The 106,725-nt window shown below is 31.4% G+C and overlaps 8 protein-coding genes and 1 pseudogene across 13 annotated transcripts; 6 read left to right on the top strand and 3 right to left on the bottom strand.

Annotated features, from left to right (window-relative positions):
- Window positions 1–2,171: 2,171 nt before the first annotated feature.
- LOC113866161 (aspartic proteinase CDR1-like) lies at window positions 2,172–3,485 on the top strand. Its single transcript, XM_027501046.1, has one exon. It carries the CDS (start codon window positions 2,172–2,174, stop codon window positions 3,483–3,485), a length of 1,314 nt encoding a protein of 437 aa, XP_027356847.1.
- A 4,715-nt stretch (window positions 3,486–8,200) lies between these two features.
- On the top strand, window positions 8,201–9,481 carry LOC113866160 (aspartic proteinase CDR1-like). The gene has a single exon (XM_027501045.1). It carries the CDS (start codon window positions 8,201–8,203, stop codon window positions 9,479–9,481), a length of 1,281 nt encoding a protein of 426 aa, XP_027356846.1.
- A 6,222-nt stretch (window positions 9,482–15,703) lies between these two features.
- Window positions 15,704–25,772, top strand: LOC113864835 (E3 ubiquitin-protein ligase DIS1-like). 2 transcript variants are annotated; one of them, XM_027499005.1, is made up of 5 exons: window positions 15,735–15,878; window positions 20,424–20,519; window positions 23,723–23,955; window positions 24,426–24,812; window positions 25,155–25,772. In XM_027499005.1, exons 3-5 carry the CDS (start codon window positions 23,749–23,751, stop codon window positions 25,473–25,475), a joined length of 915 nt encoding a protein of 304 aa, XP_027354806.1. In that variant the 5' UTR covers window positions 15,735–15,878; window positions 20,424–20,519; window positions 23,723–23,748; the 3' UTR covers window positions 25,476–25,772. The 2 variants fall into 2 exon arrangements, with proteins under 2 accessions (XP_027354805.1, XP_027354806.1); XM_027499004.1 differs by lacking the exon at window positions 20,424–20,519 and having other exon boundaries at window positions 15,704–15,878.
- A 3,853-nt stretch (window positions 25,773–29,625) lies between these two features.
- Window positions 29,626–34,108, bottom strand: LOC113865437 (uridine 5'-monophosphate synthase-like). Of its 5 annotated transcripts, none has more exons than XM_027499977.1 (7): window positions 34,030–34,108; window positions 32,242–33,062; window positions 31,953–32,036; window positions 31,614–31,696; window positions 31,433–31,520; window positions 31,084–31,338; window positions 29,626–29,847 (listed from the first exon to the last, which is right to left on the bottom strand). In XM_027499977.1, the coding sequence occupies exons 2-7, from the start codon at window positions 33,007–33,009 to the stop codon at window positions 29,665–29,667; spliced, it is 1,461 nt and encodes a 486-aa protein (XP_027355778.1). In that variant the 5' UTR covers window positions 33,010–33,062; window positions 34,030–34,108; the 3' UTR covers window positions 29,626–29,664. The 5 variants fall into 5 exon arrangements, with proteins under 5 accessions (XP_027355778.1, XP_027355776.1, XP_027355780.1 ...); XM_027499975.1 differs by lacking the exon at window positions 34,030–34,108 and adding an exon at window positions 33,850–33,914; XM_027499979.1 differs by lacking the exon at window positions 34,030–34,108 and adding an exon at window positions 33,619–33,650.
- A 1,686-nt stretch (window positions 34,109–35,794) lies between these two features.
- LOC113866159 (probable ADP-ribosylation factor GTPase-activating protein AGD11) lies at window positions 35,795–42,144 on the top strand. Its single transcript, XM_027501044.1, has 8 exons — window positions 35,795–35,837; window positions 36,918–37,002; window positions 38,337–38,412; window positions 39,836–39,999; window positions 40,082–40,322; window positions 41,141–41,257; window positions 41,358–41,453; window positions 41,863–42,144. The coding sequence occupies exons 1-8, from the start codon at window positions 35,795–35,797 to the stop codon at window positions 42,142–42,144; spliced, it is 1,104 nt and encodes a 367-aa protein (XP_027356845.1).
- Window positions 42,145–45,881: 3,737 nt separating this feature from the next.
- LOC113865327 (uncharacterized protein At3g28850-like) lies at window positions 45,882–47,620 on the bottom strand. Its single transcript, XM_027499793.1, has 2 exons — window positions 47,308–47,620; window positions 45,882–47,213 (listed from the first exon to the last, which is right to left on the bottom strand). Exon 2 carries the CDS (start codon window positions 47,206–47,208, stop codon window positions 46,366–46,368), a length of 843 nt encoding a protein of 280 aa, XP_027355594.1. The 5' UTR covers window positions 47,209–47,213; window positions 47,308–47,620; the 3' UTR covers window positions 45,882–46,365.
- A 5,366-nt stretch (window positions 47,621–52,986) lies between these two features.
- On the bottom strand, window positions 52,987–55,808 carry LOC113865570 (protein SENSITIVITY TO RED LIGHT REDUCED 1). Its single transcript, XM_027500231.1, has 2 exons — window positions 55,741–55,808; window positions 52,987–54,137 (listed from the first exon to the last, which is right to left on the bottom strand). The coding sequence occupies exon 2, from the start codon at window positions 54,063–54,065 to the stop codon at window positions 53,232–53,234; it is 834 nt and encodes a 277-aa protein (XP_027356032.1). The 5' UTR covers window positions 54,066–54,137; window positions 55,741–55,808; the 3' UTR covers window positions 52,987–53,231.
- Window positions 55,809–64,883: 9,075 nt separating this feature from the next.
- Window positions 64,884–80,209, top strand: LOC113864300 (flowering time control protein FY). Its single transcript, XM_027497868.1, has 18 exons — window positions 64,884–65,267; window positions 66,589–66,680; window positions 66,772–66,840; window positions 67,003–67,107; window positions 71,319–71,414; window positions 71,507–71,589; window positions 71,710–71,781; window positions 71,859–71,956; window positions 73,703–73,762; window positions 73,854–73,914; window positions 73,994–74,081; window positions 74,406–74,469; window positions 75,406–75,484; window positions 76,376–76,465; window positions 76,897–76,982; window positions 77,328–77,818; window positions 78,865–79,101; window positions 79,809–80,209. The coding sequence occupies exons 1-18, from the start codon at window positions 65,033–65,035 to the stop codon at window positions 79,875–79,877; spliced, it is 2,175 nt and encodes a 724-aa protein (XP_027353669.1). The 5' UTR covers window positions 64,884–65,032; the 3' UTR covers window positions 79,878–80,209.
- A 2,192-nt stretch (window positions 80,210–82,401) lies between these two features.
- Window positions 82,402–85,451, top strand: LOC113866158 (annotated as a pseudogene).
- The last annotated feature ends 21,274 nt before the right edge of the window (window positions 85,452–106,725 follow it).

Here is a 106,725-nt window from a genome sequence, read left to right as displayed (position 1 = left end):
TGAGAAGAAAAGAGGCAACCAAAAAATTTGCTAAAATATATTATATTTTTGTTAGAGTTTAAAAAAAAGATGGGTATTAATTTTTTAACAGGATTAACATTTTTTTATATATATAAAATGACTTATTTAAAATACTTATGTAAGTTAAATGATTAAAATAAGAAAAGAAAAGTTAGAGAACTAAAATGAAATCAAGATTTAAGAAATCAATATACTAGTTTAGCCTAGAATATATTATGTATTGCTTTATTTTTTAAATATAATAACAATATATATATATATATATATATATAATTGTGGATAAAAAAAAGAATGAGATAATAGTTATAAAATAAAGAAACAGGTCTATTATATAAATGAAATAATAAAAAAACATTAAAGATTCAATTTGTTTAATATTTACTCATAAATAAAAATAAATTTAAAGTATCATAATATTTATATCATTATTTATTATATTTTAAAATATATATTAATATAATACTTAATACTATATTAAATACTATATATTAAATATTTTAACACTATATTAATATATAGTAGTAAATATAGCATTTATTATTATATATTAATACATCATTAAATGCTACGATAATAACAGTATTTAATGTTATATTTAACGCTATAGTAATATATTAATCTATAATATTTAGTTCATATCAATATGGTCTAAGGAGTAACATCAAAGGATGTAGAGATATTACCGAGTAAATTGAGTAGAGTTGATAAAATGATTTTGCTCAGCTAGAATAGCTTGAATCCACACAAATTTATTCAGGCCTTTCTTACTCAATTTGACCAAGTCCAATGTGGGTTAAGCTCACAAAAAATTCAAAATAAATAAATAAATTCTACCCTTTTTTTATACTATTTTTACAAACTCAAATTAGATTAAAGACTTTTTTTTACTTGACCCAGTGAAACTCATTGTCCACAATATGCCACCTCAAATAGGCTGGGTAGCCCGTTTTGCAACTCTTTTTACCAAGTACTATCCTTAAAAAATAACACTACCAGCCAACAAATGATAAAAATATATAAATTAAAAATTAATTAATATGTAATTAAAAAATTATTTTAGTCTACAATATATTTTTAAAAATATATAAATAAATATTGATCATAAAATTATACATATATAATTTTAAAATTTATTTAAAATTTGTTATCCATGACCATTAAATCAATGAAATTTAATATTTATAAAGAAGAGAGCATTTCAAGTGGGAAAAATTTATTATTATGAGAAGTAAAAAGTAAGAGAAGAGAATTAATTAGCAAGAGAGAGAAGAAAGTGGATAGTAGAATAGCAACATCAAATCTAAGCTCTTTATTTGATTCAATGAGCATTATTAATGTCTCTCACTTCTCATAATAACAAACTACTTTAACTTGAAATGTTTTTTATAAAAAATTAAATAGAATAATTTTAACAAGATTAATTCTTAATATAACTTAAATTTTTATTATATTTTTATTTATTCAATATATTAATTTTTATTTAAATAATTATAAAGATATGAATGTGTTTTAATCGGTATCATTCTAAGATTGTTTTTTTAATGTACACTAAATTTTACACACTTCATAGATTGTTTTAGTGCAAAAATAATTCCTTAATTGAAATATTTAAATAATATATTAATTTAATATTTAACTCTATATTAAATATTTTAACATAATATTAATATAGTGTTAAGTATAGCATTTATTATTATATATTAATACATCAATTAATGTTATGAAAATATGTAGTATTTAATGTTATATTTAATAATATACTGATATATTAATCTATAATATTTATACAGTATTTGACTATCCCAATCAAATCACATAGAAATAGTTGAAAATTAAATAGTGTGTTTTATACATATTTTTAAATCAAAGGTGAAAGCTGAAGAAAACAAGTTATCACTATTGGTATGAAAAATTGGTAACCAGTGGATTTGGACTTGAAATTTGACGATTGGGAATAAACATTCAATCGTTGACTAGGCTATTGTTGTTACATACTTATAGATTCACATAATATAAAATTAATCTGAAAAGGTAAAAAATTTAATTTCCTTTAACGAGAATCATGTCTTATTACTTCACACATTTGAAGAATTTTTCTACAAAAAGCCACTAAGATTGTGCTTGTTTATTCACTTTATTGCATCGCAGAGATGGGAACAATGCAACATTATTCATCACTCATTCTTGTCTTGCTATGCCTCTTCAACACCCCTTTCATGGAGGCTCTGAATGGAGGTTTCAGTGTGGAAATCATCCACCGTGACTCATCAAGATCACCATTCTATAATCTAACAGAAACCCATTTCCAAAGAGTTTCCAATGCTGTGCGTCGTTCAATAAACCGTGCTAATCATTTGGAGAAATCTTTTGTTTCTGGAAACACAGTTGAAGCCACTGTTGCACCAGATGATGGTGGTGCTTATCTCCTGAACTATTCAATTGGAACACCACCATTCCAACTCTACGGTATTGTAGATACAGGAAGTGGCCTTGTTTGGCAGCAATGCCAACCTTGCAAACGATGTTTCAACCAAACCACTCCTATTTTTAACCTTTCAAAATCCAACACATACAAAACCCTTCCTTGTTCTTCTGCTATATGTAAATCTGTGAAAGACACATTTTGCAACCCCAATAATGACCAAAACTGTGGATATTATATTGACTATGCAGATGGGTCATACTCACAAGGAGATATTAGTGTGGATACCCTCACTTTTGGCTCCATCAATGGCTGTGTTAAATTTCCAAATATTGTGATAGGTTGTGGAAGGAAAAATGCCGTGTCCTTTGAGAAGGGTAAAGGCTCAGGCATAGTTGGATTTGGAGGTGGACCTGTGTCCCTTATCTCTCAGTTGAGTTCTTCAATAGAAGCCAAATTCTCTTATTGTTTGGTACCAATGCTTTCACAATCAAGCAAACTCAATTTTGGAGATGCTGCTGTGGTTTCTGGTGATGGAACTGTCTCAACTCCCATAGTCCCACAAAACCCAAAAGTATTTTACCATTTAACGTTGGAAGCACTTAGTGTGCAAAACAATAGAATCGAGTTTGGAAGATCCTCTTCTAAATCTGATAGTACAGAAGGAAATATCATAATTGACTCGGGTTCAACGCTTTCTGTTTTACCAGATGATGTTTACTCAAAGTTAGAATCAGCAGTGGCAAATGTGGTCAAGTTAGAGCGTGCTAAAGACCCTTTGAAACAATTGAACCTTTGCTACAAATCAAGGTTAGAAAAACTTGATGCACCAATAATCACTGCACATTTTAGAGGTGCAGATGTCAAATTGAATGCTATCAACACCTTTCTTCAAGTTGATGATGAAATTGTATGCTTGGCATTCTTTTCTTCTCCAAAACTTGCCATCTTTGGGAACGTCGCACAACAAAACTTTTTGGTTGGCTATGATCTTCAAAAGAAAACCGTCTCCTTTAAGCCCACAGACTGCGCAAAGCAGTGATGGATTGTTGTTGTCTGTTTACTTAGTCTAAGTTATTGGATTACAATATCAGTAGTAATTGTTGAAAATACATTAGAATCTAGATCATATCAACTCTACAGTATAAATATTTATTAATATTATTTTAAATTATTTATTATGGTAATATTATTTTTCTAGAGGGTTTTTAATATTTCTTACCTAAACATTCAAAATATTAATATTTTTAAATGTTGAATTAACTATAGCATTTATTTTGAAATAAACCGTCATTATTCTCATTTCTATTTTATTTCTAATATTACCCAAATTCCAATTTTTCTATTGTTCACATTTTATTTTTTATTAAACAATATTATTATAACTTAATATGAATACGAAGATTATAATGAGAAAATGTTATTTGAGATTTAAATAAAATATTTTGCTTTGAGCTAATATGAAGGATCAGAAGGAATGTAAACTCATTTTTAAATGTCAAAGCTATTATTATTTTTTTCAATTGAAAGAATAGGAGAAGAATCAATTTTAGTTTTGTCTCATATTGTATTAGCTAAAATTCATGGTTAAATATAATTATACTTCTAAGTTCAATACGGTGGATTGCTTGTTTTACAAACAAATTTTAAATTAGGTCCTTTTGGTGCTTGTCTTCAATTAAAATTAAATTTTTACTTGAAAAGAAACATATTAATCTTCAATATTAAAGGTTGACACTAATTTTATGGATAAAACTCTAATTTTAATATAAAACAGCACCAAAAGTAATTCAAGTATTATATATAAATTTTATCCTGAAATAATATTTTAAAGAATCTCTCATATGTACCTAAGGTATAATAATAAATATTTTTTATCCAATTCTTAAATATCATCTTTTCATAATAAATTTAAAAATGAGGATAGTATACAATTATATTATTTAAAGTTAGTAATCATTTTCTGTAACTTGTTATCCAGTACAATAAAAAAATGTTAATGTATAGAAATTAAAATAAAAAATATTAAATATGACATAATGACGCTATACAGAAATTTATAGTAAATACTATTTTAAAAATATTTTTTTATTTAAGGACATGTTTATATAGAGAAAGAAATCTAAAATATGGATTCATAAAACCAAAATAATACTTAAACTAAAATAATTTAAAAAAATAAAGTTGCAAAATCAAAAACTAAAAATAATAATTTATTTTTTTAGAATATTTGGAGGATTTTAGTTTAATGTCTAGTAAGATATATACTCTCTTTATGAGCACTATAATGCTATAGAAAAACATATTTATTGGAAGACGTCAGCAGTATTCAATGTCCCATTTTAACAAAATAACGTTAAAAAGACAATAAGTCAAATTTTACTGAGAATTCAAAGCCAACTCACATAAAATAAGGTTAAAATTAAATAGTTTATTACAACCCCATATTTTTATAATTAGATATTTTAGTATTTTGTGTTGTTCAGTGTTGTTTTATTTTCTAAAACATATTCAACTAAATTAAGGTTTCCCTTCTTTAATTTGTCACTTAATCAAAACAGTTTGTCCCTTAATTTATACAATGAGTTTGCTTAACTTCAATTTTTAGAATTAAGTTTAAGTATTTAAAAATAATATTTTTTTTATTTTTAAAAGTATTTATTACGTTAAAAAGAAAATAATTTTTAATTAAATATTATTGTTATTGATTGTTTAAATTCATATTAAAAGTTGAAATTAATACTTTTTATAATATTGATATATATTTTTAATCAGTATTAAATACTATAAAATACTTATAAATTATTATTAAATTAATTATTTCAAAAACGTTTAAAAGATATTAGTTTTACATTATTAGTTACATATATAACTTTTACTAGTATTATAAATGTAGGAAAATGTTAATATCGACCATGAAGATAAAGATAAACAATTAATAATTGTGAAGTTTTATTAAAAAAAAGTATATATTATAATTTTATAATTTTAATATAAACATGTATTTAAAAAAAATTATTTACACGGATACTTACACTCAGTCTAAAAATTGAAGTTAATAAAATCTTAAATATAATGCTATATAGCAACATATTTATTATAACATATCTGCATTATTCGATGCTTATTAAATAAAAATAATATTAAAATAAAAAATTAAAATTTTATTAAAATTTTAAAATTAAAATCATACAAACACACTTATCATTACTTAAATTATTTTATAATTTTTTAATATAATTGGCATAATTTTAAATTTTATAATATGGTTGATAAAATTAAATAACAGTTTTAACGTAATAAATTTTATAGTTAATACTCAAATAAAATTATAAAACAATATGTTAAAATATTATTTATAAAATTATATGAATGAAAAGTGTTAGTATAATTTAAAATTATCAATAATACAAAAAAAAATTATAAACATGTAACTTATTTTATTTAATACTATTTAATAATAAAAATTTATTTTAAATATTTAATATTATATAAATTTAATTATTTTTTGTCTATTTTTAAGTTATCTATTTACTTATAAATTTATAATAAAAAATATGTTATATAAAATAAATATTTTTAATTAATTATGATAATTTTTATAAAAAATAGTTGACTTAGTCTTAATTCACTTAACCCCTATAAACTTTTTAACTCTAAACTTTTATATTATGAACTTTTTGACTTAGCTTGATAGAATTAAATAAGTATGACCTTTTAACAAAAATTATTATGAGTTTATAAATATTTAAGTTTACATTTATTATAAATATAATAATTTTTTTAAAAATGTGTATCAAATTAAAATATATTAGTACTTTAAATTAAACTTTATTATTATTAATTGTTTAAACTCATATTAAAAATTTAAAATTAATAAACTATTTAATTAATACAATTTTTCAATTAAATACTATAACATACTTATAAATTATTATTAAAATAATTATTTTAAGAACGTTCAAATTGAAGATATAATTTTACGTTAGTCAGTTACTTAATTTTTATTAGTATTATAAATATAATGTTATAAAGCTACACATTTATTATAACATGATAGCGGAATTCAATGTTCACCTGAGAAAATTAGTAATATTAAAATGTCAAAACTAACTCACACAAAAATCTTAATAAATGCATCCCAAAAAAATTATTAAAATGTCACATTTTATAAATGTATCTAAATATTTATTTTAATATTTTTTTATTAACTAATTTATTTTAGTAGTTGCTAACAAAACTCAGCATATTAGGTTCGTTTACAAATATATAATTTTACATTTATTATAAATATAACAAACTTTTATTAAAAATCTGTATTAAATTAAAATATACTAGTATTTTAATTAAATTTTATTATCATCAATTAATTAAAATCATATCTAAAAGTTGAATTAATAATTACTTATTTGATTAATACAATTTTTCAATCAATATTAAATACTATAAAATACATAAAATATTATTAAATTAAATATTTTTAAAAAACTTAGAAGATATTACTTTTAAGTTAGTCGGTTATAACTTCACTATAATAATTATGTATTTTTTCATAAAAACTTTTTATCTGTGTATACTTAAACTCATCCCTAAAGACTGAAAATAAGTAGTTAATAATAGTAAAATTTTATTAAAAAAAAATATTTATTGTAATTTTATAACTTCAATATAAAATATATTTTTTTCATAAATTTTTTTTATTTGTGAATGCTTACACTCAACCTTAAGAATTGTGATTAATAAAATTCTTTTTATTATTATAAATATAATTTTGTTAAAACTAACTTTGTTAAAATCAGCTTTAAGAATAATAATAAGCAACTAATAATAATAAAATTTTATTAAAAATAAAAATATTTATTATATTTTTATAATTATAATACAGTAAATATGTATTTTTTTATTAAAAAATATATTCTTAAATGCTTTAACCTAACTTAAAGATTGAAATCAACAAATCCTTTATAAATATAATGTCATACAACAACACATTTATTATAACACATAAGTAACATTTAATGCTTACTAAAGAAAAATAGTAATATTAAAATAAAAAAAAAATTATTGAAATTTTAAAATTAACACAAACACATGAAAAAGTTTTCATTTTAATAAATGCATCCCAATAAAATTTACTAATATGTTACATTTTAATAAATGCATCTTCCTTTTTATTTTTATTTTTTATTTTTTATTTTTGTTTTATTAAATAATTTCGTTTAGCACTTCCTAAAAAATCAATCTAGTATATTATGTTATAAATATATAATTTTACATTAATTGAGAAATGCAAGTCTTGTAAATAAATATTAATTTTTAGATATTTTTTATATTATATAAAATTTAATATACAAAATTATGAAGATAATATAAAATAATTCAACAATTGAATTAATAATTTTATATTGTCTGAAAAGTTATTAAAAATGTAAAAATTTAAGTTTAATATTTAGCGTATATAAATTTTAATTTTAAATTGACAAGTATTTAATTTTAAAAAAATAATGTTTTTTATATTACATTTTCTTTAATATTTTTTAAATAAAAAATAGTCATATTTTATTTGTATTTACAAGTATTGTTTAGTCAATAGTTAGTCCTATTCCCATCGATGCAAAACACAATTTCCAACACACAAATTCACCAACAATATCACAAACAACTGTGAGTAGAGTCTTATAAAAAGCCCATAGGAACGTGCAGGTGATAAGAAAGTTGAATAATTTGTAAGAGGTTATTGGCATAACCTCAGCAACAATGGAGTGTTATTTGTCTTTCACTCTTGTTCTTCTATTATGTCTTTACAACATCTCTCTCGCTAAGGCTCTCAACAGGGGCTTCAGTGTTGAACTCATCCACCCTGACTCTCCAAAATCACCATTCTACGATCCCAAAGAAAATGAATACCAAAGAGTTGCCAATGCTTTGCATCGTTCCATCACTCATGCCGACGCAAAAATAGGTGCTGTAGCCAATTTAACAATGCTTAGAGGTGAATACCTCATGAGATATTCATTTGGAACCCCACCGTTCCAACTCTATGGTGTTATAGACACAGCAACTGACATTGTTTGGACGCAATGCAAACCTTGTAAAACGTGTCATTACCAAAGAGCTCCAATGTTCGATCCTTCAAAATCCACAACATACCAAACCATTCCATGCACTTTCGCAACATGCAGGTCTGTGGCATATACAAAATGCAATGAAGAACATTTTTGTGAATATCGTAGGAGGTATGTGGGTGCATATTCACAAGGGTATCTTAGTTCGGAGACTCTCACTTTGGAGTCCACCAATGGAAATCCTATCAAATTTCCTAAATTTGTGATGGGATGTGGACACAACAACACTGCGGGCTTTTATGGGCCAAACACAGGCTTAATAGGCCTTAGTGGTGGGCCTGTGTCCCTCATATCTCAAATAAGTTCTTCAGTAGATGGCAAATTCTCTTATTGTTTGGTGCCAAGGCCTTCCAACATCTCAAGCAAACTTCATTTTGGAGATGATGCTGTGGTTTCTGGTGAAGGGACTGTTTCTACTCCCATAGTCATAAAGGATTCAAAGGGCCTTTATTTTACAACTTTGAAAGGATTCAGTGTGGGAGACAAAAGAATTGAGTTTGGAAACCCCACCTTTGGATCCAATGATGACAAGGGAAACATGTATATTAACACAGCTGTAATCACCACTCTTTTGCCAGATTATATTTACTCAAAATTAGAATCAGCTGTGGCAAATGTGGTTAAATTGGAGCGTGCTCAAGATCCAAATAAAGTACTCAGCCTTTGCTACAAAGGTACCTTTCAACAATTACAGGCTCCTAAAATCACTGCACATTTTAAGGATTCTGCAAATGTTCAGTTGAATACGCACAACACCTTTGTTCAAGTTGCTGAAAATGTTATATGCTTGGCTTTTCAATCAACTGAATATGTTGGAGTCTTAGGAAATCTGGCCCAACGAAATATTTTAGTTGGCTATGATGTCCAAAAGAAAACCATTTCCTTTAAACCTACAGATTGCACCAAGTTATAATTAAGTTGTTTGCTTTTTTTAGCCTAAACAGTGCATTAATGTTCAATAAATATGTTTTTCATTTTGCATTGACATCATATTAAGATGAGAGAAAGTTCATTGCTATTATTCATTCTAATATATTAATGAATGGGCAAAGTTTTTTTGCTTTTTCTAAGAGTATATTCTACTTGAAAATTATATTTGTCATGATGGGTGTGTTTGATGAAATACTCATTAATTTAATTTTATTATATATCTGTGAGTTTTTATTTTTAAAAGTGAAAAGTAGGTAGTAAATTTACACTTGTTACTAATGACACGATCGTTTTACAGTGAAATGTATTTTTTTCCCCCACTGATATGAAGAATGCAACTGACTCTTTTAAAGTGAAGTACGCAAATTTATTAACTTTTTTTAATAAGGACTCTTATCTCTTTAATATAGTAAATTATTTATTATTATTAATAAAAATATTTACTCTTTTAAATTTATAAAATTTGTTAAATTTAAGCAATTCATTATACTTTTAATATTTCATTCAAAATTATTTTAATTTAATAATAATCATGTATTCTAAAAAAAAACTCATTAATATAGAGTCTCAAATGCATATATTGTATATTATAAATATTAATTATTGAAAATTTTAATAAAAACAATATTCATATTAATTTCTAAATTATAAGTCATCATAAATAAATTTTTTCTATAATTATCAATGACAACAAAAAAAGAAATCTCATTTTAAATTTTAGATTATAAATATATGAATTTTGTTAGCATCAAACATGAAGCATATTTTCAAATAAAAAAATTACATATTTATTATATTAAAGTTATAAAAATATTATATTTTTTTCAATAATTTTTTTTATAACGTTCTCCAATTAAAATTTAAGTTTCAACTCATTAAAGTGAGTTGACTTTTGATAGTGACTTTATTACATGGATATTGGGGTAGAACTATAATTATAATTAGACAATAGTACCACTTGAAATGAGGTAGTTAGTAAATTCAATCTCTTAGACGTAATATATACATATGTATTTATTGAAACTTCAACTTGGAATTATATGTTAAATTAAAACAATTTATTAATTCACATGTTTAATAATAAATTTTATCTCTTTAATATGATAAATTATTTCTCATTAATAATAAAATTAATTAATATTTTATATTTTAAAAAATATTTAAATTTTAAAAATTCATGCAATATATATTTAATCTTTTATTTTTAAAATATTTTAATTTCATAATATTCATATAGCACTCAAACAATTCACTAAGGTAAAGTTTTAAATATAAAATAAATTACAAATTGTAAATTCTTAAAAATTGTAATGAAAATAAGACTCACAATAATTTTTTTTATAATTTATCATAAACTATAATTATACATAATGTTTTTAAATTGGAATTTTAAATAATTAATTAAAATAATGGTCCTGAGTTAGATTCAGCAACCTGACTACTATCTTTGGGATCTACAAAAGAGCTCTCATCAAAGTATTTGCTTACGCCTTTTGGTAAGAGTGCGTTCATCGGTCAATTTTAAATTAATTTAGTTAAAAATATTATTTGATTTAAATATAAAAGCATATTTCATTTTAACATAGATTTGTTTAAACATAATATTAAAATTTATTTAACTCAAATTGATTAAATGAAATTTACATTAAATTAAATTATTTAAATTTTTATTTATTTTACTTTCTATCAGTACTATTTTAATATTATATTAACTAGTTATCACTTTCTAAACACATAATTTTATGTACGTATTTCATTATTTTTTTCTTTTTCTTTAGTTTAATTATTTTGCATGTTCTTTTAAAAAATAATAATTACTTAAATAGTAATTACTTTAATAACTGTTTTGTTTTCTATACTACTTAATTATATAAAGAATGAAAATAAATCTTTTAAAAATATTGATAGATTCATAGTCTTTGAAAAAAATAAAAATCACCAAATAATACTTAATTTTTTTTTAATAAAACATGTTTGTCTTTCTATTTAACTTTACAAAATTATTTGTGACTTGTTAAATAACTAAGATGACATCATTAAATTCTATCTAATAAAATAATTTTTAAAATACTTTTTTTAAAAGTTAAATTAGTCTCTAAACTTTAAGTCTAGTATTTAAAAATATGTAAATTTACTCTTAGTAATATTTTTAGAGACCAATTTAGTTAAAAACATAAGTTTTATATAAAAAAGTTTTAAGATAAAAATTACATATGCCATCTAAAATAAATAGGTTGAAAATAAGAGGAGGTTAAATATATTTTTTTAAAAATTTTGTAATTTTTTAAAAATGATTATTTTAGAACTTGTAATAAAATAATGTTAAAGAGATAATAGATAATATTAATACATTGTTTCACTCCTAAAGAAATAGAATAAGTGTAGTATTTGACTTTAACCAAAATTTTTATTATTTATGATATTTGTATATAGGTATCTTACTACTCAAGTATTTTTATACAAGTTTTTCAAATTTTAAATAAATTCTAAATATTATTATATACTACTTCTTTATGTAAATAAACATTTTTCAAGTATAATCATTCAACCTATTCAGGTTAACATGCTTTCTATACAATAAAGAATAAAGTATACACATGTAAAGAAAGTAAATGAAAGCTTGTATATGGATAAATATTCTTGTAGTGGCTTCATCTTTGCATGGAAGCATCTTTAATTTATAATAAATTTAATGTGTAAGTATTTATTTTAATTCTCAAAATATGTAGTATTGTTCAAATCAATCCTTTAAATTTAAAACTTGAAATTATATTCTTATAATTAACAATAGTTAATTATATTAATCCTTATCATTAAAAAATGTTAAAATTAAATAACAGAGTAATAGTTTGTTGTATTAAATAACACATATCAGTCAATTTTAGATACAAAATAATATTCACGCTACAAAGCTCCTTTGTCTTGAGTTTTTTTTTTACTTGAGTCACTAGATCTAAGCCTTAAATATGTAGGTGGACAACCATTGTAATTGATTTAGTAAAGGAAGAAAATTTGGTGCACCCCTTTTTGCTATAAAACACTTTGCCAAAGCTGATTATCTTTGTAACATATGACATTGAAATGGTTTGATTCATTAATTCAGGAATTGAGGCCTACATGGGTGCTCTGCACTTGGCTTATGCTTATACTTGAAAAGAGAATATAATAAAGTTTGATGAGTGTTACCATGATCATGTTAATCCATTTCTTGTTAAGGCTAGTAGCGGAGTTGTTAGTTTAAAATTTCTTTGTTTTCCTAGTATCTCCAAAAGTTGTTACTTATAAAACTCTTATAGTCTCTTACAACTATTTCTCTACAATTTTAGAACCTCTTTGAGTCTAATAAGGGAGAGATTGTTACATTTTTCCTTCAACCTATTGTTAAAAATATTAATTTCATCGCTCTTATACTTGATAATCTATTGCAAAAGTGGCTGAAAAAAGGAAAGAAAACACCACAAAAAAAAAAGTGATACAAAAAATAAAAAAGAAAAATTATTGCTTGAGAATGTTCAAAATTGAAGACAAAAATAAACTATTTTTTATTTCAAAATATTATTTAATGTAAAAAATGAACTATTACGTATTATTTAATATGATGAATCATTATTTTGTTACTTAATTTTAATATCTCTTAATAATAATGATTGACATGATTGGTAATTTTTTATTTGAAAGACTAAAATTTTAAATTTTAAAAATTAACTTTAATTAAATTACACATTTTAAGAATTAAATTAAGAGTTTATCCTAAATTTAACTAAAATTTATGTAGACACTACCGTATACTCATTAAAATTCATTAAATTTCTCTACCTAAAAGTTTTCTGACATGTATAAAGACTTTTTTTAAGTTTAAAACACTTTTTATCATTTATTCTTTTTTTTTTATATTTCATTTACTTGTTAAATAAAAAAATTTATGTATCAAAACTTATACTTTCACTTATTGAAAATTTTCTTTAACGTGATCATAATTAATTAGTAGTCTCTGGAAATAATTTTGTTAAATAAAGATTTTTTAATTAAAGAACTAATTTGTCTATAAAAACAAATTCAAAAGCTATTTAATAACTTGTTTTCAAAAATTAAATTAAAGCTAACGATTATTTTCATAAACTAGTTTAGATATTTATTTTTATATTAAAAGTTACTGATGATAGAGTCTTAATTTGCTTATTCTAATATTGCGATATTGATCTTTTAGGGCCTAAACAAACTTATAGGTTTCAAGCATCTTGAGCAGCAATGACATTATACGGGATAATTAATTAATATTACTTTGGCAAAAGAAATAATAATAATAATAATAATGATAATAACAATATTATTATTATTATTAATTTATTAACTTTAATTTTAAGATTTGAGGATAAATAATTAATAATAAAATTTTATTGAAAAGATAAATATCGATTGTATTTAACCATTTAAATAAAATAGATTTTTTCCAGTTTTTGATATTTTTATTTAATGATTTAATTAGTTTTAAATTAGTTTGATCCATTGAAATTTAATTAAATATGAAACTTTTTTATTTATTTATAATCTTGCAAGTGCCCTTATTTTGCTTGAGAATTTGAGTCATGCCATCATCAAAGAAAAAGTTGATGGGTTTTGCATGAATCTCTCCACATGAGACCCGAGTAATAGAATGACCATATCATCGAGAAGGATCAGAGTCATAGTCATATCTACATTATTCTCTTCCCTTGAGTCTGCGTGTAGCATTAATTGCAGCAAACTCTGACAAAGAAAAAGTCTAATAAAAATACTATTACTCCAACTATGATTATCAAATTATGTGATCAATTTTTATAAATTTAAGGAAAAATAAAATAAAATAAAACGTCTTCACTTTAAACTATAGAACTCTTCCTATTGTAAATTTAAATCGTTATATCAAATTTATTTATTTTTGTTACAAAGGTGATGAGTATGAAATGATAAGAAAATGCAGACAACACGAGTATTGAACTTTATTGGAAATCAAGACATTAGTTACCGTTAACTTCCATTAACTTCAAACCATGTATTTTTGTTTAAAATTCAAATTGTGTTCGCGCTAGTTTTGAATTCTATTATTGGAAATAGGAATATAAATATTATGAATCTGGAAATGCATTTACAGTAACTTTTATTTCTACTGCTAGGTTTAGAATTCAGACAGGATGATTTAAAAATATAAAATATATTACATGTTAAAATAAAATAACATAAAAAATAACTCATAAATTTTACTTTTATAAATAAAAAGTTATATATAGTAATTTTTTAATAAAAGTTATAAAATTAATGTAATTAAATACACATAACGTACTAATGACACATGCCCCTAATAATTTCACATTTTCAGTGTGTTTCTATTTTTCATAAGATAATGTGAAGGCATTGTCATATACCAAAGAGGCAACTAAATAAATAAGGAGACAATCCATATCCCCAAATATTAATGCCATGACCCAAGGTGTTAATTATTTTTCAATTAAATTAAATTGTAAAGGAACTTTAGAGATTTTTTTATTATTAAAGTTAAATTTAAGCAATTAAAGTAATACTTTTTTATTAAAATAGTATTTATTACATGAGAAACGTAAAAGTATGCTAAATATTTTTTAACAAAATTTTATTATTATTAATTGTTTAAACTTAACTTTATGCACTAAGATAATAAAATTGTTAAAAATATATTTCAAAATAGTTAATAGATGATTTCTCAAAACCCTTTCAAATCCTCTGGGGAAAGTGGAAACATAAAAAAATAAAATAAAATTTGTACATTTGCAATGAAATGAGTGAAAAAAAAATAAAGAGTACTGGTGCCAATGTGTTATGCATAAGTAAAGGGCAAGTGTTCGGTGCTATGGAAGGTCATTTTATGCTTCAAGTGATGTTAAAAATAATGATTAAAATTAATAAAAAAGAAAGAAAGAGTTGACATGAAGAATCAGAAATAAAAAATAAATTTTATTTAATTTTTTTAGTAAACATCATGAATGACTATTTGTATAGTATTTATTTTTGTAATTTTGAAAATCAAATCGTGTGGAGTGTTCTATTTGGAAATAAAAATAAAATATAGTGTGGAAGAAAGTGTCAAAGTTTAAAAACGAAAACATAAGAAGCAAAAAGGTAAACGAGGAAATCAACGAGTGTGCGGGTCCTACTTTTTAAAATCTTCTCCTTCCATTTTCTTTTTTCTCCGAAAACTCTCTCTCTCTCTCTCTCACTTTAATTTGAAATTCTTGATCAACTCACAGACGCGCACATTTCATTTATTACAGTTTGTTGTAAAACCCACCAAAACCTTTCTCTGTCTCTCTGTTTTCGTTCATTTACATATTATCTGTAATGCCCTTTTGATCCATCTAGCATTCCAGGTCTTTCTTTCTCTCTAACTTGATTTTAGTGTTTCCATTTCTGGGGCTTCTGAATATTATTTTGTTATTATTAATTAATTATTAAGTAATGAGTTGATCACGGTTTGTTTTTTTTTTTTTCCTTTTTTCGCGGTGTTCGTTTTGGGATTTTGTTTTGAGTTTGTTGTAGATCTGTGGTGGGTTTGGCTTGAAATACGATGAATTTGTTGCTTGAGGTTAGGGTTTTCATTGTGTGAATGGATGGAATAGTTTTTTCTGTTTAAGGTTTGTGTTTGATCTGTGTTTTTGATTGCTCAGATTCACTTTTTTTCTGCTTGGTCATCTGGGCGTCTTGGATTATGTTGTTGCATGTGAAATTGTCAATGTTCAAAGTAACTGTATTGGATTGTTTGTGTTCTTGCATGTGTGGTTGGTCTTTTTGGCTTTAGTACTAGGCTTTTTTATTTTGTAGTATGTTTGGCATGGTGTATGCTTTTTTTAATGGGAAAGCACACACGTTCCCATTGGAAGCTCATTTGTGTTATTTGGCGAAGTTATTATGGTTTGCTTACTAGTGCTGTTAATTCTGATGTTTGCTCTGTACCTTGCCCTTCACTCCTATGTCAGATTAATGTGACTATTTGCCTGTTTAGTTTGCCTTTTAATTGCCACAACAGAGCGTTTCTCATGCCCGATAACACTATTTTTTGAAGTTCTTCTATCAAATGCCAATTGCTGGAGCTAAAACAAACATAGTATTTGTAGTTTTGATTCTTGTGTTTAGGTTGTCTAGCTAGATTACACACGCTTTGGTGCCAAGTAGACATGCTGTTTTGGAGTGGTGGGATAGGAAGCACAGATACTTCAAAATAGTAGCCATATCCGTGTTGTATTGTGTTGGATACATTTTATGTCAAACACTTCATAGACACTTCTACTTATATTTTTTAATTTTTAAAAATTCTTTTGAACTTTTATATCAATAGAGATGAGAATACTATAGTAATTATATAAATAATATCATTTTATCATATCTAAACTGATTCATGCTAAAATTAAATTTCTCTTTTATTTTTAGATTTGTGGTTCTACATTATTTTTTTTTCTAATTTAATGTATTGTTATAGCAACATGTCCTATAATGTTCTAAGTTTATTGTATCCTTGTGTCTGTATCATATCCCATCCATGTGTCATATCATATCCATGCTTCCTAGGTGGTGAATGTTTTCAGTCTCTGAATTGAGTATATTTGGCAGCATTCGTCTTCTTTTTTTGCACATTTTCATGTGATCTCTGTCATCAATGTATATGAAGATAGATACGATACTTGGCTTGCTTTAGTCGATAATGTTTGAGAATGGAGCAATTTTTAATAGGGTATTTACTTTTTGTCATTTAATGCTTCAATTTTTTGACTTCCAGAACCATTTCAACAACCCATTCCTTTAAAGTTCCACCAATGACCTGCTCCTGTTTATCAATTTTCCTTATTGTTGATATATTTATCATCATTATTACTATTTATTGTAAATATATTTTATGCTTATTTTTGTAATTATTTGTCATTATCTCTGTAGTTATTAGGAGATATTCTAGGATATTTTCTCCTATAAATACAAGGTTTAGACTCTTATATATACATGTGAATTGTAATGTATTAGAGTAGGATAGGATTTATCTTAGTTTAGAATTTCCAAGTTGGTATGAGAAACTCTAATCCTTTGGCCTCTGCTTCTGCACGACAAACCCTACTAGCCTTCATCGCATCACCCAAATCCAAGCAGCCATTTTTGTTATGACATACTTCCAAACCTACAACACTTCATTGTACTTGGGCCCTCTTTTCCTTCCTCTCTCGATCATAGGAAGCCTCTGTCGTTGTTGTTGCAGCTGGAGCACCAACCAACTCTGGCGACCACAGCATCTGAAGCACATTGCCAATATTGGCCAAACCCCGGAGTCTTGTCCCTAACAGAGCTCCAACGTGTTGCCATATTGTAGGACTTGTCACTAGCACGTGAAAGCCACATGCTGCCTTCCTAGTCATTGTTTGCCTCGCCACAAGCATTGTTTTGTTTGACAAGACCTCCTCTGTGACCCTTTCCTACTCAAGCTGCAAACATTGAGGATATTGTTCTTTCAAACCTTATATGTTCTCCCTTGATACGGACATTATTTCTGCCATGACTAAACAAAAGAACTCTATTACTCAACCTACTGTTTCAATTGGGCCCAATGACTTTCATGCAGGGATCATATTGTCTTGATGGTCAAAACTATCTTTAGTAGGCCCAGTTGGTTTGCACAACCCTTAAGGAACATTACGAAGCAGAATCATATTGAAAGAGAGGTTTCAAGTAAGGATGATTCAAAGTTTGAGGGTTGGAATGATGAAGATTCACTTATTAGTTATTATGACCTAGTTGTGGTGTTCTATGACTTTGGAGATTAGTTGAAATTGCATGTTCTTTCCTTTTGCCTAAGAGATTTGGGATAACTTGAGCTAGACTTATTCCAAGAAGCAGGATGTTGATGCTTCTTATGAATTGAAGAACCAAATTTTTAACATCATGGAAGGGTCTCTCTTTGTGATAGAATATTATAGGATTCTAAATGGACTATGGATTGAATTGGACTAAAATCAAATCCTAAAGATGAAATGTAATGAGAAATTTTCTACATTGACCAAGTTTACTGAAAAAAGGAGGATTTTAGAATTTCTTTCTAACCTAAATTTTGAATACAATTCCCTCAAGTTTTGGGCAAAGAGAACCTCTGTTTGTTAGAAGTTTCTCATACTGTTCGAGGTGAGGAGAATTGCAAGGTTGTAATGTCGAAAGAAAAGAACATGGATGGCCTAGCACTACCTTCTTCAGGAAAGTCACCCAATGTTGGATCATCTGGTAAGTTCTCTAGAAAACATAACAAGATGACCGTTGATGTACCCATTGCAAGAAGTCTAGTCGTACCAAGTAAAAATGCTTCAAGTCACATGGTAAGGACAATGTCCTTAAATGTATTAGAGGATTCAAAGGTTTTCAATAGAGAGGCAAACCAAACAACTACAGACTTAGAGGTTGTTCCACTTAAGGAAGAGTAGATTCCTGCCCTTAGTAAGGCAGAATTAAAACATCTACGAGCCCTTATCAATACCTCCTCGAGTAAGTTCTTGGGCACTTGCTCTTCATGATGGGGAAGAATTCTAGCTTTTCTTCTAATATTTCATGTTTTGTGCTTAGGGATATTTGGATAATTGACTCCGGTGCTTCTAATCACATGACCCTTGACTTTTCTTCTTTTACTTCACATTCCACCTTATTTGGTACACATCACGTTACCATTGTTAAGGGTTTACAAATTCCCACTCTTGGGTGTGGTAGTATTCAATTCACCAATTCTCCTTCACTAAAAAATGTTCTTAGGCTCTCTAATAACCTTATCCCCATTTATAAACTCATCCGTGATGTAAATTGTGCAATAACATTTTCATCTCATTGTGTTTTTTAGGATCTTTCACCACGATGGACAATTGGAGTTGCTAACGAAAATGGAGGGTTATGTTACTTTTAGTTTTTGTGAAATATAGTTTAAGACAATGTTGGAAGAAAAGGGGGTCAATTTCTATAATCAGTCTTCTTTCGAGTATGCTTCCCCTGAAATTTGGCTTCAACATAGGTGTTTAGGTCATTCACCTTTTAGGTTTTTCAGTAATATGTTTCTTTCTTTGTTTTTGAAAGAGTCAATTGACTCTTTTCATTGTGATGTCTATCAATTTGCTAAACACTATTGTGTTACCTTATCCATTCCAATGCTACATGGTTTGCATCATTTATTGATAACTGTACACATGTTATTTGGATTTATTTGATGAAAGATAAAACATGAATGACTCAATTGATTGTGAATGTTTATTGCTTAGTTCAAACACAATTTAGACAAGCAATTAAATGTTTACAGACAAATAATGGACGAGAATATGTGAACAAAAATTGTTTCATTTCTACAAAAGAAAAAAATTGTTCATGAGTTGACGTGTGTACCCCTTAACAAAATGATGTTGCGAAAATAAGGAATTAACATCTCTTGAACGTTACCAAGACATTACCATTTCAGATGATAGTGCCGACATCAAATTGAGAAGCATTAATATGTTACCTAGTCATATTTTGAATGACTTTAGTTTTGTTTGTTGAATGTCTACCTTTCATCTTTTTGTTTCTATTATGAACAACCTTCATATTCCTATTTGGTTGTATTGCTTTTTTTTACATTCATAGTCAATGTTGTGGTAAGTTGGATGCTTGTTGCTGTTAAGTGTATTTTTATATGGTATACTACAAGTGAAAAGGGCGATAAATGTCATCACTTTTCAAGTTGTCAGGTCTATGTTTTTATAGATGTCACTTTTAATGAAATAAATTCATTTTACTTCCATCTTCAGTTGCACAGGGAGAGACATCAATAAGTTGAGTCTGTTAATCTTCATGAGTCTGTCATTTCTTCTTCTTAATTGTCATTTACCGGAATTGACTCTTCCTTTCTCTAACTTAGGCAATAAAAATAGTAATGCAGTGCCAACCAAAGTAAGCACACTTAACTTGGTCTATTAGAGAAGAATAAAACCCACTTGGTCCAACAACTACAGTTGGCCAAACCAGAGGTAAGTGATACTGCTGATCCTAAGTCACTAGATATCCATTTAAATAATTGGGAACGTAATACAAATGACATGCCTATGCTTTGAGAATTGAGAAAAGGAAAACGCTTGTGTTATGTATCCTATTTCTCAATTTATATCCACTAAACCTCTATTTGTGCAACATTAGAGTTTCATCTCTATCATTGATTTTTCAAATATCCCCAAGTCAATACAGGAAACCTTGAAGGATGACAATTGCATTTAAGCCATGAATGAAGAAATGAACACATTGGAAAAGAATGCAACTTGAGAGATTGTAGAAAGACCCAATGATAAGAAGGCAGTGGGTTGCAAGTAGATGTATACAATTAAATATTGATTTGATGGTATCCTTTTCGGTACAAGGTCAGACTAGTTACAAAAGTATAAACTTAGACTTATGGAGTCAACAATGAGGAAACGTTTGCATTTAGTAGTTTACTATCATATCTTCTTGCTTAGGGACTTAGAGGAAGAAGATTATATGGATATCTCACCAGGATATGGCACTATTGATGGTGAAAACAAGGTGTGTAAATTGAATAAAGCTTTATATGGGCTTAAACACTCTACTCATGCTTGGTTCAAGAGATACTCAAGTTATGGTGTCCTTAGGATACAAATAAAATTAGGATGATCATACTCTTTTTATAAAACACTCACAAGATGGATAACTAATACTTTGCTAGTTTATGTGGAAGATATGATCATTGCAAGTAATGATGAGATTGAAAAATTGTTTGAAAGAGAAACTAATTGTTAGTTTGAGATGGATTTGGGAAGACTAAACTACTTCCTTGGTATTGAGCTGACTTTAAACGGAGAATTTTTATCTCTTAGAAGAAATGTGTTCTAGATCTTCTCAAAGAGATTGGAAAACTGAGATACAAAACTATTAGAGTACATACAGAACATAACTATCTAACAGAAGGAGAGGGAGAGAGATCTACTATAGATAAGGCCCAATACCAAAAATTAGTGGGAAAGCTAATCTATTTATCTCATATTAGACCTGACATTGCTTATGTTGTTATCATTGTTAGTTAATTTATGCATAATCTATGTGAAAGACATTTACAAGCAATGAATAAGATCATCTATTATTGGAAAGAAAGTCCTAGATGAGCCATACTTTTTAAAAGGGGGCAGTCTCTTTCCTTGGAAATATATACAAATGTCACTATGCAAGTTCCATTGTAGATAAAAGATTTACTTCAAGATATTGTATGTTTTTAAGTGAAAATCTAGTAACATGGAGGAGTAAGAAACAAGGTATTGTAGTATGGCAGCCTAAGGAATGTGTGAACTTCTATGGATGAAGATCATTCTTGATGGCCTCAAAATAAATTACAATGGCCTTATGAAGCTCCTATGTGATAACAAGACTGCCATCAACATAGTCCATAATTCTGTCCAATATGACAGGATAAAACAAATGGAGATTGATCGGCATTTTATTAAAGAGAAATTGGATAGTGGTCTCAGCTATCTCCTATGTCTTTTGTCATGTCTTTTGTCCCTTCCCAAAGGTCAAACATCAAATATGTTCACTAAGGGATTGACAGATGAATGGTTCTAAGATCTTTTCTGCAATCTAGGAATGATAGATATCTATTCATCAGATTGAGAGGGAGTGTTGAGAGTATTTATCATCATTATTACTATTTATTGTAAATACTTATTATCATTATTTTTGTAATTATTTTTCATTATCTTTGTAATTATTAGAAGATATTCTCTTTTGTAAATATTAGGATTAGACTCCTATATATACATGTTGATTGTAATGTATTGAAGAATAATAGAATTTATCTCAATATAAAATTTCCAAGTCTTATGTTTTTTCTTGTTCCCTAATCAAGATTATCAAAGCGAATAACAAAGCTCCACGTTTAGTTTTCCTTTTTAAATAAGTACATCAATCCTTATTGTCGTTTCTTTTGATTAGTTGGTATCAAACACTACTGTGTATTAAAGGCTTCTTTTGTGTCATTTCTGCCACTGCTTTTTGCCTCCCTGTCATTTCACTGACAAATTTACATGGATCCTCTTGCTCTTATGCATAGAGGACAACCTAATATAGCTGTGTTTCATTATTAAATATTTTGTCAAAAAGGTTAATGATGTACATTGCTTGATACAAGATGTTGATTTCTCTACTTATAAAAACTTTGACTAGCATGGCATATAGTATTTCTAACTTTTACAAAAGATTTATTGTTCTGTTCATTTGAAAGAATGAATTTCATTTTATTATCATTGCATATTTCTACTTAATATGGTGTAAGGAATAGCCTGATAAATAGAGGAAGAACATCAAAGAAAAAGCTATGCAAAGCCATTATTAATAAAGACCTTTATTTAAGTGGTCTTGCTGAAAATTTGGATGTTGACAAAAGTCACAAAAACATAACAGCATCATTTTATGTATGTAGCTTACTCCATCATCTAGTGCTAATATTATTTTTAGATAATAAGGGTTGCATTATAAATGGCTCTGAAGCGAGAAAGAAAGATTAAGTAGAAGATTGATCAATGGCTGGTGCAATGTTAGTATTTGAAAAATGTTTTAAATTATGGGAAAGTGTCCGTAATACTCTATGGTAATTACTTTTTGTAGGATAAGATATAAGCATTCCCAATTGGTCAATATAAAAGTGAATTTGAGAACTAATTACTTGTAAGAAATAAGAACATATTTTAAATGGCAAATGTTTATGCTTTTTGGCTGCTTGATGTGGTCTGTTTGCTTTCATAAGCTATACTGAAGTTTTAAAACTGACTTTGATGAATGTTATGATGCATCTTTCATCATCTCAATGGAACATCCGGGTAGGGTGATAGATTTGTCAGAGACGGACAAATTCATGATATGGTTGTCAATGGTTTGTCTACAGATATTACTCATAAATCACAAATAGAAAATTATGATGCTGTTTGATCCATATAACCAACCCCGCCTAGTATGATTCACAAGAAAATATTATGGCCTTGTTTGATCCATGTATTCAACCTCACCAAGTAGGAAAAGGCTTGGTTTATTGTTGCTGTTGTTTTCAACGAACTGGAGATGTGAATGTGATAGCTTACTTATTCTGCTGTGTTATGTATATGGTTAAAGTAAAAGAATCACCATGTAAAATTTGGTTGCTGCTTGAATCTAATGATTTTTTTCCCTCTCTCAGGGCAGCTGGTGATTGCTTTTACTAGTATGGCATCAAGTAATGCATTCTTTGATGATATACGGAGCAAAGCCGATGTTGATCCTCCTCAAAATGAAGAGTCGACAGATCTTGGTGAAGTAATTAATGATCCTGCACAAGCTGTCCTTAAACCTAATGGAACTGTTTCAAGCAGCGTTCGTGAGCTTTTAGAGTGCCCTGTATGCCTGAATGCCATGTACCCTCCAATCCATCAGGTTGTTTATCTATTGATTATGGTTCATTGTTGATGTTTTAGGTTCTTGAGAGAGCATGTGATTGTAACTTAAAAATACTGGGGGTGTTCAGAGTGCAACTTGATAAATTAATTAGGATGACAACGAGAAATTGACCAGTACTGGGTTCATGGAATGGTGTAGCTCCTAATTAATAGGATTGAACATAAGGAAACTAAAATAATGGTCTGTAGACATGCCATAAGCAAAAACTTAGTGTGTGAATGTTGGTTTCCTTATTCAAAAGTAATTCTCCTGTGTCTCACTTAGCTCTACTCTGAGAATATTGAATGTTTTTTCTAGCTGCAACTCAATCACATTGGCTTAATGTATCTCTTTTGAGTTTATATAATTATCGGTGGTTTTCCTGTTGAATAGAATTGGATATGCTCTAATTGCAAAGGAAATTTTGTTTTGAAATCTAGTTAACCTCTTTTTCTCTTTTATTGTAGTGTTTAAATGGTCACACTATATGCTCAGGTTGCAAACCCAGGGTCCATAACCGGTGCCCTACATGTAGGCATGAACTTGGCAATATCAGATGCCTGGCACTGGAGAAGGTGGCTGCATCTTTGGAACTTCCATGTAAATATCAAGGTTTTGGATGCATCGGTATATATCCATATTATAGCAAGCTAAAACATGAATCGCAATGTGCATATCGACCTTATAACTGTCCATATGCTGGTTCAGAATGCTCTATTATGGGTGATATACCCTACCTAGTGGCTCATCTAAAAGATGACCACAAAGTAGATATGCACAATGGTAGCACTTTTAACCATCGCTATGTCAAATCCAATCCACAAGAAGTTGAAAATGCCACGTGGATGTTAACGGTATTGTTTTGCTGAACTTTTTTTTCAACCTGCCTTCTGTTGTCTCAGTAAATTCACTACTGTTGGTAGATTTTGTAATTTTAGGACATGTATGGATCTACATGTGTCTTTCATCAGTTAATGAGAATATAGAATTCATCATTTGCTTAAACAAGAAAAATCAAATATTGCCATTTCTGAAACCTTTTGGAAACTGATGTTATTCAAAAGTTGTATTCTGATCGAACTAACTTACAACACTGCCTCTTAGCCTCCCTAGGTTTCTGTACAAGGGCCTTGAAAATATTAACTTAACCAAAATTTGAGTTTAAGCTAATTTATGGATTTCACATTGGTTTCTAGGTATTCAGCTGCTTTGGTCAGTATTTTTGTCTACATTTTGAAGCTTTTCAGCTAGGAATGGCTCCTGTCTACATAGCCTTTTTGAGGTTTATGGGTGATGATAATGAGGCAAAGAATTATAGCTACAGTTTAGAAGTAGGTGGAAATGGGAGGAAGATGATTTGGCAAGGGGTTCCTAGAAGCATCAGGGACAGCCACCGCAAGGTTCGTGACTGTTTTGATGGTCTCATTATTCAGAGGAATATGGCCCTTTTCTTCTCAGGGGGTGACCGGAAGGAATTGAAGCTAAGGGTTACTGGTAGGATTTGGAAAGAACAGTGAATGGAGAGTTGATTTCCTTATTCAACTAGCCATAATATTTAGGTTGATAGTTTGTAGTGCAACTCCTTTCTTGTAGTTAAATGTACCTTCTGATCATGTAATTGTGTTTTGTAATTTAGGAGGCAAACTCTCTTTGCTTATCCTTGCATCATTAAATACATGAGCAGGAAGTTGTACCTCTTATCATTATGATAATTACGCAATAGAGATGTAGAACCTTAACGTGCTCCATATATATTCTTTTTGTGCTATGAACGTCAATGATAAAGAGCAATTGAAAAAAATGTTATAGGCGCACAAGCTACGATTAAAGAACCATAAAGTTAACACTAGATTTGTTTACTGCGTCGCACAGGAACAAGCTACGATTATATTCTCAGTTGCTATATTTGTCAATTTATTGCATATCTTAAGAATTTTTTAATATTTGAAAACGGTATTTAGCTTGTTTGTTTTCAATTTGAATGAGTATTTATACAAAACATAATCTTTCTAGTATTCATAATGAAGTTTTCAATGGAAGCTGGACTCCTTTTCTCTTTAGTAATCATGGACATAGGCTATCACATCTTTTCTTTGCTAATGATATAATTCTATTTGCTAATGTGATAGGCAAGGCCCTTAGTGATTTTTGTGATGACAATCATAGGCAAGGCCTTTAGTGATTCATGTTCTATTTCTAGTCTTTCAATTAATAAGGATAAGTTTGGAATTTACTTTTTAAGAAACTGTAATTCTATGATTTCTTAGTTTGAAAAATATTTAGGTATCCCCATTAGCCATCTTACCCCATCTAGACAGGACTTTTCATTTATAGTTGATAAGGTTAGGAAGAAGTTCTCATTTTGGAAAATGAAATCCCTTTTCATGGTAGGTAAAGTCCTTCTTTTTCAGTCCTTCATTATGAGCATATCAACCTACTTTATGCAATCCTTAATTATCCTCAAATCTGTGTGCAGAGAGGTTGATAATATTTGCAAAAAGTTTATCTAGAAGTCTTTGGGTAATAGAAAGTGTCATCTAATTAGTTAGAAGAAAATTTGTAAGCGTAAGGAGGAAAAGGGTTTGAGTTTTAAAAATATTAACCTTGTCAATTAAGCTTATACATTATGAAGTTGTGATAGAGGCTTATAACCTTCCCTAATGAATTATGGGCTCAGGTTTTATTTAAAAAATACAAATTTATTTTGGACAAATCTCCTTGTTCTAGGAATAGTCAAAATTACTGTTCTTTATGGAAGAGTATGTTGTCGGTCAGGACCCCCCTTCTATAAAGGGTAACGCTGGATTTTAGGGAATGACTCGACTATTAAAGGACAATTGAGTTTTTAAGTATTATAACATTTCTAATTTTGCCTTACAATCTATCCTAGCTAATGAGTTGAATATGCCTATTGCCTTTTTCTCTACCCAAGGTAGCTAGGTCCCTGCTGCCTGCTTCTCTTTGTGAATCCATTAGTCAAATCCCTTCCCCCTAGGTTGGATGAGAGCCAGGACCTTTTGTACTAGAAACATGCTATGAATGGTCTTTTTTCCATTAAGTCTGCTTATAACTTGATTGCCCCTTATGAGGAAGGTGAGGAAAACCGTTATAGCACCTTTAACCTTGTTTGGAAGTGGGAGGGTCCTCCTAAAATCTCAATATTCCTTTTGGAAAGTTGCTCATGGCAAGTTGCTAACAAATACTGAGCGGGTTAGTCGTGGTATGGCCAATTCTCCTGATTGTTCTAGGTGTAGAGATGTTGATGAATTTGTCATTCATGTCCTTAGGGATTGTTGGTTTGCTAAATAGGTCTGGGATAAATTAATTTTTCTTGATAACTGATTAGTTAGCTGGAATACAACCTGCCTCCTTACAACTTCTAAAATTACCCTCACTAGAATACCCTTTTTGGTATGGTTGTCTGAAATTTATGGAGGAATAGAAATAACTTTATATCCCAAAGCTCCCCCTTGAATACTGATTCTTTATTGCTGAAGATTATGCATGATGCTAATTTTTTTTTTTTAGATATGTGGCGTGTAGAATCTAAAGATTGGATCTACTCTTATGGGAACTCAAAGCTTGGTTAAATGACAGTTGTTTCTTCACCTGCAGTTCAAGATGAATGTGGACGGGTCTACTTCTCAAAGTGTTGGGTTTGCTGGATGTGGTAGCCTTATTTGTGACAATCATAGTACACTCCTTGCTAGGTTTTATGGTGCCTTGGATCCTTGTCTTCCTCTTGCTGCTGAACTTTGGAAGATTTATTGGAAAATCAATCTTGTCCTAAAGAACTTTTAGATAGTCTGGATTGAGAGTGACTCAAAAGAGGCTATTCTTGATTATAATCACCTTCTGTTTTATATAATTAGAGAGATTAGGATCTTGTTCAAAGGTATTCGCTTTATAAAATTCTGTCATGTTCTTAGAGAAACAAATCAATATGCTAATTGACTTGTTAAAGTTTAGGCTGGTTGTAAGATGCCTTTTTATTACTTCGATAAGCCCCCCTTACTTATATCCTTTCTTAAATATAGATGCTTTAGATTCATGGTATCCTAGATGTATTTCTTAGACCTTTACTGTCTTTGGGCTTTTTAGCTTTGTTTACTTAAAAAAAAAAAAAAACTTGTCACCATTTAGTACTTAGTTTTTTTATGAAGATTTATAGCATTCTATTACTTACATGTGATATGCCATAATGATTGAAGGTGAACATAAATCTTGCATTTAGTTTCAATAAAAGTTTAAATGTTATTTTAGAACTTATGTTATTGATTCAATTTTTACAAACTAATTACTAAATACAAATACATTTCAAAATAGTCCCTAATAACAATGTTACTTTATATTTTAATGTTTTTTATTTTATTCTCCATACATAATAATTTTTATTCTATTCTTTATATGAAAAAATATTTAAAATACAAGGATCAAAATTAAAAGAAAAACTGCTATAACAATAATAAAAAAAAAAAATATGTTATGTATATGAATTAAAATGAAAAAATATGTTTACAAAGGCTAAAATAAAATTCATCATCAAAATAAGTTGAAAATTATTATAGTGATTCATTTATTAACTTTAAACAACATAATTATAGATTAATGTGATTATAAACATTATTATGAGAAGATAATGTTTGAGAGTTGGCTTAAAAAGTATTTTAATGTTATTTTTTGGTATTTTTAAAAAAATTATAGAATATAAAATTATGTCATACCTTAAATACTTTTGAAAGTTTTCTTTAATTAAAATAAAAAATTTATCTTTAAAATTAATATCAACCTTTAATACAGTTGATTATTGAGATGAAATTTTAATTTTAATTAAAGAACAACACCTAAAGAATTGTATTCAAGTTTTATTCGTAAAATAAGCAAACTACCATAATTGATTGTATTTAATGACTATGATACTTAAAAATTGATTCACATTATCTCTTTATGATCTTTATAATGAATAAAAATAAAATATTTTTTATTTAAATATTAATCATCTTCACATAAAAATCTTCATAACCATATTAAGTTACAACAAAATTGTTTAAAATCAATAAATAATCTTTTTAATCAATCATAAATCACTATAATATTTTTCAACTTATTTTGATAATAAGTTTTATTTTAGTCTCTATGCATAATATTTTTTTTTTTCAATTTGCTCCAAGCAATTAATTTATTTAAATCCCTATAATTTAAATATTTTTTATATAAGAACTAAAATAAAAATTGTATTATGTATAAGAACCACAATGAAAATGTGTTATGCATAAAAATTAAAATAAATAAAAATATTTAACTATGAAATAGTAACGTTATAACAGAAGTTAACGACATGAATATTTTTAAAAATATTTATTTTATTTAAGGGCTTATTTACAAATTTAGAAATTGATTTTAAATCTTTAATAAATAATATCCCGGCAATATATTTCAAGTACACAAAACCAGTTAATATTCAGAAATTGATTTCCACTTGAATTAACAATACGTAAGATTTACAATGAATGCTATGCATTGGTTTTGTCCCATGACAGAAAAGGAGTAAAAGAATAATGTCAAAATTATTATTCAACCAATTACATGCAGAGGAAAATGAAACACTTCTGGTAAAGATCCAGAAAGCTGAACTGCAATTATTTTCTAGCCAAAGGGGCAGGGGGGCTAAGAAGAAGAAAACAAAACAAAACTCCATGGCTGCTTTCATGTCCAGATGTTATTCATAAACTGATATGAAATGAAATATCTCTTGCAAACAAAATGGGCACTTCCCAAGTATGCACTCCATCCTTGAAGACGGTATTCGCGAGCTGCCTCAGCCGGATTTGCTGCCTTGATGATGCCACGGCCGACTATGATAATGTCACTACCCCTATCATAGACAACCTGGAAAAACATTTGGTTAATTGTTAATAATAGTAAGCTCGAATTGGAAGAGCATGCGTGTGCAAAACAGAACAAAGGAGCAGAAAGAAATGCTGCATTAGGGTATTTTCAACACACGAAGATTAGGGGGTGGGTGGGAGAAGTACCATCTCTAACACAACTGAGTTATCTAGAAGGTAAAGTATGACACAAAAATAAACTTAAAATGAACAGTATGACTATCATTTAAAAACAAAAAGTTTGAAATACAGACATACAAGTTAGATCCTAGAAAAAGAATCCAAAGAAAACCAATAATTCATTTTGTATCATTTCATTTCTACTCAAAAGTAATGGTAAAATTTACTAGCCCCAGAATATCCACAGATCCATGTCCACTATAATTAAAGATACATATCAAATCTGATGACGTCAAGTTACCAAGATAAACATTAACAACTCTTTTTTATTGAATTCAGCTTCATTTCCAGCTCAATGCAGGAGGTATAATCATATCCGCTTGTAAGAGTCACAGACTATTCACCCTCTCTCTCCCCTTCCCTTTATATTTTTTTTCTCTAGCAAAATTCTTTTAGACCTAAGAAAGAATAAAAGAGCAACTATATTAAAGTAAAGTTTCTTCACACGTTAGATATAAGGCCATTCATAAGCCTTCACCTAAAACCTCAAGCTTTTGGGAGAGTTGGTGACTGATAATAGTAATAAGCCCATAATAAGGAGTATATTCTAGGAAAAGGGAAGAGTGGGCCAGTTAATGTTTAGGCCCAAGCTAGAGATACAATCAGTTAGCTCATAATCAAGAGGCAGTTAGGAGGTAGTTATAAGGGATGTTTGTTATAATAAGGGTCAGACTTAGGAGAATTGCGGGGTCTTTTGTGAGTGAAAAATCTTGTGTAGGGGAATACCCAGGACCTCTTGAATATTTCTGGCATTACAGTCTGCACATACTTTGGGTACAGGACTGTGTTCTTGTTCATTCACAGTAATACAATTCAATCTTTTCCTTTCCTAGCTGCACCAGTTCTAAGACATGCTATCAGAGACTCTATGACCAAGTGGTCAAGAATCTGTTTATTGCCTCTCCCACAGGGCTCTTGCATGAAAGGGGTGTTAGATATAAAACCATTTATGGTCTTTCACCTATCAAATTAAATTTTTGAGTAAGTGATGGACAATGCATACGGTTAATTTATGAAAATGACTAATAGATACGCATGGCAATATGCATAAACTTACAGAATGTGGAGTGTTATATTGCTGCCCTAAAGCATCACCACCTGTCACCATTTGAACTCCAGGAGTTGCATGAATGAAAGAAGGATTCATGGATGCCCCAGGCCATGATTCTGGATTGACTGAGATGAAGCCAATAACAAAGTCAGAATGATCCTCAGCAATGTTCACTGCAGCAGTGGTGTAAGCTCCCTTGGCAAGGTTACCAGCTGAACTCATTTCCGCAAGCAGCAATAGACCCCTTCCACGAGGCAAACCCTAAGTATGATGCACAAGACAGGTTAGGCTAGCATTTTTGGTCTGGCTACAGTCAAGATAATGTTCTATATAACTAGTATTATAGATCACAGACCTTCAATTTCAGTCCTTCCACAATTCCAGGACCAGAGATAATGTGAGCATTTACTATATCAGCCCAATCCAATATATGAAAGATCCCTCTGCAGACATCAGAACAGAAAGATGTTATGTTAAAAGAAGAAACAGAAGAAAGGATGCAGAATAAGAATCCATAATAGGTAGGAAAGTCTTACCCTTCATACTGCATGGTCACTGTGTTACCAATGTCAGCGAATTTACGATCCTCAAAAATTAAGAAGTTATGTTTTTCTGCAATCTTCAACAGAATAAAGCACATATTAGAATAGAAACAACTAAACCAGAAATGTAGATTCCTCAAAACTCAGTAAAAATGTAGCACATAGTCCGATACTCCGATAAGACTTATTATTGGTTAAAGTCAAGGCATCAGCGTCCTAGTTTCTATAATAAGTTTAGCAAATCTACTCCAGCCTATAAAGGTTAGCAATATCAGAACGCAAACATTTGTTCTGCTCTATTGAAAAGCAAAAAAGGTTTCTTTAGCACTTTACCAAGCGAAGCTTAGAACCAAAATCAGGAGTAAAATCTGGCAAAATATCGACATGAGTTTTCAGCAAGCATATCTCAGGCCCAACCTGACAGGAAAGAATAATCCAATTAATTTAAATAGTTTATTCATGAGGACGAAACTTCTAACTACAAGTCTACAATACTAGAATTTACAACCCATTTTTCAAATTAAGAACCCTCTCCAACACTTTCACTACTAATAAGAGATCAAACAAAATGCCAGAGACTAATTAAAAATTTTCCCACATTGTATAAATACCAAGTTCTTACCTTGTCAGCAATTTCAAGCAATTCAGCTGCAGTTCCAACATCAGCAGCCAAACACAGATTACTCTCCTTTTCAACCATTATCTCAAACAATCTCTTTCCCGTTGGATTCTTGGACAACTTAGCTCTCTCCAAAAATGATAAGGCCTTAACCTTGGCTTTAGTTGCCAAAGCAGCAACCTTCTGATTCTCTTCTAAGAATCTCATAACAACCCCTAGCATCTGCTCATCTAGCTTTCCTTTTTCCCTCAAAATTCCCACCATTTCAGTCAATTTAAGAATTGCATGCAGCTTGATTCCATTACTCTCCAAATTCTCTCTCCCACCTTGCTCTCTATCAATCAAAACAACAGCATCACTGACCTTCAACCCTGCAGCACGCAGTGGTGCCGCAGTTTCCAAAACTGATGTGCCACTGGTAACTAGATCCTCAATGATCAAGCAACTTTGGCCATGCTTGAAATCACCTTCAATGGCTTTAGAAGTGCCATAATCTTTTATTTCCTTGCGGCGCATGACCATAGGGATGTTCTGAGTGACAGAGACACATGTGGCAATGGGTAGAGCAGTGTAAGGGACACCACAGACAAGGTCAAATGATGTGGAAGAGACGGAGGAAACAAGAGTTTGAGAAATTTTCCGAAGGATGGAAGGGTAAGATATAACAAGGCGTAGGTCTATGTAGATTGGGGAGGAGATGCCAGATTTGAGCTTAAAGTTGCCAAATTTGACAGCTGAGATTTCATGAAGTTGAAGAACTAAAGACTCCATTGATGTGTCTTTCTCAATGTGCTTCAAGAATTATTCAAGAGCTTAGGGACAAGCTGTGTCAATCAGTAAGCAACATTATCAATTATAAATTTTAAGACATGTATAAGTACGGAAATACATGATCTGAAACTTTTAGCTCAACCACTAGCATAGATTTAATCATAATATTTCTCAGAGGTCACAGCATAGGTTATATCACAGAATCAGACAATTCTCACAGCATATCCAACATAGTATAACTCAAGAGGCCTATTGGTTAAAAAAATAGCTATGAACACAAGGAATATGGATAACATTCAGAACTAGTGCTTGACAACCTTACACTGATAGTGATGAGTCTGCATCCACTTCTCATGCACCCACACACACACAAACTAAGCTACCTGATTCTGATTCTTCTATGCCTGTTAATTAGGTGGTTAGAAAGCCCCAACAAATCTAGTCCTATGCAACTTATGACATGCACGCCAAATTTGTTTTTGGACTAAATCTAAGATTTAAGAAATGTAACCAACCTTTAAGATACAGTTGAATTACAAAATAACTAGAAAGAAAAAAAAAAACAGTTGAATAAATACTTCCAAGAAATTTAAAAGAAAAAACAAAAACCTCAAATCATTCAGAAACAATCATAGGCTAGCACAACTCCATGAATTTTATCATCCAACCCCCCCGCGCCAAAACAGACTGAATTTGGCATCTGCACTGTTTGATAACAAAATGAATTAAACCAGTTAGAACGCAGCGGTCAAAACAGGAAATGTAAACTACAAAAAGAATAATGTATATAACAAAAAACTGTTGTTAGAATCAACCAATGGCATTCAAAAGTTCAATGACCTTTAACCACTTAAAAACTCCTGTCCCTTCTTCCAAAGTTCCAATTTGTATTTTCAACAAAATTTATTCAACCAAAACAGTCAAATACAGGAATCCAGAGAACAACGCATGACATGAATTGAAACATTGAAATTAATCGTTGGAGAGAGAGAATGAAGGGTATGGGGTTTTGGATGGCACTTTCATACTTCATTGGGTGAGTTTTGCTGCAGAAGTAGCTATACTACGATGCGAGGGAACGTAAAGGAAAATTTGCGCAAATCAGAATACACAACTGGCGCTTAGTGTTCATACAACTTCACTGCAGTCTTCGCTGGTTGATTGATTATCAGAATTCTTTAGGATTTTAAAAAAATAAATATAAATACTAGAGACACTTTTAGCGCACTTTTTTTTCCCCACACTTTATTATTTAATAAAATTGATTAAAATAATTTAAAAAATTATGTATTTCATTTTTAATTTAATATTTCTATTCATAATTTAATATTTTCATTCATATTTTATAATTTTTAATAAATTTTAATTATTGGTTAAAATATGTTAAAAAAGTGTTAGATAGTGTATTATTAACATTTTTTTTAACTTTGATAAATTTTTCTAATCATTTTTATTTTAAAAAATATTAAATTAAAAATATATACATTTATTATTTTTAAAATATAAAAATATTTTATAATTGTTTTATTTGATAATTAAAAGAATTTATAATCATAAAAAATAAGAAAATTTAGAATAATTTAATTTTTTAATTATAAATGTCTAAAATTAAATTTGACAACAATTGAGAGATTGCTCAAAAACTAACAAATTATCTATCAAAATTACTTTAAAAACCTTCATATAAGGTGCTATCATCATCATCTTTATTATTATTATTCACTTCAAATCATGACATGTTAAAGAAAGTAATATCCTTTTTATCAAGCATTATAATACAGTAAGAATGATATCATTATTAAATGTTGCAGAAGATATTTATTTCCGAAAGGCAACAAATGTGTTAAAAGCTAAAAAGTTGTCGATATTCTTAAAGTAACATTCAAAGTTATTCAGCGTAAGAACATTTGTTTTTTCTTCTAAAATTGACTAAAAAAAAAGGATGGAAAATTCTATTTTTGGATGGGTAGCCTTGTAATGACAATGTATATTTCATTGATGCATTCCAAGCTTTGTGTTACACGTCAAAATACATATCATGCAAAGGTGCACACATTAATGTTCGATATTATGTTAAATCAGTTAGTTATTTGTTAAAAAAAGACTTCACAGCAAATTTCACATTGATCTTTGATGTCTAAGGATTTACAATTAATAAAGAATTATCAAGTTTGTTAGAAAAAAAAAGGGCAAATGATGATCTGTCTCATTTCCCTGAAGTTTCTGATTTGGTGCCACTCCTAAAATCCCATCCCATTTGGCTTGTCTATCGATTGAATATCCATTTTTTTTCTTTCGTTTTTCAATTCGTTTTTCTTGAAGTTGAAGCTTTCGTCTTCAATGGTTGTCAAAAGCTAATTTTCTCAAAGACGCTTCTGAATATTTCTAGGCTCATGCCCCGGGTATGGTATTTCAATTATTCACAATCCATTAATTGAATGTGATTTGTTTGATTTGATCTTTGTTTTTAATACCCTTTTGGTTTGTTTTCAATGCAGAAATTGCCATTGGCTTCTCCTTGAATGCTCAAGACTTAAAGAGGACAATGATGTATTTTTATGTGTAAGAATTTCTATTGCCATTGCCATTGCCATTTGCAACCTCTTAGAAATTGCTTTTGGTTATTCATTTTGGTTTGCCGATGTCATGTGCAAAATGACCAGATTTAATATAAGCAATACCTTGTATCTACATGCAGAGAGAGAGAAAGAAGCAATTAACATATGATTGGTCACAAATTGTAGCACCATTTCTTCCTTTGAGCTGAAAATATTGGTGGTCAAAGATGTCTATGCAGCATGATAATCCTGGTACAAAAGATGAATTAGGTCAGAACTTTTTATTTTTATTTATATTTATATTTTTTAAACTATTCCACTCCCCCCTCTCACACACACATAAAAATAATTAATTGAATGATTGATTTTGTACACAAGAATAACAGATTCATGGGTATGGGAGAATGCTTTCAATCAACCTTTTTTTCCATCTCCTTTTGTGAAAAATTACATAATGACAAATAACTTGATGGATGAAAAGAGATAACACATGGGTATTTTCTTTGGGCCTTGTTTGCAATTTCAATTTAGGAAAAGGAAAGAGAAGGTTTCTTTTATTGTTTGAGAGTTTTTTTTTTTTTTTTTTTTTTTTAAAAAGGCTTAGAAATTTTAAATGCCCTCATCTTTCTTCCTCCCCCCTCCCCTCTTATATTTTTCAAATTTCTTCATTTTGGAACGGTTTTAACATTCAAACAAGAAAAGAGGTTAACATCTCTTTCTCTCATTTTCCTATCTCTCAAATGGACATATGTAATGTTTAGTAACTATGGATGCAGCTACTAAAATTTTGGTTTAGTTATTTACAATTATTTTGATCGTTGGGAGTGTTGATAGGATTGTTTACTTTCTAATTTTCATTTCTTCGGATATAGTAGGTATGTAAGATCAATGTCCTGCTCTGTGCCATGTCATAAATCAAAGGTGAAATAATGATGATGAGAATTAAATGTTCTTCGGCTTTTAGTTAGGGAAAAAAAAAATTTGTTCCCAAAATGCAGCTTCTCATTTCTAGAATAAAATGACAAATATTAATACATGCATGTGCTTGGAAAACTTCATCAAGAGTCATAATGGATGTAGAAAATGTTTAATAGTTTTCAAAACTCATTTTAGGACATAGCTCCTCCATTGGAAAATTCCTATACTAAATAATCTATACTAACTATTGAATAAATATATATTCTTTATACAATGCACAATCCTGATTTACATAATATAATGAGAGAATTTGAGATTGGAAGATCAAAACTCATTGTCTATGTAACTTCATAGTGTATAATAATGAATGAAGATTAAATGTAGATGTCATCTGATATCATATTCATTTTCTTTATACTTACCAATTACTAGACCCACATAAAAGGCTCACAGATTTGATGCATGAAGCTGGAAATATGTTCTGCGCTGATTGTGGAACTCCAGAACCAAAATGGGTGTAAGTATTTACTTATTTTTTCATAAGAATTTGGTCTATGTGGTTTGTTCATTTATCATGCTGTTTATATAACATTATCTTTGACCATTAACTGAGTGTTATTTCTATGTTTTTCTAGGAAAAACTAAAAAAACAAAATTCCTTCATTTTCTAAGCTAACTCTAAAATATAAAACTTTTTTTTTTTTTTTGCGTTAAGCTTATTTACCCTTAATTAGACTAGTAACAAAAAATTCTTGTTGTTTTGTATTTATATGGAAGTGGTTCCTATCTTGGTGAACTAGGTTTTTTTTTCCTATTTCAGCGCTAAGTTTTGTATTCTTATACATAGGAAAATAATTTTATGTGGTAACCTACTTTTGTTATCTATTAGGTGTGTAAAAGATTTATCTTGAAAGAAAAATAAAAACTAATGGTAGAGTGTGTCATAGATCAAGTGCGTTTGATAGAACAAAAATTTTATTTATAATTTTTTCTAGTTAATAAAAAATAAGAGTTGAATTTTTATGATCAAAATTTTCATTTTAATTTATATCTTAAAGATGGAAAAGAAAACTATTGGCATTTGACAAAATATATAAATCTACAGTAGAGGAATTATTGTCATTTAAATATTCAAATAAAGAAAAAGTTTTAAATGCATTCACCTGCCTCCCATGTATTAACTATTTTAGCAATTTTTTCTTGGATTCATCTTTTATAAGGGTTAAACAGCAAACACTAAATTATTTTCGTTGCTGGATTTTTTTTTTCAGCACTGATTTGAGTTCTAAATTGAGGGTAAAGAATTTGATTTTATTAGGTAATTATAGAAGTCATAGAAAGTTTTGGAGATCATGGCTTGTCAATTTTTACTAAATGAATCGTGTAGATAGCTTGTTAACCAAGTCTAAAATCATGTTTGTTCTTTCAAGTTCCCATATTCTTACGGTGAAATCATCAAGTTAAACTTAATAGTTATTAATTCAACACATTTTCACATTAAAATAATGAAATTTAGAACTACATATGGTTATACAAACTTGGAACAATAAATTAATACAAATATTAGAATATTAGAATGGAGGGTTGTTTTGTCTCACTCGTTGCGAGAAGCAAATATTTGTGCCAACTTCTTGGCTGAAAAGAGGATGCTTCTCATTCCGAGCCAATCTCAGTCATAGTTTCCTCACCTCTTGAGCTATCACATGTTGGGATGATTTGTGCAATGATTGCTCAAGAATTTATGAAGATATGGAACACTATAATCATAGTTCATTGAAATGTGTTATCATAAAATCATTAGCTTGTATTATTCATGTTTTGATTTGTTAAATTTGGTGAACATCATGTCAGATCTTCAAGTCTTGGCGTATTTATTTGTATCAAGTGCTCTGGCATACATAGAAGTCTAGGAGTCCACATATCAAAGGTATGTTTCTAACAAAGCTTGCACAGGAACTTGTCAAAGACATTGTCTTTGTTATAAGGCAATATTTCTTTTGGAAAAAGTTATGGTTAGGATTGGCAACCCACCATAAATAAATAAATAAATATTTGTAGAAAATATATTTACCCAAACATTAAAACAATAATGTTAAAATTATATATTTAGTATTATCAGTTATTTTAAGAACTCCAGCTACGTGTTCACTCACGCCTCAATGTAGGCTCTACATATACTCTTATTTTATCTAAAGTTATGTTCACAAAAATATTTCAATATATCTTGTATTTTTTTACCTTTCCAAAATATAAACTAGTGGCAAACTTTCTTATCTGCTCTTTTCATCAATCATTAGCAAATCTATAAATATTTATTTCATATGACATGAGAAATATTAAGAGTAAAAGCTTGCTAGATAAAAAGTTTTATAAATTTAAATTGTTAGTACTTAATATTTCATGTCAAAGGAGTCAAAGTTTGATCAAATTAATGAACACATACCATCTTAAACTACTGATAAAGAAAAATATACAAATAGATAAATGAAAATCGGTAGGTTAAAAATAAATATAAAGTAGTGGTAGTCATGATTCAGTTTTGGTTAAATTCTTGTGAAAAAAATCATTCAAATCAAACAAACAAATAATATACAATTTGATTTGATTTGAATTTAATATCAAAATCAAACCAAATTAATTAGATATTTGACAATTCAGTTAGGATTGGTTTTTTATTTTATATTTAGTTTTTTATGACTTTTATTTTAAAAAACAAATATGTATTTTTTCATGAATTTTAATTTAACTTTTAATTTAGATCAAATGAGTGCCTCAATTAGGCCAAAATTGAAGTGAGTTTGTTGAGAAAACAGAAAATAGAGAAAAAAAAATTAATCAAAGGGTGAACTTGTAAGAAAAATTTATTGGTAAAAAGGAAAAGAACGAATGTAATACTCAATTGAGAGGATAATGTGATAGTTTAAAGTAAATAGGAGTAATCACATGTTAATACAAAAGCAACGAAAGATAAGAGAAAAACTTAATTTTAAATAAGAATATGATAGAAAAAGTAATATTATATTATATAGGTGTGATTTGGTTCAATTTATTTTGGTTTTAACAATAAAATAAAAAATTAAAAGGAAACACGATAACGTATGCAGTTTTTTTCGAGATTGTTAGTTTAATGATTTAAAAACAATTTAATTTGTTTTTCAATCACCTAACAAGAAGTTTATTTCAATTTCGTTACTATATATTCTGAAGAATCTTTAATCAAAATTAGTACTTAGTCATTATTAGAGAAGCACTTCATTAAAGTGATGGGAAGAGACTATCATATTCGTGCTTACATATATGCATTGCCCCACAACCAAAAGAAGTTCTAACATAATTTGAGGCTATAATAGGTTCTATCACTAAAGCTAGATGAATGGAGTGAGGAACAAATTGATGCATTAGCAAAGTTGGGTGGAAATACATTATTAAATAAGAAGTATGAAGCTTGCCTCCCAAGTAATATAAAAAAACCAAAACCACATTCATCCATCGAGGAGCGTTCTGATTTTATCAGGTAATTAAAAGGAAATCATTGTTATTTTGTGAAGGAATTACACCGTTCTTATTATAAAAAAAATGTACTGTTTGTTTTTCAGGAGAAAATATGAGTTGCAACAATTTGTGGAGCCTGATGATAGTTTGGCATTGGTCACTGTTATACCTCCTGGAAGAAGTTTATCATTGGCTCCAAACAGTTCTCCATGCAACAATTCTATAATGGACAAGAAACCATCTGAAAAGCACCCAATTAGCAGACATGGTATTGGGCATGCATTTCGAAATAGTTGGGGAAGAAAAGAGGTTGAGCACAAGGCTCCAAAGAAGAGTGCCTCATTGGTATATTTTTCTTGATTAATGGCATTCTATCAACTATATATTAAATTAACTGAGATGCTCTTTGTCGAAACAAGCACCAAAATGCTATATAGTAAATTTATATACTACTACTACTACTCAACCCCTCTTATCTATTTTTAGCCAAATGGAATAGGAGAGGCTTTAGTTGACTTATAAGAAATTCTTCTTTAATGAGTTGTTAAGAATATTTAAATCAAATGAACTGGTGTTCATTTTCGTATAATATTGCAATCAAATAAATTATTAAGAATATAAGTAAAAAGGAGCATAGTAAATAAGTTATATCTAGCCATAAGATAATTCTATATCTTTTCATAATTCTTAATGTCAATTTGTAAAATGATAAAATTGTGGGTGTTTATGGGAGCAAATGAGTAGAGAAAATGTTAGGAATAGGGATATTTCATCATCCATTTAGGTTCACTTTCATGAACAAAGAAAAAAGAAACAAAGAAAAATTGAATAATGACATGTTTTGCTGACAAGAAGAATCTAAATTTGTTTGGTATTATTAATGTTGTTTGAAATAAACAATAATAACGTACATAATACATTAATATGACGGAACACTATACCTTTAGTACAGTGGATTTTTATCATCTATTTTCTATATGTGCTTTTGATTACAGAGTCGTATTAAGAAGCAACTAAGAGTGAAACCATTATTATAATGTGATGCATGTGTCATTTTATACATTACCTTAAATAGAAAAAGAGAAATGACAAAATTATTGAAATGTTGGACTCCTTTTTTTCCCTTTAATTCTTATTCTTATTGATCCCATTAACCATTATAGGCAGGTATGGTTGAATTTGTTGGATTGATTAAGGTTAATGTTGTTAAAGGCACTCACCTAGCCATTCGAGATGTAAGAACCAGTGACCCTTATGTCATCCTTTCCTTGGGTCACCAAGTGAGCATCTTCATCTTTGAACTATTTTAATCTCTCTCTCTCTCTCTCTCTCAGTGTGTGTAATACTTATTATGAAACACTTCAATATCTTTTTTCGCAGTCAGTAAAAACACGAGTCATAAAGAACAATTTGAATCCAGTCTGGAATGAAAGCTTAATGCTCTCAATTCCAGAGAACATTCCTCCACTTAAAGTGGTAAGTTCAATTGTCTTTTAGTTGTTAATCATAAATGGTTGGTATTGGTGTTTGGGTACCTTAATCATACGTGTACTTGATTAAATTTTTTTATTAATGAAACACTAACAATTTCATGAATGCAGAAAATATTTTGAAAGTTTGGATATAGTTATTTTTGTAATTGATCATTTCAATAGTTGCAACACTATCATCGATTCACCGTCTCATTTTTCCTTGAATTTGAGATAAGGCTTCAGATTATTTTATTCACTTGATAAGCTATAATGTTGTGTGAAAAATATGCTTCATTTAAAATGAGTTATTGAAGGAAACAAGTTAATCTATTATTGATAATATTGCTTATGTGTCATTTTCTCCACCGATCATGTTTGATTGATTAGATTTATTTGGGTATATTTATGAACAGCTGGTGTATGATAAGGATAAATTTTCAACTGATGATTTTATGGGTGACGCTGAAATAGACATTCAACCTCTAGTTTTGGCTGCAAAGGCCTATGAGAAATCTTCAATCAACGAATCCATGCAGATTGGGAAATTTGTAGCAAGCAAGGAGAACACTCTTGTTAAAGATGGTATCATATCCCTTGAGGAAGGCAAGATCAAACAAGAAATCTCAGTGAGGCTACAGAATGTTGAAAGAGGTGTGCTAGAGATTGAACTTGAGTGTGTTCCTCTTACTCAGTAGCCATATAGCATTTAAGGGTAAGAACTCATCTGAACACACATTTTGGAGCACAAATCATAGGAACATATGAATGTAAATTGTCATGCCTCATATCATTGTAACAATTATGATGATAAATTAATGAATTATGATTTATATGGAATAGTTTTTAAAAAATGTTTATCCATTAGTTTTCACATTTTTCCTTCTTGTTAATTAGTTTATGGTCCGGAATACAAAGCTACATTATCTAAATAAGCATTGTTCTACCTATTTTGAAGTGATAATGCATTCATGAAGTTGATACCTATTTGACAATTTTTGTAATATTTTTCATCTTAAATTTGTATTGAATCCAATAAAATTGAGACCTTTTGTAATTTTTCATATGCCCGTGGAAGGAGTGAGAGAAAAATATGTAAAATTACAAAGAGAGAGGAAAAAGAGAACTGGAATACAAGCGTTGTATGTTGAGCAAATAAAGAAAATTCATTTAATAATTGTAACTAATGACTTGTTTAATTTGAGGAAACATTTTTTTTTTTTAGTTTTAGTTTTAGTTTTTTCTTTTAAGAACAAACTTTTACTTTACTTTTAATTTCTTTTCATTTTTAAATATTTATATACCAAACAATTATTTCCATTGTTCTCTAAACAAATCTTTAAAAATTAAATAAAATAGAGAAAACATATTTTAAATTTCTATAAATATGTTTAAATTTGATGTTGTAGTCCTCCAATTTTTTTATATTGGTCCTCATAAATTTTAAATGTTTTAAAAATAGCTACTTTTAAATTGATGAAGTGGCAGGAACTTAGATATATAAGGTACGATGAATAAATGTATATTACATTGTTGAAAAACAATAAATGGGCTATTTTAAAAATTTTGAATACTAGAATCAATAAAAAAAACATTTGTGAGACTAAAACTTAATTTAATTATATTTATAAGAATTTAAAATAAATTTAAATTAAGCAAATAAGGTAATATTTATTAAAAAAGGTAAAAACAAAAATATTTTGTCAAAATAAACAAACTCAAATTTGTTAAATCAAATTATTGAAATTGAAATAAACCTTCAAATAAAAAATAACAAACAAAATGAGTTTTTTTTTAATTATTATAGAAGGTTTATTTAAATAAAATTAGAGTATTTCTTTTATCAGTACAAAATTTATGTGACAAGAAATTGTTTTTCTATAAAATTTTAGGTAATATATAACAAATTTAACTTTTTACGAATAATTTAAATTTTTTTATGCATTTTATATTAAAAAATTATAATATGACTAAACTACACCAACGTTAATTCTTATATTATTAATAATTTTATATAAAATACATTCTTTATCACTTTAACTATTAAATCATAATTATGTATTATCTTTATTATTTATATAAAAATTTGTAAAAAGTAAATAATTATAAGAATGTAAATAAATTATTGTTTTTATATATTTAAAAATATATATTACATAAATCTTAAGGTATAAAAAATGAGATTTTAAATAATTTTATATTAATTTAAAATTTTATAAATATAATTTATATGATAAAATTATTTTAATTTAATTATTAATTTTAGAATTAAATTTTAAATAAATATATTAAATTATGTAATTGTTAATATAGCTTACGTCGATTTAGTTTCATCCATTGTTTCGTTAGGTTGATATTATTTAACGATTTCATTAGAAATTTATTTTTAAAATATTAATAGTATATGACCTAAATTATCTTTGAGAGTATATTAATAATTATTAAATTAATATAAAATAATTATTGTTCTACACTTAACCATTTAGCCGTTTATGAATTTTATATGTAATTTGACAGTGCTTAATTATGATTTATCGATAAAACATATCGTTCAGTGATTCAACATAAAACCTCAGAAACAGTGTGAAGGCAAAGGCATAAAGATGTCAAAGGAAAGTTACACCTACTTTTGTTTTCTACTTCTTTTTTTTAAGGCCTCAAAATTAGAATTGGTTTAGTCCATTATTACTTTGAAAAAAAGAAAAAGTTAAAAACTGTTACATTATTTATCCTTGACACGATTGCTGTAATGAAGGAAAAAGAGTGTCTTCAAAGTGACATATGAACTGGACTTGACGAAACAACATAATTTTCATGGAAATAGATAGTACGTGCCATCAATACATGAACAATTTTTCAAAAGCTTTAATGATTTCAATTATTTGAAAAAATTATAACATCATCATATTAATTTTTGTGTTATTGTTTCAGTGTTTGAAAGATTTAATTTAATTTTAGTTGACACCTCAATAAAAAAGAATTAAGTTAATGAAAATAAAATCTTTTAAAAAAACTAAATTGATATAAAAATTTTAAACGACTAAAATATTACAAAATATATAAATAATTTAATAACCAAAATTCCAAATGAAAGAAAGTTAATTTTTACGATTTTTCTTTCTACTCTGTTATACATGCACTTGCAAGCAAACATGAGAATCCACTCCCCTATATCTTCCTCTGATTTCTCAGTTGCCGAAAGTTAGGGTCATATTCAATATGATGACTTGGCTTTGGACTTCTAGCTCAGGGTGCCTTGGAAAATAAGACAGCCATCAAAATGGTTAAGAGGACAAGATCCCAACTCAATTATTGACTACGAAATATGATCTGATTAAATATTCAAATGATTTTTAGCTCAAGAAAATAGAAGTAGTGGACACCGATTCAAATTTGAAGTGCTTACATTACACCTCTCACATATCAAAAGAAATTAAATAATAATAACAACAATAACAAAAAGAAAGAAAATAAAGAGCAAGTAGGACTAATCTAAATTTTGATCTTATCTTTGATGTGAACTTAAAACACATCTACCATAGTCAAAACTAGAATATAGTAATATTAATGGTTTGGTCTTCGGTCTAATATATCAAATTATCAGCTATGGCTAGATCCTCCCTCTTGACGTTATTTTGGAAATAGAAAGGAACCTTGCAATAAAATCAAACATGGAAATAAAAACTAAAACCTTCATTGACAAATCGAGAATCATCATGATGGGTGCAAATATATTATTGCAAATTAAAATAAAAAATAAAAAAATCAGAAGGTATTGATTTTGCATTGCAGAATCTTCATTGGCTTGTATCAGAAGCACGAAGAGTACATGGAATCACTTGTTCTCAACTTCTATGGAAAAGAATAATCATTAACCATGGTCTTTTCTCTTTTTTATATGTAAATATAAAAAGAAAAGAGACAAACATGTTCTGAAACGAAGATGGAGCTATTCACTCGGCTCTAGCTGCATTATTTGCCAATATCCAATCAGTTCTGATCACCAGTTAAAATTGCACTTGATTAGAGCGTTAAGGTGTTGGAAAACAACCGCCCATTCAAAATAACCTGGCATGAACTGGCTATGATGTTCACAAAGCAGCACAAATAGTCACTCTAAAAGCCCCATGAAAGACATTTAATATTATTAGCACGTGTCGTATGCCCTCATATCATTATTAAATCAATGATGCACACACACATGGAGATATGATAAATTAAAGGCACAAAATTTGGGAACAAAAATAGTTAAATACGATATCATTGTAAAATCAATAGTCATTGATTGCTAATCCTTACAATCACAAGACTACATATTACAATTCCAACTAAGAGAAACCCTGTCCCTGCTGAGAAACCATTTTTGCATTTTAACAAGCTAAATGAAAGCAATTCAAGACCAATGTGCTATCAAAGAACAAATACAAAGAAACACAGAAATTACTAACAAATAAATCACTCCCAATATAAACTTCAATGGTTAATACTTTCAAATGCCTTTGTTCATAATACTAAATATTTACATTGTCTTGAGGGGAAACAGTCCTCCTCGGTACTGTGAATAAAACTAGAACAGCCATACTCAAACCCATTGCGTAATTTTCTTTTCTTTTTTATTTTTTTTCTGTGGGGAATAAAAATCACACTCTTGAACAAAATGCAGTTCAAGGAGCTGAAAGACACCAATCATCATCAGCTCACAACACAAACCGAAAGCACCACCCATAAAAAAATTCAAAGAGCACTTTGAATCACCACATAACCTTAAACCTTCATCAAATCACACACCAAGACCTAAAATTGTCCAAAACAAAGACACCAACTACACACCAAGGTTTCAACTATTGCAGCCGCATCAGCCACATTTTGGTACTTACAATTTTCCAGAACACCAAACATTGCTACGAATTTGGAATATTTCAAGAAGAGCAACAATTAGGACACCGAATCAAACCATTCTCATTACACTCCAAACACCTCTTCAACAACCCTTCATCCTCATCAAACACCTTTCTACTCCCACTACAATTCCCACAAGGCACGAACCTCACATCACCACAACTCTCACACATGAACCCAGCCTTCGTCCTTGGAAGCCCTTCTAGAACCTTCCCCAACTCACCCACCTCACACATGTGCTTGATGACGTCAGCACCCCCAACGTACCTCCCTCTTATAAAAATCTGAGGAAGCGCCACGTGTCCACTGTTCTTCTTCTTCTCCTCTCCCAACACACTCATCAACTCTTTCTTGTAATTCGAATCCATCGATATATCTCTCTCATCAACCCAAACCCTAAACCCGCGAAAGATCATCCGAACCGCGTAGCAATCCTCGTAGGTTCGCCTAATCCCTCGCAAACTCGTGAAATACAACACGATCCGATCCTCCGTGCCGGGTAACCGAATCGAATCCGAGCTATTGATCGATTTCGGGGGTTTTACCTTGCCGTAAAGCGATCCTTCCGAAGAATCGTAGTTATCTACCGATTTTGAGGGTTTTGGCTTGTTTTGGAGAAGCGATTCTTGCGACGAAGATGGTTTCGGAGGCTCGAAGAAATTGCAGAGCCTCTTGACAACGCTGCCGCGTGCGGATTCGACGAACTTCGTGAGCGAACCCGCGCGTTCCAATTGCGGCGGTTTCTGCGACGGTTTTTCTTTGTTGATCGTGTGAACCGTCGTTAAAGAACGGTTGAAGAACGGAAACCTAGACGACGTCGTATTGTTGCTGTTGTTGATGACGTTGTTTCCGAGTTCTGCCATCGACCCTGTTTACAACGCAACGCAAAAAGGTTCAATTTTGAAACATGGAAAATAATTAAATAAATAGATATTTATTTTTTAATTAATATTTTGTGTTACCTTGAAAGAAAAAGGAAGGGACGGTGGGGGAAGAAAGGATGATTCGGTGGGGCGGCGGGGGATGATGGACGGTGGATGTGTTGTTTTGTGTAGGTTGTCGTTTTGAGGATAGTGTTTTGTGGTTGGTTAGTTGATTGTGTTGGTGTATGTCGTTGGAGCAGTTTGCTTTCTGCGTTTTGGATTTGCAGAGAGAAGAGAGAGAGAGATGGTTATGGATTATGTGGAGGAGGGGCAGAGAGAACGAGCTGGCTTACCGTTTTCGTTGCTTTTGTTTTGTTTGAATTCAACTTTTGAAGGACAGAGAGAGAGTCGTAGCAACGAAGGCAAGAATTTGTACTTTTGTATAACGAAAATTAAATATAAATTAATTTATATTATCGATTTTTTAATATATATTTAAAAATATAAAATAAAAATTTGATTAGTAGTATTTTTTAAATTATGATTTTGAATATTATTAATAAATTAAATTTTATAATATTAAAATTTTATTATTAAAATATATTAATAATATTAGATGATGTATTTTTAATAAAAATATATTATTTATTGATATTTTATTATATCTGATTAAACATGTTAAATTTTTTTTCTTATTATATGTATTTTAAAAAGTTATAAAAATATTTAATTATTTTATAGAAGGAGAACGTGTGCTTTCGAATTAATCGAGATAGCACGGAAGAGTCTCATGCGAAAAGTTGGTGGGGTTATTAATTTATCTGTTGTGTTAGGTGTAGTAAAGAAACTAATTAAAGAATATTTAATATAGTATTAAATGTTTATAATTTATTAATAAAATGTCTTTATGTTTTTTTTTTTTTAATGGACGTTCTTCAAATGTCTGTATATTTTCAATACAGGTAAAGAGTTTTCAATAATTTTTTTATAAACAATTTTCCTTTACAATGTTTTTTTAAAAATTAAAAACTCATTGTTGATATTTTAGAAAATTTTTTGGAAGAAAATTTTAAAAGTGAGGCAAAAAGAGAGTATTTTTTTATTTTAACTAAATATGTTTAAAATTAATATTTTAAACTAAAAATACAAAATAACACATTAATATAAATTTAATATATTAATTATATATTTATTATCATAAATAATATATAATTCTCTTAATTTAAAGTTAAGAAATATATTCTCTTTTCTAAAAAATTTCTCCTAAATGTGCTTTTAAGAGAGTGTATTGTTACTCTCATGTATTTATTACTACTTTTATTTAAGTAGTTTTTAACTAAAATACTTTTATTAATAATATATATATAAATTTATTTAAATAAAAATATATTTAAAAGTTACACAAAATACATTTATATTTTAAAAGATTGTTAATACTTACAAGTATAGTATTGAAACAATAATATAGCTCATCTCACCCAACTTGCTTAATGTGATATTTTATAATTTATTTGGCCTTGAGTTAGATGTGACTATTATAGATAATAATTTTTTTTAATATTTAATATAATTATATTTATTTAAATTTAAACTCAAGATCATAAGTTAAGTTGAAATAATTTTTATTAGTTAATCTATTTTTTATAATATATTTTATAATTTATCAAGAGAATTGTTAAGGCAATTTTTATTTTTATATAAAAAATAATCTATTGGTGAATTGAGTATCACTAGACTAAACTTAATATTAATATATGAATGAAATATTTGAGTGCATGATCATAATTATTGGTTATATTAGATTGATACAGTATTTGTAAAATATAATCCTAAAAAGTAAATTTAGTCATAGGTCACCAATAATTAAAGGATAAATTTACCGTAAAATAATTTTAAAATGTGAACTTAAATATGTACATATATATTTATGGCTATAAAAAATTAGATCTCTTAATAAAATAACATTACAATAATCTAAAGTAAGAAATAAAAATAAATTTCAATACACTATAAAATTAAAAAATAATAGGTAAAAAACATAATAAAAATTTAAACAATAGTATATGTAGTCAAAATAATAATAATTTAATATCTCATACTAGTTTTTAAAATAATATTTTATATTATTTTTATTATATATGATTTATACATTTAATGGATTAAAATAATATTGAGTGTATTCTAATATCCTGTTTCGTTATTCTATTTTAATTCGTTAATATGTACATACACAGAATGATATCATTCGATAATAATATATTTAAAAAATAAAGTATTTAATTATATTATAAAAATTAAATTACTTATTTATTCAATGCAAAATTTATGTCATGGTGATTCTTTAACAAATATTTGATATAAAATAATATATCATAATATGACTTCTCATTTTATAAAAAATTAAAATACTTAATGTATTTTGCACAGAAAATATTATATTAATTTCTTAACTATTTTTAAATGATAAAAAGATTAATTAAGTTTTTTAGCACATAAACTTTATTAAAATTGAAGGTCTTACAAACAGTGATCATACAACTGGATCTAAGATTTAATATAAAACAATTTCTAAATAATTTTAAATTCATCTTTATATAATAATTTTAAATATTTGTTTTATAAATAATAAATTTTCACATAATTCAATGATAAACATATATTTTAATTTCTTAGAAATAACAAAAAGTGAAATTCTTTTTATGTATATTACTAGACATTTACATTTTTTCAAGACTAATGAATTTATTTTATTTTACGGTTCATCAAGTGTATTTTTTTAATAATAGAATTTACTAAAAATTATATATAAATTATGCTGTATAGTCTGTTATATATAAATTATATATAGAAAGTTATATATTTTTAAATTAAAAGAATTGTATATTACTTATGATGATAAATATATAATAAATATATTAAATTTATGTTGATATATTAACTTATATTTTTATTTTTAAAATATTAATTTTAAATATATTTATTTTAAAAAAAATAGAAAGACATTTTATTAATAAATTAGAAACGTTAGAAAACCTGATAAAAGAATGCAGCCGAGAGTTTTTGAGTGTTTGGTATGAATGATGGGATGTCACCCTTTTTTAATAAAAGCAGCCTTATGCTTTTTCTTTCTCCTCAAAACCATTTCCATTTTCATGCTTCGATTTCTTAACTATTTACTATCTATCCATTAATATATTTTACAAGTTGTATGTTTGATTTTTCTTTTAAAAAGAATTTAAAAAAAATAAAAATTTCTTTTTAAAAGAAAAATCAAACATATTCTAAATTTCACGGATCAGGATTTCTTCATATTCAAAATCGAACATGAGGGTCATGTTAGTGTATTTTTGTAATTTTGCTTAAGCAAAATTTTGCTCGCTTAAGCGAACGTACAAAAATACACCAACATGACTCTCATGTTCGATTTTGAATATGATGGGATCTTTTTCCAAATTTCACAATCTTACATGCTCTTTTCTATGTTAAATGTGTTATGTTTTAATACAACACATTTTTCTTTCAGTATTTAACACACAACTAAAAGTTCAAAAATTAAACTAAAATAATTTCATTTTAATTAATTTACGTAATAGATTTAATGTAAATTATCATTTAATGTATTTTAAAGTTGAAGTTTTTTTTTCTTTTTTAAACTAAAGTAACAATAACTTTTCATATGAATGTAAATAATTTAGAATGGTAGATTCAATTATCACGTTTAAGTATGCAATCTAAGTTAGATTTAAACTAAAACGAATAGGAATATATATATATATATATATATATATATATATATATATATATATATATATATATAGAGCATGTTGATTGAATTTCCAAATTTAAAGGGTGGCTTAGCTTGTTCATGATTTTGTTCTTGTTGTGTGATCAGTTACTTTTTAATTGAGTACGCAAGTGAATATACAAACATGATGTGAACACTGAACACACACGATGTCAGGTATGATAAAATGATGGCCAAGCCTAATCTGTTGTTTTATACTAATATCAATATATCATATCTTAATCATTTTCTTTTAGGTGCATAGTCTTTAATCATTATTTTACATTAAACTAACAGTTAAGGAGGAAATTAACTTCTATTTTATAAATAAAGAAAATCTATTTTAGTGTCACATTTAGTAGATTTATTCTTTTTTATAATCAGCCATGTGTATATTTTAAGATTAAAATTAAATAAGAAATGTATAAACTATATTTTTTTTCCTTACTGCAATTAGTGTAATTTGAAGATAAAAGTTATTACTTAATTTTTTCTTTATTATCTTGCATACACTTTTATATTTAAATTTATAAAAAAAACTATTACCTTATATTTTGGTGGTTATATAATTAAATTAAAATAAATTATTGTTAGAAAAGCCCTCCTCACTCAACATGGGAAATGCTTCTTAGCTTCACACTGCACACAGACACACACAGCAAAGTATTAAATACTTTTATTATAAAAAATTATAACCAGCTGATGCATTTTGACGTGGATATATTTTTTTTATAATTTATAGAACATAATTTAAGCCTGAGCACATCATCACAGTATTAATTTGGAAGAAAACAATAAAAAAAGAAGTCAAATAATATCCCTCTCGGAAGTGAGATTTGATTAAGAAACCCTGGGTTGAGCATATAGCTTGATACAAACCTTACTAGAAGATGTTTCATCAAAGAAAGAAACCCTTGGTGATTAAAATTTTACTTCAGAGATCCACAACTACCTTAAATGCATCTGATCAAGGTTAAACTTAATAACATAAAAAAAATACCTAAGAATTGTAGGTAAATTTTGTCCATTTTCTTAGTGGGAATCTTAGAAGAATTTGCTTACCATGATTAGTTTAATTGTTTTCACTTTTATGGTTTTGTTGCATTGGACAGGCATTATGAGGTTGACTAAAGTATCCTATGAGTTGATGCCAGTTGTACGCAAGATATTCTTTTGAGGAAATGGGTTGTGTTTTAATGATATTATGATGCACCTTTCATTCCAAATCGTAAAAGGGGAGCTATGGCAGCAAGTTTCAGACCTAAATGGTAGATTATCCCAGCAACTTTCCAAAGCTTTTTGTAGGGTCGATTGTATCATAAGCTTTAGACAGCCATAAGATGCTCAAATTCTTGCTTAAGCTCCAAAGAAGCGTGTTTGAACATGATAACCTGAACCTAATTAAAAACGTCTCAGGAAAGCCTATAAAGCGCAAATTTAGGTGAATAAATTTTTAAAAGAAAAAAATAGTATTAAAAAAATGAAATTGCTTTTGTTGGATGAGCTTTGAAATTCATAAAAGGAGTTAATCTAAATCATAAATTGCTCGTAATTATTATATGATCAATGATTTCAACCACTCAAGTCGTGACACATTTTTTTAAATTATAAAATTTATCCACATGGTACAGTGTGAGTAGCTAAGAGCACTCAATAATTTTTCATAAATTGCATATTGGAACCCCTGCTCCATTGGTTGAGCACTGTTCCAAACAGCCACTTCACATTTTCAGTCTTGCAGTGTGTTGAGGTACCTTCCTGCTTAGAGACACCATTCAGCCATTTAAGTATGATGCCTCATATCATAGCCGAAGGTCCTGCTTTTTTAATTGTTCTATGACCATGGGAATTTAATGTTGTTCAGTGGGATTGGGTGATCTTATGTTTGGGGCATTTTGCCCTCTTTCTTTTCAGCATCTGCTAACAATGGGAACCATCCCATCTCACCAACTTGTCAATGCTAGTCTACTGTAAACAGTCAGAAAAAACAATGCACCAAGAGTATAAACCTCTATTGCTAATAACAAGTATCTCAAATTACTCTTCTCACCCTGTTTATTGTCAATGTTTTTTTATCTTGTTCATTGTAACAAAATCTCAGTGCAGGAACAATTCTGCTGGATATTTGGAACATGAAACTGAAGACAAAAGGAGAAAGTCAACTAGGCGTACAACTGAATTATATTGATACAGGAATACACCTTTTTAAATGAATCTACACTAATCTGCTAACCCCCCATCAAGAATTGATAAATTGCAGCTCTGCCTCGTGGACAGGACCGAAAAAATGCCAACTTGAATCATGGAAAGCATTATAATAATCATCTGAAACTGTTTTGATTCTAAATTCACTTGTAAATCTTCGAACAGCCAAAATATGCTCCGTTGAGTTAATAATAGGTGAGTTCTTACAAATTGACAAATGCTGCTCGTATGTTTCAAAGCTGTTCCCAAATATCACGGTGTTACTTAAGAGTTCCGGTTTCCAATTCGCATGCAACAGGTTGTTATATAACTCTGCTTCACAGTGAGGCATGAAGAACATGGTTGGCTTGATGGCCTCTCGCCTCCCATGCTCATTTATAGATATAACACAGCAACCAAGGGCTTCCAAAACTCGAGACTCACTCACAGAGAGAATAGGATCAAATACCTCAATGTTTCCAATCCAGCTAAAATCTCTCTTCATCAATATTGCAAGGCTAAGTTGCAAGCATGGGGGCTCATACAATTCAATGCTGCCAATACCATAAATTATCATTGGCATCTTTATCTCTGAACCCAAAACCCTATGGAAGTAATCCAAAACAGATGTTTCAATTTGATCTCGGAAAGTATGATAGAACTTAGAGCTCCCAATCTTAGCTATACATTTTTCCATTTTTTGCATCAATTTTGTTTCTCTGATAGGATCAGTCTGAGAATCTGTCGGTGTCCACGCTTCTTGTTTCTCTTCCAAAATTCCAACCTTGGTCGCTTTTCTTCTTTGTCTGCCACGACGAGGTAAAACAACTGTCCAGTCTCCATTTGAAGTGCAACTATCAACTGTAAGAGATTTTGTGGAAGCTGCCATTCAGATACAACTCTCTTGACTTTTTTGTTCTGATATATTCTTTCTTCAAACTTCAGAGTGCAATGCCAAATTCTGCATAAAACTATATGAAGTGAGTGAACAGACTTTCCATGCATTTCCATAAACAAATAGTTGATTATATATTATCAGTCCTAATACACTGCATTCCACTGAAGATAAAAATATAATATAACACACAAATATCATCTAGAGTGACAATAAGTCATAAATTTGCAAACCGAAATTACTTAAAAAGTTGCAAGAAATAAGTATTATTTGTTTGTGCATATGTATCTTTAGCTAAACCATAGGTGATAATGCCACCATAATCATTAGAGCAAAACACCATAAACATGGTATTTAGCAGATACAGACGTAGTGTGGATCTATATTCCAATCTAGCCAGATTTATTTAATGCCAACATGATATACTACCAGTATATATCTGAAGTATAAAATTAGCAAGAAATCACAAAAACAATGAAATATCGTGGGAATGAAAATATAACTATATAAAGCAATTTTCAATGAAGACCATTTAATACTTTCCTTGGCGAACTCTCATTTAACAGCACACGGGTTCTTTTCACAAACCAAGCACTCGCCAATAGCTAGAATGACATACTTCCATTGTCTTATCAAATAATTTAAGGAGCAATAAAAATCAGTGATATTCTTCTAGAGGATTTAAGACAAATCAATATAGGAATTTACAAACTATGTGCGATTATTGAATCTTTCAAATTGTGAAAGTTACTCACTACATCCCAGCCACCCATGTCAGAAGAGGACAGATTCAATGAGTCCCCAGACAATGAAGAAAAGTGCAACCAGTTCAGATTTCTAAAAGCATGCTATTATGCAGCAAAATGAATTGTCAGTGATGGGATTTTATTGAAGGATTTCATTTCATCTGATGGGGTTTAAACAAGGAAATACCTACCTCTCATAGTCATAGATTAGTGGTTTCCCTTTGAAACTGAATACAAAACACAGACCAGCACGTGCTAGTATTCATCATAACAAAAAAATAATTAAAAAAATCTAATCACAATTCATTTGTAAATATGCCAACAAAACAAAACAAAACAATCTCCTCCTTAATCGTTATTATTCATACAGAGATATCAAGGCGGTGAACAAATTAATTCATGAAGGGGAAAATCTCAGAGTACTATCGCAAAAGCAAGAACATGAATGAAAAATAACAAAATTATGCACCAAATCTAAAATTCAATGCAAGGAGCAGCACCAGCAGCAGTAACTTCCATAAACTAATTGAGAACCATCTAGTCCTAGTTTAAATTGATCAACATCATTTTTCTTTGTATGTTGAAGCGCTATACTATCTTAAAGATACATCACACATTGATTATTGATCAGTGCTTTAAGTATAAATTGGGAAATCATTGACAATAAAACAATATTGTGACCCCAAATTATAGATCACAAGGCCGTGCCTTACCAGAGTTAAAATCTTATACACTCAGAAGATTTATGATTCCAATAGTAAGGTAATTACGGCATTAAAATTAAGGAAATCATGTGGGAAACTCTAATTTTTTTTTACCAGTAACATATCTAAAAATATCATGCACATAAATCAGATATTATGCATAGAATAGAATCGATTAAGCAACGAAAAGAGAAATCATAGAAAAAGGAAGAACTTTACCTACGGCTACTGCCTCCATAACAGAGTGAGAGCCGCAGAATGCAAGATACCAACGGAAGGGGTCACTTGTGTTGTGTGTGCCACCATAACTTTATTTTATTAGTTTTTTTCGCTTTTTTTACGCGGTCCATGTATGGTTGGAAATAATTGAAAAAAAATTATGTTTGATTAAAAAAAACAGTTTTTTATTTTTAAAAATAAGTTTATGGAATTTTAATTTTAGTTTATTATTTTTTAGTGTATAATTTTTTTAAAACGGAAATTTTTTATCTCTAGTGATATTAAATAATGACACATGGTATAAAAATTTTATACATGATAGTTTTTATGTTACTCACGCATTATCAAATAGTTATTAGAGATAAAAATTCTGAATTGAAATAATTATAAACTAAAATAAAAAATAACAGGAATTAAAATCTCATAAAAATGCAAAAATTTAAAATATATTTAAGCCCTAAATTTACCTTTTTAAAAAACAAAGTATCACATAGAGTTAATAACTTAAATTAAATTAAATGCACATAATATATAAATATTAAAAAATAGGCATAATCTTTTTGGTATGTTTTGTTTTCAATCTTCCGGTCTGTTCAAAAGGATAGATATAATACGAACGGGGATCCAAAATAAAAATTTCTATATTACGGAAAATTATTAATTTTTATAATAATTTTACGAGTCATATTTATTATGTATTTTAATTAGCTAATAGTGTAAAAATATTTGCACTTATGTACATCAAAATTTTACTTTTGAAATATGTAACATCCTACACTTTGATTTAAATAAAATGAGATTTATTAAAGCATAATTGGAATAGATTTAGATGGAATTTATATTTAAAAATAATAATAAATAATTTTTTTAAAAAAATCATGTACGCGTACAGCTCGTGTATAATACGCGTGCACAGTATTTTCGGTGTAATAATAACTGCAAACAGTATTTCTTACGTGAACAGTGAATTTTGAAAATTTTCTATAAAAAGGGAGTTTCATACGAAATTTTATTTTTTTTACTCTTATCCAAGGTTTTCAAAGGTTTCAAGACTATATCTCACCATTTTCTCTCATACTAAACCCTCCAAACATATATTTATCTTCAGATATGTGATTCTACGTCTGTTCTAAAAGATTTGAAGTAAGTTTCTTTAAGTTTTAAGTTAGATTTATCATTCATTTCTCCTCTTCTTCTTTTTCTTATAGATGTTCATGGTATTCTTAGGAAAAACTCTGTTCTAGAGTTAAATCTTCGGTCAAATTTTTGTAAAAACTCTGTTTTGAGGTAAAGGGGCTCTACTTTATCATTTTATTATGTTTATTACTTGTATTCTCATAAATCTTGTCATATATGTGATTATATGTGGAATAATTCTTGTTTTATGAAAAATAATCAGTGAAAAGTGAGAATAAATGGTTGTTTATGTGATTTTATAATGAATACATGGTGAAAATGTGTTATTATGTTCAAATAGTGCATGATAAGGTATATTGAGGATGGTTGATATGATTTTATGATTTTGTGATATGAAATATACAAAGAGATGGATGCTTCATGTTTGAATATATTGTGGTTCATGTAAAAATAATGTGTATTGTAAATATGTCATGGTTTGATGTATATGATAAAAATTATATGAAAATATAATGACAAATATGTGTAAACATGAGAAATAATATATGTGAACATGTGAATATACTCGAAAGAGTATGAGATGAAAAAGGATATGATGTAAATAGTTATAGAGATACACTGGAGGAGTGGAAGATGGAGACGATATAGAATATCTTGGAAAAATGCAGGGTGGTAAGTGACATTCGAGGTTGTGCACAGAATATTATGTATGAATACACTGCATGGCTCCACAGTCGTTTCCCAACTTGACTCCTAACCATTACCTTTACTAAGGGACTGTTTATTGCATGCATTGTATCTGTATTGCATTGGGTCATCTAGCGACTATTTACATGGATGTGTAAGACATTGGGATAGAGACATCAATTAACTGTGACCACAGGGTGCGGTAAGCGCCGGTAAATGAAAAAAAATTGTGAATATGTGGAATATAATATATGTTTATGTATTGAGATGAGAACTTGCTTTATATGACATTATGATATATAATACCATAATGTTTTCTTTAATCGTGATAAGATATATTTTATGATGAATATATGTTATGTAGGAATGGTAGGATAAAGACTCACCCTTACACAATATTTTCAGGAAAATAGGACAAGCAGTATCAGGCTCACAATGCATGGATAAATGAAAACTGTTATAGAACTTAGTTATTTTAAGTTATATAATGGATATTTTCAGTTCTTCAGCACTTTTTTGAAATAATTGTAAAACTAATATTTCTTTTTGTTGCAGATGAAAATTTTAGAATTTTTGTTTTTCTAAAGTACTTATAAATTAATAAAATTTTACTCTATGAACCTTATATCATTTCATTGTTCTTTTTCATTAGAGAGTTTTTTTTTTTTTAAAGAAATTTACTTTACCATTTAGGATTTATCATATATTGAGAAAAAAATATATAAGGCATTACAAATTAAATATTAAAACCTATAAATTAAAATTAGATAGTGATATAAAAACTTTTTTTAAAAGTTAAATTTAATTTATGCACTTTTTTTAATTTTAAAAAATATATAACAACATAAGTTAATTTTAGTTGAATTTTTTATTTATTTTATTTATTTTATATTTTTCTTCCATAAATATTGATAGAAAAATCAATATAGACTGAGCCTTTGATAGTATAAGTCAATTTTTCTTCACATATGATGACATCTTCCTTTTTTTGGAGGCTAAGCAATCTCATAAACTCCTCCCACATATTTTGCTATTCCTTGCAGACGATCATTGCACTTCTTTTATGAACGATTTTTTATGACTCTATTGGGTAGGAACTTAACAAGAAAAAGGTTAAGAGTTATTAAGTCCTAATAATTTTTACTAATCTTATAAATATGAATTTACTGGTTTAGAATTTTAGTGGAGGTGTTACTGCTCTTAAAAATATAGATTAACTTTAATCCATTCTTATCTCTTTATTTAAAAATTCTTTAAGATGATTTTGAGGTTGATCTTTAAAAAGTGTTTATATGATACCATTGTATATATTTTTTAGACTAAAAGAATATGATATTTTTTTAATATCTTTAAAAATTAAAGAGTATTTATGTATTTTTCAAATAAATCACTAATCTCATCATTTGAGAAAATACCCTTTCATTTTATAGAGTTAAGTAGAATTTATCTTTTTGAATGACTAATTGAATGGAGTAAAATAAAGAAGTAAAGAAGAAAGTGGAGTAAAATTACAATTTTTTTTACCTTTTTCTTTTAGCTCTTTATACTCAATTTACAAAATGATAACATATTTGAATGTCTATTTCTTGCATCTTCATTCTATTTATTTCTCTCATAAACCTACTTTGACTAACAACAATAACTATCTCAATAAGTATTGCAAAGAAAATTTCAAAATATAATTTTAATGTAGTTATTGAAAATAAATTAAAATACATTTTGTAAAAAATACTTACCACCTTAGTAACGCTGGTAGAACTCTTTTTTTGAACCATAATATTCTAACTACTAGCCCAATTCCACATGTAAGAATTGATAGATAAAAGTTTTGGTTTGTATAATCAAGTTGATAATCTAAAATTTACCTTGTAAAAATCAAGTGGAGTGTAAAGAGTGTAACACCTTAATTTAAATTTTTTAAATAAATAAATTGCGCAATAAATGGAAATAAATAAAATTTTGTTCAAACAGTTCCCAATACATAGTTTCATAAAGGTATTTTAAAATAAGGATGAATTACTAGTTTGAATCAAATTATTGCTACAGGACTACTTTAAATACATCAAAGTTTTCAAAATAACTTTAAATACATCATTGGAGAATTTGGCGTACAACTACATTTCCCTCAAAATCTGCAAAATAATTCTCAAAGTGCTCGACGTGCTCTTCCTGAGTTTTCAAATGAATTAGGATGTCATCAATGAACATCATCACAAACTTATGCAAAAACTCATGGAAGATCTTATTCATGTAGTCCATGAATACTACGGCACATTGGTCACTCCAAACGGCATCACCAAGTATTCGTAGTGACTATACCGTGTCCTAAAAGCCGTCTTAGGAACATCTTTATCCTTCATCCTAATCTGATGGTACCCTGATCTCAAGTCAATCTTTGAGAACACTACAGCTCCCCTCAGCTGATCCATCAAATCGTCAATTCTGGGAAGAGAGTACTTGTTCTTGATCGTCACCTTGTTCAACTGCCGGTAATTCATACACATCCTCATGCTCCCATCTTTCTTCTTCACTAGGAGCACTGACGCTCTCTATTATGACACACTTGGTCTTACAAACTGCTTTTGCAGTAAGTTCTCCACTTGCTTCTTGACCTCTGCCAACTTCATCAGTGACATCCTGTATGGTACCACAGGAATCGGGCTTGCTCCTAGAATGAGGTCAATTGTGAACTCTATCTCCTTCTCAGGTGATAACTCAAAAACATCTTTAGGGAAAACTTCCAAGAAGTCCCTCACCAAGAAGATGTATTCCAGCTCTACTCCACTTTTGGCTTCCATTGAGAACATGACCATAAAAGCCTTAGCGTTCACTGTGTTTTCCCATGCACCTTGGCTCAAAAGCCTTGGAATTTTTAAAGTTGACGCACCAAAAATCAACGTATTCTCTCTACATTCCAACAGTACATAATTAGCAGCTAGCCAATCTATTCCTAAAATCACATCCAACTGAGAGAGGCAAACAGATTAAGTCAACCTCAAAGTCTCTCCCATCCACTATTATTGGATACCCCAAACACATCCACGAGGTTACAACCGACTTACCCGTAAGGGTAGTCACCACAACATTGCACTGAAATTCAGTCATGTGTAAACTAAGACTCTTCACACATTCCATAGAAACAAAGGAGTGCGTAGCATCCGAGTCAAACAAAAAATCAAGCAATCTGTCTTTTATAACACATTTACCTCTTATCATCTCCTCAGACTATGAAGCCTCTGTCCCACTCATTGCAAAGACTCTCCCAAGAATACTCGGCTTTGGCCCTGTACTTGGCCCGTGCTTCCTCTCGATTCAAGCTTCTGGGTTATACTCGTACTACCACTCTTTTTAGTAGCCCAACACACATTAGTAGTGTGTCCCAACTTTCCGCAATTACCATAGTTAGTCCGTGGCTGTGGGCAATCTCTTAGCATGTGTGGTCCTCCACACCTGAAGCACTTGATCAGCCTTTTGAAAGAGCATGAACCTGAGTCGCTCCCACAACTTTTCTCTTGAGATGATGTCCTTCTGGACTGAGAATTGTTGGAGCCCGAATACAGCCCATTCGAAAACCTAGGGGGTCTTCTTTCTTGCCTTATTGGACCACTCCCCCATTGTCTTGCCTTTAAAATTAGCTTCAAATATCTGATACTTGCTCACCAGAGTAGACAAGTCAGTCAGTTGAAATACACTGACTGCAACACAAATCTTTAGCCTCAACCCATGTTCAAACTGAGCACACAGGTCTTCCTCTCCTTCCTCATGCTAGTAGTGATGCTAGTACTTCATTAGCTTTTGGAACTTTGCTGCATACTCATCCACTGTCATATTCCCTTATTTTAGCTCAAGGAACTCTCTAGCCTTCTACTTATTCAAGTCTCAGGGAAAGTAATTCCCTAGAAAACTTGCCTTGAACGTCTCCCATTGAATGTAACCACCCTCTTATGGCAAAGTCTAACAGCAAACCTCCATTAGTTCTTCGCCTCCCCACATAACATGTATATGGCATAGGTCACCTTGTGCTCCTCCCGACACCCTATCTTATTGAAGATCTTCTCCACATCTGCCACCTACTTCTGGGTTCCATCGGGTCAAACTTCCCCTCAAACTTCGGAGGATTATGCCTTGTGAAGGCAAACAACCTTCTATACTTAGCTGGCTCTTCGTCTTGGTTATGCACCAAGGCCTTTATAACTTGGGTCATTCGCTCTAGGAAGTCATTGGTGATTCCAGCTCCTCTACCTCTACTGGCCATTCTAATCTAAGTTAGCAAAAAGTTTAACAAACCGCACTCTAACACGTTAGATCAATAACAACATTTATAATTCAAGTAAACAAAGACATATCAACACATAACTTGGATGCTTTAGCTTGATACCCTAGTCCGGTTTGGATGAATTGCTCTGATACCAAAATTGTAACATCTTAATTTAAATTTTCTAAATAAATAAATTTCACAATAAATGGGAATAAATAAAATTTCATTCAAACAGTTTCCAATACATAGTTTCATAAAGGTCTTTCAAAATAAGGATGAATTACAAGTTTGAATTAAATCATTACTATAGGACTACTTTAAATACATCAGAGTTTTCAAAATAACTTTTTAAGTCCTATAACAGTTCCATCAATCCCTTCATTGAGCCCGGTGCTGATTGTCTTAGGCACCTAAAAATAAACGTAAGGGTGAGTACTCTATACTATCACACACACACATATACAAGCATAGAGTCTCACATTACCCATTCCACACATTTTTTAACATAATTTAAATCATACATCAAGTACAAGGTGCTAACTCCATGATTCCATTCTCACTCACAAATAGGTGCACTCACTGCACTATCCAACAATCATTAAACTATACCTACGTGCGCTCACTGCACGTTAGCCACGCTCATTGTGGCACTGTGATTACAGATTCTTGATGTCCTCAACTTTAGGAATTTACTCAGTTCACACCATGAATAGTCGCCAGATAGCTCCCTTTCATGGATACAACGTGTGCGGTACTGAGCCCCCAAGCAAAAGTGTTAGTCAGAGGTCGAGTCAGAGGAAAATATGTGGCCTGTGGTGTACCCAGACTCACTGTTGGTGTTGTAGGAACTCTAAGTTCTCTAACACCTTGCACACACACTCAGACAATTGAAAAACATAAAATGCAAAGAAGACCCCTGCAACATACTCTTAACCTATTTCTAATTAGCCTAACACATCCAAATCTCAATGCACAAACAACATTCACATCCATCGTGCGTACACACATGTATTCACATCATGATATGCATCAATAACACATATCCACATCATCATCATATAAATCAAACACAAACATATGGCAATCTACACACATTTATATTAATATATCAAAATATTATTACAAATATCTGGGGCGTTACAAAGAGAGTAAATTGCTTGCAGAATTTGAAATACCCTCTATACTGGAGGAATTATACATTTTTTAGTTTTTACTTTATTAAAATTCTTAAAATTTTAATTTATCGTCTAAATAAAGAATTTCAACTTATAAAATTGAATTCCCTGCTTTAAATGCCCTGTTCAAATACACTCTCTTGTTTAGATGGCAGATTTTTAACATTTCAAAATATTTAAAATATATGGAATTTGAATTGCTCTCAATTAAATTTATTTCATTTTCAAAATAGTTTATTTGGATAAAGTAATTGAAATTTCAAGTATTTAGAATTCTTTGTTTGGACATAATAGTTTAATTTTTTGTATTTTAATTCTTTATTTTAGATAAATAATTTCAATTCCCATTTTATGTAATATTTTATTTTAAAATATTTATTTATAAAATTGAAATTTCAATATTGATCTTAAAAAAAAAAAAAATTCAAAATTTCTCCAATTTGCGCAAGAGTCAAGTGTTAAGTTCTTTTTCACTTAAGTGAGAATTAGCATTGGCTTAATCATATTTATAAGTGACTAAACCTTAAAAAAACAAAATTTTCTTAAGTGAAATTTGTACTTAAGCAGAAATGAATAATCTAGAGTGAAAATTCAATAGAGATGATTTGCAATCATACATATGTCCAATTGAAAACCTAATTATTATAACATGAAGCAAAAAATTAGAGTTGTCTCATAAAAATTATCAAAATAATTTATTTAAGATAGGAGAATTTAATAAAATTAATAATAGAATAAAATTTAAAACATAATTATTAGTCAATTAATTTAAACACTTAATTTAAAAATAAAGAGGAAAGTACCAAAATTCAATTATTGAATTTAAAATTAATATTTTAATTCAACAGTTCAAACAAGTTGAATAAAATCTTAATCAAAATCAAGTGAACATATGAAAACCTTTATATATTTGATTAACACAATTAATTATATTTATAAACTTATAGAATTCAATCAAAATGTGTTAATTTTTTTATATCACTTAATTAATCCTGATTTTGTAAAATTGACTCATATACTTTAACATGTTTTCTTGACTACTAAATTAAATAACGAAAACTATTTTTTTATAGAAAAAATAGCAAAAAAAATTAAAAGTTTAGAGAATAGAAAAGAAGACGCAAAAATAAAAAAGAAACTAAATTTTAAAAATTTATATTAATCAATTAAGTGTTAAAAGAAACTAATTATCAAGTTAACTAAACTCGATAGTAGAAGTTTAGCTAACTTAAGTAAAGATAAAATTTTCTAACTTAAACAAATATTTGTTAGCTTAAACAAAAAATAATGTTATTATTTACATATTATTTGTTTAAAATAAAGACTAATTAACTTGAATAAAATATGTTTTATTTAAGAAAAAATAAAAAAAATAATTTCTAACTGGTAGAATATCATGATTCAATTATAACAAACAAGTAAATGAGATACAAATAATTAGATAAAAGTTTTAGAAAAGAAAATAATTTGAATGATTTAAATTAAATACAAATAATTAATTAAAAAATAAAATTACACATAAAATAATGTATAAATATTATGCCATGTTGTTTTTCTTGAATATTTAATTTTAAAAATTTACTCTTAATTTATATTTAAAATGTTTATATATTTTTTAAATTTTTAAAAAATTATTTCATTAATTAAGTTTTGGTCAATATGATAAAATATTTATTATTACTAATAAAAATATAGACTCTAATTTAAAAATTAAAATTTATAAAATTTTAAAAAGATTACATTTTTAATTTAATTTGATAATAAATTAGCAAAGCACATGAAACTCATTTTAAGAAAATATTTCTTTTGATGTTTTCCAATTAAGCTAACATTTGATATGAGCAAAAGTGCAAAACGTGTCGTTACTATTTTGTCCTCTCACACTCGGTCTTTCTCTTTCCCGCACCACTTTGTTCATCCCCAATCCCAAGTTCTCAACCAAAATTTGGGGTTTAGGGTTTTCTCCCTTCTCTGCAATCCAATTCTCCATTCGTCCCTCACTCCCACACTCACTCTCTCTCCCCACACCAAGACAATGATGTACAATGATCCCCAGCACCAACACCAGCACCAACACCAGCACCAGTACCAACAGCAACAACAGCAGCAACATTTTCACCATCAGCCACCGGGCCCGGAGTTCCACCGTGGACCGCCGCCGCCGTCGCAGCCGCCGCCAGTGATGCGCCAGCCTTCCGCTTCGTCAACCAATCTCGCTCCCGAGTTTCACCATCTCGGTCCCGGAGGCCCTCCTCCTCCTCATTACGATGGTTTGGTTTTTCTTCTTCTCCCAATTCTTCCTCCTTCTTTTGATTATCGATGAGCGAAGGGAGTTTAATTGAATGTGAACGCTTGTTAGCTATGATTTTTTACTGGTTGTTGTGATTTCTTGTATTTTGGTAGATAAACCCTACTTATTTTGTGGCGCTATTGTGTGTGAGGGTGTCGCTTTTTTTACTTTTCAATTTAATGAAAGCAATGTTTGATTGGTTGAATACTGCATGCACTCGTTACGTCCATGAACTAATGTCTCGATGTTTTTTGTATGATATTGTCCTTGTTGGTGAGTTGTGTGAAGGATTACATTTTGAATTTGGTTTGTGGACGGAAACTTTGACTAGGAGTGAAATGGAGTATGTGGGATGTGACTTAGCTATGCTTCAGAGGTGAAATTTAGGTTTCACACTGTGCTTGGACTATTAGGGAGATACTCCGCAAATTGGTAGGGGTGATTAAGGGGATGTATTGATTATGGTTTTAGCTGTGCGAATGAAATAAATAAATGCTTTATGTGTATTTGCTGATAACTTATGCACCAAACACAGAAGAAAGTTGAATCAACAAATTATATGACGGTGATGCTTGGTGATGGGAAATGAATGTTTGGCAGTAAAGTAGCAACGAGAGTAGACAAGTGTAGCAGCAATGTGAATCCCAAGATGGATGATTTGAAGGAAAGATAAGAACAGAAACAGATGTGTTAGGGAGAAAGTTGGGGCAGCACTTGCCGAGGGCGTTTTTTTCATGTGAGGAGATGGTAGCTAAGGCTTAAGTTTTAAGTTTTAAAAGCTCATTGAAATCTTCTGATTCTGAAGATGTAGCTTGCGGAATGTTTACCATGACTTGATTTATGTGGTTTGATGGGAATCATGCTTTGTAACCTTTTTTCCCTTTGGATAGAGTAAATGATCCATTTCTCTGTGATTCTGTCCATATATGTTTGAGATGTTTTTTCCCTCAGGCATTCTGTTGAGTACTTGAGTGGACATATCAGGCTAATTTGTTGAATCCTTTCTTTTTGTTATATATTTGGTTTCTCTTGTCTTCATTAGATTATATACTCTTTTCTTCCATGAATACTTTTTTCTTTTCTTTTCTTTTTCTTAATGAAAACTGTTTTTTCTCTATTGCATGTAGGAGATGGTTCTTGAGATGTAAGAAGAATGTCTGTCCTCAAGTTGTTTTAGTTCATGGCAATGATGGCATTAAATTTATATATCTTCTTCATTACCTATAAGCTTTAAATTCATGGAAATTTTGGGTTTGGGTTTTTGGTGACTATTCTAATTTAACAATGAATGGTTTTTGCAGTTCACAGTGACAGCCATGGTGCAAAAAGAATACGGAAACTCACTCAAAGAAAGGCAGTTGATTATACAAGCACAGTTGTGCGATATATGCAGGTAATGATTTCTGCTTTGTAACTGATGGAAATGCCCATTTTTCTGTATTTGTATTGGAATTTATGTGTAATCTGTTTCTGCTTGCCTTCAGATTCGTATGTGGCAGCGGGATTCAAGGGATAGAACAGTACTGCAACCTACCCCAGCAGCAGCAATTGATGTCAGTGAGCTTCTTTTTGATTTTATACCTTTTTATTTGTTTTAAGTTTGTATTCTCTTTTCCTTTTATTCTAATAGAACAACTTGATAGATTTTAAGAATTTTTTATCGTAATGATCAACTTGTTTCCTTAGATAATAACCTTATGCTATTTTACATGCAGATGTTGCCAGCAGTTGGCTATCCAGACAATCCATCCACAAGCTTTGCTGCTAAATTTGTTCATACATCTCTAAATAAAAATCGTTGTCCTATTAATCGGGTTCTTGTAAGTTAGATTGAAATGTTTTGCTTAGCATGATGTCATATGTTATGCTGATTATTAGTTACAGATGCACCTGCTGCGTGTTTTTCAGCTGTATTTAAACATTTCTAAACAGAAACTGCTTCTCATTTTGAATTGATTTGTTATATTAGGGAAATAAAATTATAGTGTTGTATGATTTCCAATGTTTTCAACTATGTGTGTCAATGGTAAAATTTGCTACTGACAGTTCAGCAAATATAAAATAAAATAGTTATCCAGTTAGTGTGTGTGTTAGGTAACCCCCATTAGTATTTTGTCTAAGACTCTAAATAGATTACTTAGTTAGCCCCCATTATTATTTAGTTAAAACAAGTTAGTTAGTTAGTTACCCATTAGTTGGTTAGTTAAGTGAGTTAGTTTGAATAAGGCATGTTGCCTATAAATAAGAGTTGAGATTTTAAGAGTGAGGGAAGTGATTTGTGAAAGGAAATTGGGAGGTGCAGATTCTGCAGTGTGTGTTTTGTAATAGGGGTTCATCCCTAATTCTTCTTAATAAGATACCTTGTTCCTATCAACTGGTATCAAAGCTCTGATCTTGGAGCTGTGGGTATTGAATTCTTGAAGATGATTCCAACTTTTCATGGAAACGAGGCCTATTGGTGGTGGATCCAGGTTGAGCATTATTTTGAAGCTATTGGAATGCACGAGGAAGAGAATTTATTGTTAGAAATATGTAAATATGGAAACATGTAATTATAGTAATGCTGTAATTAGGGAGATGATATGTTGCATTTAAGGAAATGTATTCCTGTTATTATGGTAATTAGGTAACCATAATATATCTGTAATTAATTATTATATCAATGCTCCTAGTATAAATATATGCTCCATTGTGTAGTTGAGACACACGGATTCACTCAATGTTCTTTCGTTTCCTTTTCTATTAACATGGTATCAAAAGACTATTCAGTTTGAATGTTGGATTGTCCACAGATGTTTAGTCCAGTTAGGTCCACCTATGCAAATGTCCTGCAAATTTCACTCACTAGATGTCCAGTTCTGAGCGTAAGGGGGGGTGTTTGTTAAGATGTCCTACATTAGTTAGGAATAGAGTCAGAATACTCCTTATAAGGGCTAGTGTAGTTCTCCTCCTATGAGCTAGCATTTGGGAGTAAGTTAGGCTCAAGTTTCTTAACAGTTATCAAAGGCAGCATAGGCTCTAAGAGGTGATGCTCTCAACTGGTGGCTAATATGGGAATGGTGCAACCCATGTGTAGACTGGTGGACATTTGTGAAGGCATTGATGAAAAGATTCCAACCAGAGTATGATTTTGATCAACTAGTCTGGGAAGAGGTACAAGAGCATGGGAAGCCAAGAAATAGAAGCAAAGATGACAATTCTTGGGTGCAAGAAAACAGAGAAGATGAAGGCTTAGAGAAAATACAACCAGCTGCTCAAGGACATGAAATGAACACAAGAAAGCTACAAGAATTGGGAGAAACCCAACAAAATTCTGGACAAAGAATTAGAAAACAAAGGAAAAATGAAGTTCTTGAAATTAAGAATCACAGTGGCAGGGCTGACAAATGGAGGGGTCTCTCTCTAGGTTGCAAAGAGGAGACAAAGATCGAGGGACGCCCTATCTTTGGCATGAGCAGAAAGCCTAGGACTGATCCAATGAAAACAATTGAGGGTTTGGGTTTGGGCAGTATGAACATCCCACCACCTTTGCCAAACCCATGTGATTCAATTTCTCCTATGAAGTGGGGTGGATCAACAGCTATAATGAAATTTTGCTCCTCAAGTGAGGCAAACAGGATGCTCCTACCTGAACCACTGGACTGTGGTTCATGCGTGGAGGCTGAAGCTACTCCAATGATGGAGATGAAGGAAGATATGTCGTCATTCCACAATTTTATGGCCAAAGCATATCTAGTGAGGAGAAGGGAGCATGGACAAGATTGGAAGTTCCCAGGACAGGTGAAATTCATGAGATTGAGGGTTAGCAGCCATGTCACTACTAAAATGATCAAGAATTCAACAAAACTTGCCTATGTTGTGTTCTTGTTGGGATGTGTACGGAAGCAAAATGAAGGTCCAATTAGTACAGCAGCAACAAGAGTGGGAAGGGAGCATAATATAGTTGCCAAGTTTGGCTGTACAATTGATGCTTTTGAAGAAATTATAGGGATGGGGCAATATTCAAAAGATGTCACTTCACAAGATTTTGGGCCACAACTCATTTTTGTGCTTCATGGGGAAAATCATGCTACTGTTGCATATCTAGCTATGGAGAAAAGAGGCAGTCAATTTTTATGCTTTAGACAGTGGGACCCTGGTGGAGTTATGTATTTTAGGGAGGTGAGTATTGTTAGGTAACCCCCATTTATAGTTTGTCAAAATAGATTACTTAATTAACCCCCATTAGTATATAGTTAAAATAAGTTAGTTAGTTACCCATTAGTTGGTTAGTTAGTTTGAATAAGGCATGTTGCCTGTAAATAAGAGCAGAGATTAAAGAGGGAGGGAAGTGATTTGTGAAAGGAAATTGGGGCCTTTATGGCATTGGGAGGTGCAGACCCTTGAAGTTCTGCAGTGTGTGTTTTGTAATTGTGGTTCATCCCTAATTCTTCTTAATAAGGTGCCTAGTTCCTATTGGAGTGTTCTTCTTTAACTCATTGTTTATGACAATTTCCTTGGTTTGGTATTTTCTTGTCATAAAAATTGAACTCATGCATTTTTAGTGTTTTTAGTCAAAACATGTAGTTCTAATGCTTAATAGGAAAATTTACTGCACAGTTATAAGATTGTGAATTGTGATGTACAGAGTTTAGTGTTTGGGTGATAAAAGGCCAACAAGAGAGTTAATTAAATGTAGCAAAGATGAGAATGATGTGTTGGCTGAGAGGACATATCAGATAAGATCGGATTAGGAATGAACGCATTAGAGATAAAGTTGAGGTAGCACCTGCTGTAGAAAAGTTGATAGAATCTTGCCTTAGGGTGTGATTGGGTGTTGAGTTTTTGAGGGTAAAAGAGTGGAGGGCAATTTCTTTTAATAATTATTCTTTAATTTGACAATTTTTTTGAAATAAAGGAATAAAGTGATAGATTAGGAATAAAGGAATAAAAGAGTGGAGGACAGTCTTCTGTTTATTTATAAATATTACATAATTCTCTTATTTTAGAAATAGAAAATTTGGCCATGTGTGGAGAAGACTTATAGAAGTCCCTGGTAAACAAAGTGGATCAGATGGAAAGTGACTTTATGCCTTTTATGGCTAGAGGTAGTGGGAGACCGAGAAGGATTAAGAGGTCAATGGTTTGTCTACATACATGTTCATAATGGATTATGGCATGTTTGATCTTTGCATCCATTCCCACCTTGTGGAAAAGGTATTGGTTTTGTATGTAATTCTAGTGCCTTGAGCCTTAGAGAATTATACATTTTCCTCAAGATATTATTTTGTTAACTTATAATTGGTGATGAGTGTGAGGGGCCTGTTTGAAAATCTGATTACATAAAATTTTGTAAGCCAAATTTACTGGCCTATCATTCCATGTTGTCCACAACTGTTATGAAGACTAAACTTTTGGTGCTGAATGAATGCAATTATATTGTCAGACAGAACTTGTGCCCTGGGAAGTGGTTCATCTGGAGTCTGGACAGTGGATAATCGTTAGAAATTTGTTTAACAAAACTGAAAACACAATTACTTCAGTCTTCATGATTTTAAGGTTGAATAACAACGGATATTGTTTGGTCAATGTCACTTAATTAGCAAAATTACATTTTGAATGTGGTTCCTGTTCAATTCAGTGGTTGCCACTGACGTGCTGCCTTTCAGTTATTATTATATAAGAATGGCTTACCTTTACAATTGGATGAATTAGGCTACTATGACCAATTGCTGTCTACACCTGCTTCATTTAGCAAATTGTTTGATTGCTTTATACTCTACTGTTACCAATTGCTGCCTACCTACTTCATTTAGCAAATTGTTTGATTGCTTTATACACTATATAATCTGACATATTGTGGTGTTGTTTTATTGTGAGATTTTTGTCCACAATGCTGCATTATATTGAGTTTGTGATGTACACATTTGTTTCTCTAAGATCCTTCAATTAGTTTAGGAAAATGTTACTTCTGCATTTTTAATTAATTGAATTTGCCACTGGATTCCATTTGACTTTGTGGTGCTGCACTACTGTTTAATTTTCAAAATAGTGGACTCCAACAGGCCGGCGTCTTATTACTGGCTCACAGACTGGGGAATTCACTCTTTGGAATGGACAGTCTTTTAATTTTGAAATGATTCTTCAGGTACATAACTTTAATTATTGTCCTGATGCTATTATTGTAGTCATCAGTAGTTTGAAAATATAAGTCAAAGGTGGATTTTGAAACATATGCAGGCTCATGACCAAGCAATCAGATCCATGGTCTGGAGTCACAATGACAACTGGATGGTTTCTGGTGATGATGGAGGCGCAATAAAGTAGATATATATTTTAATATAGTGTTGTTTCTTATAAGCTTTTATATTGCATGTATGTAGATTTTGGTGGTAAAAAACATATATCTAACTGATGTATTTGTATGTGTGTTGTTTTCCTAGGTATTGGCAGAACAACATGAATAATGTTAAAGCCAACAAATCTGCTCATAAAGAATCAGTCCGTGACTTAAGGTAGATACTTTGTTTTGAAATAAAAAACTATATATAAAATTGTAGAGAGGAAAGGTCTGTAACTCTTTTATAAACAGTTTCTGTAGGACAGATTTGAAGTTCTGTTCATGTTCTGATGATACCACAGTTAAAGTTTGGGACTTTGCACGCTGTCAAGAAGAGTGTTCATTAACTGGTAATGTGCTTTGAATGGACCAGATCTGTGAATTAGTTTCCCTCCATCTCTAATCTTCTTGGTGTCCTTAAACTAAATCCTAATAATATTGTATTTAATGGATTTGTTGGGTTCTTAATACCTAAATATTTTGTTAATTCCTGATATGTGGTGCAAGCCCCTCAATTAGTTATTAGTTTCTATGCTTTATTTTAGTCTTCCTAATTAGCAAGTGCTTGACTTTGAATCTCTTAGGCTATGTTTGGAAGTTAGGTTTAAGAGGGGAGGGGAAGGGGATTAATCTTGTTTGGGAGTTGCTTAATTAGGAGGGGAAGGTTTTGAGGGTTTTTCTAAACCCTCCAAAACTCTCTAAAAACTTGTTTTTTGAGTTCCTCCATTTTGAGAGTTTTCTCTCTCCCACTCTTTCATATTATTTTATAAATAGGATTTTTTTAACTTTTTTTTAAATGTTAGTTTTTCAAGTGATAATTTTTTAAAAAAGTTTTAAAAAATAAAAATATTAATTTTAAAATTATTTATATAATTAAATCTCCTATCACCTTCCCTTCTCAATATTAAACATCCAAACAAGGGAAGGGTTTAACCTCCTTCTCTCTCCCTTCCCTTCCCCTCTTTCTCCCTTCAAATCCTTTCCTTTCCTCTCCCTCTAAACTCCCAAACAAAGCCTTAATGTCAACCTTTTCTGTTTTTGGATGGTGGATTGTCAATAGTCAAGGAATCATACATTTTGGAAACAGATGATATGTTTAATTGTAAAAGGTATTCGCCGCATCAATTGCCTCCATCAGTTTGTGCTGGCATCTTGCCAAATTCTTCCAATCTCACATTAGTCATTGTGCTTTGAACAAATCCTATGTGGATGACCTATTTTGATGGGGAGGGACAAGATTGAGTTGCTATGTGCAGAGAAAGCTTCAATTTTACTGGTTCTCTTGTGCAAATTTATACAAAACAAAGAAGACTTATCCCACTTTTTGTGCAAATTTATAGTCAATTATATTTATAATTTCACTGTATTTAAATTAAGCTTAAAATTTGGTACACTTATCAATTTATTACTTGGTTGGAGGAGTTATCCTACGATCTCCAGTGGAGTCAAACATTTCAAAAATGAACCCCTTGCTTGATGTTTTAGCACTATGGCCCTTTTATTGTTTATAAAGTGTGTTATACTAATGTTTGGAGTGAAAGCTTTTGTGCCTGACTGGGAATTTTTATTTTTAAATTTCAATTTTCAACATATTAGAGTATAAATAGAACATTGATAATTTCAATAAAGACAATGATTGAATTTTAAACATTTTCAAAACCACAATGGGTTGGATTACTGAAAAAGAACACTTTGTTGTGTAATCTGTTAGAAAAACTTTTTTCATCGTATGTGAAATAGTCAAATGCCATTATAGTCATTAAAGTCTAACATTATTTGCATGGGGAAACTTTTAAAGCACAAAATGAGATGGGGTCAATATAATTATTATGTTTGTCCTAAATATTTAGATCATTGTCCAAAGGTTTCCATCTTTCAATCTTCTTGAACACTCAATTATTTCTTTAGATTTTTATATTTCCATTACTGTTATTCTAAGCCAATCAATTTGATGTGATTACTCAGCTTTTTGTGGAATTGGCTGCTGGATACAGATATTTGAAGTAGTAAATCTGCGCTGTTTATTTAGACTATTCTTTTGTTGGTTTTTAAGAACTAACCTTGGATTTATTATTGTTGCATTTGAACTCAGCCAGGCCATGGTTGGGATGTGAAGAGTGTTGATTGGCATCCTACAAAATCCCTATTAGTATCAGGTGTTTTAAATATTTCATTTATGAAATTTTGTGATTGTGAAATTCAATAATGTAATATTAATACATATCCCATTTGACTTTCACAAAACAGGTGGGAAGGACAATCTTGTGAAACTTTGGGATGCTAAAACAGGGAGAGAGCTTTGCTCATTGTGAGTGTAAATTTAAGTTTTGATTTCTATTGCTTCATTTGTTTCTTTATGTTTATAGATTGATACTTCTCTCATGTAGTCATGGCCACAAAAATACTGTGCTCTGTGTCAAATGGAATCAAAATGGCAACTGGGTGTTAACAGCTTCAAAGGATCAGATAATAAAGGTTGGTAAACATATCTTCATCATTCAAATTGGTGGTTCCTTAACAGACATTTGCTTGTCTTTTCTCTTTTGGATTATTATCCAAATCCGAGGGTTTTGAGTTGGACTTTACCTACCAATCAATCTTTCTGTGTCTTTTTTCCAATCACTCTGCCCTTTGATTTATTCCTGCTTTGTTGCTTTGTCACTTCCAGTTTTTTGCTATCATTACCCCTGCTTTGTTCCCTTTACTTAATCCTGCTTTGATACATATGTTTTGTTTTTTGCTTATTATATATTTCCCCATTCCAGGGTACTAACAGTCATATATACCCTGTACTTGCAGCTTTATGACATAAGAGCTATGAAGGAGCTTGAATCATTCCGTGGACATCGCAAAGATGTTACTGGTAAGTGACATGTCTTTTTCTGGGAATAGGAATGGGAAGAGAGTTACTTTAAATTAATATATTGTGCAATAACTATTACATAGTGAATGATTGTTGTGTAACAGTTCTGTGGACAAAGCAAGGATGTTTCTGAATGATGTGTAAAATACAATATACTTGATACTATAATTTTTTGATTTGACGTTTGATTAGAATGATTGATTTCAATTGGTGGAAAATGTCCTCCATTTGTATTGCTTTGCTTGATGTGTTAATTGTATGACCTGGATTTTCAGTTTAGTTAATCTTCTTATCTAGTTATGGCTGAGTTATTTAGGTAAATTATTATATATTCTATTTTTGTACTAAAATGTTGCATCATTCTCTTGAATTTAATAACTGTCTCATCTGCTACCTTCCTTTGCATACATGCCTTGACTATGCCTAACCTTGTTAGTGTCAGTTACCATGGTAAAATTGCTGTCAGCAAAACACCTTTCTGAGAACTTTAGCTAAACATTTGTTAAATGAGGAAGCAAATTTTATCCATCGTTGGAGCACTTGCCACTTTTATGTGCTACTTTATTCGAAGCAGCAATCACACCAATTTTAAAATTCTGTTTTCCGTATTTCTATGGATTAATTGTGTGCTTTTCTTCATAATGTATTGGCTGTTGCAAGTAGCAATGTGCATATTGTTATGCAACCTTTTTAATTTCTAAGCAAGTAATGCATGCAGTTTGCCAGTTTCATATTTTGGTGGTTATAATATTCTCAATGGCACTGGCATGAAATCATGCACAAAGTTCCTTAAATTGTTGATTACGTGGTCAATGTTTCATTTTCCTACTGGATAGTGTAGTGTTTGCCAGAACTGTACGGCAAATGATCATTTTCTTTAATACTTCTGCAACTTTGACAGAGGAATGATTTTTATGACTTTGACTCTTTTGTTAGCTTTGGCATGGCATCCATTCCATGAAGAGTACTTTGTCAGTGGGAGTTATGACGGTTCCATCTTCCATTGGCTTGTTGGGTAAATTCGTTTTCCTACTTCTGTCTTCTTTGTTCTTACATTATTTTATACCATGTTCTTTTTCTCATCTTACCTTTTTTTTTTAGTTTTCTTACGAAGTTTGTTTTATTTGGTCGTGTTAATTTCATATATTTTGTAGTTGATTAGACTCAATCTAATTAACTATATTCATTCTACTAAAATAGAGGACAAACTATCAATGACTTTGTCTTTGGATTAATGTATATTGAATTTTGCTCCATTAATTTTCCCTGCCGAATTTGAGCTAGTGCTTGGCTGATTGGGATTGGATTAAAAAATCAGCTAATTTTGATTTTAGTTGTAGCACACCAATGCGTTGAATTTTCATAAATATGATAAGAAAGCTTAAATTGGTAGGTCTAATAAAAGAAAAATTTTATACCATTTTTTATACTAACCTGAAGGTAAAGATGATATTTCATAATTCTCACTTCATATTGTTTTTGAACATTTTCTGCAAGAAATGATAATATACATGAGAATATTGGAGTAACACCTATAATGGAAAAAATGACGGAAAACCGTCTAAGGTGGTTTGGTTATGTGTGCAGATAAGACTTTTAGACGCACTGGTGAGGGGAGTGGATTATATGACTTTTAATCTAGTAAAAAGGGGTCGAGGGACACCTAAAAGAACTTTAGACGAAGTTATTAAAAAATGACCTTTTGATTAACCAATTTTTCACAAATTTGGTTTTTGACTGAACTCAATGGTGTTGTATGATCTATGTAACTGACCTCACTTATTGGGATAAGGCTTGATTCTTATTGTAATTTTTTGTATTATACTTTTTGTTGATTAACCACCCCCCTTCAGAAATTTGGATAGTAGGTGTTGCTTATCCTGATTATTATATATATATTTTGCAGGCATGAAACTCCACAAATTGAGATTTCCAATGCTCATGATAACAATGTGTGGGATCTTGCATGGCATCCTATTGGATACCTTCTATGCAGGTGAAACTTTCTCTTACACTCTCCAATAGCATCTGATGATACTGATTGGGTTTCTTTCACTGTCTCTTCTCTGCTATGCATGCCCATTGTTCTGAAGCTAACTGTTCCACATACCTGTTTTTCTGTTAATACTAAATTGGGTAGCTTTTTCTTTTATTCCAAATGTTTTCCAAATTCCAAAGCACTATATACTGATGCTCTTTGAGAAGAAACACTGATGGACGTCATTAGTTGTTTCACGATCCTTTTTGATTTTCTGGTTTTAATGTTTTAGAATTTCTGTACCAATACCCATAATAGCATCTTAATTTTTACATAACATTTTGAAGCTACATAACTTCCTGAAATAGACATTTTGCAATCCTTTAATTGATCTGTTGATATCTGAAGAAAGTAATAGCTAACCTAAGTTAACTGGACTTTCATTACAGTGGCAGCAGTGACCATACAACAAAGTTTTGGTGCCGAAACAGGCCAGGAGACACTGCTCGTGATAGATTTAACACTGGCATGCAAGGTTTGTTCAATTCCCTAGAGGCAAATGAAGCAACATATTATTTCTTGTCTATAGATTTGAATCTTCAAAATATTTGATGTCAATTCTCATCTAATTATCGGACTGTATATTTTTATGGACTTAAATTGTTTTCCTCTTCAACATTTTATGATGATATAAAACTTTATTAATGCTTTCTGTTAAACTCTTGCTTTAAACTTGAAGTATACATAGGAATATTTAAAGTCTCTTTGTTGTAGGCTGAAGAGAATTGTGGATGGCAATTTTTGTAGTTAGAAACACTGCCTGCTGTGAAAGGCAACTGATGAAATATCTGACATTTGTTTGAATATGTTCATATGTTAGGATATGCTGACCAAAATCCTGTTGCTGGTCGTGTGGGTGGTAATTTTCCGATAGCTGAAGGCCCAACAACTCCAGGACCATTTGCCCCTGGTTTGACTCGAAATGAGGGTACCATTCCAGGTGTTGGAGTTGCAATGCCCTTGTCTATCCCTTCTCTTGACATGTCTCAAGGGGAGCAGAAGCAGCCGCTTCCTGTTTCCATGGGTGCTCCTCCTCTTCCCCCAGGTCCACATCCCTCTCTTCTTACTGCCAACCAACAGCAACCATACCAGCAGAATCCTCAGCAGATACCACAACATCAACACCAAGCTCTACCGCAACAGATGGGTCCTTTGCCTATACCTCCAAATATGCCACAGCTACAGCACCCTTCCCATTCACCCTTGGTCCCTCATCAACATTTGCCTCGCCCACCACCCCAGATGCCTATTGGAATGCCAGGATCTCTACCAGTGCCTACATCACATCCAATGCCAATGCCAGGTCCAATGGTATGAGTTCCTCGGAGCTTTTCTTTTGTTCTGATTTTTTCTATAAATTACAGAGAAATTATGTGGATATAGCTTCTTCCTAAAGTTGCAAATTGTTTGAGTGTTGTATTAGTTATGGGTGTTGGGGGCTGGATGCTTGATGTTTTAGTTGATCTATATTCACAGGGTTAGCATGATAAAATTTATCTTCCAGAATATCTTCTACAAAATCTTGTGGAAGGAAATTGGAGAATGTTTGCACACTTTTTTAGAAGCTCCAACTTCCCCTTATTTTTGTTGTTCATTGGGCTTGTTTGGTTTAAGAAATAATTTTGTTTTTATTTCTTGTTTTAATAAATAATTAAGAAAGTGCCATGGCCACCTTATTCTCACGGTTTCCTGTTTTTGAAGATTTGAATTGAAATACTGTTTTTGTACAAATCATTGAAAACAAAAAATAAAGCGAAATAAATGTGGCATTTTTGTATTTATTTGTGAAAATAAGAAATGAAACCTAAATATTTTATTAAACTAAACATGTCTTAATATTTTACAGCCTTTCTTAGGGTCTGTTTGGAAGAGCTTATAAATAGCTTATGAAAAACAACTTATATTTTCAGCTTATTCCAATAAATTTCATTGAATTTAAGATATAAGTCATTGTTTCAGAAAGAGTGTTTTGAATAAGTGCTTAAATAAGTAGTTATCCAAATGGAAATGTTTAATCTTCCTAGAATTGAAGAGATACATGCTCATCTATGCTCAAGTACGAAATAGAAGCCATCTTCCTGTACTTGTCTCATCTTCAGGGGCAGTAGTTAATTATATTTTACTACATTTAAACCACTAACGAATTCCGGGCATGAAGTTTTTAAGAGGACCTCTGTGTGACAAGGAAATGATTAAATGATTTAGTTAGGGGAGAAATATTTATGGATGCTATAGCCCAATACATGTCATTTTTGAGGGAGTCTATTAAGAAATCCAACCAATTAAGTAGTTGTACTCTAATTAATTTCAATGCAGATTTAATAGAACCAATTGATTTTTTTTTTTATTTCCTTCAGGGGATGCAGGGGGCAATGAATCAGATGGGTACTCCAATGCCACAAGGTCCTTATGTGGGCATGAATCAAATGCATTCAGGATCCTTGCCCACAAGTGGAGGCCCACCACTTGGTGGTTTTCCGAGCAACTTGCCTAATATGCAAGGGCCGTCAAATACCAATTATCCTCAAGGTGGTTCATTCAACAGACCTCAAGGTGGCCAAATGCCTTTGATGCAAGGGTATAATCCTTACCAGGTAAGATATTAAGCTGCTTCATGAACTACTTATTGTTATATCATGCTATCAAGTTCTGTGAACAATTAATCTCTTTTCTTAAATTTGGACTAAGGCCTAACCCGACTTCAGAACTTAGCTCTTAGGCGAGGATTTCTTGCCTTCATAAGTTTTTATCTAGACATATTTGTAGTCGATTGGAGACTTCATTTTAATAACTTTTTCTACAATAAAAAATTGACAAATCTAATTGGTAAATCGTGTGAGATCATCTTGATGAACATGCATATTAAATTTTACATCAATTGAACATTCATAGATATGTAATCTTATGGCTAATATTGTATTATACGATAAATAAAGTTTGTTGATGATCTGTTCAAATAATTTTGATATAATATGAAATTTTTTCTTGATCTTCTGGTTGGATTAATGGAATTCAATGTACAATGTATACAAAAAGTTAATAAGTAGAGTAAGTTAGACAAAACTTACTCCTAGGTTAAGTGAATCCCCCCCGCTCCCTTTTTCTCTGTGTGTGTGTGTGTTCCCTTTGCAAATCTACACAGTATCACTTAGTTTACATTTCTGTTAATTAGTTAATGAAATTTTGAGGTGAGAGGCACAAATTGCATGTATACTAAAAAAAATACAATTAAGCATGATTAATTTGTATTGGGAATTGGAAGGTCCAATTTTGAAGGGAAATTATGTTTTATTTATGGCAGTCTGGAAATCAGTCTGGGATTCCTCCAAGTGCACAGCCAGGGGCTTCACACTCTCAAATGCCTCAATAGAAAAGGAAATTGCTTTCTTCCTTTATAGTTGTAATTTAATCTCTTTTGATTTCGGTCCCTTTCTATTAAATTCTTATCTTGATTTGCCGCAGAAGTTTCACATAAATTGTGTTCTTTTCTCGTGCTGCTAATTATTTGTACTTTTTTCTCCCCTTTTGGTGTGAATGATTTCTTTTTTTAGTTGAGGTTTACGGTTAGGTTGGCAAGACATTATTTACATTAGCAATAATATGTTCTACAGGACGACTCCTAAAGTGAAATTATTTTAAAAATGATTAAGGGTGTATCTTCATTTAAGTGGATCGTGATATCAATTTATAAAATCTTAGAAGTATATCTATCTTTATTTGCTCACTTTAGGTTGTTTTTCAGTTAAATATTTTACGTGTTTTAAGAAATATTATTTTAGATAATATTTTATGATATTAATATTTTTATTTTCTTAAGATACATGGTTTGACTAATATTTTGTATGTTATCCTCACGTGAATTATTGCAAAATACATGATATTTACTTGTATGTAATAAGATACAATTCTTAATTTTGAGATGGGTGGTTTATCTTATGTCTTATTTTATAAACACTTGGTTTCACTAATTGCTTAGTTTCTTAAAGATTTATGGTTTTTGAATGTGAGATCAATCAATTTAATTGTCAAATTATTTATCTTATTTTTGTGATTACGTATATTAGAAGTTGCACAATTTAAATATATATAAATGTTATTTAAATTTTAACATTTATTTATAGTTTAATAATAAAACATTTAAAATAAAGTAATGCAATAAGGTACCTATTAATTTTGTTTTTTTATAAAATTTTATAGAGTTGATTTATTTGATAAAAATTTTCAAATTATGATGAATTTTATATTTTATAAAAAGTTATTTAATAATATAAGTGTTTAAAATGTTATATTATTTTATATTATTTTTATGATTATGTATATCAAATGTTACATAATTTGAATGTGCATAAAAATGTTATTTAAAATTTATTTATATTTTAAAAATAAAATATCCATTAAAATAATATAATGCGATAAGGTAATTATTAATTTTATTTTTTATAAAATTTTATAAAATTAATTTATTTAATAATTTTTTTTGAATTAACAGTTGGATTAGTGAATCTTATAAAAAGTTATTAAATAATATAAGTGTCTAAAATAATTTAAATTAATAGCATAAATTGAGAGTACATTTTGTGTTTAGATGCTATGCATGTGTTTATTTATTCAAACTTTATTATTATTATTAATAATAATATATTAATTAATAATATTTGTTGAATGTACGAAAAAATCACTGCCTATAATTATTTGAAAACTATTTTCGGCTAAGTTATTAATCTGTTGAGACCAATTTTCAAAATAAATTTTAGATTAAAGAATAGGTGAAGAAAACTAAAACTAAAATAATAAATTAGACTTTTGTTAATTACGTGACAAGCTGGAACGTTGATATATGATTTATCATTCTCAAGTGGTTTATGCATGAAAGGATCCTATATATAACAGTGTTACGCTAGATTTTGTGCAATGTAAACTCTTTTCTGGAAGTTAAAATTCAGTTTCAGTTAAAATTTAATTAAATAAATGTATCCCAATTAAGTATAAACTAAACTTAAAAGATTTTTTCTTTTAATTTAATTTCTTTTAATTAAATTATCTTTATAGTGCATGTAACTGCTTTGTTGATTCTTACTTAAAAAATTATTTTCTTTAAAATTTTATCAGTTTTTTTCCTCTAATCTCATTCTCATGCATACATTTATGCATCTCATGTGCGGATGTACACGTGAGATTAGAGAAAAAAACTTACTAATAATTTATTTTATTATTAAATTTTTTTCTTAATTTCATTTTTTATTTCTTTAATAATAAAAAATAAATATATTTTTAAAACATAATTAATGTTATATACTTCTAGTAAATAACTTATTTGAGAATAAATATAGCAGTTTCTCAATTTTGTATTTCAGCTTTTATATATAAGTAGATAGATATACATGCATGCATTATAATGCATGACACTTTGGCGAGAGAATGTTGAAATGATGTTTTATTATATAGATATTTTTAAAATAAGATGATAATGAATGGGAATATATAAAAATACTTGAGTATTTTCATGTTCTACTACTGAAAATATAGGTGCATCTACTGAATAATAAGAAGTTAATGTAATGACGGATATGTGGAATCTTCATTCTACTATTAATGATTAGTTTAACCTTTATTTTTAAGGTGTTTACACAACATAAAAGCAAAATGTGCATAATAGAAATTGAAGCAGACTAGACTCATTCATTGGTGGAATACAACTGGAAAGGTTTGTGTTGTGGGGAAGACTCAACAGTTATTGGTTGACTGGCAACGAATGACTCGGAAAAGATGTTTAGCATTATCAGCCATAAGGAAAAGCATTAAGGAAATATCTCATCATCAGTTCTAAGTCTGCACTTCAGATTTGCAATCGTTTCTTTTTTCCGATTCAATCACTCCCTCATCATATCAATAGCATGGCATTGGAGTTGATTGGTGGTGCTCTTCTTTCTGCTTTCATTCAGGCAGCAGTTAACAAGCTGACTTCTGGTCAAGTTTTGGAGTACTTTCGAAGAAGAAAACTTGACGAGGAACTGCTGAACAGACTGAAGCTCAAGCTGCTGTGCATCAATGCTCTGGTAGATGATGCAGAACAAAAGCAGGTCACTGTAGTCAGAGATGCTGCCAAAGTTGCTGTCAAAGCATGGCTTGTTGATGTCAATGAAGCTGTTCTTGATGCAGAGGATTTCTTGGATGAAATAGACTATCAAATCTCCAAATGTGAATTGGAAGCTGATTCTGAATCTCAATCTCAAACCTGTACTTGCAAGGTATGGACACGTTTCAAGGCTTATTCTGTCAGTTCATTCGATAAGAAAATTGAAACCAGGATGAAACAAATCCTTGAAAAACTAGAGTATCTTGCAAACCAAAAGGATGATCTAGGTTTGAAAGAGGCTAGAGATTCTGGCGTTGGATCAGGTAGTAAAGGGGCAAAAAAATTGGCTTCAACATCTTTGGTGGGTGGAAGTGTTATTTATGGTAGAGATTATGACAAAGAAATTATCCTTAATTGGATGATATCTGACAGTGGGAGTGGTAACCATCCCTCAATACTTTCTGTTGTGGGTATGGGCGGGATGGGTAAGACCATGCTTGCCCAACATGTATACAATGACTCAAAGGTGGAGGAGGCTAAATTTGATACCAAAGCTTGGGTCTGTGTTTCAGATGAATTTGATGTTTTTAAGCTATCAAAAGCAATTCTTGAGGCAATCACAAAGTCAAAAGATGACAGTGGAGACCTAGAAATGGTTCATGGAAGATTGAAAGAAAATTTGGAAGGGAAGAGATTTCTTGTCATTTTGGATGACGTTGGAACGAAAAACGAGACCTGTGGGAAGCTTTGCAAACTCCTCTTAATTACGGGGCAAAAGAAAGCAAAATTCTTGTGACGACACGCAGTGAGAAAGTTGCTTTAGCCATGCAGTCAAATAAAGTACATCACCTAAAGCAACTACAAGAAGATCATTGCTGGAAAGTGCTTGCTAGACATGCATTCATTGATGAAAATTCTCAATTGGATCCCGAGTTTAAGGAGATAGGTATGAAGTTGGTTGAAAAATGCAAAGGACTGCCTCTAGCCTTGAAAACAATTGGAAGTCTCTTACACACAAAATCGTTGGTTTCGGAATGGGAAAGTGTACTGACAAGCGAGATATGGAGCTTACCAGAAGAACATAACAATATTATCCCAGCTTTGTTGTTGAGCTATCACCACCTTCCCTCTGCTCTCAAGAAATGCTTTGCTTTTTGTGCTTTGTTCCCAAAAGATTACGAGTTTGACAAGGAGGATCTTATTCTGTTATGGATGGCTGAAAACTTTCTCCAATGCCCCCAACAGAGTAAGAGTATGGAAGAAGTTGGCGCACAGTACTTTGATGATATGTTATCAAGGTCCTTTTTTCAAAAATCTCAAAGAAGTAGGGACAATACAACAACGTGTTATGTCATGCACGACCTTCTCAATGACCTGGTAAATTATGTTAGCGGGGATTCTTGTATCGGATTAGAAGTGAAAGAAGCACCAACTATATCTGAGAAGACACGTCATTTCTCATTTGAAAGTCGCGGCATTGAACATTTCCGCGGGTTTAAGGGTTTGCATGAACCTAGGTTACGTACATTTCTACCTTTACCGAAAAATGCATATTATGTTTCTTCGTGGATATGTACGAATTCGATAGATGATTTGTGCTCAAAGTTCAGGTTCCTACGTGTCTTATCTTTTTCGCAAGAATGGAGTCTTACAGAGGTGCCTGAATCTTTATTTAATCTTAAACATCTTCGTTCTCTAGACCTTTCTCATACCAAAATAACAAAGCTTCCTGATTCAACTTGTTCGCTCTATAACTTACAAATACTGCAGCTGCATTCTTGTGAAGCATTGGAAGAGCTGCCCTTGAATTTGCATAAACTCACTAAATTGCGTCACCTCGATTTAAGAAAAACTAAGTTGAGAAAGATGCCAATGCATTTGGGGGAATTAGAGAATCTTCAAGTATTGATGAGTTCTTTTTGTGTGGACAATGGCAGCAATTTCAATATCCAGGACCTAGAAAAACTCGATCTTCGTGGAGACTTGATCATTTCAGAGATGCAGAATATTGTGAATCCCTCGGATGTATCAAAAGCAAATTTTAGGAGTAAAACTCACCTTGTGAGGCTGGAGTTAAACTGGAGTGAGAATGATGACGTTTCAGAGAAAGAAAATGATATACTGGAGGAACTACAACCTTCCAAATACTTGAAAGGGCTATCAGTGGAGAACTATGGCGGAACAAAATTGCCAAGCTGGTTTGGAGATAACTCATTGTGGAATATGGTGTCATTAAAGTTGAGTAAGTGTAAAAGCTGTGCTTTGTTACCTTCGCTTGGACTGTTGCCTTTCTTGGAAACCATAGTCCTTGAAGATATGAGGAAACTGGAGAAATGGGAATGTAAAACTGTGACGGGTGCTTTTCCATGTCTTCGAGAGCTTTACATAAATAATTGTCCTAAGCTGAAGGAGCACTTGCCAGAGCAACTTCCTTGTTTGATGAAACTAAATATTAGATTCTGCCAACAGCTTGTGGCTACTCTTCCACGGGCTCCACTCATTCAAGAATTAGAGCTAAGCAGGTGTGGAAAGATGCAAATGGATTATAACCCATCTACATTGAAAAAACTCTCCATCTATGGAAGCTTCATGCAAGGATCGCTACTTGAAAGGATTGGACCCACCATATCTGATGCCTCTCTTGAATATTTGGTCCTTTATGATTGCCCGAATGTGAATTTTCCCATTCACCATTGCCACAATTCCCTTGTACATTTGTCAATCGGGCGTAGCTGTGACTCTCTAACGACCTTTCCGCTTGATCTCTTCCCAAAACTCAATTATCTTAGTCTCAAGTTGCATAATCTGTTGAAAAGTAAAAAAAAAAGGCGCATGACAAAGAAAAACGCGTACAATTTCGGTGCCTAACGCGTTTTGAAATTCGGTGTCTAACGTGTTTTGAAATTAAGCGTTTCATTTGCCTATATAAAGGAAGCAATGAAAGGCAAAAAATGCAGAACAACTGAAAATATTCAGAGAGCAAAAACAGAGAAAATAGTTTAGCTTCTGGTACAATTGGGTTACGGGTTGTGAATGGTTGTGAGTTATTTTTGAGTGTTTTGTAAGCACTGAGTGTATTCCCTTTTCCAGTAATATATCTGCAGCAGTCCGGAGACGTAGGCATTATTGGCCGAACTTCGTTATCAATTTTGTATGTGCAGTATTCCACATTTATTTTTCACTTCCACAAATCTGACATTACAAGAAAATTCGGCGTAATTTTCTCAACAACTGGTATCAGAGCTGGTTTGAAATTCTGCAATTTTTGTGAGGTACTGTTCATGTGAATAGTAAAATTTGCAATAGTAAACTCGCAAGTACTGTTCATGTGAATAGTGAATAGTGAATAGTGAAAAATTTGTCAGCATTACAAATTTGTTCACAGACGTGTTCTAAACACAGTGGTATACAGAAATTGTCAGAAACGATTCTAAGAAGAAGTCAGATTTGAGTGGGAGTGATGGCCGTAGATGAAGGAAAGGTGAAAATTGAAAAGTTTGATGGTACAGACTTTGGCTTTTGGAAGATGCAAATAGAGGACTATTTGTATCAGAAAGGCATGCATGAACCTCTCACAGGCAAGAAACCAGAGTCTATGAAGGAAGAAGACTGGAAACTTCTGGACAGAAAAGCTCTTGGAGTCATCCGATTAACATTATCCCGTAATGTTGCTTTCAATATAGCAAAAGAAAAGATTACGGCGGATCTTATGAAGGCTCTTGAAAGCATGTACGAAAAGCCGTCAGCCACAAACAAAGTTCATTTGATGAGGCGGTTGTTCAACTTACGAATGGCAGAAGGCGCATCAACGGCGCAACATCTAAACGAACTCAACACTGTCACAACCCAATTGAGTTCAGTTGGAATCGATTTCAATGATGAAGTACGGGCTTTAATTCTCTTATCTTCCTTGCCTGAGAGTTGGAATGCTACTGCCACAGCTGTGAGTAGCTCATCGGGAAGCAATAAGTTAAAATTTGATGATGTTCGTAATTTGGTTCTCAGTGAAGAGATCCGGCGTAGAGAGTTGGGTGAATCATCAACCTCTTCAGTATTGCATATAGAGTCAAGAGGCAGAAGTTCAACTAGAGGAAGAGGACGCAGTAAATCAAAGGTGAGGCGTTCCAAGTCCAGAAATCATCATAGCTCCAACAACTCGAAGACTATTGAGTGTTGGAATTGCGGGAAGACGGGACACTACAAAAATTAGTGCAGGAGTGCACCGAAGAATCAGGAGGCGAAAGACGAAGCAAATGTTGCTTCCACCTCTGGAAGAGATGATGCGTTGATATGTTCTTTAGAGAGCAAGGAAGAGTCTTGGGTGTTAGACTCTAGAGCATATTTTCATGCCACTTCGCAGAGAGAATTCTTCAAGAACTATGTTCCCGGAAACCTTGGTAAAGTTTATCTTGGTAATGACCAATCATGTGAGATTGTGGGCAAAGGTATAGTGAAGATTAAGTTGAATGGGTCTGTATGGGAATTGAAAAATGTCAGACATATTCCCGACCTAACGAAAAACTTAATCTCAGTAAGCCAATTGGCCAGTGAAGGTTACACAACAGTCTTTCACGGTGATAATTGGAAGATTTCAAAGGGTGCAATGGTAATTGCTCGTGGCAAAAAGAGTGGTACTCTTTATAAGACAACAGGAGCATGTCATCTGATTGCAGTTGCAGCATATGAAAATCCCAATCTATGGCACTAGAGACTAGGCCATTGAGTGAGAAAGGGATGAAAATCATGCACTCAAACGGTAAGCTACAAGGTCTTCAGTCAGTAGAAATTGACATGTGTGAAGACTGTATACTTGGAAAACAAAAACGAGTCAGCTTTCAGACAAGTGGAAGAACCCCAAAGAAGGAAAGACTCGAGCTTGTTCACTCTGATGTTTGGGGTCCAACATCTGTTCCATCCATTAGTGGAAAGCAATACTTTGTGACTTTTATCGATGATCACTCCAGAAAGGTATGGGTATACTTTCTGAAATATAAGTCTGAAGTATTTGAGGCTTTCAAGATGTGGAAAGCCATGGTTGAAAATGAAACAGGATTGAAGATTAAAAAGATCAGAACCGACAATGGTGGTGAATATGAAGACACCAAATTCAAGAAGTTTTGCTATGAGCACGGGATCAGAATGGAGAGGACCGTGCCAGGTACGCCTCAACACAATGGTGTAGCTGAGCGTATGAATTGAACGTTGACTGAAAGAGTCAGAAGCTTGCTTGTGCAGTCAGGCTTACCAAAGCAGTTCTGGGTAGAAGCAGTCAACACAGCAGCTTACTTGATCAACCGAGATCCATCAGTACCATTGGAGCACAAAATACCAGAAGAGGTATGGAGTGGAAAAGAGGTAAAACTCTCACATCTTAGAGTTTTTGGCTGTGTAGCATATGTGCACATTAATGATCAAGGCAGGAGTAAGCTTGATCCCAAATCAAAGAAGTGCACTTTCATCGGTTAGGGTGAAAATGAGTTTGGCTACCGCTTATGGGATGATGAAAACAGAAAGATGATTCGCAACAGAGATGTAATCTTCAATGAAAGAGTGATGTACAAGGACAAGCATAGCATAAGCGCCAACAATGCAGAACAGATTGAGCCAGTGTATGTAGAAGTGGATGATGTCCTAGAAAATCCTATAGTTGAGAATCCTCAGTCAGAGGAATCAACTGAAGAGAACAGTGAGCAGCAGTCTGACACATCAGAGGCTCCTATTTCAACTCCTGTATTGAGAAGGTCTTCTCGACCTCATGTGCCTAACAGGAGATATATGGATTACATGTTGTTGACTGATGGAGGAGAGCCTGAAGATTATGTAGAAGCATGTCAGACTATAGATGCCAATAAGTGGGAGCTTGCTATGAAAGACGAGATGAATTCTTTGATCTCCAACCAAACATGGGAACTAGCTGAGTTACCTATGGGAAAGAAGGCACTTCACAACAAATGGGTGTATCGGGTGAAGGAGGACCATGATGGCTCCAAAAGATACAAAGCCTGACTAGTTGTCAAAGGATTTCAGCAAAAAGAAGGAGTTGACTACACTGAAATCTTTGCTCCAGTTGTAAAGCTCAATACTATCAGGTCTGTCTTAAGTATTGTGGCTAGTGAAGAGCTCTATCTTGAGCAATTGGACGTGAAGACTGCATTTCTTCATGGAGACTTAGATGAGGAAATCTACATGCATCAACCTGAAGGTTTCTCAGAAGAAGGGAAAAAGAATATGGTATGCAGATTAAAGAAGAGCTTGTATGACCTGAAACAAGCCCCAAGACAGTGGTATAGGAAGTTTGAAAGCTTCATGCACAAGGAAGACTTCCAGAAGTGCAATGCCGACCACTGTTGTTTCTTCAAAAGATATAAGTCCAGTTATATCATCTTGCTACTTTATGTTGATGATATGTTAGTAGCAGGTTCAGATATGAACGATATTAGAGATTTAAAGATGCAGCTGTCAAAAGAATTTGACATGAAAGACTTAGGTCCAGCAAAGAAGATTCTTGGAATGCAAATCACGAGAGATAAGCAAAGAGGAATTTTGCAGTTATCTCAGGAGGAGTACATCAATCGTGTTTTACAAAGATTCAACATGGGCAAGGTCAAGCCAGTTAGCACACCTTTGGCCAGTCACTTTCGCCTATCCAAAGATCAGTCCCCTCAGACGGAGGAAGAAAGAAACTTCATGGCTAAGATTCCATATGCTTCAGCCATTGGAAGTTTGATGTACACAATGGTATGTACTAGGCCAGACATTGGCCATGCAATAGGAGTTGTAAGCAGGTTTATGGCAAATCCAGGAAAAGCTCATTGGGAAGCAGTCAAGTGGATTTTGAGGTATCTACGAGGCACAACAAAGAAGTGTTTGTACTTTGGAAAAGGAGAATTAAAAGTACAAGGCTATGTAGATGCAGACTTCGGAGGTGAAGTCGATCACTGAAGAAGTACCACCGGTTACATTTTTACTGTTGGTACTACAGCTGTCAGTTGGATGTCGCGGATACAGAAGATTGTTGCTTTATCCACTACAGAAGCTGAGTATGTAGCAGTAACAGAAGCCAGTAAAGAGTTGATATGGCTTCAAGGTTTGTTAACAGAGCTGAGATTCATCTAAGAGAGGAGTGTTTTGCACAGTGACAGTCAGAGTGCAATATATCTGGGAAAAATTTCAGCATTTCACTCTAGAACCAAGCACATTGATATACGTTATCACTTCATCAGATCTCTGCTTAAGGATGAGGTGTTGACATTGAAAAAGATTGTAGGAAGCAAGAACCCAGCAGACATGCTAACAAAGGTGGTGACCATTGACAAACTGAAGTTGTGTTCAACTTCAGTTGGCCTGCTAGAATAACAGACCAGAAAAGACTGTTGCATTGATTGAGGTGTGAAGACAGATTGAAATCAGTCTTCAAGTGGGAGATTGTTGAAAAGTCAAAGAAAAAAGGCGCATGACAAAGAAAAACGCGTACAATTTCGGTGCCTAACGCGTTTTGAAATTCGGTGCCTAACGCGTTTTGAAATTAAGCGTTTCATTTGCCTATATAAAGGAAGCAATGAAAGGCAAAAAATGCAGAACAACTGAAAATATTCAGAGAGAAAAATAGAGAAAATAGTTTAGCTTCTGGTACAATTGGGTTACGGGTTGTGAATGGTTGTGAGTCATTTTTGAGTGTTTTGTAAACACTGAGTGTATTCCCTTTTCCAGTAATATATCTGCAGCAGTCCGAAGACGTAGGCATTATTGGCCGAACTCCGTTGTCAATTTTGTGTGTGCAATATTCCACATTTATTTTTCACTTCCACAAATCTGACATTACAAGAAAACTGGTATGAGAAAATTACGCCGAATTTTCTTGTAATGTCAGATTTGTGGAAGTGAAAAATAAATGTGGAATATTGCACAAACAAAATTGATAACGGAGTTCGGCCAATAATGCCTACGTCTTCGGACTGCTGCAGATATATTACTGAAAAGGGAATACACTCAGTATTTACAAAACACTCAAAAATGACTTACAACCATTCACAACCCGTAAGCCAATTGTACCAGAAGCTAAACTATTTTCTCTATTTTTGCTCTCTGAATATTTTCAGTTGTTCTACATTTTTTTGCCTTTCATTGCTTCCTTTATATAGGCAAATGAAACGCTTAATTTCAAAACGTGTTAGGCACCAAAAATGTACGCGTTTTTCTTTGTCATGCGCCTTTTTTCTTTGACTTTTCAACAATCTCCCACTTGAAGACTGATTTCAATCTGTCTTCACACCTCAATCAATGCAGCAGTCTTTTCTGGTCTGTTATTCTAGCAGGCCAACTGAAGTTGAACACAACTTCAGTTTGTCAATGGTTACCACCTTTGTTAGCATGTCTGCTGGGTTCTTGCTTCCTACAATCTTTTTCAATGTCAACACCTCATCCTTAAGCAGAGATCTGATGAAGTGATAACGTATATCAATGTGCTTGGTTCTAGAGTGAAATGCTGAAATTTTTCCCAGATGTATTGCACTCTGACTGTCACTGTGCAAAACACTCCTCTCTTAGATGAATCTCAGCTCTGTTAACAAACCTTGAAGCCATATCAACTCTTTACTGGCTTCTGTTACTGCTACATACTCAGCTTCTGTAGTGGATAAAGCAACAATCTTCTGTATCCGCGACATCCAACTGACAGCTGTAGTACCAACAGTAAAAATGTAACCGGTGGTACTTCTTCGGTGATCGACTTCACCTCCGAAGTCTGCATCTACATAGCCTTGTAATTTTAATTCTCCTTTTCCAAAGTACAAACACTTCTTTGTTGTGCCTCGTAGATACCTCATAATCCACTTGACCGCTTCCCAATGAGCTTTTCCTGGATTTGCCATAAACCTGCTTACAACTCCTATTGCATGGCCAATGTCTGGCCTAGTACATACCATTGCGTACATCAAACTTCCAATGGCTGAAGCATATGGAATCTTAGCCATGAAGTTTCTTTCTTCCTCCTTCTGAGGGGACTGATCCTTGGATAGGCGAAAGTGACTGACCAAAGGTGTGCTAACTGGCTTGGCCTTGCCCATGTTGAATCTTTGTAAAACACGATTGATGTACTCCTCCTGAGATAACTGCAAAATTCCTCTTTGCTTATCTCTCGTGGTTTGCATTCCAAGAATCTTCTTTGCTGGACCTAAGTCTTTCATGTCAAATTCTTTTGACAGCTGCATCTTTAAATCTCTAATCTCGTTCATATCTAAACCTGCTACTAACATATCATCAACATAAAGTAGCAAGATGATATAGCTGGACTTATATCTTTTGAAGAAACAACAGTGGTCGGCATTGCACTTCTGGAAGTCTTCCTTGTGCATGAAGCTTTCAAACTTCCTATACCACTGTCTTGGGGCTTGTTTCAGGCCATACAAGCTCTTCTTTAATCTGCATACCATATTCTTTTTCCCTTCTTCTGAGAAACCTTCAGGTTGATGCATGTAGATTTCCTCTTCTAAGTCTCCATGAAGAAATGCAGTCTTCACGTCCAATTGCTCAAGATAGAGCTCTTCACTAGCCACAATACTTAAGGCAGACCTGATAGTATTGAGCTTTACAACTGGAGCAAAGATTTCAGTGTAGTCAACTCATTCTTTTTGCTGAAATCCTTTGACAACTAGTCGGGCTTTGTATCTTTTGGAGCCATCATGGTCCTCCTTCACCCGATACACCCATTTGTTGTGAAGTGCCTTCTTTCCCATAGGTAACTCAGCTAGTTCCCATGTCTGGTTGGAGATCAAAGACTTCATCTCGTCTTTCATAGCAAGCTCCCACTTATTGGCATCTATAGTCTGACATTTTTCAATTCCCATACAGACCCATTCAACTTAATCTTCACTATACCTTTGCCCACAATCTCACATATTGGTCATTACCAAGATAAACTTTACTAAGGTTTCCGGGAACATAGTTCTTGAAGAATTCTCTCTGCGAAGTGGCATGAAAAGATGCTCCAAAGTCTAACACCCAAGACTCTTCCTTGCTCTCTAAAGAACATATCAGCGCATCATCTCTTCCAGAGGTGGAAGCAACATTTGCCTCGTCTTTCGCCTCCTGATTCTTCAGTGCACTCCTGCACTAATTTTTGTAGTGTCCCGTCTTCCCGCAATTCCAACACTCAATAGTCTTCGAGTTGTTGGAGCTATGATGATTTCTGGACTTGGAACGCCTCACCTTTGATTTACTGTGTCCTCTTCCTCTGGTTGAACTTCTGCCTCTTGACTCTGTATGCAATACTGAAGAGGTTGATGATTCACCCGACTCTCTACGCCAGATCTCTTCACTGAGAACCAAATTACGAACATCATCAAATTTCAACTTATTGCTTCCCGATGAGCTACTCATAGCTGTGACAGTAGCATTCCAACTCTCAGGCAAGGAAGATAAGAGAATTAAAGCCCGTACTTCATCATCGAAATTGATTCCAACTGAACTCAATTGGGTTGTGACAGTGTTGAGTTCGTTTAGATGTTGCGCCGTTGAGGCGCCTTCTGCCATTCGTAAGTTGAACAACCGCCTCATCAAATGAACTTTGTTTGAGGCTGACGGCTTTTCGTACATGCTTTCAAGTGCCTTCATAAGATCCGCCGTAGTCTTTTCTTTTGCTATATTGAAAGCGACTGTGAATACAGCCTCTCCGGTAGGTGTCTGTCAAGTGTCCAGCCGATAAACCCTGAGGATCTGAGCATCAAATAAATTGAAGGCTTTTATACCATTACTAGCCGGGAGCTCCTTATATCATAACCTAGATAGAGATTCATAACACTTTCTAATACTTTGAGCAAACTCATATGCATTTTTCTTATATTCATGCTAACTATTCTTTCAGAATCATGATAAAGAGGATCATAGCAACAATATCTTTCACCTAAAAATTTTTCTGATGCACAGGATCCATAAAAATGGCAAGTGCAGAGCATACTAATTTCTAGTTAGGGACTAGAGGATAGTCATTATAAACAAAACTTTCAGAGAGAGAAGTCTAGAAAGAACTCATGATATATAAAACACAAGTTTTATTTCAGTTCGATCTGCCTCTAAAGGGCGAAAGTTCCTCCTTATATAGAGGATGAAAAGCATATTACAATCAACGAGTTTGGATAAGATTCCAAACTTTTTACAAAGTAACTTTGTGCTAACAAACAAAACAAGAATTTTAAGTACATCCGAGTCATACAACATACAAAATACATAAAATATCATTTATTACATAATGTTGCTTTATCAAAGATTCTTCAGTCCTTGAAGATAGGCTTAACTAGCCGACAACTTGGGATCATTATCAGTACCCCATCCTTCTTGGTCCATGACAGATTCATATGGATCTTGTGAGTCCATTATTGTATCAGCATGTGATGATTCAGCTTCATCATAAATTATGACATGACTCTCTGTTTCCCAATTTTCAAAAGTAATACTGGAACAGATTACTGGTGGATTCACTTGTTGAATCTTATCCCACATAGTTGGATTATCAGTTTCAAGAGGGCAAATGATATTCATAGCTTTCAGTTTGGAACATGTGGATTTAACTTTGATCATTTCATCTTGGGTTCCATTTTCGACATAGAGATGAATATTCAGATCTGCCTGATTAAAATGTAGTTTGTCTGGTTCAGATATTTCAAGTATATTTTCATAGGTATTCCAAATTTTAACTTGATTCTGAGTATAGAGCAATTTTGAAACGGGATGCTCAAAATAAGGTCTATGAATAATTACCACCATTACATGCTTTGGGAACTCAGTTGGAGGCAGATTGATTTCGTTCCATATGCTAAGCCTTTCCATTTCAGATTGAACATCTATTTTCCAATTATGGATAGGTTGAAACCAAGTTAGGAACTTCCACAACAGAAATGAATTATTTTGAGGATCATTTAGAAATTCAAACATTCTGAATGTGGGAAAAACTATGGGATAATGGAATAAAAGAGACACACATAATAGATACCATATATCTTCTTCTATCATGGAAAAATTCATTAATAAAGCAAAAATGTTTAGGTATGGTGCATCAGGATGAAATCAGGAAGGTTTAGGTTTAGGTTTGACACCATGATTATGGAGAGAAAGAGCCAAATAGTGGAACATATGATTCTGAGCAAAATTCTTGATATATTCTGTGGTAATAAAACCATCATTTCTCATATCAGGAGAAAACATATGGAGACTAGTACTGGTTTCCATAACATTGAGTGGGAAAATTAATGGGAGGTGTTTATAGAGGTAACAATAGAAACGAGCTTTTTGGGTCTGGATAATAGATCAGGGACAATGTTCTTTTCTTCCTTGATATGCTTAACAGTAAAATCATACCTAGAAAACCAATTTTTTAATCAGAGAACTTGAGGATCAGGTGACATTTTATTTTTGAATTCTAAAAGTGCAGGAAAAGCAAAATTATCCATTTGAACTTCAAAATTATTTCCTCTGAGATAAAAGTCAAAATTTTGGACACCATTTTTGACTGCAAGAGCTTCTTTGTAAGTAGTATGATAATGCTTCTCAGAATTTTTGAATTGTCCACTAGCATGACCACAATATGCCCTTTTTTCATTGATTTCTTCAAGTAAGATAGCTCCCCAATAGTGATCACTAGCATTTGTTTGCAAAATTCTTTTACCATCACCAGGATCTTTAATGGTAGAGGATTCTGAACTATCTTTCTAAGATGACAAACAACTTCAGTCTATTCATTGCGCCATGGTGGAGTATTCTTTCTCAGAAGTTTTGATAAGAGGCTTGTATACTTGGCTGCATTAGGAATGAAATCCCAAATATAATTCAAAACTCCAAGAAACTGTTGAATTTGTTTGATTGTAAAATTTTCATCAGGAAAATTCAGAAGTTCTTCTGCAATGTGAGGTTGAGGTTAATAATTTTCCTGAGAAAAATGCATTCCCAGAAAATCTATCTGCGTTTGAGCCAACTGAATCTTTTTTTTCTGACAACATAATCCCATAAGTGTTAGCAAGATTAAAGAACATGTTTAAAAGATCTTTATGAGATTTTGTGTCTTTTGAGAAGAGTAATACATCATCTATATAGATGAATATACTATCAAGGATAGGTTCAAAGATTCTGGTCATAGCTTTCTAGAATAGAGAAGGTGCAACCTTTAGGCCGAATGAAAGAACTTTCCATTGATACTGAACATTAGGTATGCAGAAAATAGTTTTTTATTTATTAGCAGGATCAACACCAAGTTGTCAAAATCTAGATTTTAAATTAAACTTGGAGAAGATTATGGCATCTTTAATGAGGGTATGAAGAGAAGAAGTTTTTGGAATAGGAAATTTGTCGTCTTTGAGAAAATGATTAAGAGGCTTGTAATCAATTACTGACCTCTTCTTTCCTCTGAGCTTTTCAGATCTTTTTTCAACATAGAATGCTTGGCATGCCCATTCTGATTTGGTTGGTTCAATCAATCCTTGACGAAGAAGTTCATTACATTCTTGTCTAGCTATCTGAATATCACTTGGACTCATTCCAGGATGAGTGGCTTTAGTAAGATTGATATCTTTATTGAGTTTGAAAGGAAGCTTTATAAAAAATTCTGGATTATTCCAGATCGGATTAGGATAAGAAAAATTCTCATGACCATCTGCATATAAAGTTTTTAGCTTTCCTTTAATCTAAGAATATTCTTTTGGACTTTCTTCAAGAGAATAAAGCTTCAGGACATCAATGTAAGGTTTAAAACTTCTTTTGAATTTTATTCCGTTAGGAAGAATTTGAAGTTTTCAGCTAAACAGTAGGCATTTATTCCGAGAAGAATGTCTTTGTTGGGAAGATGAGTTCCTATAACCTTTATTCAGATTATGCAATCTGGAAAAAAAATTGATTCCAATAGGCATTTTAGAAATTAAGTTTGTATTGAAGAGCTTTCTATCTGCTGCTACAAAGCTAGTTGAATATTTGGCCCAACATTCTTTTGGAAGAACTTCCGGATTCATTATAGTTCTCTGGGCTCTAGTGTCCATATAAGCTATGGCTTTTATTGGAGTAGCATATTTGTTAGAAAGAACTTGAACCTCCACACAAGGTTATGACGAAGTTTGTAACACTATTTACTTCTTGAGTAAAATAGAGAGAAATGTATTCTTCTTCTTTGCTTGAAGTTTCTGAAGAATCATCAGACGATTCTTGAATGGCAAAGACTATATCCTAGTCTGCTTTTTCTTGTTCTGAATATTCTGACTCAATATCCCCTTCAACATGGTCTAATGAATTTACCAGGTTTTGGACTTTGACATCTTTGTTAGGACATTTCTTTGCAAAGTGTCCTTTTTTTCCACAGATGAAACATCTTGTGCCTTTACTTTTTCCTCTTTTGTTCTTTTTTCTGAAGAACTTCATCTTCTTCTCCTTTGAGAACTTTTTTATTTTTCCTTTTTTCTTGGATGAACAGACACATTTCTTGTCTTTACATCCAATTTCAAGGTATTTCTTTTTGCAGGCCTTAATGAACTTGGATCTTTCATTCATTACATCAGAAATGAATAGATGTGTCCTGCAAAGTTTATGAAGAGATTCTAATGTCTTCTGATGAATTTGGCCAAAGCTTAGACTGGTCAGATCTTGTCCTTGGGCAGCAATAAGTTTATGAATCTCTGGTTGTAATTCTTGAGGAAGAGAGGCGACATAAGTGTTTTTTAGACTAACATCATTGTAACCATTGAGAAGATAGAAGATTTCTACCATCCTTTTATGATGTCTTTCTAAATCACTTTTCTTCAATGAACATCTCATCTCAAAATATTCTTGCCTGATTTTCCTATCATAAAGATCCATGTCACCCACAAATTCTTAATGTATAGCTCCAAGAACTTGGAGAGTATTTCCCAGTTGATGAAACTGGTCCTGTTTTACACTGTCAAGGTTATGGTACCATTCATTAAGGGTGCCAGTCATTCTGCAACAAAATTCTTCAATGACTTTATATGGATCTGCATCTATCTTCATGAATTGAGTGTCTAACCAAGCTCCAAAGTCAAGCAATCTTTTTCTCCAGTGTTGTGGAGAAACATCATCAAGGGTAAAATAAGGACCTCTATTGATCTTAGATCCTTTTCTTTCTCGTCTGTTGGTTTCTTCCTCGTCTTCCGGTGAATCATAAAAAGATCCTCTTTGATTACTGATAAATCCATATTTTGACTCATATTTTAGTGTAATTCTAACCTATTCGATAAGGAAAACATGTAAGAAACAACAAAAAAACTAGAAAAATAGAATGATTGAAGGTTTTCTTTTATTATGTAGTTAGCTTAAAATTTGTGAAATTTATGCTTGTTTTTGTAGGAATAATTTGAGCAAGGTTCATGGAAATGGAATATCAATGGAAAGGAAGAGAAAGAATGATAGTTCTGGACTCCAAAACACAAGAACAATGGAATGCAGGCTGGGCATGATCACTATTGTCAATGAAAGTGATCACTCTAGAGCTCAAGGAAGAAGTGAAGTCTGGGCGTAACCACTTTTATCAGCAAAAGTGAGCGTTCTAGAGAAAACAGAATTTCAGCGAGCTTTGCATGGTCACTCTTGCCAGCGAAAGTGAGCGTTCCAGAGAAGGCAAAATTTCAGAGTATTATGCGTAACCACTTTTATCATTGAAAGTGGATGTTCCAGAGAGCTCTCAACTTGACAAGTTGTGCGTGATCACTTTTACTCATAAAAGTGATTATGCACAACATCTCAACCTCCTGCGTTGCTACTCTTAACAGCGAAAGTGATAGTTCCAGTTTCCAGAAACCACATGAGTGTTTGTGTGGCCACTCTTATCAGCAAGAGTGACAACACACAGAATCAGAATTTCTATAAATACATGTTGTAAGCTCAGAACTCGAGGTTTTTGGTTCATTTTCTATTTTTTTTGTTAGATTCTCGTTGAGAGAGAGTGAGTGAGAGGAGTGGGGTCGAACCTCGAAGCTTCAAGAAGAGGGATCAGATTGGAGCTCGTAGTTATGACTTTTCTAAGTTTTTTCTCTTCTTCTCCTTCTCTCTCTTTCTCTGTCACAATGTCTGTGTAATTCTCCATAGTTAGGAGTGTATAGAACTCGAATTGATGTATTGATTTGATTCTTGCTTCTGAATTTTGAGTTTTTGGATTAATTAAGTTGTTAATTCTACACTTTATGTGATCTTTGAATGAGAATTCATTTGATTAAACAAAGAGGAACATTTGCCAATGGAAATTGGATTTGATTCTCTGATCTGAATTAACAACCAGAATTAGGGGTTTCTTAGGATTAAGTACACTTAATTCTGCAATCCTACGGTTCTAAGTCTTAATGCAACATGAAATTGAACTTCACCTAAGGGATTAGGGGGATTAGTGGATTGTTAGGGTCAATGAGTTAAGGGATTAACCTTTGACTAGTTATATGTGAAACTGATTGTCAATTAACTAATTGCTTGAATATTTAGAAGTATAATTGAATTAATATTGACATTCTTGTGAAGTAAATTCCTAACTATTCTTCATTCCTATCTCATTTCATCACAACTTTCATATTCTATTTTTACTGCAAGTTTAATTCTTTGTATTGTTCTAGTTCATTGCTTTCCTATGTTACATACTTTCCAAATTCGTATGGCTCAAATGGTGATTGTTATGTGAATTGGTAATTGAATTCCTAATTCCCTGTGGAGACGATATCTTCATCTTAAATTTACTCATTACTTGCTGCAATTCGTAGTGCACTTGTTAGTGTTTAGAGAATTTTAACAACAATTACTAGATTGTGCTGTGTTTACCATCAGCATCTCAGTAATGTTAGTGAAATTTTCTTCTGAAGATTTTACTTCTGACAGTTTTAATTCATTCTGAGATTCTTCAGTTGTTGAAGATTCATAAGATTCCTCATGAAGCTCTTCTTCAGTAGTTGAAGATTCATGAGAATTATTTCCTTAAGATAAACTTGAATCATCAACTTGGTCATCTTCAATAATTGTACCTATAAAAAGGTGTTTTTTCTTGGTTTCCTTTTGATGACTTCTTTGGTTGAGATTTCTCATCATCTGAAGAATCTAAACTTTTTGTTTTGATAGTTTTTGAGGAAGAAATACTCATCTTTCCTTTTTTCGTGGAGTCTCGTGTGGAAGACCAAGATTTAGGTATATAAGCAAAGGGTAGGGAATAAGATGGTGCTGTAAAAGTTCCTTGATAAAAAGGAGATAGACTGAAAGGAGAATAATAACTTGATTGTACAGGAGGTGGAACAAGAAAGGGATTGACTTCAGTTTCCCTGTTTTGTTGTCTTGCAACAATCAATTCATCCATTTTTTTAATCTACTCTTTGTGTCTCCTGATTTCTCTATCTTTTTTATGATATTCTCCTGTAAACAGTGCTTTCTCTTCCGTCAGTTTTGAGATATCTAACTCCAACTTATCAACCTAAAGGTCTGGTATTGACCTTAGTGATAGGATCAACTTTCCTTTCTAGTAAAGGAAATTCTTCATCATATTTTGTGAACATCATACAAGGGATAGGATCTGGAACCTTTTCTGGAGATGTGCTGAAATAATTACATAATCCTAGAGGAGGAGGCCATGTGATTAAATCTGGATCACAAGGTGGTTTGGACAAAAGGCCTTCTTTTCTTAAGATGTCCAGAGCTTCATCATATATGGGCAGAGGTTTTCTTTCATTTCTTATTCCTACCCATGGAGTAAATCCAGAGTCTCTTTTTATGGTTTTGGAGGTGACTTACAAGGCTTCTTTTTCTTCCTTTTTGAGTTGTCCTCATCATCATCTGATTCTTCATCAGATGTATCACCAGTATGCATCCAACAGTCACAGTCAGGATCACACATAGAGGAATCAACATCTCACATGAAGTGACCATCAAATTTATCTGAAAAGATGGAAGATCCATCAGATTTGAGACTGTATACTGGGATTCTGTCTTCTTTTTCAACGGGAATAACCATGAGTGATTGGAAACAATTAGAGGAAGGGCTAGGCTCATCTTCTAGTTTTTTTAATATGGTATGGACACCACCATCAACAGATCTTCTGAAAATGGCCTTAAAAGACTGGATTGGTTTGTTATTTTTCCTGATCTTTTCATAATTAGTTGTTCATTCAAGAGGGATCAACTTGAGAAGTTCTTCTCTAAGAATCTGCCTAGGAACTTGAATGATAGATGGAACCTCATCCTCGCTTCTGTTGGCTATAACAAAAAGATTGTCATTTACCATTCCTGGAAGAGGAAGATCATGGACATGATTTTGTAATCTATAAATCATTTGATGATGAAGTGTTGCAGATATTGCTTCTTCAATCTGCTAAGCTCCAGTGAGCTGAATTTGAACTTTTAGCCAGGTTGGAAGGGTTTTGTCTTTTAAGGAGACATTGTAGTTTGGGAAGATAGTGAGGACTACACTACCAACATGAAGAGTGGTTAGCAGAGTAGCTATGACAACATGCTCATAGTGAATGTAAGTAATATCAAGAAGGGAAATCCTACCAGTAACTGGAAGATTTTTCCTACCATGCAGAGATAAGACTAATCTGATTGCTCCAAATTGAGAGCAGTATATCCCTTAGTTTTTCAGTGATCTATAAAGACTCTTACTCACTTTATTTATAATAACTATCACATTTATCCCGTCATTCAACAGAGACTTTAGGCTCTAAATAAATACAGGAATTCGTGACATTGTTACAGATAGGGGCAACTGTGAATACAACATCTCTGGTAGGTGCCTGTCAGGTGTCCAACCGATAAACCCTGAGGATATGAGCATCAAATAAATTGAAGGCTCTGATACCATTACTGGCCGGGATCCCCTTATATCATAACCCAAATAGAGATTCATAGCACTTTATCATATCCTCAGGGTTTATCGGTTGGACACCTAACAGGCACCTACCGGAGAGGTTGTATTCACAGTCGCCCCTGTCTGTAACAATGCCACAAATTCTTGTATTTATTCAGAGCCTAAAGTCTCTGTTGAATGACGGGATAAGTGTGATAGTTATTATAAATAAAGTGAGTAAAAGTCTTCACAATATCATGAATACAACTACAAACGCTAGCCAACCCTCTTCCACTGAAATTTCTCCTATTCTCTTAAATTCACCAATCTCATTACTAAAAGATTGTATCAGAACTGCTTCTGATAAAATTGAGAACCTAATAGAGTACACTTATGTTCTTGAAGATGCACAAATTCAGGAATCCATAGCCCCTTTATGGAGTCCCTACAATGTCTTTAGAAGAAAAAAGTCCTGGACCAACAAGATAAATCTACTGATTCTTAGAAAGCAATCTCCTATAAAAGAGTATGTCCAATCCACTAGAATGGATCAGTGTGATATACCTGCCACTAGAGAAGAGAGATATATCAATCTTAAGATCTCCAAAACCTTTATAGATCACTGGAAAACTGAGGGATATACTGCTCTACACTTTGGAGCAATCATATTAGTCCTATCTTTGCATGGTAGGAAAAATTTTTCAGTTACTGCTAGGATTTCCCTTCTTGATACTACTTACATTCACTATGAGCATGCTGTCATAGCTACTTTGCTAACCACTCTTCATGCTGGTAGTGTAGTTCTCACTATCTTCCCAAACTACAATGTCTCCTTAAAAGACAAAACCCTTCCAACCAGGCTGAAGGTTTAAATTCAGCTCACTGGAGCTTAGTATATTGAAGAAGCAATATCTGCAACACTTCATCATCAAATAATTTATAGATTATAAAATCATGCCCATGATCTTCCTCTTCCAGGAATGGTAAATGACAATCATTTTGTTATAGCCAACAGAAGCAAGGATGAGGTTCCATCTATCATTCAAGTTCCTAGGCAGATTCTTAGAGAAGAACTTCTCAAGTTGATCCCTCTTGAATGAACAACTAATTATGAAAAGATCAGGAAAAATAACAAACCAATCCAGTCTTTTAAAGCCACTTTCTGAAGATCTGTTAATGGTGGTGTCCGTACCATATTAAAAAAACCAGAAGATGAGCCTAGCCCTTCCTCCAATTGTTTCCAATCACTCATGGTTACTCCCGTTGAAAAAGAAGACAGAATCCCAGTATACAGTTTCAAATCTGATGGATCTTCCATCTTTTCAGATAAATTTGATGGTCACTTCATGTGGGATGTTGATTCCTATGTGTGATCCTGACTGTGACTGTTGGATGCATACTAGTGATACATCTGATGAAGAATAAGATGATGATGAGGACAACTCAAAAAGGAAGAAAAAGAAGCCTTGTAAGTCGTCTCCTAAACCCAGAAAAAGAGACCTTGGATTTACTCCATGGGTAGGAATAAGAAATGAAAGAAAACCTTTGTCCATATATGATGAACTGGAGATCTTAAGAAAAGAAGGCCTTTTGTCCAAACCACCTTGTGATCCAGATTTAATCACATGGCCTCCTCCTCTAGGATTATGTAATTATTTCAGCACATCTCCAGAAAAGGTTCCAGATCCTATCCCTTGTATGATGTTCACAAAATATGATGAAGAATTTCCTTTACTAGAAAGGAAAGTTGATCCTGTCACTAAGGTCAACCAGACCTTTAGTGATACCTACTGAAGTTCTACCTGATGGGGTTCTTAAAGCTCCATCTCAGGCTGAAGAAGTTCTCAATTGGCAGATTGAGAATTCTTTAGCTCAAAATAAACTTTTGAAAAAGATGGATGGAAAAATGGATCAGATTACCAAATCTGTCCACAAAAATGAAGAAAGACTCCAATACCTTTCTGAGAAACTCAGAAAATATTACAAAGAATCACAAAAATAAATTGATGGATTGGAGTTAGATATCTCAAAACTGACGAAAGAGAAAGCAGTGTTTACAAGAGAATATCATAAAAATGATAGAGAAATCAGGAGACACAAAGAGCAGATAAAAGAAATAGATGAATTGATTGCTGCAAGACAACAAAACAGGGAAACTGAAGTCAATCCCTTTCTTGTTCCACCTCTTGTACAATCAAGTTATTATTCTCCTTTCAATCCATCTCCTTTTTATCAAGGAACTTTTACAGCACCATCTTATTCCTTACCCTTTGCGTATAGACCTAAACTTAGGTCTTCCACACGAGACTCCAAGGGAAAAGGAAAGATGAGTATTTCTTCCTCAGAAACTATCAAAACAAAAAGTTTAGATTCTTCGAATGATGAGAAATCTCAACCAAAGAAGTCTTCAAAAGGAAACTAAGAAAAAATACCTTTTTATAGGTACAATTATTAAAGATGATCAAGTTGATGATTCAAGTTTATCTTAAGGAAATAATTTTCATGACTCTTCATGAGGGATCTTATGAATCTTCAACGACTAAAGAATCTCAGAATGAATCGGAACTGTCAGAAGTAAAATCCTCAAAAGAGAATTTCACTAACATTACTGAGATGCTGATAGTAAACACAGCACAATCTAGTAATCAAAGAGGATCTTTTTATGATTCACCTGAAGAAGAGGAAGAAACCAACAGACGAGAAAGAAAAGGATCTAAGATCAATGGAGGTCCTTATTTTACCTTTGATGATGTTTCTCCACAACATTGGAGAAAAAGATTGCTTGACTTTGGAGCTTGGTTAGACACTCAATTCATGAAGATAGATGCAGATCCATATAAAGTCATTGAAGAATTTTGTTGCAGAATGACAGGCACCCTTAAAGAATGGTACCATAACCTTGGCAGTGTAAAACAGGACCAGTTTCATGAACTGGAAAATACTCGCTAAGTTCTTGGAGCTATACATTAAGAATTTGTGGGTGATATGGATCTTTATGATAAGAAAACCTGGCAAGAATATTTTGAGATGAGATGTTGTTCGTTGAAGAAAAGTGATTTAGAAAAACATCATAAAATGATTGTAGAAATCTTCTATCTTCTCAATGGTTACAATGATGTTAGTCTAAAAAACACTTATGTTGCCTCTCTTCCTCAATAATTACAACCAGAGATTCATAAACTTATTGCTGCCCAAGGACAAGATCTGACCAGTCTAAGCCTTGGTCAAATTCATCAGAAGATATTAGAATCTCTTGATAAACTTTGCAGGACACATCTATTCATTTCTGATGTAATGAATGAAAGATCCAAGTTCACTAAGGCCTGCAAAAAGAAATACCTTGAAATTGGATGTAAAGACAAGAAATGTGTCTGTTCATCCAAGAAAAAAGGAAAAATAAAAAATTTCTCAAAGGAGAAGAAGAAGAAGATGAAGTTCTTCAAAAAAAGAAAGAAAGAGGAAAAAGTAAAGGCACAAGATGTTTCATCTGTGGAAAAAAAGGACACTTTGCAAAGAAATGTCCTAACAAAGATGCCAAAGCCCAAAACCTGGTAAATTCATTAGACTCTGTTGAAGGGGATATTGAATCAGACTATTCAGAACAAGAAAAAGCAGACCAGGATACAGTCTTTGTCATTCAAGAATCGTCTGATGATTCTTCAGAAACTTCAAGCAAAGAAGAAGAATACATTCCTCTTTATTTTACTCAAGAAGTAAATAGTGTTACTCAAACTCCGTCACAACCTTATGTGGAGGTTCAAGTTCTTTCTAACAAATATGCTACTCTAATAAAAGTCATAGCTTATATGGACACTGGAGCCTAGAGAACTATAATGAATCCAGAAGTTCTTCTAAAAGAATGTTGGGCCAAATATTCAACTAGCTTTGTAGCAGCAGATGGAAAGCTCTTCAATACAAACTTAATTTCTAAAATGCCTATTGGAATCAAGTTTTTTTTCTTTCCAGATTGCATAATCTGGATAATGGTTATAGGAACTCATCTTCCCAACAAAGATATTCTTCTTGGAATGGATGCCTACTGTTTAGCTGAAAAACTTCAGATTCTTCCCAACAGAATAAAATTCAAAAGTTTTAAACCTTACACTGATGTCCTGAAGTTTTATTCTCCTGAAGAAAGTCCAAAAGAATATTCTGAGATTAAAGGAAAGCTGAAAACTTTATGTGCAGATGGTCATGAGAATTTTTCTCATCCTAATCCGATCTGGAATAATCTAGAATTTTTTATAAAGCTTCCTTTCAAACTCAATGAAGATATCAATCCTACTAAAGTCACTCATCCTGGAATGAGTCCAATTGATCTTCAAATGGCTAGACAAGAATGTAATGAACTTCTTCGTCAAGGATTGATTGAACCAACCAAATCAAAATGGGCATGCCAAACATTCTATGTTGAAAAAAGATCTGAAAAGCTTAGAGGAAAGAAGAGGTTAGTAATTGATTACAGGCCTCTTAATCATTTTCTCAAAGACGACAAATTTCCTATTCATAAATCTTCTTCTCTTCATACCCTCATTAAAGATGCCATAATCTTTTTCAAGTTTGATTTAAAATCTGAATTTTGGAAACTTGGTGTTGATCTTGCTGATAGATACAAAACTGCTTTCTGCATACCTAATGTTTAGTATCAATGGAAAGTTCTTTCATTTAGCCTAAAGGTTGCACCTTCTCTATTCCAGAATCTTTGAACCTATCCTTGATAGTATACTCATCTATATAGATGATGTATTACTCTTCTCAAAAGACACAAAATCTCATAAAGATCTTTTAAACAAGTTCTTTAATCTTGCTAACACTTATGGGATTATGCTGTCAGAAAAAAAGATTCAGTTGGCTCAAACCCAAATAGATTTTTTGGGAATGCATTTTTCTCAGGAAAATTATTAACCTCAACCTCACATTGGAGAAGAACTTCTGAATTTTCCTAATGAAAATTTCACAATCAAACAAATTCAACAGTTTCTTGGAGTTTTGAATTATATTAGGGATTTCATTCCTAATGCAGTCAAGTATACAAGCCCTTTATCAAAACTTCTGAGAAAGAATCCTCCACCATAGAGCAATGAACAAATTGAAGCTATTTGTCATCTTAAAAAGATAGCTCAGAATCCTCCACCACTGAAGATCCCTGGTGATGGTAAAAGAATTTTGCAAACAAATGCTAGTGATCACTATTGGGGAGCTGTCTTACTTGAAGAAATCAATGAGAAAAAGGCATATTATGGTCATGCTAGTGGACAACTCAAAAATTCTGAGAAGCATTATCATATTACTTACAAAGAAGCTCTTGCAGTAAAAAATGGTATTCAGATATTTGACTTCTAT

The sequence above is a fragment of the Abrus precatorius genome, unplaced genomic scaffold (assembly GCF_003935025.1).
Source record: "Abrus precatorius isolate BTA unplaced genomic scaffold, Abrus_2018 Scaffold4, whole genome shotgun sequence".
NCBI classification, from domain to species: Eukaryota; Viridiplantae; Streptophyta; class Magnoliopsida; order Fabales; family Fabaceae; genus Abrus; species Abrus precatorius.
The sequence above is the reverse complement of the archived record's forward strand: the minus strand, read 5'-3'. Positions and strand labels throughout refer to the sequence as shown.

What these genes read in the sequence shown, in the direction of transcription:
- LOC113866161 (XM_027501046.1), top strand. Translation starts at nt 2,172, where the DNA reads ATGGGAACAATGCAACATTATTCATCACTCATTCTTGTCTTGCTATGC.
- LOC113866160 (XM_027501045.1), top strand. Translation starts at nt 8,201, where the DNA reads ATGGAGTGTTATTTGTCTTTCACTCTTGTTCTTCTATTATGTCTTTAC.
- LOC113864835 (XM_027499004.1), top strand. Translation starts at nt 23,749, where the DNA reads ATGGCATCAAGTAATGCATTCTTTGATGATATACGGAGCAAAGCCGAT. An exon ending in TGTACCCTCCAATCCATCAG is followed by an intron (nt 23,956 to 24,425) that starts GTTGTTTATCTA and finishes CTTTTATTGTAG; the next exon opens with TGTTTAAATGGTCACACTAT. An exon ending in ATGCCACGTGGATGTTAACG is followed by an intron (nt 24,813 to 25,154) that starts GTATTGTTTTGC and finishes ATTGGTTTCTAG; the next exon opens with GTATTCAGCTGCTTTGGTCA.
- LOC113865437 (XM_027499977.1), bottom strand. Translation starts at nt 33,009, where the DNA reads ATGGAGTCTTTAGTTCTTCAACTTCATGAAATCTCAGCTGTCAAATTT. An exon ending in TGCTTGAAATTGCTGACAAG is followed by an intron (nt 32,037 to 32,241) that starts GTAAGAACTTGG and finishes CTTTCCTGTCAG; the next exon opens with GTTGGGCCTGAGATATGCTT. An exon ending in AATATAACACTCCACATTCT is followed by an intron (nt 29,848 to 31,083) that starts GTAAGTTTATGC and finishes ATGTTTTTCCAG; the next exon opens with GTTGTCTATGATAGGGGTAG.
- LOC113866159 (XM_027501044.1), top strand. Translation starts at nt 35,795, where the DNA reads ATGTCTATGCAGCATGATAATCCTGGTACAAAAGATGAATTAG. An exon ending in TCCTTTCCTTGGGTCACCAA is followed by an intron (nt 41,258 to 41,357) that starts GTGAGCATCTTC and finishes CTTTTTTCGCAG; the next exon opens with TCAGTAAAAACACGAGTCAT. An exon ending in ACATTCCTCCACTTAAAGTG is followed by an intron (nt 41,454 to 41,862) that starts GTAAGTTCAATT and finishes ATTTATGAACAG; the next exon opens with CTGGTGTATGATAAGGATAA.
- LOC113865327 (XM_027499793.1), bottom strand. Translation starts at nt 47,208, where the DNA reads ATGGCAGAACTCGGAAACAACGTCATCAACAACAGCAACAATACGACG.
- LOC113865570 (XM_027500231.1), bottom strand. Translation starts at nt 54,065, where the DNA reads ATGGCAGCTTCCACAAAATCTCTTACAGTTGATAGTTGCACTTCAAAT.
- LOC113864300 (XM_027497868.1), top strand. Translation starts at nt 65,033, where the DNA reads ATGATGTACAATGATCCCCAGCACCAACACCAGCACCAACACCAGCAC. An exon ending in CAAAGGATCAGATAATAAAG is followed by an intron (nt 74,082 to 74,405) that starts GTTGGTAAACAT and finishes CTGTACTTGCAG; the next exon opens with CTTTATGACATAAGAGCTAT. An exon ending in ATTGGATACCTTCTATGCAG is followed by an intron (nt 76,466 to 76,896) that starts GTGAAACTTTCT and finishes CTTTCATTACAG; the next exon opens with TGGCAGCAGTGACCATACAA.